Genomic DNA, 144,179 nt, shown 5'->3' on the forward strand with positions numbered 1-144,179 from the left:
AGCATTGTGTGGCGGCCGCCCCGTGGACCTGACAGGGCAGCTCGCGGGCCGGAGCCCCACATCACAATCCCCCAAGTGGGGACAATAGCGCCTAAGAAAGTGGTGGGTGGCTCGCCTCCCAGGAGCCTGCTTCTTCTTATCAAAGGGCTTTCACGGGGGGGACGCCCCTGCCGCTCGGGAAGGAGGGAGAGCTGTTTGTCCAGTACCGCGAAGGCATGTCAGACTCATTCCAGAGTCCCCGTCATGGCGATTAGCTTGGCCTGTATTGAATTTCGTCCAGAACCCGTGTGGGTTTCTCAGCTGTTGCTGCTCCCTAGAAGCCACACATAGTCTTCGAATTGAGTAATTTTTGTTTGACAAACAACACATTCTTGTTTCAAACGAAGCCCAAATCCTCTGATGAAAAGGAGACACGCATTCCCTCCAGAGGAGATGTCCGGAGGGCCATGTATGTCCGTTTACCAAACAACTGGCCTGTGTCCCCGCGAAGAGGGGGGCGGCTCCTGGTTTGGGCCAAACTGGCCTTGCCTTCTTCCTGGCACCTCCTTGTCAATAACCCGCGGCTACGTGTTTCAAAATACCCTGCAAATTTGTTGTGAGTCTGACACTGTGACTCCTTTATTGAGTTAGGGCTGGTTCGCTTCTGTGTCTCTAGAGATATGTCGAAGGCATATCTGAAGGCAGAGAGCACGATTTGGCCTGTAGTGCCCCCCAGACTCCCTGACACCCTGAGCTTTGGGATCTAGCCTGGGAAAGAAGGGAACAGTGGCCAGAGAAGCGATTTTGTGGCACTCTTATCATATCTGGCACCAAGCCCAGGAACTCGCGTCCCAAAACAAGACGCCGGGCACTGAGCAAATCCCCAGCGCTTGGATCCAGAACTGATGCTTTCCCAGTGGGCAAAAGTGATCGTGCACAGGCAGGGATGTGGTGTGAACCCAGTCGCTGGACCTGGTAGCCTAGAGGCATCGCGGATGGCAATTTACTTAGCAAGACTGTCGGAGGGCCCGGCTCTCAAGGAGCTCGAGATAGAAAAAAAGAAGTAAGAGTTGGTTCCTACCCATGTGGGGGACAAATTAATGTATAAATGAGTGCAAACATATGTGACGAGCATTATGAGAGAGGGACGCGTAAAGTACACCCTGCACTTTAAACACCTTGAAGGAAGAATCGTATAGAATTTATTTCCAGAGCACAGCAAACAGAATATGTAGATACCTCAGATACGATGGCAACCTCGACGTGGTCTTATTTGGAAATAGGATCTTTGTGGGCGTAATTAGTTAAGATGAGGTCGTACAGGATTAGAGCGGCCCTAGATCCAATGACTAGTGTCTTTGTAGGAAGGCCAAGTGAAGGCAAAGGCAGAGACTGGAATGGTGTGGCTAAGGCATGGCAAGAATTCCCAGCCATCACCAGAAGTTAGGAGCCAGGCATGGAGCACTTTCTCCCTCAGAGCTTCTAGAAGGTACCAAACCTGATGACATCCTGAATCCGGACTTCGGGCCTCCTGAACTGCGAAAGAATAATTTTCGTTATTTGAAGCCACACAGTTTGTGACCGTTCTTACAGCAGCTCTAGGGAACTAACACACACAGTGTATTGTCAATAGAATTTCATCGAAGGCATCGAGTGAAAGTTCCCACAGCTGCATGGAGGGTGGCGGGGCCGGCACACAGATGGGGTGGGGGGGCGGAGGATGGAAGCAGGGAGGCTCCGAAGAGGCTGGAAGCTTCGGCCCGGTGGCTGGCATGTGACAGAGTGGAGGAGGCATGTGGGAAGTTGGGAGATGGAAGTGAAGAAAGTACATCAGAGCGGCCTTGTGAGCCATACTAATGAGTTTGGAATTTACCCTTTTCCTACTTTCCTCACCCTTCTCCATCCAACAGAGTCTCTTGTCACAGAGATCACACAGGAGCATAGTAGGTTGATGGGTGTTGCAGGGAAAGACAGAAAGAGCTACCCGCTTCTCTATTATGTAATGTTGTAGAGATAACAAAACAAACACAGGTGCCAGGTCGCAGTGGTATGATGTATACAGTCACAATTTGAAAAATGAACTAAAATGGCCTTAGAGTTGACTATTTACCTTTCCCGTAAAATGCAGAGCTAAAAAGGAAACAACTTCCTCTATTGGGCGTAATAGAATACCAAAATATTCTGCAGAAATTTCTCTTCAGAGAATTTTTTACTCCCAAAGAGAGATGCATCTGCCTTGGGTCTTTCCAGCATGGCTCAAGTTACGAGGATTTGAAAAGGATGAACTCAGAAGTTCTGTGAGGGCTTAAAGGTTGGGAAGTTCTGCATTAATGAATTAACAAATTAACTAATGAATCCATCCATCTATCAATTGTCCGTCCATCCATCAATCATTCATCCAACCACCCACCGTTTATCCATCCATCCATCCATCCATCCCCCCATCCATCCATCATCCCTCCATCCATCTACCAAACTATTTATCCAGAAGTAATTCTTGACTTCTGTTCTGGTCAGACACTGCCCAGGCCTTCTAGGAAATGCAGAGCATCAAGCTCTCGTCCCGGTCCTTGAGAAGCTCACAGTGGTATCCAAGGGGTTAAGTCATATACTTGATGTTTTATGTATGACAAAAGGGACAAGTAGACCCACTGAACAATTTGTCAGTAGTCTTTGAACTTGTAGTGCCCAAGATTTAAATATTTTTTGAAAAGACATTTCCATAAGATTCGTTAGTGGCTTCTTTCTCCTGGTGCAGTGGATTTTTTTTTTTTTTTTTTTTTTTTGGCCTTATCTTTTGTAGACATGGCAAACAGACATGACCTTGAATTGCTCTTGTATGCCCTGCATATTCTGAGCCCTCTGTCAAGTCTTTCCTTGGCTTATCTGACAAATGCCTCTTTGCTTTTCAAGCTGGATCAGGTGGTCAGGTGACCTTCCTGTGTGACATGTTACCTGACCCTCAGGGAAAGGCAGAGACTCTGTCTTCCATGTCCTCAGAGCACCTAGGATTCCCACAGCCCACTTAATGCTGCATGGTCATGATCTTCCTACCGTCTTTCTTCCCATTGCACCATGAAGCCTTTAACAGCAGTGACTGTGGGGCGTGCCTGGGTGGTTCAGTCGGTTGAGCCTCTGATGCTTGATCTTGGCTCTGTCCATGATCTCATGGTTCATGAGTTTGGGCCCCACGTCAGGCTCTGCACTACCAGAGTGGAGCTTGCTTGGGATTCTCTCTTTCTCCGTCTCTCTGCCCCGCCTCTGTGGGCTCGCTCCCTCTAAATAAATAAATAAATGAATAAATAAATAAATAAACAAACATAAAGAGAGAGAGAGAGAGAGAGAGAGAGAGAGAGAGAGCAGTGATTGTATCTGATTCAGCAGTGCCCGGATGAACAGGAGGTTCCAGCTCACTGTGGGGTACCAGGACTGGCTAATAGGACCAGGAAAGACCCTCCCTGGGAGATGGAAGCTGAGGTCCCATGAGGATAAGAGTAGGCTGGAGAGACCAGGGTAGGGAAGAGAGGGTTCCGACCGAGAGAGAGACGGTGCACCACGACTCGAGAATAGGATGTGTAGTGTCTATCTTGATAGAGGAGAGGCGATGTGGCCCTAGAGGTGATATTGAAAAAGTCCAGGGGTGCCTGGGTGGCGCAGTCGGTTAAGCGTCCGACTTCAGCCAGGTCACGATCTCGCGGTCCGTGAGTTCGAGCCCCGCGTCGGGCTCTGGGCTGATGGCTCAGAGCCTGGAGCCTGTTTCCGATTCTGTGTCTCCCTCTCTCTCTGCCCCTCCCCCGTTCATGCTCTGTCTCTCTCTGTCCCAAAAATAAATAAACGTTGAAAAAGTCCACTGGGGTCCCCTGGGACGTGTCTTAAAGTGCAGGCAGGGGAGTTTGGGGTTCCTTTTACAGATGAGAAGAGACATTGACGGTGTTTGTGCAGGGTGACTTGGCTTCTTTGGGTTCTTAAGATCGCAGGACCGATGGAGTGTGAATTTCCTCTCCCTCACGTACCTGGTCCCTAAGCTGGAAACACTCAAATACCTGGGGCCCCAGGAGCTGCGCCTGCATCATTTTCTCCGGTCTCCGAGTCTGGTCTGCGATGATCAGATTGCCCCTCAGTGAAGCTCACAGGAAGATTTACCTTGGAGCGAACAGCCCTGAATCTTCAGGGACCCTCATGAGCAGGGAGCCCTTCTACAGGCGTCTTTCTTCTTCTGCGATCTTTCTTCCACGGGAACTGGATTAGGGCTCTAGACATTCAGCTGTGTGGTTGCTCCCCTCCAATTTGCTAGACAGAGCAGGATGCTGCCTGCAAAGGTCACAAACTCAAATGCCCTCAGGCTAAGCAGGCAGCACACAGGTGTGAAATGGCCTCAGATAGGGCACCTGTGAGGGGCGGAGGCTTGAGTGACTGAAAAACGCCCTACAGGCATTCACATTCGCATTCACATTCGCATTCACTGTCTTTTGTGGTTGTTTTTTTTTTTTTTTTTTTTTTTTTCTTTTTAAACACTTGACACCAGCCAACAGTTGCTTTGGATCAGATTCAGCCTGCAGGAGGTGGTGATTTGGTGAACGTGACCTAGATGGAAAAAAAAGAAAAAAACACCTTCCGCTCAAGATTCCCCCTGCAGCCTGCCTTCTCCAACCTTCTGCCCACCCCACCTTGTCAGCGCTGTAGGAACCTTCGAAATCTGCCAGACGGGAGTGTTGCTTCCTTCCTCCTTGATCTTGGTTCTGCTTTCTTTTTGCTGGATCACTTTCTCACCTGCTGTCTTAGCCCTGCTCAGATCTCCTGTCTTCTGGAAGCTCCCCTGGACTCCAGGATGGGTGTGGTTCATCTGCATAACCAATTCATCAAGGAGCCTCTGGGGTGTCTCTCCTGTTGCCTTGAGGTACTGACAATGATTTTTTTCTGCCTCTCCCTTCTCTCCACAGTAGAGCGGGAGCCCCCTAAGGTCAGGGGCTTTAATTTTATTAAGTCTCCATTCCACCACTCTTCTAGGGATCTGCCACAAAGGCTGGCTCATAATAGATGCTCAGGAAACCCCACGATTTGACTGATGGTACTTGGCTGTGTAATTGTTTTTAATGTTTATTTATTTTTGACAGAGAGAGAGAGAGAGAGAGTTCTGACAGGGGAGGGGCAGAGAGAGAGGGAGACACGGAATCCGAAGCAGGCTCCAGGCTCTGAGCTGTCAGCACAGAGCCCCACATGGGGCTTGAACCCACAGACCGCGAGATCATGACCTGAGCCAAAATCGGACGCTTAACCGACTGAGCCACTCAGGCGCCCACTGGCTGTGTAGTTTTAAAGTTTCATTTCCAGTTTCGTTGGGAACATGATCTGAAAACATCAAAATAGTTTTATCAGTTGCTTTTTCGAGTTGGGCTTTGGGTTGAAATGGGTTTACTTACATCGTATCCTTGATGTTGCTTTGTTCTGACACCGCTGGTCTGCGGGGCCCTTTGGCTGAGCCTGCTGCTTCTCTGATCCCCTGTGTCCTTCTGCTGCTTGTTTCCCTCCCCGTGCCTCACCCAGGGCAGAGCACCTTTGTAGGTGCCCAGTGTTTTCTGACTCGGTGTTTTGTTTAGAAGCAGGGAAGTTTGGCTTCATGCCAAATTGTAATGGAAAATTAATTCTCTTCTGGAAGAAACTCCGATCATCTGAGGCCTGCCAGTCCTTGGAAAGCACCTGAGCCTTGGAGGGGGGCTCCAGGGAATCTCCTTCTGGGACCTCTGTAGAAGATACAGCTCATGGAAAAGTTCTGAACCTTGCTGGCCTTTTGATGGAGGGCGTCCCAAGCATGTGTAGAGTCTGTGGGTTGGCCCTTAGATGCTCAGAAGGCTGGAGGTCAGGGCCTGGAGGTCACTGAGCTTGTGTTCACATGGGAAAACCCACTCCTAGCAAGGAGAAATGATATGGTCACTTACTCATTTACTCAACAGCTAAGAACCTACAGAGAACAGAAAGACCTCTGGTGCCTGCCTCATGGACTTTGATTCTAGAGCTGAGAGGCCGGTGGGAAATAGATTATGGGTCCCACAAAGAACACAGAATGCTGTCCTGTGACAGAGTGTCCTGTGACTCAGGAGGCAGACACCTGTTCTGAACAATAGCTCATCCACGAAGGTCACTCTGAGGAGCCTACTGAGGTGAGGCATGAACAGGGGAGGATGGGGGTCAGGTAAGGAGTGGAAAAGAGCGTTCCAAGCGAGGAAGGGCACACACGAATACTCTGAGCCAGGACGGGGCATGGGGAATTCTAGGAGTGTGGATGGAGCTTGGTGAATAAGGGGTCCCGAATGAGGAGGCCAAGGGAGAGTAGCAGGAAGGGGATGGGTCCTGTGGGCCTTTGTAGCCCAAGCAAATGAATTTGGACTTGCGTTTTAAATTCAGTGCACAGTTATTGCAAGGTTTTGAGCACGGACCTGATATTTTAAAGGAAATCAGATTCTTTGGGGGAGAATAGCATCGGGTTGCCCACAAGAGGAGATGTCAAGAAGGCAGTTGCGTGTATGAATCAGAAACTTTGGGAGGGGTCTTAGCTGAAGAAAGGGATTGGGACCCTGCGGCAGGGAAGCCAATTAGGTTTTTAGGATTTATTTCTCCCATCATCTTAGTAATAAGAACTGTGGTCAGATGATAAATTACATCCCTCAGTTTGCCTTATAGCTAGGCATGGCTGTGTTTTGGCCATTGAAATATAATCACAGGGAGTGATTCTTAAAAAGATCCTTACTATCTTTCCCTTTCCTCCGTCTTGATATTTGGAATCTATCTGCGTTGGCTGGTGCCCTAGCAGTGATGTTGGGTCAGGAGGTTGAGGGCCGTATCTCAGATAGGATGAAGGAGGCAGACAGAGAAAGCCTACCTGTTGGTTAACTGTGTTGACTTTATTCCGGCCCTAGAAGCTTGTATCTGGATCTCCTTTATGTAGGAGAAAAGTAACCTCGAATCTTTTTTTTTTTTTTAATTTCTAATTTTATTTTCAAAGTAACCTACAGTGAAATTGATCTTTTGGGAAGTGTAAAGTTCTAAGAATTTTAACATGTGTGTAGATTTGTGTCTCAGCCAGCACAATTGGGATCCAGCTCAGTTCCTTTGCCCCAAAGAATGCTCCTGTGCTGTATCATTGCACTGATCTGTTCTTTGTCACTATAGTTTTGTCTTTTAGAAAATGTCGTATTGGGGCGCCTGGGTGGCGCAGTCGGTTAAGCGTCCGACTTCAGCCAGGTCACCATCTCGCGGTCCGTGAGTTCGAGCCCCGCGTCAGGCTCTGGGCTGATGGCTCAGAGCCTGGAGCCTGTTTCCGATTCTGTGTCTCCCTCTCTCTCTGCCCCTTCCCCGTTCATGCTCTGTCTCTCTCTGTCCCAAAAATAAATAAACGTTGAAAAAAAAAAAGAAAATGTCGTATGAATGGAATCATATAGTATGCTAACTTTTTCGGATTGCCTTCTTTCACTCATAATAACTCATTTCACATTCATCCGTGTCGCCGTGTGAATCAGCAGCTCACTCCTGTTCATTCCTGAGTAGTGTTCTGTTGTGTGACTGCACAATATTTGGGTTTTGGGGGTGCCTGGGTGGCTCAGTCGGTTAAGCGTCTGACTTCGGCTCAGTCATGATCTCGTTGCTCATGAGTTCAAACCTCACGTTGGCCTCCGTGCTGACAGCTCAGAGCCTGGAGCCTGCTTCGGATTCTGTGTCTCCCTGTGTCTCTGCCCCTTTCCCACTCACCCTCTGTCTCTCTGTCTCTCTGTCTCAAAAATAAATAAATCTTAAAAAAACTAAAAATCTCAGTTGGGTTTTCTATACTGAAGGATATCTGACTTGTTCCAGGTTTAGGTCATTATGAACAGAGCTACTAAGAACATACGTGTAGAGATGTTTGCATGAATTTTTTTTCCCTTGGGAGGGGGGCGGATATCTAGCAGTGGGATTTCTGGTTCATGTGGTAAGTATATGTTTGACTGCTAAGAAACTGTTAAGCTGTTTTCTGGAATGCCTGCATCATTTTACATTCCTAGTGGCCGCAAGTGAGAGAGTCATTTGCCTCACACCCTCCTCAGCACTGGGTATCATCAGGATTTTGTATCTTAGCCATTCTAATGGGTGTGAGGTGTTACCCCATCGTGGTTTGAATTTATGGTTCTCTGACGGGGAGCGATGCTGATTGCCTTTTCTTTTTTTTCAACGTTTTTTTAAATTTATTTTTGGGACAGAGAGAGACAGAGCATGAACGGGGGAGGGGCAGAGAGAGAGGGAGACACAGAATCTGAAACAGGCTCCAGGCTCCGAGCCATCAGCCCAGAGCCTGACGCGGGGCTCGAACTCACGGACCCCGAGATGGTGACCTGGCTGAAGTCGGACGCTTAACCGACTGCGCCACACAGGCGCCCCCTGATTGCCTTTTCATGTGTTTATGTGCCGTTCACATATCTTCAGTGAAATGTCTGCTCAGGTCTTTGTGTCCATTTTTAAAACGGCTTGTTTGTTTTCTTATTGTTGAGTTTTGAGAGTTCTTTGTGTGTTCTAGAAACAAGTCTTTTGTCAGGTGTATGACTTGAAAACCCTGTCTCCCGGTCTTTCACTTGTCTTTCGTTTATCTACTAAGTTTCTTTGGCAGAGCAAAAGCACTTTGATGTTGACAAAGTCCAATGTATCAACTTTCATTTTACGGATCATACCTTTGGTTTCAGCATCATTTTTTAAAGCCACTCGTTTTCAGGTCTCTGTGACTTAGAGAAAAATCTAATTTTGATCAGACATGTCGCCAGCATATAGGCTCTATTCAAAGACATGGGATGGAGTGAGATCCCCTGGAGAAGATAGGACTCAACAGAGCTGGGCCACGGTTGAGGGTTTCTCATCTCCCAAGCTGAGGCACTTTCCGCCTGTCACTTACTGTGAGTTTTGGAGCAGGATGTAGAGAAACATCGCCTGTCCTCTCGGACAACAGCACCATCAGAACCCCAAACAGGTGCTGGCGTCTACACTAGGGGCAATGTCCAGGCTTGGTCTTTGCTTTCATTTAGTCAGCCCACAAAGGCTTATCGAGCAACTGCTATGTGCTTCTAGGAATCCCTGCGGGCAATACCTGCATATACGGTGTCGACCAAGTCAGCAACATTTCTTACCTCCTAGAAGAGCAGGACAGATAGCAACCAATGAAATAAATAAGAACATGTCTGCTGGCAAGTTTTATTGGAAAAATAACATTGCACGCTCTGATGGCAGGTATCTGGCCTGGGTGGCACAGAGGTGGTCTCTCAGAGCTGGACCTTATACCGTAACCTCTCACAGGTCCCATACTCAGGGCCAGCTTCACGGTGGTCACATGGGCCCTGAGCTCGCAGGGGCCCCACCTCTGTTTATTGCTCTGCCACCTTCTTGGAATATTTCCATTTTGAACGAGGCATCCCACATTTGTATTTTGCAGTAGGTCCCGCAGAGTATGTAGCCAGTCGTGCCTACACTGTGTCCAAACAGCAAACCAGACAGAAAAGCCCGTATAGACTTCAGCTACCTTTATAGGTACCTTACAGGTCAGCTGCTCTGGTGCGCAAACCGGACTGCTTATTTTTTTTTTTTTTTTAATTTTTTAAGGTTTTTCTTTATGTTTGAGACAGAGAGAGACAGAGCATGAGCAGGGGAGGGGTAGAGAGAGAGAGGGAGACACAGAATCCGAAGCAGGCTCCAGGCTCTATGCTGTCAGCACAGAGCCCAACGCGGAGCTCGAACTCGGGAACAGTGAGATCATGACCTGAGCTGAAGTCGGTCGCTCAACTGACTGAGCCACCCGGGCGCCTGGGACCGCTTTTTTTGATTGCAAGAAAATAAAACCTTAAGACGCACTCACCTTCAGAAATTCACTAGACAAATAGTCCATCCAGAGTTGTTGGGTGGGCCCCACCCCCACCCCCACCCCCACCCCAACCCCCACCCCTACCATTCTTTACTGTCCCTCTTCTATTTCTACAAGTCTCTTTTGCTTGGTTCGATTTTCCCTACTAGAACTGGAAGCCTCTGGTTCATAAACACAACAAATGTTTACTGGTGTTGGGGGGCGAAGATGAATTCTGTCACCAGACGGACATTCCGAGGATGCTGTATCAGACAGAATGCTGGTCATTTTACTTATTTATTTACATTTTTATGCTCACTAGAGCATAAAATACACTTTAGAGCTGTAGGCTCTGCGGCCCGGAGAGGCTACGTCATTTTGACAAAATCATACGCCTAGAAAGTGAGGGAAGTCCTGTCTGGCTTCAGTACCAGGAGGGGTCTTTCTGATGTTATTCGTTTGAATTCTGATTTTCTCCGTTGGGGAGGCGTGGGTATTTCGGACATCTTTCACCATCTCTTGGATAATCCCAGGCAACAATTCCTAACTAAGCTAGCGTTCCCTTTCATGACACTTTGAACATCTTCGCTGTGTCGCCAAGTGTGATTGTTGGGTCCAGAGTTTCAACCATCTCCTAGTGGAGTGTCTGAAGGAGAGCCATTATCCCTTCAAGTGATGGCTATCCATATGAAGAAAGCTATTCATGAAGTCGGGAGTCTCCTCTTCTGCTTGGAAAATGAAGCTTTGTATATTTTTCTGTTTTGGCTCATAACTGTTCTCGAAGAGGGAGGAATCAGGCAGAAGTGACGGGGCCTTAGGTATTCCGGGCAACGGAAGCTGGCGGCCCGCCCCGCCCTGCCCTTCACCCAGATTCCTCCCTGGTCCCCGGGCTCTTTTGGAAACCGGCTTCCGGAGCCTGACACATGTTTCTTTGTCTGGCCCCAGCTGTTAGAATCTGTCTTCATTCATGAAGCAGGAAGGGAGTGCTCAGAAGGGCTTCTGCAGTCTGATGTCAGGGAACAGCCATGCTCAGACCTCAGCAATTTCAAACGAGAGATGTCAAAATAAGCCGGGGACCATCCCCGAGCACCACCCCGCCTCAGGCAGGTGCTAGACGCTTCTCCCCGGTCTGACCTTTGGTGCCCATGGCAACCCGCAGGGTCCATGCCGCTGTCTTCATTTTGCGGAGAGGGAAACTGAGGCTCGGAAGTTTGTTGGGAGTCTCAGAGCTCAGGCGGGATCTGAGCCTGGGTTGGCACGACCCCAAAGTTCTCGCGGTACCCCGCTGACACATCAACAGAGAGCTGCAGCCATCGTCCCTGCTCGTCAGAAGCAAAGGGCTCGTCTTTAGCAAAGGAACAGGCCCCTGTCGTGGAGGACGCTGGCTCTCCCCACCGGCACACTCCCGTCCCCGTCCCCTAGGCCTGGCCCACCTCTCCGCTGGGAGGAGCCCCCGCGCTCAGCCCGGTGTGGAGGGGCTGCGGTGTATTGTCACCGATAATTGTACGGAGCCATTCATCAGCGGGAATCTTATTTCAAACAGCTCTCCGGCTCTAATGGCACAGAAAGCGTGAACTAAGCACAGTTTAATGAATTCTGATCTCACAGACAGAGGCTGCCTGAGCAGGGACAAGGGTGCTCACACACGAGGCAGGAGAAAGCCGCCGTGGGCCGAGAAGCAGGGATGCATTCAAATGATCCCCTCGTTCCTTCAAGATGGATAATCTGGTTTTTAGCAAATTTGTCGGAGACGTTCTTTTTAACCATGACTCGCCCTCCGCTTGCTGGGAAAGTGTACCTTTTAACCCGGGGAACAATAAAGCCCTGTGATCTCATTCACACCGACGGAAGGAAACGAGCCGCTTCACTTTGGGCCTAATAACGGTACCCCAGATTCTTGCAGATTTTTATAGGAAATCTTAAACATCTCAGAAAATCCGTAGATGCAGTCTAGTCACCCAGTCGTCTCCGAGAAAAAGCAGGGGAGTTATCATCGTTTGAATCCCCAAAGCAGAAATATATGGCAGGAGCCCTGCACCAGCCTTATCTTTCTTCTGCCCGAGAGCCCAGAGGCCTCCATCCTGAGACCATCTCGCCACCTTCTTGGTGCTGCTGTGAAGGAGAAAGTGAGGGTAACATCTAGAGACAGTGTCTCCGGGATTCAGAGGAGTGGGGTCTGCCCAGGGCCAGGGCCGGGGCCATACCAGGAAATCATCAAGGTTCTGCCCCATAAATCGCCTCATTTACACCTTACAACTGCCGCACAGGCAGGAAGGTTGCCTTCATTTTATAGGTGAGGCTACCACGGCGTGGCACAGAGAGGTTAGGCAACTGGCATGGGGTCACACAGCTATAGAGCGGCAGGGTCAGAGAACGTCCCCATAGCCCAAGTGGACCCCTGACATGTCAAGCAAGCCTCGTCCCCTCTCCAAGTCTCAGCTGTCCCATATGTAAAAGGAGAAGGCAGGGCTGTCGGAACACTAGACAGCTTTTGCTCACAGTGATCGCTGTGTCATAAGAGCTCTTGTCTTCTTCTGGGAGTGGAAAGGGCATGCTTTATTCCTTGCAGAAGGCTGGGGAGGAGGGCAGCCGGGGAGGGAAGATCAGAGTTCAGTTTTCACTTCATCCTTCCATTTGCTCACCCCTGTTGTTGCTAGACTCGTGTTCAGAGCTTGGGATTCAGAGAGGACAGAGATACTGTTTCCATTCGTGAGGGGCTCCCAGATCTCTGGAGAAAACAGGCACATTAAAAATAAAACCATCGGACATGGGAGTAGATCCTCCGACAGAGACGTTCACAGGGGGCTGGCGTGGGGGGACAGATTTGACAGACCAGCTACCTCCGACTGACCCTGAGGAGATCATTCCAGTGATTCGGGGCCTGAGTGTCCTCATCTTTAAAATGGAACACTGACTTCACAGGGTTGCGGGGCCGTGAAGAGGCCGGTATGCTCCGCCCACGGTGGTTGTGTTAGGAATCCAGTGAGTAGTTCAGAGATCTGACGAAGGTCGTGGATTCTTCTAGGCCATGTCATCTGGGAGGCTTTGGGAGGCCCCGTGCATGCTACACGGCGTCCTCGTCATCCACTCCCTGACTGGTCCCTGCAAGTTTCCCTCTGGCCTTCTCCCCAGGCAGCTCCAGCTCGGGCTGGCTAACGGCTGGCACTCTGGAGTCACACAGGTATTGGCACTGAGCCAGCTTTTGCTACATAGCTGAGTGTGGAACCTGTCAGAAGCTGCCTGACCTCTCCAGGCCTCCATTTCCTCCTCTGGGAAGACGTAATGAGAACACTTCCCCATGTAGGGGCTGTGGGGAGGGACAGTGAGGGCACAGCACGAAGCACTGAGCTAGCAGCAGGTGCTGAGTGAGGGCCACCTTCCCCTGCTCTGTCTCCTTTCCCACTACCCCCTCCCTCTTCTCCTGTCTGCCCCCTCCTCTCTGGCAGCTGCCCCGCCTCGTCCTCATTGTTATTTTTAAAGGCAAGAACAAGAATGGCAGGACTGTCACTCTGTACTCACTCATATGCTAAGATGGGGTTCCCAGAATCAAGGTCAGGGTCAGGAGCCTACACTTGTTCTGTCTACCCAGAGGCCTGAAGGGCAGGTTGTAGGCATCCTGGAGGCATGCTAAGGTGGGAGTTTAAATCCATATCAGCTGTGTGATCGTGAGCAAGTAACTTACCCTCTCTGAGCCTGAGTTACCCCAATGGTAAGATGGGGGCCACGGCAGCTTTCTCATGGGTTTGTTGTGAAGAGTAAATGAGATCATCTGAGTTAGGACCTTGGTGGGTGACGGGCACTTTCTTCTCTTCTCTTCCCTGGGTGGATGCTCAATGCCTGCTCTGTAGGACACACATTGGGTTGCAGGTATCTCCCCACCCATCGCTGTCCTGTCCTGCAGAGGCCCGGGTGCTCCCAGTGAGGGTCCTCCTCCAGGACAGCACCTCTCTGTGGACTCCCAGCTTGTTTGCTCCATCCACAGGGAGCCCGGGTCTGAGGAGCTTGGCTTCTCAAGGATCATGTGGCTAAAGGTGACACTGCTTTCCTATGGGGTAAGGTTGCGTCTTCAGAGAATATCTTCCAGACAATCCCTTTTGTCTGTGGGCATCTCACCTCTGTTTATGGGATGGGTATTCGATAATAGAAATGGCGGTGATAATAGTCTCTAACAAATATTAGGGCTTGTCTCCTGCCAAGCATGGTGCTGACGGGATGGAGAAGGGGGCTCACAAGGCTTGCAACAGATGTTCAAGGTCCATCTTCTGGCCGCCGTTGTACCCCAAGACTCGGAGGCTCTGCGGTAAGCAGAAACCCAGCTGCTCACACCAGGTAGAGCTGGGGACTCTGGCCAGGTCTGGCTTTCTTCCAGCCTTCTGCTCTCTGGCGATGCTACCTGGGATTCTTAGGTAAAGGAGAAAAGGAGGACAGAGGACCTGAGCTGGGGGTAAGTGGAAAAGTTTTACTCGCTCACCTTCAGGTATACCTTACGGTTTGTTCGTCATTGGCCTTGGGATCGTCATTTGGGTTCGTCATTTGTCTTGGGAATGCGGTCTTGGGATCCGTGTCGGCAAGAATTCCGCATCCTGGGTCAGTGCTCACTCAGGCCACCACCCGCCATGTCCCATAGGTACTTCTCCATGATCTACGCTCTAGCTCCCTGCTAAAGCCTACCCCAGCGATTGCAGATGGAACAGCTTCTCTCAGACACGAGCGTTGTGGGCTCTTGAGGCTGGATTAAAGCCTGGTCAAGTGAGAGACCAGTGAGGTCAAGCCTTAAGCAGTGAGCAGTTCCTCCCATGAATTGGGCATGCCTTATTGCCTTGCTTTGCCTTTTCTGTCCCTGTCTGAAGTCCCCTCCTTCCCTCTTGCTCCGTCGGCCAAGTCCTGCTCTGTCCTCTGGGACGCTGCACATACCTCCTTTCCCCAGGAAGCTCAGCTTGGCACCCCGAGTCTGGTTAGGTGCCATTTCTCTGTGCTTCTACAGCCTTGGGCTTGTGCAAGAACAAGCCCTGGGACTGTGTCATCTGACTGCCTCCTCCATCAGACTGTGAGCTCTCTGAAGGCACAGGCCTTAGTCATCCATATGTCCAGCCTATTCTTAGAACAATAGCTGTAGCTAGTCAGACAGGGCCGGCTATGCGCAGAAACAAACAAACCCTGACCTTTTGGTGGCCTCATATGACACGGGTGAAGTTCTCGAAGACGTTAACATCTGCCGCTGGACACGGAGTCCTCCCTAGTCGTGTTCCTTTAATGGTTGCCTGGGGGATTCTGGTTCCGTCCGTGTGGCGGGGCCATCAGGAGCACGTGGCTTCCTTCCTTCCCAGAGGCCACACGGGACGATGTCAAGGACCTGGCCTGGGGGGGACCAGACCCCACTGCTTGTCCAAACTCAGCCACAGACTCCAGCCCAGCTGCACAGGAGGCTGGGAAATATTGAGGGGCATGCGGGACTTCAGTGAGCATAAAAGGTCTCGAAAGGTGGCTCACAGAGAGTGGCTTCAGCTCTGTTTCAGCGACTACTTCTTGACGACCAGAGCTCGTGATGCAACGAGAAGGCTCCCTGGCTCAAGAGTTTTAGGACTGGCTAGCTGATGGCAATAAAGTTGCTTCCCCTCACTTCAGCCTGAGGCTTGAGTTCAGACAAAATTCAGCTTTTTGAAAACAAGGGGCCGGGCCCTGGAAATTCTGTTTAGCCCTGTCAGTCCTGAAGAAGCGCCGTGTTCCCAGCTCCGACCGTCCTTTGTCCTCCGCGAGCTCCCGAAGCCTGGAGAGGTGACTTCTTTATTCTCAGGAGCTGCTATTTATAACTTCCAAAGGACCCTTCCTCCTTTGGTTCTGTACTGAGGCTCAGAAAAGCAAGTCTGCCTCCCCCAGCAGCCCTCCCCCCACCCCAGGCCTCTCTCCCCCCAGAGCGGTCCCGTAAATAAAGGATAAAAGGCCCCGTAATTATTACCATTCGACAACACAGAGACTGTCAAAACCAGGAGTCCAACAAAAGCCTTTACATAAATCACAGCTGATACAATGGCTCTCGGCTGAAGGGGAGAGAGGCTCAGAGGCTCAGTGTTGCCGAAAGAAGGTCTGTGTTTGGGGGAGGGCCTGCCAGAGTCAGCGGCCCCTGGAGAAGAGACGGGGCCTGGCGTCTGAACACAGGGCAGCCCATCCACCTGCTCACTGGACCGACGGTAGAGGCCATGGAACGAGAGTGAAAGTCTGGGGGCAGACTCCAGATGCGAAGGCTCCATGGTGCCGAGTGGCCCAGATGTTTGGGACCGGGCAGGCACAACAACGTCAGCAGCAGCTGACGCCAGCCTGGCAGAGTAATGCACCCGGAAAGACGCGCCAGCCTGCGGTGGTGCCGTAGGGGCCATCAGTGCCCCGCGAGTGGTGGAGACATTCGAGGCCCCGGGGTCCAAAAGAGGGGCACTGGAGTCGGCTGTCCTGCTCGGAGGAAGCTTCCTGAAGGCAGACGTGCCTTGTAAAAGAGGAGACGGCCGCTCTGGAGTCGAGGGATGGGGCTGAATCAGGTCCCATCGAGGACCACACTTCTTGAGAACGTGAGCACAGAGCTGGAATACCAGTGATCCATGGGGCTGAATCAGGTCTCCTGCCCATCGAGGACCACACTTCTTGAGAACGTGGGCACAGAGCTGGAATGCCAGTGATCCAGTGCACGAGTCCTGTTTCTGAAGGACAGGGACCCTTCAGGGGCGGGAGCAAGTCCAGAGAAGTGGGGAAATCGGTAAGAGACTTCCCATCTCTGAGCACAGCAATCATTCGTTTTGAATAAGCCATTCAGTGGCACATTAAGAATTCAGTGGCATTTACCAAATGCCAGTGGCCCTCACGCTCTGTGCTTCCCCTACTTCTTGAAGATGAATGAGACATTGTCCTTAAGGTTTTCGGCCTCGGGTGGGACGCACACATGGTGACAAGAGCTGTAACGCAAGGTGCGCAGGGCAGACAGACGAGCCGGGGGACGGTGCAACAGCAGGGGGACGCGTGGTGCCGAGTCCGGCTTCCCAGCCCTGCTGTTTGTGGGCTTGGTGATCTTGGGTGATTTATGTACCCTCTCCGGGCCTCAGCTACATCAGAATATTGATGGGGGTGATGAGGGGAAAAAGAGAATCAGAACAATGTCTGGTATCTCGTCACGACCCCGATTATAAATTGCGTAGAGAGCCACAGTTTACCAAGCACGTCAACATCTGCTTCTCACGTGACAGGGCTGATCCAGTCTGCCCATTTGAAGGCGAGTAGACTGAGCCTCCAAGAGGAAAGCCGGTGTCCCCAAGCTCACGTGGCTGGAGTGGCTCGTCCCGCATCGTGTGTCTTCTGTCCTAAGGGGAATGCCACAGGTTTGCGTTTTTGGTGCTGGGGTGGTAAACGGGATGCTCTGAGCTCCTCCTGCACAGTTCGGAGGGGACCCTTCGGGCAGCTGGGAGCCTCGCTCACTGTGGCTAGGCCCTGAGGCAAGTCCGATCTGACCCTTCCCAGGGTTGGGCTCTTCTGCCCAGGGGCTGCCCTGATCCCATGACACATGCACACCCGTGAGCTGGGACACCTGCCCCGGATGACAGGCAACTTGCTGGGGCCGAAGGAGACCCATGGGGCTCAAGGTCTGCTCCCTGCTGCATGTGGATCCCTGTGGCCCAGGATAGAAGCATGCTTCTGGGGATGATACGAGCCCCGTTGATCTCTCTCGGGCCCTGGATGGCCTCATCCTCTCTCACCTGGGATGGCCTCACACCCCCTGCCCCCAGATGTCTCCACTGCACTCGACCTCAGTGGAACCCCTAGGTTATCCTCTGGGGAATCCGATGTGAAGCGTCCCCTTTGGGTTTGTAAAGCCCCATGCCATTACCACCAAGACGTAGTCTGGCATTCAGAGGGAAAGCAGGACCAAGTGGGGTACGTGGTGGCTCCTTCCACGGAAGGTGAACCCCGGGCAGGCAGCAAGGTGTTTTCCAAACAATGGTTGTGGCTTGTTAGTGAGTCCCGATGTCAGCTTGGCAAGTCAAGAGCTGTGTTGGAAAATATGGAAGAGTAGAGAATAGAGTAGAAAATAGAGTGCGTTGCACATGGTAGGGTCTGAGTTATTTCAGTAAGCTTCTGTGCATCTGGATCTACAGTGGGATATGATATAACATATATCTCTTACCGCATGATTAAGAAAGGTTTAAATCTCTTGTGTGGTGTTTCACGTTCTGAAAGAGGCTTCCTCCCTGGCCCCACCCCCACCCGAGCTGCAGCCGGTGGGGGTGTTTGCGGCAGGGCAGGCTGGCGTTCAGTCCTTCCCCTTCCTCCACCGGCGACGTGGGGCACCCCGGCCCCACGGCAGCTTCTCCTGGTGCCAGGCTGAGCTGTCGAGAGCTCTGTCAGAGGGCCCCGCACCCTGGTCCCCCCCTGGCTAAGATCACCCCCATCTCCACGTGGGGGCCGCAGGCGCTGGGCCATCCTCCTTCCCCGCGCGCATCAGACAGATCCTGGTGCTGAGGCTTGGGGTGGGGTCGGGACTAGAGCGGGACATCTGTCCGTCCGCCTGTCTGCGGAGCCACACTCGTGACTAGCCCACCCTCTGCTCTCCTCTTCTCTCCCCTTCCCGCCACCTGACAGCTTCACGCGGAAAGCCAGCCTCGCCAGACCTGCCCCCTGAGCTGGTGGCACGGGGGAAGACGAGGGAATTAACTTCTGGCCTCCTGACAGTGCTGCAGCCTGCCAAAGCCGCCCGGGTAATTTGGTTCCTTTCCTTTGCTGACTGTGTGCCAGCCACAAGAGCGGATTAAGCAGGGAAACGCTGCGTGGAGAACTCTCCCCGTTGGCGCCCCGATCCCATTGTCTCTTGAGAATGACAGCCGCTGGTGGTGCCAGCGCGCACCGCTCCCCTGGCACGTCCCCAGAACAGATCAGCTTCCCGTTCCTGAAAAGAAGGATTTGTTAAGGAACTGGAGTTGAAAGAAAGAAGGAGAGGCAGGAGAGGATCAGGCCACGGAGTCAAAGTTAGGCCGGGTCTGTTAATTAACGAAGCGAGGCCTCAGAGACCAACGCCGATGCCGGGGCCCCGCAGGCCGCTCTGAGGGGGGACTTCGGCCCTGCCCACCCTCGCTGAGCACCTACTGCGTGCGGGGCGTTGGGCTTGGTGCTGGGCGGTGGGGCAGAGCTGAATAACCAGCCCCCTTGGGGGGGGGGTGCATACAGAAGTCCTTCTCTTCTTGGGCTCAAGGACACACACGCCCGGGATGATAACACCTAATACTGACCGAACACTCGCTGTGTGCCAGGCACTGCTGTAAGCTTTTTATTCACATCAATTAATTTAATCATAATAACCCTACGGGGACCACAGTGTTGTTGTTCTTATGGACACCTCGAGCGGAGAGGACGGTGGGCTGTAAATGTCAACAACTGATCTCTGGGAAAGACATAAAAGTAAAAACAAGCCCTTGGGGCGCCTGGGGGGCTCAGTCGGTTGAGCATCCCGACTTCGGCTCTGGTCACCATCTCACGGTTCCTGAGTTTGAGGCTCGTGTCGGGCTTTGCGCTGACGGTGCAGAGCCTGCTTCGGATGTCTCTCTCTGCTCTCCGCTCGGACGCGCTCTCTCTAAAAAATAAACATTAAAAAATTGTTTCAAAAGGAAAACAAGCTCCCATCTGTAGCATTTGCCAATTTCCGTGACGTCCGTATGCCTACCGCGCCCACTTTCGAGGTCCCAGTGTGACATTGGTGGGCAGCGACTTGGGAAGACACAGGCATGACCAGCCCATGAACTGGCTCCAAGAACTGGCCAATGGATGTTCAGGAGCTCATCCAGGCTTATGCAGTAAGTGACAAAGTCAAGATATGTACCCAGGTCACCTGGTTCCTGCACCCACTCTCTCGGTCACTGGCCAGCCCCCGCCGTGGTGTTCGAGGGAAGGGACTGAAGGAAGATGCAGCTGCTCTGGAGACTAAATGATGTGGGGTGTGACGTGCCCAGACAACCCTGAGTGCCCGCCTCGCCGGTGGTCCTCCCTGTCCCTCCTCCTGTTCATCCTTCTCCCCTACGAGCGACCGGAACCCAGTAACCCCTGGTTCAGGAAGACTTGGTTGCACCACAGCCAATTTTTAAGTGGAGAACAAAAAATGTTGAGACACCTTTGGTCCCAGGTAAAAAATTCTATAACCACTGATGAGATCTTGCAGTTGTCTCTTTGTACATCATTTTCAACTCATTATCACGGGATGCTTGTGAGAACTACAGTTACAGTTTGTCAGTACAAGAGTGAAAACATAGCGTCCTGCTGCCAGACCCCTCTTTTTGCGTCTCCTGCATACGGGCTGATTTGCCTTCTTAAATCCAGTTATCATTCCCACGGTCTCCTATAGGAAATCTTCGGTAGCTCCAATTACTTCCAGAATGAGTCCAGGCTTTTTAGTTTGGCGTTTCAAGAACTGCCAAGATCTTAGGCCTCCACAACCATCCATCCATCCATCCATCCATTGATTCAACATGCACTCAATAAATACCGAGTACCTACTATGGGACAGGCAGGTACTCTTACCGAGTGAAGTATGACCATCCCAACTTTATCTTCTATTACTTTCCATTCATTTATTCCTACAATCTTGTCAGTCATCACTAAGCATTTATCATATGCTAGCTTCTGGAGAGGCAAAGATAAATGAGACACTGACTCTGCTTTTGAGTGCTGTATATCTCAGGTACGTCTGATTGTTTGCTCTTGCCAACATATTTTCTTACCTCTGTGCTTTTGTACACACCGTTTTCTCCACCTGGAAGGCTACCTTTACATTTCTGAACCTTCAAGTTTCATTCGTCTTTCAAGTCTGCAATGACGCTTCCTTCATGAAGGTTCTCCTAGTTCCCTGAACTTCCTAGTCAAGCTGGACCCCATCATGTCTTCCCCGAAGGGATCTTTTCTTCCCCTTATGACCCTCTTTTTTAATGTTTTGTCCTAAACCTGTTTGTAGCCTTGCCTATTCTAAGTTGCTAGAAACTGACCTCCTGGAGCACTGGGAGTCAGTGGACTCACACTCCCATCCCCTCTGGGACCGGGTGAGCAGGAAGTGCCCATTGGATAGATGAGGGAGAAACCCTAATGGTGAGAAAATGCTGTCTTCTCTTTGTTGCCAAACCCCTGCCTTGGCACAAGAGTACAACTAGGGCCTTTGCACACAGAAAACCACTCTAGGGCCATTTGGGCTCCTTACAAGTTGCCTGGTGTGTCTTTTATTCCTCTCTTAATTTTTTTTTTTTTTTTTACAGTAGCTTTATTAAAATGACACTCCTGGGAGCAAATTAGGAAATTCAAACAGAAGGTATTAGAACTTGAAGAGACCTGAAAGATCCTTTGGTTTTCGCCCCTAATTTTAGATCTGAGAAAACCCGGCCCAGAGTGGTAGAATAACTTACTCAGATTACCCTGTGGGCGGTCACAGTTAATCGTATAGTACACCGCCGTGATCATTTATAGAAGGTCACTCACTCAACGACGCCGCAAGTCAACTGGGGACCAGGCAAAAGATGAATCTAAACCACAAGAGAAAGGTAGAAGGTACTGGTGCGTAGTCTCATTCCTTAGAAATGTTTTCATTAACAGGAGCAAAACTGAAAGCAGATGCCAGCTCATCTAAGGTAACTTTCAGTAGTCTGGACAGATAACCACGTAAAGTGCCCCATTTTATGTGCTAAGAGAGCGGGAAGATGAGGCCGTATAAGCCGGTGACTGTGTTTCTGGGTGTGCAGGGGACAGTGCAGGTTGACCCTTCTTATCCCAGTACAATCATTAATAGTGCCTCTGTCCACTCTCAAAGGCGTTCTGGTTTGGACAATAAATTGTATGGTCATCCTATGTATAGAGCTGCATAGTTTGTGTTCGATTTGTATCTCTGTCATTGCAAAAGGAGTTCTCCATTAGCGGCATCTCTGAGCAATGTGCCGCTGACCTGGATATTTCAAGGCTGACCACCTGTGGGGAGCCCTAGGGAAACCACCCGACGTGCCCGAATGATACTCTCTATCCTCTCAGTGTCTCTGTACTGTGAGGAATTTCTCTTCACAAATCCCGTGGCACACCCTTTCGAATCTCAGGAAGGTAAGAGGAACCCATGGGAGCAGGTCGATCAGTTTTGCCAAAAGTAGAAGTTACGAGCGGTCTTGGGGGTGGGGTGGTGGAGGATGTTGCTGGAGGGTCACAGACCAAATGCAAGTCATTCCAGGCATTTTTACGTAAAAAAATCCACTCCCAATCTTCGTACATGAACTTGTCATTAGGTAAATTGCTTCAAAGAACTAAATGAACCACAAAATTGTCCATTTGGGAGTCGCTAAATTTCCAAAAATGTGCTTTGCCAATTTGGGATACCCAAAAGGTTTGAGCTCTCTTTTCTTGTCCAACTCCTTTTCTCTGGGGTTGATGTTTAGAAAGCAGCAGACGGGATAACGTACCTTAGGGCTCTTGAGAATGCTTATGAGAGGCCTCAAATGACATCATGGAGGCCCTCCTTGAGTGCATCTTTGTAGAAAGGATGGTGTTGTGGACAAGGGGTCCTGGATGGTTGGAAAACTATTAGGACCAAAGTTCCGTCTATGTCTTGCTCTGTGGCAGTTGTTTCCTACCTGGGCTCCAGTCGCTAGTGATTGGACAAATCACTTACTCTCTGTAGGTCTCAGTTTAATAAGCTTTAAAATGGGAATAGGGGCGCCTGGGTGGCGCAGTCGGTTAAGCGTCCGACTTCAGCCAGGTCACGATCTCGCACTCCGTGAGTTCGAGCCCCGCGTCGGGCTCTGGGCTGATGGCTCAGAGCCTGGAGCCTGTTTCCGATTCTGTGCCTCCCTCTCTCTCTGCCCCTCCCCCGTTCATGCTTTGTCTCTCTCTGTCCCAAAAATAAATAAACGTTGAAAAAAAAAAATTTAAAAAAAAAAAAATAAAATGGGAATAATAAAAATTGCTCATCCCATCTCATAGAGTAGCTGTGAGGTTCAAATAAATGTCTAAATGCCTTATGACCATAAGGTCATAGGATGTTCTGCTGATTCATCCGTTCCCCGAACGTTTACCAGGAGTGTGCTCTGTGGGCGAGACGGCGTGTTCGTGTTGGGGATCCAGATTCAAGTCGACGCTTCCCACAGGGAGCGCAGAGTGGGCAATAGCCATGGAACAATCACCATGCAGTGTGAGAAGTACACAGGGAGAAAGCAGCACAGGGTGGCATGGGGACAGGGGGAGGGGGCGCTCAAACACAAAAATCAGGTGATTTAAAGGAACCAGTGCAAACACATCATATTCTGCACTCTGCAATGTTTTAAGAACTTTATTATTATTTTTTTATTTTTTTAAGTTTTTTTCAACGCTTATTTATTTTTGAGAGAAAGAGACAGAGTGTGAGGGGGAGAGGGACAGAGGGAGAGGGAGACACAGATTCGGAAGCAAGTTCCAGGCTCTGAGCCGTCAGCACAGAACCCGACGCGGGGCTCGAACTCACGAACCGTGAGATCGTGACCTGAGCTGAAGTCGGACGCTCAACTGACTGAGCCACCCACGCACCCGTAAGAACTTTAAATGCATTAACCCATTTAATTCTCACATTTATTACTCTGCTTTAAAATCAGATACACTTATTATCCTATTATACAGATGGAAAAACCTTCATCCAAAGGTGGTGTGGACAATGAGTGGTAGAAGTAGGATTGAAACCTCTCGCACCCTTTGTAAACAAGGGCCACTGAGCGGGCATCACACGTGACTGGGACAGAGTGGGAGGGAGAGGCTTAACATGGCCAGAAGAGGGGAAGGTCGACAGGAGGGAATAAGTCAAATCCTTGAGGTCATGCAGCATGGCTGAGGAGTCGCTAGTCCCTAAGTCTTCTCAGAGCAGGGAGATACGGGGCAAGGTCAGGCCTTCTATGAACTTGGATCTTGCTTCCTTTCTTATCCTCCCTGCAGCCTCTCCTTCTATTCCTGGGGACACAACCACACTCCGGGCCATTGGCCTTGAATAAGGTGGGTTTCGAACAATGGTCAGAGACTAGACTCTGTTTTGGTTTGGCCAGTTCTAACATTCCCTGGCCATTGCTAACATGTCCTGACCCTAACACAGGGGAGGAGGTGTGGCCATTCTTCTAGATATTTCTTTACCTACTGGACTCTTACACAACGTTGCCAAGTGGCTAAGTGACAACTTTTCTTTCTCTTTTTGTCCTGATGACCCTAAAAATTTGGGTACCTGGCATCGTTCGGTCAACAAGCAGTGTGATTTGCCCTGTGCTGCTCTTTGCTAAGATTCTAAGCTGGGTTAAATCAATGCTCTCTTTTCTTGTCTCTCAAATTGGATTGCTTGGGGGAATTTTTCTTTGAAAAGCTTTTTATTGATTTTCCCCAAAAGAAGAAGTGACACACTGGTTTCTAAATGAAATCCCCTTTTGGAGGAGCTGTGAGGTCCACACAGTGAGTCCTGAACAACCAGCGTCTTGAAATTGAATGAGTGCACAGAAGCCATCCACCCGCAGCTCTCATATCTGCTTGGTCACCAGCATCATGTGGGAGCTCCAGACACAGACAGAACAGCCTAACAGCAGCACAATGAGCAAATCAGAATCTCTGGGGGAGGGCCCAGGACTCTACGTATGAAGAATGTCCCCACAGCACCTTGTGTGGGGACCCCTGGAGCTGCTGGTCTACCCAACGGGACAGCCACCAATAATTGTGCACTTTTGGCACTATACACATGTAAGGAAGCAGGTGGGGCGAAATCCAGCTGAAACTCCCGAGAAGGGACACCTTTTTCCTGGTGACTTTGTCAGCTGGCGAGATGTGCCTGTAGGGGTACGTCCACGCAGAGGGGGATGGTTTCCTAATTTGTATGAAAGCTCCCTATAAGTTAATAGGGGCATTGCTAAGACCTCTAATACTGTGATTATGTTAAGGACCCTCCTGATTAATGGTCGTGTTGAGTCCAGTGTGCTCCCGAGGCAGCCCATTCCTCTGTGGGAACCATGTGATTGTTAGTTCTGTCTCTTTCTCTGCCTGTTTATTACCTGCAACCATGATTCCTGCTCTGAGCTCCTGGAGCCCCAGGGAATACATACAGTCCTGCCTCCCCGGTGGATACCCTTAAGGACTTGAGAAGAGTCAGCATGTTCCCTTTGGTCTCGGTTTCTTGGTTAAAATAACCCCACGTCCTTCAGCCATTTCCTGAATAACCAGCTTTGGCTTCTTTTTCCCATTTGTAAAAGTCTCCCGTTACTGCTGTCATCCACATGGATGGACACTTCATTCATTCATTCATTCATTCATTCATAAGTTCATACATATGCCAAATATCTAACAGTTACTCAACAGATATTTCTTTAAGTGCCAACTATATTTTCACCTCTTCTCCAGCCTCTGGGGATATAGTGGCAAGCAAAATAGAACATGTCTCTTAACTCATGGATCTTAAAGTCTAGTAGTAGAGAAGACAGATAATTGACCAGCAAACCAATGAATAAAGAAAACAGTGCTGAGCCTGAACCGCTGTGCAAAGCATTGAGGGGGTAGGAGATGAACAAGATAACATTTTGTTTACAGTCTAGTGGGGAGATTCATTCAGTCCTATAGCTCCCATCTGGCATGGTTAATGCTGAATTTGAGGCTCGTAGGAGGGCTGTGGGGGGGGCATGGGGTGGCTAAAGTCTAGGGGAGAGAAAGATCCTCTAGGATCAGGCTTCCGCAGTCACCCAGTTAGAATAGATTTTTCCTTTTCTGTCTTAACTTTAGTTTGTTTATAAGGCCATGCTGGGTAGACCTGATTTTAGAGTCTGTGTTCTTTTGAGGTAGAGGGAGTTTTCCATGAGAAAAAAAAAAATCCCATTTTGCAATTCCCATTTCAGTCTGCTGGGCCTTGGAGCCAAAATAGTTTGTGCACTAACTACTAAGCTACGTGGAGATGTGAGATGCTTGGCCCCTTCAATCTGGTAGGCTTGGCAGGGCAAGCTCTTGGTAACAATGACTTCCTATATACCATCCACAGTATAAAAACTGTGGCCTGTGTTTTGTCTTGCTCTGTGCCCTCTGGGGCCAATTCCAGCGCCAAGCTCCCTTTGAAGCCTCCGTGTCTGGACCAGCTTCACAGGCTCTGAAGTCAGATGAGAAATGGGCCCATTATTAATGGGGGCAAAGCATTTGCACCCTTTTCATACAGTGTGGGTGGCACTCGGCTTCCATGGGATACCCTAGGGTAGAGTAGCAGAGTGCTCAGAGCTCTGGTACGGGGTGTGGCTCTGGCTTCTTTTGGGACTGGTTGGCATCGAGTGTCACTGGACCAGCCGTGCCGTGCCTTCCCTGTGTTTAGCGGCTCAGCGATGAGCAGTTACTATGGACAGAAGATCAGCTTTGGGGATCATACATTAGGGGAGAAGCTTGATTCACCGTTTAATTGATGGATTCATTCATTCACATGTTGGCTAAGCATCTACTCTCTGCCAGATTCTGTGTCTCTTCTTTTCTCAGGGAACAGAGATTAATAAGATTCTAGTGGAGATGGCATGTAAGCCAACTGATGCAAAGCAGAGTTATGATGATCCTGGAAAAATTCTGGGGAGATGGCTCTGAGGCACAGTGGAGGAAGCTGTCAATTCTCCCTGACCGAGGGGTGGTTAGAAAAGTCTTCATGGAGGAGGTGGTGTCCAGGGGTAGAGAAATCTAGGTATATTAATTGTGATCAGACACATCCTAAGCCGTAACCAAGCTTCCTGGGTGACTCGCTTCTGAACGCACAGAGCGTATTAATAACACTGTTCTATTTAGCATGATGTCACAAAGATGAGAGAGAGCCCGGTCTCATAGTCCAGAAACCTGAGTCTGGCATGAATCCTCCCCTCCCCTCTCTGGGCCTTGGCTTTCTCACCTATAAAATGGCTGGTGCAGATGACGTCGGTCATGTTTTATAATTTAATAAGAAGAGTACAATTGTTGATTGGGATGGAGGGCTCTGTCTCCTGCTAGGTTTCCCCTTGGCCCCTGAGGGGACCCCCTTGAGGGAAAGCTGGGTTTTCAGAACACATCTCATCACCTGTGATGCATTGATTTCTAAGATCTGTCCTCAGCTTGAGATCTCAGCTCTAAGCTGTTACCTCACAGCTGTGTGACCTTGGACCTGTCCCTCCCTCTCTCCTTCTCTCATTTCCCCATCTGTATGGCGATGGGGTTGGACAACAGAATCTGGGAGCTTGCCCTCTCCTGGATTTACAGTCTAGGACCTAGAGATCTGGCCACGCTGGCTGTGTAGGCGGGTTTGGTCATCAGGAAAGAAAATTATGCTGGTTATCAAATACTTTCTGGGTACCAGGCACAATGCTGGGGGTTTCGCATATATCACTTCACGTAGCCAGCACAGACTCCTCTCCAGGTAGTTACCATTTTCATTGTTTTAGAGGTAAGAACAAAGGAGGCTAAAGGACTGGACACAAGTCTCGAGTGCTGTGGAGGAGCAGGAGAGAGGGAGCCAGGGGCCCTGCCTCTCCTTCCTGGCTACTTCTATCATTCAAACCCTTGGTCCCGCTGACTGTCTGGTTCTCCTTCCCAGGTTGTCTTTTCAACCCCATGATCTCTTCTACATGGGTGGAACCCTAGACCGAGCTCCGGGGAACCCCAGAGTACCCTGCTGTTCATAGTCCCTGCTGGCCCAGGGCTGGCCTGGCCGGGCAGTCAGGCCACACACCCCAGGAAATGCGATAGCCCCACATGAGGGATGCATCTTGCAGGGGTAGCCTGACCAGACGGACAGACAGAAGACGCAGTACAGTCCCGGATGGGAGAGTCCCGGGCTCTGAGTTCGGGAACCCGTCACTTCCTCACACGGAGGGGCAAGCGTCTTGTGTTGGGGAAACAGAGACCGCGGGTCCAGTCAGAATCACCCTTGAAGTTAGTTTTTGGAGCAGGAAATGTTGCCTAGAAGCTCAAGGGAAGGAGCTACAGCATAAGCAAGAAAGAGGGGTGTGCAGGCCGGCTGTGTGTCTTAACCTATGTACCATGCATAGTGTGTTCCTATGTGCATGGGGAACACACATATGGCCAGTATGAATGGGTGTAAGTAGCAGTGTTTGTGCTACGGGCTTTTATTACATGAATATGTGTGAAGAAGTCTATGATGCATGCACATATGTTTGTATTTTTAGAAGTATGTATATACAAGAAGAATGTGCCTTGGCGATACGATATGGGTTTGTGTGTAATGTGTGGGCCCTGAAAAAAATAAGCCTTCAAAACATGGATGTGAAAACAGGCCCGTTATGAAGGCATGCATTATTCGGGAAGAGGGATCTAGTTTGTATTTATTCTTAGTACATTCTTCGGGACCTAGAGAGTAAATAGTTCCTATTTTGGCTATCACCATAGGCACTGTATGGAGGACAAGCCGGGCTGTCTAGAACAGGCTGTCAATCTTTGCTGTGAGAAAAGCCCCTGATTCGAACCGAGCAAGGCCAGACTTGGATGCGATGTTATTTTCAGCCCCCACAGAGCAAGCTCAGAGCAATCTGTGGAGTGTGTGCTCTCGGAACCCCCGGACGGGACCACGCGCGTCAAGGCGGGTGGTATCACTGGTGCCAGATCCCCCTGGGAGGGGGGAAATGGGAAGCAGGAGGAACCTTAGGGGCGTTCTGGTCTGGAGTGATCTGTATCCAGCCACGCAGGTGACTCATGGGGCCTCATTTTCCTCCCAATGGACCAGACTTGCTGGAACTAACTGCCTTCTCCCTGCCAGAGAGAGGATTAATGAGGTAATGTCTTCTCTGGGCTTTGAGCTCCTTTGGGAATGTTGCTGTAAACCCATAGAGTGTTATTAGAATGGGGGACACCAAAGGGTCAGGGGGATGGGGAGATGAATGTTGTGGTCTGCAAGGCCTAGGGGTGTCTAGGTGGGTACACTTCTTACAATACCTCTGGTGGTTAAGCACACCTATCACTCAGCCACTCTGCTCTCCTGCCTTCTGAGGAAATGTGCGATCCGGCCTGATGGGTGCCTTATAGGCACAGGGATGGGAGAAACGGATTTGGCTCAAGAGGCTGGAGAAGTTTAGAGAGGGTGACGATGAGGCTGGGCACACTGGATGCGGTATTTACTGTTGCCAAAGGCATCAGAGCCAGGTCAGGCCAGCCCCGTCTGCCTGCCTGCCTGCCTGCCTGCCTGCCAGGACTAAGATGTTGGGGAAGGACAATCAGTTATCGTTATTCAGGGTACGTGTGTGTTCTATCCAGCCACCGCAAACACTGAATTAGCGAATCCAGCACCATCACTCTGGGAGAAACACAAGGTAGGTCCCTGGGAGCACCTGGTCACAACATTCTCATCCGCTAATCAACACCAAACCTTGTTTGTGTTTCTACCCAAAGGCTTGTTACTTAATGCATGGATTTCGGACGATTCGTGAACACTGAACTCACAGCCACCAAGGCTGTAACTCATGCCCGAAGGAAGATCGCCCAACACACTTATTTTCTCTGTAAGACACATCACAGCCTCCTCTTGCTGGAAAGCACTAGACGACACTTCAGCACTATGTTTGAAGGCCAACACCAACAAAAAAGCACAAAAACGTGAAAAACGTGGCACTGAGTAGACCGCAAAAAGGACGCGTGCTTACACTATGAGAGCTGAGATAAGAAGGCAGAGTTTCATCCCGTTTGATCCCAGCTGGGAACATGGCATCGGGTGAATCCATGGTTTGCAGGTCTGTGCGTGTCCACGGAGGACCGTGAAGGTGCCGTGGGTACACGTGTAGGGAGCAGGCGAATTTGCCCTTATGGAATCCGCGAGTCATGACGATTGACTCTAATCAAAGGCAGGAGCAGAGCTGGGTGTTAGGAATTCCTTTCACAGGAACACGGAGGATGTTTCCCAGGGGTCCTGGCCCACCTAACCTCCAAGAGTGTTGGGGTGATGGCTGAGATATCCCCCCCCAAGGGAGCCACTCCCGTTTTCCCACAGAAGGTGCCCCGAATTGGCAGATGGGGATTTAAGTGCTGGTTTTTCTCCATAGGAGCTTCCCCTATGCTCTGTCTTTAGATTTTTGCAGCAGCCACAGGAATCAGCCTGGGAAAGAGTTTCCCCCCCTGGAAAGAATGGAGGCTGAGTCTGAGATGGGTGAGAGGCTCAAGGCCACAGCCCCAAGGAGGAGAAGTTGAGGACACAGGCCCTTCTCCAGAGCTGCATCAGGCTTTCCACTTTATCCTCATGTCTCCGATATTTAGTCAAAATGATGCCTTAACTGTGAGATTGTTTCCATTTGCATAGGAAGGGGGGGGCATTCAGTAAAATGAACTTGCAAAAAAAAAAAAAAAAAAACCAGGAGCTACAGATATATGTCTTAAATTCTAATCAACTGCTGTGTGTGTTCCCTACACGGACAGGCTAAAGCATGTGCAGCTACATTATTGTTCTTGGAGACGGAATTTATTTGTATCCCATAAATATCCCAGCATCAGAGCTGTGGTTACCACTCACGGCTGCTGTTTTAAATAAACTTCGGATCTGCAGACTTTCATGACTACTGAATATAACTGGCTCCTACATTTCTTGGTAGAGTCATTTCTTGATGTGTTTTAAGTCTTGGAAATATTTCAAAGCATCCCTGACCTCAGCTTCTCAGACTTAAGTATATGAGAATAAGTTATGCTTTGTCTGGCTAAGCCTGCTCACTCAATTTAGTCAAGCGTTCCTGGGTGGCGAGGTGGGGGGGGTGGTGGGGGGGGTGCAGTGACTGGAAAGGTTTGGAATTCCAAACTGGGAAGGTGAGGGATTCTGGGTCAGCTTGAGAGTTTTCAGCACCGAACATGGATGTGCTTTTTAGGTATGCCCTCCCTCCCCGCCCCCCCTGCCCCCAACTCTCTGGCCTTGCTCTGCAAAACAGGAGAAGACACCACCCCATCCGTCCCCTCTAGCATTGCTCTGAGCTTTGCATCCTTGAATGAGGTAAGTGAAAACACCTTGTGAGTTGCAAAGTGCTATGCTCTTCTGTTTGTTAGACAAGAGTCTGGTTACTGGGTCTAGCAACGTGAAGGTTAACTTTCTGGAAAATGTCAAAAAAAGCAACATCATAGCTTAGCAAATGCAGGTTCTGTTTTTTGAACAGAACAGTTAAAGTTCTGTACCCTAAAAGATGGCTTTGGGTTGGTTTATCAGGTGTGGTCTGGAATTTATTTTGAAATCGTGGTCAACGGGATCCTGGTTATGTACAGATGCAAAGTAGGTGTGTCTTATGAATAATGCACGCACGTGCACTTTGCATATATGTGAACTCATAGATGTGTGTTCTTTTTTGTATTTGAGAACTACCAATATGGAACATATATATGAAGGAATAGCATTTATTTTTAGGCTGTGAGTTCTCGAGCCAGACTTGCAAATAGGTAGGCAGCCCCTGTGAACACACGTAGAGTTTTAATACAAGTGTTCCTACGCATACAGGGCTTTGATGCTCCAAAGAAAAGGCTCATTGTCTCAATGGGGGGGAACCCCAAAGCAGGACGGTTCCGCGCTAGCTTTTCCGGGGACCGAACTCTGACCTTATGGAACGGACTTACTTCTCTGTCCCAAGTCCCTCCTCTCCAGACTTGTCCCATTTACAGAGGTGCCATTCTTATAGAGGCTTTCACCCTCCTTTGGGAGGGAGGCCCGGCAGTCACACCCAGTATTCGTCTCCTTCTTGTCTCGGACTGTAACTGTAATGCAGTCAACTTGGTTCCATGTACGCCCCCCAAAGGTGCCCGCTATCTGCAGACCTTCAGGGCGGAGACGCTGGAAGGACCCAGATCAGACTAGGGAAAAACCCTCTCCCGCCTGTTTTCAGTAACACGAGGAGGAGGCTTAGTGCCAAAATGGAGGCATTTCCTCAAACATCCTCTGCTCCAGAATGGCCCCTTTTACAAACCTGGCTAAGAAAACACGGGCAGAGGACTCTGGGAGCTTCATGCCCTCCTGGCCTCGCCATTTATCCAATTTACACTGATCAGACCCACATTGGCAAATGAAAGCCTCCTCTTTCCTTCTGTTTGTATGAGTTACTCACGGGGGCAATTTGAACGGATTGGATTTCCCCTTGGAAATGCTGGTATTTCCATGATTTGAAAAGTCTGGCTCAATTAGAATAATCTTCAGGCACTTCCTCTCCTTTTATGCAGGTAAATCATGGATAATTTAAAAGCAAAAGAACCTTTCGGACCATTGGGGCTGTTTCTTTCATCTCCTCGCCCTGGTAATTGCCTTTCCATTGTGAGACCTCCGTGGTTAGTTGGGAGCTTGATTAAGAGGTGAAGGGCTGGGCCGAGGAGAAGGGAGGGTCGAGGGCCACCACACATGGCCTTCCCTTCAAAGACACTTCCTCTGCAGCAGGTATGGTAAATACCAAACCTGAGTCGGGTTACGCTCTCAATTGATGCCATATGATCCCAAGTGCCCAGACAAAGGCAGGCCATGATTAGAAAGTTCAAGACTGTGAATGCTTCTGGGGGCAGGGGGTAATCAAGTGCCCGGAGACGGAGAGGCAGCCGGCAAGGAGAGCTGACACTGGTATGTGACACCCCCCAAAACATGTTTGGAACAAGAGAAAATTGTTCTTTTACCTCGGCTGCCCACGCTTCCATCTGGCATACGATGAAAGCTCACTTTGCCCCACTTTCTGCAGCGTCGTGGGGATTGGGTGAATCACACCGAGAAATGCTGTTTTGACTTCCAGCTTTAATTAGGCGTGTTTGCATATTCTCTGCTCCATCCACCTCCAGAGGGGAATGCGCTGTTGGGACTGTGGTGGGGGCCATCGAGGGAGGGGGGGTTCCAGATGTGCCCAGCTGAGAGGGTGCTCCCGGAGCGGCTAGGCTAGGGCTGCTTGCTTCTAGAATTGGAGAAACTGAGGCCCAGGGTCACTGTCTGTGGACGGTGTCTGAGCCGGGCCAGATCTCCATGTCCTGACCAGTCCTCCACCGCAGGCACCCTGGCTATCGTGGAACTGGAGGTGGAGACAAGGCCGTCTGACTTAGGCCTGGGCTCCCTCCTTTAGCTCCAGCCCCCTTTGGCCCCGGCCTGGCTGGCTCGGGCCGCACCAGCCCGCAGCATCAGCCACGGCAGAATCTGAGAGTCACCTCAGAGCTGATGAGCGGGGAGCCAGGCAGGAGCAGGCGACGGCCAGTGAAATAGGCCACGTGTTCTCAGTGCAGTCAGGGTGACTGCCTGGGGCAGAGGAGGGAGCGGGGTGGGGGGTCAGGACCCCTAGACTCAAGTCCCAGCTCTGCCATGCACTTGTTCAGATCCACTTTGGAGGCGTCTCTTTCCCACACTGATCTCGTTTTTCTCTCTGTAACATTGTGGGGGTGGAGTTAGTGATCCCGAAGGATCTCACAAGGTCTCGGATTCAGTCACTTATAGGGTATGTGCAATTGAACCTATGGCTTTAGCAAGAACCCTCCATGGGGCTCTAAAAAAGGCTTTGAGACACCAGGGCACCCTCCCTACGGGAGGTGGCTCCACCAGCATGCCATGCCGGACACAGGACACCAGGAGTGAGTGGGAAAGAGCAGGTGACGAGCAGAACCACGGTCAGCCTGGTCCAGGCCCGAGGGTCTTGGACGGCAGACCCCGAGCGGTGGGAAGGCCCCGGGAGGCCACGAGGTGGAGGAACGCGCGGCCCGAAAACCCCAGCGTGGAAAACGACATCCAATGCAAAGGAGCTCAATACATATTTACTGGACGACCTGCTAGGCAGGAGATCCTACTCTTAAATAGATGAAAAATCGTGCTTTCTAACCCTCTTGCGTCATCTACAAAAACGCTGGGAACCAGGGGCGATAAACTTCTCGGGGTCTCTCCCTTGGTTTTGTTGGATTCCTTTACTCCTTCGTAGCACGTCTGCTGTTTCACTTGTTTCACTTGTTATGTTGTGGCAATATGCGCAGGGCCCCTGCGGCAGACTGAGCGCAGCTGGTGGGCAGCGGCGGGGGCTGCTCCCCCAGCCCCTCCCGCCTACACCTGTCTGCACAGCCCCAGGAGGTCCTCCCGCAGCCGCGATTGCTGAACTGCCGAGCTGCCCTGAGCTTTGTTTCACAGGTGGGTCCAAAGGTCCCCTTTGACAGCAGACCAAGCTTGGGAGCCCGAGACCTTCAACACTTGCATCATGAGTTATTTCCTGTGAGATTGTGGGCCTGTCACGTTAGCACTCCCCTTGTTGGAAAGGGTGTGACCACACGCACCAGAAAGCTCCGGGGCAAGTGCTCACAATAACAAGAGATGACCTTCGCTCGCTGGGCACTTTCTAATTGCCAGGTACCACTCCGAGCCCATAGACCGCCTCATGTATTGTAATTAGCACCATAGTTCTGTGAATTAGTTACGCTTAAAATCCCTATTTTCCGAATGAGGAAGCTGAGACACAGAGAAGCTAGGGGGGTTGCCCAAGGCCACACAGCTAGGAAGTGGTAAAGCCAGGATGCAAGCCACACCAGGCAGTCTGGTGTCAGAGCCCGTGCCCAGGCCTGGCACACAGCAGGTGCTGAGAAGCAATGGCTGGTTCCTGGCTCTTTATTAATTTCTCTGGGTCACGGGGGTGCGGGCCCCAAAGGCAAGATGGGAGCCTCTTGTGGAGAACATCCGGAGAGAGCTTCGGGACCACCGGCCGGGGAAGGGGATTGCCGTTTCCCTATCGTTCCTAGTCTGGAGAAGTCCATAGAATCCCCGTGAAAACCCCCTCTGCCCCTCTCCCCCTGTTCCCCACGGCCCGAAGCTGCCTCTGCATTGGAGCCGTCAGAGCCCTGGGCCTCCAGAGATGAGTCCCCAGGGTCCACACCACTCCTGCACACCCCTAATTAAGTTAGAAGAAGCTCCAGGCCCCTGGGTGCTCTTTTCTGCAGAAAGCACTTGAAAAATGCAGAGAGGCAAAGAAGTTCAAGGTCTGGGTATCTGCTGCCCTTGGTTCTGCTTAGGAATTCTTCAGCTGATTACACGGCTCTCAGTTCAACAACACCAGCTTTGTGTCCCGGGCTATGGGAAGGCTCCTCTCTGCCACCATCGCGGCCACGGAGGGTCATCCTGTCGGGAAAACATCTGGAGAGAACTATTTCCATCAGATTTAAAAATACTTCAGGGGCGACGTTTTCTTGAGCATTTCTTTAATATCTTCTTTTCCCTCTTTGCTTTTTCATACAGGCTAACAGTTAATGCAGGGCCCCTGCATTCCTGGAAACCCCCGGAATGTAAGTGGGTTGAAAGCCATTGAGGAAGCACGTGGCATGCCTGGTCTCTCAGCCCTCGAGCCCGGTGGCATCCAATTTGTGCTCAGTGCGGAAGACACAGCCTCTCGGGGCCCAGGAGCCTGCGGTGCCTCATCTTGCTGTTGAGAAGCCCCGGCCATGAGCTGGGCTGTGCTCGCCTGGGATCTTTTCGGCTCTTTCTTTGGGCAGGTTTTTCTGGAGCACCGAATACTTTTGAAAAATATATTCAGGCAATCGTCCCGCGCAGTGCCCGTCGGCACAATTTTTTCTCACTTCTCTGACCGTCCTCTGTCTCTTTTACGTTCTGAAAATTCCTGCACTAATGTCCCGAGAGGAAGGTGTGGCCCTCATCCTTGGGGGGCTAGAAGGAGCATTCAGTTCCACGTGTAGGGCCTGATGAGGCCCAGGGAGGGGGGCGTCCAGAGACAAATAATGCCAACAAACATTTATCCAGCATCTACTTCCGTGCCGGCCACCACGCTCGACCTGCTTTACTCAACCTGCTTTACTTGCTTTATTCAACCTGCATGAGAGGCCGTGAAGGCGACTTTTAGGCGGATGAGGATACGGAAACCAAAGTGGAAACCGTCCCTGGTCTCACATTGGAAAGTGGTCACATTGGAATTCAAAGCCGGGCTTGTCTGACCTCCTAGCTTGTGCCAGTGACTATACGGCAAGTCTTCTGAGTACCTTTCAGGGGTTCACCACCCCCTGCAGCAGGCCCATGTCCCAGGCCGTGGCGGCACTAGACAGAGTGGGGTCCACATGCAAATAGGGGCACCAGCCTGCAGTGCTTGGGAGGTGGGAGGAAGCCCTGCGGCACCTGTCAGGATGGGGAGGAGAATGTGTCCGTGAAAGCATTAGAAGCTGTCTGTCCTTTGTTCTGGAATGTCTCCCCTCCTGTGTCTTCATAGCCAAATCTTCCGTGAGCTTCGGGGTCCACACCGCCACCTCCAGGAAGTCTTCCCACACGGCTCTAGTCCTCAGAGGCCTCTCCCTCCCCTGGTGACGTAGGGCAGGGAGAGGCAAGGCTGAACCTAGGACGGTACACCTTGGCCACAGGGGTCTTGCCTTCCAGGCGACACTGCAAATTCCTGTCAGCAAGTAGGGCCCGGGGCTTCCGACCTTCTCAAGACACAGAGGCCAGTACTAGGTAAGGGGGTGTCAAGTGAAAAGAACAGTGAACTGTGGTGAACAAGGGTGACATATTGGGGCATATTGGTGACAGAGAGGAAGTGACCGGCTTAAGTGAGGAGGAGGGAGAGATGTGTCCTCAGAGCCACAGAAATAGTTTCAAGGTGATGTTGTGGCCAGTTGGGTCCCATGTGAGGGCAAGGTGGAGGAAGACAGGACTTGACCCGCTGGGTGAGATTGTTCAAGGTCACTGGTGACAGCTGTACCAGGGCAGTGGCGAGGGCACAAGCCAGGCTGCAGTGGGTTCAGGGGTAAGGGACAGGCAATGACATAGAGCCATGAATTTTACATTCTATTTATGAAGTTTGGATGAGAAGAACAGGAAACGTCTGGATGGTAGCCAGAGGAGGATGTGTCCTTCAATACTTCCTACTTCTATGACCTTGGACCCGTAATACCCTTGTATTTTAAGTTTCCCTATATGGAAAGTGCAGAGAGCGCCTTCCTTACAGAATTGGTCTGAGGAGTCAAAGAAATCATGCATGGAAACCACTTAGCTCAGTGTCGTAGGATGGGATATGGCTAATAAAGGTTGGTGAGGACTATTTTTCAGGATGGGAGAAACTTCAGCGTATGTGTAGGTTTTCAGAAATTGTCAGAGGAGAGAGGAAAGGACACAGTGCACAGAGCTAACTGATAGAGCAAGGCCTCAAAGAAGGGATGGAGTGGAGGACAGGGGAGATGATGGCGTTCAATCTCAGGACCGGAGGAACGGACGTGAGAAGGGTCCAGTGGTAGAGTCGATTCTCGTTTTTCAGGGTAGTTGTATCCTGCACAGTCACCTCGAACACTGAATTAGTGAACACTGAACCACCGTTCCCAGGGCAAATAAATGTACAGTTAGGTTCCTGTGAGCCTTTTCCCATCTTTGTTGACTGGTACGTAACCTTGGTTTACGTGTGTTTGCGTTTAAAGATACCTAATTTAATGTATTTTGTTGATTCACTAACATTGAACTCATGGCCAACAGCTGTATGACCCCAACGCACCTAGAGCCTAACCCTGGCCTCCACAGCTTTCTCACGCTTGGGAGCACTGGACGGCCTTTCCCCACTTCTTCCCACGGCCGCCATCTTAAACAGTGAAATCCCAACGCAAGGCATAAAAAATGCAAAAAACATGGGACTAAAGAGCAAAAAGGAAACTTGTTTACATTATGAGAGCTGAGACAAGAAACAGAGCGTTGCCTTGGTCGACTTCTGCTGGGAACATGAGCGTGGGGCAACTCAGGCTGTTCACCACTTGGTGCCTGCCCACGAGTGACTGAATATTCACGCGGGGTTGGGAGGGGGTTACAAATCAATTCCAGGGAGTAGGCAAATGTGCAAATATGACATCTGCAAACAATGAGGACCGTGCTTGAGTTTGTAGTGAAGGGGAACAAAGGTCTAACGACGAAGGTCATGTGGGGGTGGAGGGGGGCACTAAATTTTCTTTTTGAAATAGAAGTCAGAGTCTTCTTCTGAGAGGGAGCAGGAGACCCGAGGAAGGGGACACAGCTGGAGAAGTTGCTGAGAAGGATGGGAGGAGGGCGGATGGGGATTGGCAGGCACAGCTGCTGCCTGGACTGGCTGAGCCGAGGAGCCAGCTGCCTTCTGGCAACATCCCAGGAAGCTGATCACCTGGAGAAATTCACCAAAAGTTGCAGGGCTGGGTTTCCATGTAAAGATGCAGAGGCTTCTTTCTCTCCCCTTTCTTCACATGAAGCCCACAAAAGAGAACCAAACACAGACGCGTAAACAAACCAAACTCTATTTCCACTAAAAACGAGAAGGCTATAACCTCAAACCGCACACTATGAAGCATACTAACCAAATTCTGTGAAATCTGTATGAAAACAAGTTTAAGAATCTGACATTCTCACCTTTCTCCTCAGACCTTGAACATGGAACACATTTTTTTTTTTTTTTCTAGAAGTATCAACCCAGATCTCAGAAATCTTAGCTGTTGGTTTTTCTGAAGAGAGCTGCATGGTTTAGGAAGTGGACCAGCCTCCCGAGCAGGAAACATGCCTCTAGAAACTTCAGGGGAGGTGGCTCTGAAGAAATACACAGACACCAATTCCATCCCTTCTTATCACCTCTGGGGGTGAGGCAGTCGCCAGAGGCCAGGGGAGGTAAATTAGGTGAGGAACACAGAATTCCTTTGTCAGAGGCCTATTATTCAAAGTGTGGTTCAGGACCTACACTGTTGGCTTCCCCTGAGAGCTCGTGAGAAATGCAGAATTTGAGGCCACACCTCAGACCTCTTGAATCAGAATTTGAATCTCTAGGTGATTTGCCTGCATTTTACACTTGGGGAAGAGTTGTCTAGACAGCTTTGACCGCTACCGCTTAAACACCAAAGTTATGGGAAGATACTCTCCGAAGGTAAGGACAATAAGAGATCCAGGAAACAGGTGGCAAGCCGAAGGCAAAACTGCTGATTGATTTAGCTCACTTTGTGTCCCACAAACTCCTCACCAGCAAGTGTCTGTCCATATTTAAAGGGGAAGGAGATGATGAAGGCGCTCGGCATCCAATCTGTGCACGGATACTACAAAGAACGACCTGGATATTGAAGCTCTGCAAGCTTCTGAGATACAAATACACTCTCTCCCCCCCCAACCCCTCCAAAAAGGAAAGGGACACCTGAGAAGTCAGATGGGGAACATACATTACCTAAGGGAACGCGAATTCAAATAGTTCTCTAAAGTTTCAAAGGCATTATAGACCACATGAATTTTTATCATTACTTTAAAAACTCAAAGAAGAAACCCTAAGAATTCAATGGTTGAATTGAAATCAACGCAAGATTTCAAATAAGCTGGCAGAGCTCAAGAAAGAAATAGAAAACAAAATGATTGTAGACAAAAAATACAAAACACACACACAAAAAACCTAACAAACAAACCAACCAAAAACCTTGGAAGTAACCAAAAATTCGAATGAAAAGAACACCAAGACAGGGGACTCTTTCCCCGATAAGGAAAGAATTGGCACATGTACAGGCTGTTCGGGGGACCCCAAGTGCTCTGTTTCCAGGGTTCCCATTCCCAAAGACCTAGCTCGAACTAGCACTCAGGCGACAAGTTTCCAGAAGGTTGGCCACCGAAGGTGCTAGGATAATCCACAAACGAAGAGACAAATGAACTATTTGGGACATTTGTTATATACCAGATACTTGCCTCATTTTGTCTTCAAGACACAATGTAGGTGTTTTTACTAAGTTAGTGACTCAAAAAAAAAAAAAATCATAAGATGAGGGGCTCCTGGGCGGCTCAGTCGATTAAGAGGATGACTCTTGGGGCGCCTGGGTGGCGCAGTCGGTTAAGCGTCCGACTTCAGCCAGGTCACCATCTCGCGGTCCGTGAGTTCAAGCCCCGCGTCAGGCTCTGGGCTGATGGCTCAGAGCCTGGAGCCTGTTTCTGATTCTGTGTCTCCCTCTCTCTCTGCCCCTCCCCCGTTCATGCTCTGTCTCTCTCTGTCCCCCCAAAAAATAAATAAACGTTGAAAAAAAAAAAAAGAGGATGACTTGATTTCAGCACAGGTCATGATCTAGCATTCATGGGTTCTGGCCCCAAGTCAGGCTCAGTGCTGACAGTGTGGGGCCTGCTTGGGATTTTGTCTCTCTGCCCCTGTCCAGTTTGCACTCTCTCTCTCTCTCAAAATAAATAAATATACTTTTTAACAAAAATCATAAAATGACTCATGTTAGTAGAGAAAAAGTTGTAGGGAAAGAAAAGGAAGGAAAATTAAATAATCACGTCTTATCATCCAGCAATAACCTTTTTGAAAGTCTGTGGCATCTTTAGGGGTGCCTGGAAGGCACAGTCACTGGAGAACTTGTGCTCTCTCTCTCTCTCTCTCAAAATAAATAAACTTTAAAAAATTAAAAAAAAAGAAAATCTGTCACGTATTTCCAAAATTTTATGAAATATGTGTATATTTTCCCCCAGATGCGATATTACAGATCCTGTTTTTAGCATGCTCTTTTCCAGTTAACAATGTATTGTGACTCCTTTTTTTCCCGTCACGAAACATTTTCGTTTTCATGCTGTAGTGTATTTCATGACACTGACGTGCTTTGATTCACTTGGTCTATGGTGTCCATGGCCCACAGCTGACTGAGTGCTTAGTAAATATTTGATGGATGACTTACTTGAATGAATGCCGAATAGTCAGGTTGTATTTCTAAATATTTGCTGTTACAAACAGCACCGCAGCAAACATCCTTTAGCTAAATCATTAACATGTCTGCAATTATTTCCTTAAGATCAATCCTCAAAGGTGGAGTTGTTTGCTTAAAGAGTATGACCATCTTTAAAACTTTTGGATCGTCTCCAAAAAAATGATGCCAGTTTCTACTTCCCCCTACAGTATTAGGCTCTGAATGCTTCCTTTCATTTCAGCCAGCCCTGGATGCTTTCAAAAAGCCTTTGCGAATCTGATAGGTCAAACATGGAATTGCATTTTGACGTAATTTTTAATTCTTTGGTATTTAGTGACGTTGAATACTTTCTCACAGGCTTATCGATCATTGATGTATCTTTTGTGAAGTATCTTTTTATGTCTGTTGTCCATTTAAAAATGGTCGCTGTGGACCATTTTTATCACTGACCTACAAAGCAATTTTCACGTTAAAAATATGAATCCACCAGGTACATGTAAAGTTGCAAATGTTTTTCTGACTTGGAATTTTCTATTAATTTCTTCATCACTTTTAGAGACTGCACTGTCTTCCATCTTCTGTTTTGTGTCTTAGGTTTCGTGTGTTGTGTGTGTTATGTTTCTGTGTTTCGATGCGTTGACTTTGTGCATAGAAAGAGTCCCTTTCCACCTCTGAGGTTACAGCTATTCAGTTACAGGGGTTTTATCCTTGTTTTGCAGGTAAGGAAAATGGGGTTCATTGAGTTTAAAGTCAGGCAGCTCATGAGTAAGATTTTATGTTTGACTTCAAAACCCCAGGCTTTTTCTGCCAAGTAAGGCTGCCTTCTTCATCCAGCAGCGTCCTGAATTACTCAGATCAGTTCTATTGAGCAGTCGGTCTACATAACTGTGGAGGCTGACAGGTCATACTTTCTGGAGTAGATTCCCAATGAGAGAGACTAAAAGTTAATCCCGCAAAGTCACACCTAATCTCTTCTCATCTCTGCTGTTTCGGCACCTCCTGTGTGGACCCATCCTGCTCATAACTCAGCACGATTTCCTGCAAGGGTGTCCTTGGAAGAATATGCCTGGCCCCTGATGGGAGTAAGACATTTCACCTGCTAGTAAATTACTCTGATAACATGGACCCTGCAAGTGGATGGACAGCTGTGGCCTTGACCTTTAGATGCTCTGTGTAACCCCAGCCATGCTCTCACTGCCTTTCTGGCCGGCATGCCCATCCACTATGCCAAGCTCCAGGTTTGGGGGAGAAGGAGCCACAGGGGTCGGGGATGATTTCCTTGCAATGCCTGCATTCCGAAAAAGACACCGTTTGGCCCTCAAGCTTTTTTGGACTTGGTTGCTAGAGTGGAAATAGAGTGGGGAAGGAATTGGGCTGCGAGAGGGGTTTTTGGAAACAAATACAACTTCAAGTGTTTGGCATCTGTGTTTTCTCTCATGGTTTCCCATTCTTCCCTATAAATCGTTCTCACCTGATCCCAGGGTCTGAAAATTACATAATAAGCTAGCAACCTTAGCGGGAATTTTGTTTCATCTTCTTTTCATAAACTTCTTGAAAAAAAAATCGATAATAGCTATTATACCCTCAGGAAGCACTAAATGAATAACAGTCTTTATGTTGTTGTGATTTATTTTCACCATTTCCCTTAAGAAGTAAAGGGGGGTTATCACCGAGTAACTAAACAATAGCTTCTCTGAACCCGTGTTTCTTGAAACAGAACATAGGACTTGTTTTTTGTTGTTTTTCTTTTCTCTTAAAACTACACCACGATGGCACTTCTAAGAGACAATAAGAGGACAAAGTCAGATTTTTGGACTGATAATAGTATATATACATTTTGAATGTTTGTTCAGCCCCGTGACTTTTGAGAGAGGGGTGTTGGACAAAGATTCAGTGTCATTTCAGAATTAGTTACCAGAAATTGTGGAGATTTTCTACCCATCATAAACCACACACACTCCTCAAGCCTCAGACACCTCAGTCACATGGGCACAGGGACAGGCAGGGACTCAGCTGGGGGAGCCGTACATAGGTCTGGGTCATCGTTACCTGGAACGTCTTTAACGGTCACCCAACGTCCGTCCATTGAAAACCTGAGGGGTCCAGGGAAGCAGCATTTATCGCCAACCCGTGCTGGGCATCTGGGTATGTTAACAGCTGGGTTGTCCATCTGGGACATCCTGGCTGGGCAGGAGCCCTCACCGTGGGGGCTCCCAGCTGGGTGGGCAATCCTACAGATGACAATCTGTGGGACTGAGCTGGCATTCCTGCTCAGAGACTACCAGTTAGTAGACGCTGCAGCACGAAATCTGTTTTTAGATGCTCCCCGCCTCGCTTTTTGTAATCGCACAACTAATGTTAACTTAATGCAGTGTCAAAGGCAAGAAACACGAATGAAGAGAATAGAGTGAAAGCCCCGTGTGTCCCCTTTCCTCCTGCACAGAGGTCGGTGTGGGAGAGGAGTCCCGAGGCCCTGGGACTTCCTGGGTGATTCGGGACCGTCCGTGTTCCCATCTGTGTGGAAGTCCCCCCGAGCCTGCCGCCCGAGGGCTTCAGGACCTGTGACCCGGTGAATCCCAGGTGGGCAGGAGGGGACTTCCATTCTCCTCCAAGTTCATTTTTATTCCTCGGGTAACTAAGAATTTGAGGAATGTGAGGTGATTTGGGTGCTTAAACAGGCAGGTGAAATAGATGTCAGGTCAACTTCATGAAACTCGGAGCTCCTCTTTTTTCTCCACCAGCCGCCCTGGCTTAGGAACATAGCAATGCTCTGGAAAGTGACAAATGGATCCTCATTTGTGGATTTCCGTGTCGGTGACACCACCTATCTCAGTTTCTTCTAGTCAGTTTCCGCTCAGTTCAGCTATGTCTGTTATTTTGTTGTTAAGCCGACATTTGTGGAAAGGGACAGAAGTGCCACGCCTCATGGAAAAGCTGTTCAGCAAGGAGGTCCCATTCCGCTGTGATGAAACAAAGAGACAGAAATCAAAGGATGACCCCAGATTGCCCTTTCCCCTGCCCCCGCTGCAGACACCATATTTTTGCCCCCAAACTGCCTCCACTAATAATTTTACTGACTTTCCGGTAGAATCTTCCTGACCAGGCGCTCCCAGCGCTGGAGCTGACTTTCTACCAGTATCTGGGCAACCTTGGCATGCCTGCCTCCGAAACGAGTACCTTTGCCAACTATATGTTTGGTTCGGATCTTGCATATGGCGTGCACAGCATGCTCCCGACAGAGCCTGTGAAGGCCGAGGCTGGGCACTCACGGCTCCGCCGGGCAGTTTGGTTTGGAACAGAGCTGGTTTCCCTCCAAGATGTCTCAATCAGCAGGGCCTCCAGAAACTTTCTTTTTTTTTCAACACTGTCCTCTCATTGCCCACGTTCGAAGGATCAGACATGTGAGTGATTCTTTCATCCCTTCCAGGGAATTTGTGGGGATCTGAACCAGGACTACAGGATTTGGAACCTGGGAGGGGTTTCCATTGTCTGCAGTGGCCTATCACCAGTCAAATCCAGTGTGTAGGTTAATAAGGCTTAAACTTTAAAGGAAGGTTGAACATCTGATTGACAAGCTAGTGAATAAGAGTCCAGGGGGAAGTTCTGTGCTTGGAAAGTTACCCATTTCCTGAGATGCAGTGAATTTCAAAGAGCATGAGTTATGAGTTAGGTGGAGGCAGACACTTCCAAGAGTTTCACTTGCATTGAAATACCAAATTGTTTTGCTAGATCTTAGTTTCCAGTTGGTTCAAAGACTGGCAAGTCAATTGCCTCAGTTAATTGCTATTTATTGTTCTCGAATCAAAGAGTGGCTAGAACCCCGTCCTCAAGTCAGACTGCTGAGATTCCTGCTCAGAGGTGGCCCAAACCAGCCTTGCACTGGCACCAAAACGTTAATGAGTGTTTTGTTCTCCAGGGGACAAGTAATGTATCAAAGTCTGTTACCTTGAGTGCTGATAAAATCGAAAATAAGATTATTTGGCGTTTATTTTCTTTTTCAAGGAGTTGAAAACACTACTTATCCTGAAACTGGAAATGTTGCAACCTTTGGGCTTTGCTTCAAAAGTGGTCTGGACGTTACTCAGAGGTGGCCCATCCAGGTGTCCTGTGTTCACATGCACAAAAGCCTGATCCCTAGCTTCCTGGGATAGAAATTCCCATGGGGAGTACTCAGAATCCTCCTGTAGACAGGAAAGAGTCTATAGCAACATTAAGTAGGGATAGCTGGCTTTTTGTGGCTTTAGAAAAAGAAAAAATATGAAAGATAAGAGATAAGTGGTTTTTTCTTTCCCTTTTTTTCTTTCCTACCTTTTCTTTTCCTTTATTTACCTTTTCTTCTTCTCCTCTCCTTCCCTGTTCCTCCTCTTTGTTTCTAACTTTCTTTCCTTTTTCCCTCTCTCCCTGTCTCCTTTCCTTCCTTCCTTTTTCTTTCTTTTCTTTTTTCTTTTCTTTTTCCTCTTTCTTTCTTTCTTTCTTTCTTTCTTTCTTTCTTTCTTTCACAGTATAGTGATTCAACAATTCTATACATTATTCAGTGCTCATAGTGATAAGTGTACTCTTTGAAAGATAAGTTTTTTAAACAGAAAGAGCTCATCCTGTTCTCTAACACAATTTTTAAAAACTTTTTCTGTGTGAACTGTCCATCTCTGTCCACATGCGTATGGACCTTTACAAAACTCTAACCATGGTAAAAACGTTTGGTATCTTGATTTTTTTATTCTTAATATTATGAAAGAAATATTTGAAGAGTATCACAGTTATCATTTTTGAAGGCTGCAAATATTCAAATATATGGGTGACTATCTTCTGTTTAAGGATTATTTAGAATTTAGAAAGAATTTTTATTAAATGCTTATCTTTAATATATATATTCAGAAAAGAAAAGCAATGATATGAAGGGCATGAATGCTTTTATGACTTTTGCTGCATCTTGCTATATAATTCCCTGTAATTTATAACGTAATCAGAATACGAATATAGTAGTTACGCCTAACTTTGTCAACATTGAGGATTATAAAATTTTAAAAATTAACTGGGGATTGCTAAGGTGTAAATTTCAGGTGCTGTCACCACACACACACACACACACACACACACACACACACACATAACTATGTGAGGAGACGGTGTGTTAACCAGCTTGACTGTATAATCATTTCACTGTATATAGATGTATATATAAAATCATCATGTCATATACCTTAAATACATCTAATTTTTATTAAAAAGTAAATAACAATTTTTAAAAGAAAAAAAAAGGGATTTCAGGTAAAAACTCTGGTTATCGTTTGCTTTAAAGAGTTTAGCACAAGACAGAATGTGAGAAATAAATGCTTAACAGAAGTCACCAAACCCACCAAGGAGCTAAAACCAGGCATTTGAAGAAACAGATGTTCAGGGGTCAGGGAGTGAAGTCGGGGAATTAATGGCTATTGAATTGAACGGGATGGAAATAGTTTCAGATTGAGCTGAACCGTTACCGCTGCTTAGGGGAACCATGCAGAGTCAAAAGCCTCCCCCCTCAGAGAAGCAACCCAAGAGTCTGGCTTGATGAGGGAAATAATCAGTCCAGTGTAGTAGAGAGCACATTAGTATGTCACTTTTCTGTTATTTTTAGGGAACCAGACATAGCATATAAATGGAAGCAGATACCAAGACTGGAAATATTACCTGTGTTCTAAAATGTTTGCTGGAAGTCATCCTCAAAATCCACAACACGTATCCCGCCCAACTTGCCTCACTTCGTGGCTCTGTTACCCTGGGCGGGTTATTTAACCTCTATCTGCAACACTTTCGCCCCCAGGAAAACAGGACTGAATCAGATCCATCTCCAAGGGTGGTTTTGAAGATGAGATGAGTAAAGATGAGTAGAGCCTGGCCCATAGCAAACACTTAACACATGTTACATATTACCACTTTTATCATTATTATACACAACCGGCCTAAGTTGTGTCTTATTAAACAGAATCTTCCCACTTCGAAAGATTTTACATTTGGCGGGGTAGGGGTGGGAATGAGAGTTTTTGGCCCTTCTTGGGTCTTAGTCTGTTCATCTCAATTAGGAGAGTTTGGGCTTGCAGAACTCAAGTAACCTGTAACCTGGGCATTCCGTGAGCTGCACCTGCCCGCTAGTGGTCACAACATCCATTGTTTCATTGGGCTGCACGGTGGTATCTTGGTCAGGGCAGGGGTGGAGGCAGGGAGTGTGGGGACGGTTGTCCTGAGATTTGCTGCACCTCTTACCCTGGTACTCGATGGCCCCAGAGTGTTGTCAGGTGCCCTGACTTCCTTTGATTTTTACCCTTTCTATAGGGTATATATAGGGTATACAGTCACATGTAAGTTTACTAAATGATATATATATGTACAAGCATGTATTGACTTAGTGGGACTTTTAGAGATCTATTCGAGGAAGTGGAAGCTCTCTGGATGCAGGGGGTCTCAGCCCTATAGAAAGGTAAGGGATTAAGGATGGGATAACTTGGTGAGAATCAAAGGTGAAGGTCTCATAGGACTGGACCATACCAGAGGTGAATTTAAAACCTACGGAGAACGAGTGACAAACCTGAGATCAGAATCATGAGGAGACAGTCAGAGTTCTTTGAATCTTTGGGATGTCTTCACGTTGGTTCTTTTTGTTAGTTATGGTCGGTCTAGTGAGGCTTAATTACTTGGTAAGTATTTTAAATTGTTGCAATTTAAGTTATTAAGAGAATTCTTATTACTTTAGCTGTAGCTGTTTGGGCACCCACCATATGTGAGACCTTTTGCTAAAAGCCCTACCTGCGTCACAGCCAATCATGGCAGCGGCTATATGAGAAAGACGTGACTAGCACTCCTGCCCTCTCATGTTACATTCAAGGAAACTGAGAGCATTGAGTTGCCTGCCCAACATTGCTTCAGTTGGAATGCAAGCCCAGGTCCGACTAACAATGAAGCTAATACCTCTCCCTATACCGAGCATCCTTTAATGTTCCCCAAATGACAAGGGTCCCAAGTGTTTGTCTGGAGACAGTGAGAACCATGAAGTTGGTGAGGTGGCCTATGTTTTAGCCATTCTTGGGGATAAATGGGTATGAGTGCTGGGCATTCAAGCGGGAGAGAGTAGAGATAGCCCTCAATAAAAGAAAAATGAATAAGGATGTATCCTTAAGGAAGTTGCACTGGGTGCTAACCAACAAGAATTTTCTGGAGGCGCCCAAACATTTCAAAGCCCATGGACTGTGGGGAGAATGCCAGAGGCTTACAAGACGTCGGGTACGACAGTCTTGTGACCACTGCTCCATTGGCCATCAGGATGTTGTGTGTTCCCTTCTGCATTTGTGGCTGTGCTCAGCACGGGCAGTTGACCAGGAACCTGAAGGCTTGATAAGTGATGCCAGTTGTGTCCATGTGGCATTATTTCAAAAGGCAGAAATCTGCATGTGCACAAGTAACATAATAGAATCCAGCCTGGTTCTGTTGGAACCCCTCACGAGGCACGCGGTGCCAGGTGAGTCCGGAAGGTACATGCTCCAGATACCTGATGCCAGGAGGAGCCAAGAGGGCTCCTCAAGCCAAAAGGCTTCAGAGCTTAATCTTTACTTTTCTTCTAGCTCATATTTTGCTCTCCCCTTTCCTCCCTTTCGTTGCCCTCCTTCCCCTTCCGTTTCCTTCTCCTCCCCAAATATTCATTGAGCACCTTCTCTGTCCCAGGCCCTGCATTTGTGATATAAAACTGAATAACGCAAGGTCCTTGTCCTTGAGGATCTTACACTCTTCGTGGGAGGAGGTAGAAAGAATTCTCAGTTAGTACCATTAGAACGGCACAAAAGGGGCCAGAGCGTCCTGTGTGAAGACCAAGAAAACATTTCTAATCCACTCCAGCAGCTGTACTGAGCCTAGTTAAAAGATATTGGTTGGATTTAGCAAGAAGCAGATGGAGGCAGGAGCAGTGTCCAGACCAAAGGAAGAGTGTGGGCCAATGCACAGAGGCAGCAAAGCACGAAATCTGAAGCAACTCCAGAAGTTCATGATGACTGGTTGGTCCAAGGGGTTGAGTGCCATATTGGTGAGAGAGGGGGGGCCAGACCGTGGAAGGAGCTGGATCTCATTTCCTGGAAAGATCACTAGAGCTGCTTGCTTGGCAGCTACACTGGAGGAAGGGAAAGCAGTTTGTAGGTGGGAGCATTCCAGTGCGTCTCTTGGTCTGGTGCGTCCTTTTGAGTAGATTGAGGCACTTTCTGGAGTAATTACGGAACCCAGGAAGTGACCAAAATGGCCTAGAGCATCAAAATCCTTTTGAGACTTTACTTCTAAATGCAAGAAATCCATTTGCAATGGCAGAGCAGGCATCCCGGCAAAACATATGACCTCAGTGAATGTCAACAGCCAAGGTTTTTAAGACTGGGCTGTTGCAAAGGTTAACTTCAAGTTACAAAGAGTGGTTTTAAAAATGCCTGGCCTTTCTTTGTACCCCGTTCATGCTCTGTCTCTCTCTGTCCCAAAAATAAATAAACATTGAAAAAAAAAAAAAAAAAAAGGGGCACCTGGGTGGCGCAGTCGGTTAAGCGTCCGACTTCAGCCAGGTCACGATCTTGCGGTCCGTGAGTTCGAGCCCCGCGTCGGGCTCTGGGCTGATGGCTCGGAGCCTGGAGCCTGTTTCCGATTCTGTGTCTCCCTCTCTCTCTGCCCCTCCCCCGTTCATGCTCTGTCTCTCTCTGTCCCAAAAAGAAATAAACATTGAAAAAAAAAAATTTAAAAATGCCTGGCCTTTCTTTGTGAATCGAAATGCCTCACGAGTTCCTTAGAGAACCCAGCAGGTTAGAGATACCCGATCATACCAAGCTAGACTGGTAGGTATGTGCCGACCTTGGTTTTCCCAGGACTTCTGCCTTTATAATTAGTACCCTTCTGGCTAAAGTAATTACTCACTTACGTGCTCCAATGAGGTACCAGACTGTTGTCAGCTCCCGGGATGTGAGGTCCTTCACTTCCCTCTGTGAATTGTAAGTATGCCTGTCCTGTGTTCACACTTTTCCTATTTGCTGCGTGCCTGTGATGTGTCCGGGTACTCTGCACACTTTCATTTCCATCTTGTATGAAGTCCCTCAAGATAGTATTCTTATCCCTATCTGACATTTGAGGAAACAGATCACTCGGGTTGAGCTTCAAGTTCACAGGGGTAGCGAGTTGTGGAACAGGACCCGAACCCAGGGTATGAGACGGCAGCCACAGGCTACACTCACTGTAGCCTACTCACCCGGAGGGGCAGAAACAACCCGGAAGTTAAGAGTCTGATTTTGGAAGTTACATTTTCCTGCACTGAATTCTGTCTTTGCCAGGCACTCGATGTAGAATTTGCCCAAGGGTTCAAAGGTTGAAGATTAAATAAAATGAAATGATGTAGGTAAAGCATTGAACATGGGGCCCGGCCAAAGTGAGTCATCAACACATCTTAACATTATTAGTAAGAATCACTAGAAGGCCCACCCTGGATTTTTCCCCCCTTGATCATAATATTTCAGGTGAGTGTGCCGGGATCCTTGGAATAGGAGGACAATTTCTCGCATAGATTTGGAGAGGAAGGACTTGTCACATACCACACACTGTTCCAGCGTATTAATTTATTTAACCCTCGGCTAGGAAGTGTTCAAGTCAAGATTCTACCTTAAGCAGTTGCCTCCAGAGCCAATGTGTTTTCCCTGCCGCACTATGCTGTTTGCCCTTGCTTTTGTGTTTGCAGGCCGGTTTGGGGCAAGAATAACCTTAGTGATTAGAAATCTAACTTGGACAGAGAAAACTTGTGTCTCAGTAATTTGAAGTTAGCTCTGAAAGTGCTGGGCTTTTAAGGGATTGCTTTCCCTGTAAGATTTCAAATGACACACACTTGTTCTGAACGGTTAACTTTGCAGAGCATGGATAAAAGATTATTTGTGGTAATATAAACAAAAGAAAGATGCTAATGAAATAGTTACTTTTAAGAGCTGTGGTCTCCTAATGGCTTAAAAAAAAAAAAAAACCTGCCAGCTGCATTATTCTATTACCACCAACTCAAAAATTTCTACAGAGAAACACTGAAAGGAACAATTGCATTGAGTGTCCAGATGTATATGAACTCACCATTGAACTTGCTGTTTAGTATCCTTATGCTATATAATCCTCACCACAAACGCATGGCTGTTATTATTATTTCCACAGGTAAGGACGGGGAGGCTGGGACATATCCTGCAGCTGCCCAAGATCCCAGAGCCAGAAACAGAGACATGGGAGAACACGGAGCCAGAATTCCCTGCATTCCACGACTGGTAGTGTTTTTTTCCTACTTTACCATGTTCTGATTTGAGCAGACAAAGGGCTGTTGGGATTAAAATGAGTGGACCCTCCTGGCAGGGATCTGGAGTTTCCAAACTTTCATATTGAACACTGAGCCCGTGACCAATCAGCCAGAGGCCAGAAAGACATCAAGAATATGCCTCAAAGGTGGAGTGTTTCTCAAAGAACTGCAGCTCGGAGTTATCTGACATCAGAGCCGACAGGGTTACTTACGGACACGCAGGTAGGTAAGGGACACAAATGTATCCGAGGACAAAAGGGATAAGATGTGCAAAAACATTAATGGGATGAGGCACCAATAATTAGACTGTTGGCTCTTGAGCCTGGTTCTGCGTTACTAACTGCCTGAAGCAGGAATCTCTCCTATGTTTCCTACAGGGTGGAGGACCGTGTCAGGGAGGCTGGAGCTTATGAGCCCAGGTCGGGAAGAAGCTGCATTTGCTGGGCAGGGATGGGAAGTTGCAATCAAGGTGGATTCTCATAGCAGGGGTGTGGGCTGGGAGAGGTAAGGTCGTGGAATAAATCTCTATGACCAGGACTTGCGGAGAGGTTAAACTTCTAAAATGGGGCTAAGCAATAGAACTTTCCGTGATAAGGGGCCCTTTCTATGTGTTATCCAGTATGGTAGCCACAAGGTACAGGGGCCCGGGAAATGCTTAATATGTGGTTAGCATGAATCCACCACATGTTTTACTGAAATACGGGACTGAGCTTTTTACTTTACTTATTTTTAAAAGATAGATGTATTTTTATTTTTAAATAATCTCTATACCCAACTTGGGGCTCAAACGTACCACCCTAAAGTCGAGAGTTGCATGCTCTACTAATGGAGCCAGCCAGGTGCCCCTACTTTACTTATTTTTAATGATGTCAAACAATTTTTTTAATGTTTATTTATTTTTGAGAGACAGAGAGAGACAGAGCGTGAGTGGGGGAGGGGCAGAGAGAGAGGGAGACGCAGAACCCGAAGCAGGCCCCAGGCTCTGAGCTGTCAGCACAGAGCCCGATGTGGGGCTCGAGCCCACGAACCGTGAGATCATGACCTGAGCCGAAGTTGGATGCTTAACTGACCGAGCCACCCAGGCGCCTCAATGATGTAAAATTTAAACTTGAATTGTCACGTCTGGCCAGTGACGCCCATATTGGATGCCACAGCTCTAAAATGAAATTATGATGCTTCCTTGAGAAACTTAAAATACTATAAATCTCTTTGTTCAGGAGCTACTTAAAAACTGTGAAGACGATGAAGCCAGGAGGTGGCAGAAACATTTTTCATAGATTAGCAAAAACACTGACTGGGTCAAGTGAGAGTTTATTTTATGATGGATGAGACAACAGAAGAAAATACATATTATGCAAGTAGAAAAGATGTATATTTACCCCAAATAAATTCTATAGAGGTGCTTTTACTCCAAAGCTCTACTGGAAAATACTGTCTGCTAGGTTGGGATTTTGTTGTCATTTCGGGGGTGAGGAGAAAGCTTTTCTTAAGGAAGATAAAGATAAATTAATGGCTACTCTATATTTTGGAAAATTCATCTCAAGAGAGTGGCCGAGTATTGTCATCGCATCATATGAGAATAATTTGTCACATGGTTAACTCTGAATTTTCAAGTCATTTTGATCCTGAGCTTCAAAAGAACTGGGCCAAATGACACAAAGATCTGCCAAATGCCGAAGTTCAATTCTGGTCGGTTCGCCGGTGGTGGGCTGGGAACAACGCGGTGGTCAGGCTCACATCACAGCCACTGTCCCGCCAACTGACCCTCCTGGACACAGTGGCTGGCGATGGCCGGGTGAGGGAGGCTGTGGGAGCAGGGCCTCCCTTTGCCTTCCAGGGCGGGGGACTCGGTCTTGTTCCCTTCATTAACAACCCAGAACTCCACAGACGAGAGAACGGAGACCGCTGTGTGGCCTGTTGGCAGGCTTTTCATAATTCTTGCCTCTTCTGAAGCTCCCTCTGTCCTTGAGGCATTCGTGAGCCCGCTTTGCAACGGAAGCTCTTCCAGACTCTGTGGATAGAGCAGATCTTCCCTCTCAGGAGACAGAGTAAGTGGCTTAATAAGCCTATCACATCTTAATTTTTTTTTATGATTTTATATCCTGAGGTAAGAGTGGGGAAGGCATGATTTTATTATTATTAATTATTATTATATTATTACAGTTTTCCAGTCTGGCTCTTTGATGTTTACAAGTTCAGACAACATGTGGTTTTCCAAGCCAGGTTTCATAACCTTAAACTACCTTTCCATTTGGCTCCCGTCCATCCTATTCTGTTTTAGGTCTTGTTTATGTTTGGCTTAAATAATGATTTGGCTGTGGTGTTTATTTTGCCACACGGCTTTAAGGCATCGGGAGGAGACAGCGTTTGGATGGAGTCTACATGGAAGCACAGCTGCAAAGCTTGGGTGTCGATCCTTGTCAGCACCTGCAGGGGGGCCGGGACTTAGATTGCCCGTTGAATTCCGCCTCATCCTTATCACTATTCTCATAAGGGTACGAGCTTCCTACCCACAGTCTGGATTCTCTGTGCCAACCAGAAAGTCTCTGTTCTACAAGGATGTTTGGCTTTGGTAGTCACAAGGACTAGGTGTGTGTGTGTGTGTGTGTGTGTGTGTGTGTGACATCACTTGTATAAGATGGAGAAACCATGCTGTTTATGGATTGTCAACGATCCTGAGTGCCGGGCTAGGGCTTTTACATCTTAGAGTGTAAGGCAGTGTTACGAAAGCGTGGTCCCTGGACAGCTGCAGCAGCCTTATCTGGAGAGTCCCTCCAAATGCAAATTCCCAGGCCCCATCCTGAGGCTATTGTATCAGAAACTCTGGGTGTGGGCTTAATAATGTGTGTTTTTTTCAAGCCCTCGAGGTAACTCAGATGCCCGTTCAAGTTTGAGAACCACTAGCGAACGGGGAGTTAATTGTAAAGTATCGGGTAGGAGACTAACACAGGCGTTCCTATTTGTATTTTAGAAAGAACGCGCCTGAAACAGGAGAGTCGGGGGAGCCGGTGGAGAACAGTAAACCAATTTTATTGCAAAATTCTGAGCAAGGAAATGATGGGTGTCTGAGCCAGGAGGTGGCAATGGGGCTAAACTGCATTCGACTCATCTGAAAGGTGTCACGGAGGTAGAACGTATAGCCCTTGGCTACTGGTTCATTATTGAGTATGAGGACAAGAAGTCTGGGATGACTCCCAGTTTCTGTTTTAGGTGATATTGATGCTATTAAACGAGATAGAAAACAAGGAGAAAGCCTTTTTTCCTAGTGAGGAGAAGCCACAGAGCAAAAATTCAACATCTAGTTGAACTTGCATGGTTTCGGCCACTTGGCCAGAACTCTGGAGCAAAGATTCTGTTGACAGGCGGACAATAAAGTATCGACCGCGATGTCACGAGCACAATGGGACATATTGAAACCACATGCCTCATGCATCTGAATGTATATTATGATGGTTCTGTCATCACTTCTGTCGGGCACCTGTATTTTTAGCGGGGAGAGAGTCAGCAGTGAAGATCCAGACTGAGACTGAACATAACCGTAGACAGAAGTGTTCCATTAGCACACCAGTGGCTCGTGGGTAACATTGCACCCTCGCCACGTTGTGTCAGACATTTGACGTTGGCAGCTTTGGTATTACTAAGAACGTGGCTTTGGCCGTGGTCTGCATAAATGTAGGAAGTAGGAAGCCGTGTAAGAAGAGTGGCTTATTCTGTGTGGTCGTAGGCTTCAAAAAGCCGGAGCATGACAGAGTCAGGGCATTTTATAGCAGAGAGATGTCAGTGGTAAGTAATGAACCCACTTATTTCACGAATGGGAAAATTAAGGCCCAAGGAAAGAAATAATCTGCCCAAGGCCAGGGATCCCATGGAGGGCAGAGTTTGGGATGCTTTTCTTTATTATCACTTCCTGGCAGGCCATTCTTTCATTTCACATGTCACTCAATAAAAATGATGAAAGTGAACATTCATTGAGTGCTTTTCTATGCCAGCAGGCACAGGGCTATGCATTTCCCATGAATTATCCCATTCAGTCCCCCATATCAGTGTTATACATTGGTGATTGATTTATTCCCATTGTAGCAGATGGGGAAACAGAGGCTTGGAAAGACTGAGTTCTTGCTCAAGTCAACTCAAAGAGCTAGTAAGTGTCAGACCTGGTATGGCAAGCCAGGTGCTTGAGTCTAGAACGCGTGGTTTTAACAACAGTGGTACATTGTTTCTCTTATCGGTGAAGCCTTCCCTAGCCCCCTAACAAGAGCTGTGTTCCAGCAGTGTCCACGCCACTCTTTCTCACAACACTTATCTCCCTTTGTTGTCACTAACCTGTTGTCTCATCTACACATCCGTGAAGCCTGGCACTCTCTCCTCATCATGGTTGTCATTCTTTGCTTACATGCTGTCTCCCAGTTGACTGTAAGCTCCAGGGGAAAGACACTCAACCCATCTTGCTACACACATGCCCAGCTCAATAGGTGCTCAATAAATGCTTTTGGAAAGAATGAATGATGCAGTGGGGACACCATAAATGGTTTCTGAAAGCATAATCAAGAGGAGGATTCTTCTCAGAACTAACATGGGTCACAAGTGTCTTCAAGAAGTGTCTGGACCTTCAGGAATAGAGAAGTCAGTTAGCACAGAGTTCAGAAGGGTTTACAGAAGTCTAAGCACAAACTATGGTAACCGTACTAACGTGCCCACATATGGAACGCTGCAAATCGTAGATGTGTTCTTGACAGGCATGAGGGAGAAGGGCAGTATGAGGTCTGTCTTTACTCAGCATCTACTGTGACAGCCTCCCCTCCTCCTCTGTCACACAGCCTGTGGGAGGTCACAGCGCCTCCCCTGTGGTTGGAGAATCTCTACTGTACCTGCGCATAGTAGGTACACTGCAAACAACAATTAAATGCAAGTTAAAAACACTGATAATCTTAGTTAACCTTTACTAAGTACTGTTTACAAACCAGTCCCTGTATTTCATATGGGCTGTATTTGTATAGACATGCCCAGACTTACGTGGTTCAACTTAAGATTTTTTGACATTACCACGGTGTGAAAGCAACACACAATCAGTAGAAACCATACTTTGAATTTTGAATTTGGCTCTTTTCCTGGGCTAGCGATATTGCAGTTTATTACTCCCTCATGACCCTGGGCGAAGGAGGCGATGATTTTACCCAACGGCAAATTTAAGGCAGCGTGGGCTGAGCTATGATGTTCGGTAGGTTTGGTGTGTTAAATGCATTGGATGACTTCTGATATTTCCAGCTTTGGATAGATTTATTGGGACATAACCCCACTGGAAGTCAAGGAAGATCTGGAAAGGTAATATCCTCACCGCACGCTTTCTGTGGAGGAACCACAGTCCCTGGGGATGGAATTACCTGCCCACAGTGACACAGCTGGCAGATGGGAAGAAAGGATTAGGGCTTGGCGATCCAACTTGGGACATGTCACCGCCTCCATATTCAGCCAGCTATGGGTGAAATGTTGCAGCCGCCCAGAGAAGAGTCTCACACAGGCTCGTCGTCAGGGAGCTGGTATTTCTCTGACTACATAATAGGGGCAAAGCTGGGTGCTTAATGAGCAGTATATCATTTATCAGCCAATTGTAACAGCAGGAATATTGAGTGAGTGCTATTGGTAAAAACCTCCGCAGAATCCTGGAACTTTATGAACCGGAGTGGTGGCGGCTGGGTGGGAAGGGACGGGACTCAGTTTTCCCCCCTCTCGTAGGTGCCCTCTGTCGCCTGCTCACCTGGTGTCCTTAAAAGATGGCCCAGAAACTCCTGCCTTTCTAAAACGTATTCTATCTAGTTTAGATAATGGCGCATTAGAGAGATCCTGAGGACATCTTTCCTCAGAAGAGGCGAAGGGACCGGTTAGAATGAATCTAGAAGCCAGAGGGTCATATGACGAGCTGGGAGTGACCTCGGCGGGATCTGTTCTGCCCCCTCATCTCTCGGCCCAGCACTGAGGCTCAGTCGTAGTGGGGAGCTATTCTTGGAACCAGGAGGAGAAACCGGGTGGAGCCTGGGCCCTGTCCACTGGCCGTGGGCCTCACCTTACGCAGTGGGCCGCCTTCCTGTGTGGTCCCAAGGAGGCCCTTTAAAAGCTTCGGCCTTTTGTCTGTGGAGAGGATGGTGATAATGCTTCCCGGCTCCTGCAGGCCCTGAATGAGAGTCAGGGACTGAAAAGAGCAAGTCAGCCGCTCGGGTGGGAAGGCAGTTACAATGTGGTTCCCTGCGGGATCTGAGCCCGCCATGAAAGCCTTGCTCTCCTGGGCCGGCGCTCCGATGACCACATCATGCTCTCCGCGCAGCCCTGTGTGAGTGTGTGCACACACATGTGCGCTGTGCACGCGTGTGTGCAGATGCCTGTAGACGTTTGGTGGTTCTTGGCCAGGGAAGTATTTCTCTACGGATGAGCTTTCAACAGGAGACAGGAAGGCTTGGCAGCCCTGTCAGTGTCTCTCTCTCCGCTGATCCCGTAGGACGGACTCTGCCCTTCCCTCCTCCTCTTCCTGCCATCCATCCTGCGACCCCGCCCTGCCGTGTCTGGGGTCCCTGGCAATGAGCCACGTCATAAGAGCAGAGCCGTCCTCTCCAGCCCCCTCTGGGTGGGCATTTCCGATCCATGTTTGTGATACTTCCCAGGGGAATGTTCCTTGAGGTATAGTTCAGAAGAGAAGGGAAATTTCTATCATGAGAACTTACTCTATCCCAGGCATTAAGCGGGACACTTTCCATTAGGATCTTTGATTCTCAAAAGTGATTCTGAGTGGGAGATGTTTTTATGCCACCTTATGGGCGAAGATATCCAGGCTCTGAGATGTTGAGTGAAACATCTATCACACAGCCAGCGAGCGAGTGGCCGAGCTTTATTTTGTTTTACTGTCGAGACTCGCCAGGAGGAGCAGTGTTGCTACCCGGGAGACTGGACCCTCTGTAGTCTCCTCTCTGCTCTGGGGCGGGGCGTCTCCATGATCCCTCCCCCAGGGAGGGACTGTGGGTCCTTCCCCGTTGCTGGAGAGTCAGTTCCTAAACCTGGTTTCTCTATGGCAAAGCAATCCCTGTTTTTATTTTCTGATCTCATCTCTGCCAAAAAGCAGGCAGCCTTTTGTAGAGCACACGGGGCTGATAGATTGTGAGTTCTACCTCCTGGTCTGTACGATTGTGGACCAATCTTGGTCCCTCTCTAGGCCTCAGTTTCCCCATCAGTGACACGGGATTATTCTAAAAGGATCTTTTAGGCTCTTTCCAGCCAGCTCTGACTTTATTTTATTTCGTTTCATCTCTAGACAGACTCCCAGCTCTGAAATCCCATGGTCTGTCTGTCTCCTGGAGGCTTCACCCCTTCTGGCTAGTCTGTCTTAAGGTGTAGCGCCACCTTCTGGAGACTGGTGTACTCCTCCTTTTTTCCTTTGGCTTGCTTGGAACTGTGGTTCCTCCCTTCTCTGGAAACCGGACTGAAGGTTTGAGGACTAGTGACATCTCCCCGCAAAGCTTGCAGGCGGGATCGAGGGTGGGTTGTGGCTGGACTCGACTCCCTCCCCCTCGGAATGGCGCCGGTGACTTTTCTGGAGCTGAGGCCACACCGTGAGCCTGGAGAGCTCAGAGACCAGAGGGCCTTGGGTCGCAGGCGGCAAAAGTACATAATTCATGAGGGATTCGTTCCACGAAGAACAAGGGCCTGAGGAGATGAGGGCCACGGCACCTTTTTTTTTTTTTTTTTTTCTCTCCTTTCCTTATTCTTTTTGGTTTTGTTTTTACTTTGAGGCAAAGAATCACGTTTCAGAAAAATAAAGGGGTGGCCAGATTTAAGAGGGTCTTGAATCTGGGGACTCTTTCTGGTTTTATTTTGGTTGAAAAAGAGGAAGGGGTAGGTGTGGGTTAGAGCTTTTTTTCCTGAAGGAAATACGAAAGGTTTCTCTGAGTATGGGGCCTTGGTCTTTCTGCTGCATGTCTCGTGAGCAGGTCCTGTGTGGCCTGTTCTTACCTGCTTTGCACTCATGAGGGTCTAGGGACTCAGCTGCCAGGGTCTCTCCCCCCAGGGCCCGTGGGCTCGCTGTTGACGAGGACTGCCTCTCGCCTGGAGGAACCCACCCACCCCCAGATCTGACAGGCTAGGTAAGGGTGGCTTTGAATTCCTGGAAGCACACTTACTATGTCTTGGAGGATGTTTGCTGAATGAACGCTGGGTTGGCAGGAAGGGGGCCTGACTCCAGCATTGCCAGGAACGGACGACTCTACCCATTCTTTTTTTAAATTTTTTTTTTTCAACGTTTATTTATTTTTGGGACAGAGAGAGACAGAGCATGGACGGGGGAGGGGCAGAGAGAGAGGGAGACACAGAATCGGAAACAGGCTCCAGGCTCCGAGCCGTCAGCCCAGAGCCCGACGCGGGGCTCGAACTCACGGACCGCGAGACCCTGACCTGAGCTGAAGTCGGACGCTCAACCGACGGCGCCACCCAGGCGCCTCTACCCATTCTTAAACAAGCACTTTCCCTTGAAGCCCACAGTTTCTTCCTCTATAAGGAGAAAGCAGGAAGTGAAGATTTTTACGATTTCTACCCCCATTCCGTGCCACTATTCTAGGGAACTAGAGGTCAGGGGATAAGGGTTTTCGTTCGGACTTTGCCACATGCCTGGTGAGCCAGGTAACCTCTCTGGCTCTTAAAGTATCGGTCAGTTCAGGGAGTGGCATCCGAGAGAGCCACGCATTGGAGGATGGCAGGGGACAAGGGTGTACAGGAGCCTTACACCATCCCATTCTTGTAGATTCCCCCTGCATCAGGACGTGAGCTACTGGGTGAGGCATCCCTGTTATGGATGAGATGGGTCAGCACCCGTACACAGGTGCCTGAGCCTGAGTCCTCCTGGGGATGTGCAGGGGAATAACAGACAGACCCGACGGGATGTACAGGATCCCGTGCCGAGGGTCACCACATGGCCACAATTAAGGCTCGTGCTTCAATTAAAATACAGGAACCAATAACAACTTCAATAGAAATAGAAACAAGGTTGCAAATTGTACGTCCGTCCGTTTATCTCCACCTGGGCTGGCAGTCCACGTTTGCTTTGTGCCGTGAGGCACACGCGCGTACCTGCCCAGGCACACGTGTGTGCATAGGCGCTCAGTGGGGAGGGCTGCTTTGAACCAGGCCAGAAAGGTGATGCCCAGCCGCCAGGTCTCGGCCCTGTGGGAACTGGCAAGAAACTGTTGGTAAATCGCTTGGGATTCTGCGGGTACAGGCGCTGTGTTCGTTGAAAATATCATTAACGCCTTTTGTCAGGAGCCAGAAGCCCGCAGTGGAGTTCACAGATGCCTGACTTAGCTTGTCCGGTAGTGAAATTAACATAATAAAACTCAGTTAACAGAGATGCCATGGGTTTAATTAGTTCCTTAACAATTAAAGAAGAATTACGAGATCTTGAGCATTCCATCTTCAAAAGCAATTTGGGGGGATTGATGTCACCGTCTGACATCTCCACCGAAATTCTGGGTTGCCAGAGTCGATTTGGGAAATTGCTCATATTATCTGCTTCCAGACAAGTACGTACACTTTCCTGCTGCCTTGAAAGGAAGCACCTTCAGGTAGCCTCCCAACGGACTGCTCCGGGGCCTGAGGCTACGTGGACAGGGGGTAAGTTCCGTCTTCGGGGTTCTGGGGTTTCCCCTTTGGAGGGTCTAGCCTTCCTTGCCTCTGCTCACAACCCAGTGACCCCCTCCTAACCCTTTACGTTCCGCAGGCCCCGAGCAGGCAAGGGTGTTGTAACACATACCATTCTTCTAACTTCCTATTTCCGGTGTGATCCTCTCAACCCGTGTTCGATGCTCTACAAGAGAACATGGCCATCAGGTTCTTCGTTTGGCCCTGTCAGACTTGGCGGTGTCTACACCCCGTGGTCGGTGACTGCGAGCTGGGACGGCGAGGGAGGTCCAGGGAAGCTCAGTCAGGGGGCCCTTTGCCAGCTTGGGCTCTCAGTGCGTTCTGGATATCTCCGTCAGTAAGGGGATCTCATTTGCAAAGCGGCCTCTTAGTAAGAGGCTATCTGTGGGAAGGGCGTCACCTGGGAGCTTATTAGGAATGCAGAGTCACAGACCCCACCCCGGACCCAGCAACTGGAATCCTCGCTTGAACAAGGTTCCCAGAAATGTGTAAGCATCCGCGTGTTTGAGAAGCACTGCTTTATAGCGCTCTGTGGCCATCTCTTGGGCCAAAGAGGTGCCTGATCTGGTGATGGAGCCTGCTATGGAGGCCAGGTTCTTCCTGCAAGAAGGCACTTATTATTATTATCTCCAGTTTACAAATGAGGAAAACAGATCTCCGGGATGTGATTCCGGGTCCCCAGGTCTTGTTCCTGCAAGTGAGGGCCCAGCAGCCCAAGCCCTGGCTCGCTTGGGTCCCGAGGAACCTCCCTCCCCACCAGGGCTCGCTGATGGCAGCGTTGTCTTTGAAGCTTCCTTGGTGGTCCGATTTCAGCATCTTGCCGGTCCAGGGAAGGCACCATGCCACAGTGACAGATGGCCGAAAGTAGGACAGACAGAAGAAATGTACGTTTATCAAATTTGGGTTGAAAAGACCGCGTTCCCCCAGCAAAGGCTGTCAAACAGCTGTCATTGAGGAGCATATGGCCCAGCGGTGAGAGGGCAAGGACACGGCTAATCCCACTCTTACAGAGATTAGCTCTGACGAGTAATAAGTCAAGAAGGTTGCTGCCGTCACCAGGGCGCTGCCTGGGAGGAGGTGGCGAGGGGCCTGCCCTGCAGTGACTTCCTTGAATTACCTCTCTGAGGATCCAGGCTCCCGTCTCTGAGTGAAACACCAAAGTAGAACGATGTGGACGGAAGGAATAATGACAATCGCAGTGATAGGAACGGCTCTCCCATTTATCGAACACTTGCCACGTGTTAGGTAACACACTTGGCTGTTGATTTCTGCCACCTTATTTATTCTGTGCATCGCCCCTTTCAGGCACTTATTATTATCTCCAGTTTACAGGTGAGGAAACCAGGTCTCTGGGATGTGATTCCGGGTCCCCAGATGGTGCGGGCCAGATCGCACTCCTGCACACGTGTATCGGAAGGCCCCACGGCGGAGAGATTCTGTCACATACTGCAGAAGGAGGGGTGGTATGCAAAGCATGCCTAGAGGGGTGAGGCCTCCACACAGTGGCCTCAGTGGGAGCTTGCTTGGTGACACTGCTGAGAGCCTGGGACCGCGGAAATGGGACAGGCAGGCCTCACACGGTGCGATGCTCTCCGGGTCAGCTGGAGTCCTGCAGCGCCTGAAGCCAAAGCACGAGAGATGTGATTCCTGAGGCCTTCCTCCCTGGGTGAAATCCACACCTCAGTGTGCCCTCTGAGGTGAAGGGGACCAAATAAGCTGCGATTTTGAGGCCAGGAGCACGTACTTAACTGAGCGCCTTCTAAGAGCCAGGCCCTCCTCCAGACACATCATGTAGCCTGGCTAGAGCGTTGAACCCGCGCTCCCTCTGCAGGTGGGGGCTTTGAGGCTGCAGGGCTGAGGAGAGACGGGCGGCTCTGACCAAGCTGAGGTGACGGTGACGGTGACGCAGCCTTTGCTGCAAGCCCAAGATGGCTCCAGATGGCAGGTGCTCCCGAGCCTTGCGGGTCCTCTGCTGGGGCTGTTATTGTAATTGCCACGTGCAGTCATCGCCCTGCCCAGGAGCGGAAGCTGAAGGGTTGAAACAGGGACCCATTTAGCAGGCAGGGTAAGAGACTCTGGTCTGATCACAACCAGGGAGGGAGTGCTAAATATGGTGTAGAAATGAAAACATATCTAATTGTGTTTAGTGCTAGGAAAGGGATCACATAGGTCATTCCTTAGCCAAATTTTGGAGTTTCCCCAAATGAACTTGTAGGGCTCTTGTTCCCAGTAAAGGTAAGAATCTCATCTCAATGAACATTCATAGAACACATCTGTGAGCCAGGAATGCAGACGTGACGAAGACATGGGCCTTGCCCTCTAGGTGCCCGTTACTGAGAGGGGCAAGAGATATCCTTCCTGAAGTCTTGGTTTTATCACTAGTGGTTTCAATTATTACTGGAAAACCCAAAGGCTCATAATATAAACTTTCTTGCAACGTATTGGGGCATGTGGTAGACAGTGTAACGGCCCCCTCGATGACCACACACTAATTCCTGGATTCTGAGAACATTTTACCCAACATGGCGAGAGGCACTTTGCATATGGCACTAAGTTAAAGATCTCAAGATACGGGGGTGATTCTAGATAATCTGAGTCAGCTCAGTGCAATCACAAAGGTCCTTGTAAATGAAAGGGGAAGAGAAGAGGGTCCAAGTCAGAACAGGAGACATGATTGTGGAAGAGGTCAGAGTGATGAAAGACCAAGTGATGTAAGAAGTTTCTGGAAGCTGGAAAAGCCAAGGAAATGGATTTTCTCCTTGAGTCTCCGGAAGGAACACAGCCCTACACTTTCATTTTGGTCCGGTGGCTCCCATGTTGGGTCTCTGACCCTCCAGAACTCTGAGTTCCTACTTTTGTGGCATTTTAAGCCACTAAGTTTGTGATAATTTGTGACAGCAGTAAAAGGAACCCACTATAGGATACAGCCTGAATCACGCATGTGTGAATGGCAAAAGGGAATGTCAGCAGGCTGGCAAGTGACCAGGTCACCTGTCAAACATCTGTCCTCCAATAAGTGAGACAATCATCACTTGTCATCATGTATGTGGTAACAAGTACAGGGTCACTTTTACAGCATTTTGTGTGTGTGGGGGGGGGGAACGGTATGCTACAATGGTATTTAGAAATTTGGGAGGTTATGATGGTCTCAGACTCCAGTCCTTGGGAATGTCCGGGCTGTGCCGTCCAGGTGAGCACAGCGCTGTCTGGGAGCCCAAAGGAGGGATCTCACCATGCTCAGTGAGCCAGAGAAGACCTCTTATAGGAAAAGACACCTGTGCTCAGTTCTGAGGGACCACTAGGACTCCGCAAGATGGCTGACAGCAAGGACCAAGGAAACCACATGAACCAGCACAGAGAAGTGAGATCGGCTCTCAGCTATGGGGGACATTTTATGCCTTGGTAAGGGATTTGGATTTGACCTATTTTGTCAATAATAATAAGCCATCAAAATATTTTAAGGAAGGGTTAAAATGATCAGTCCATGCTTTAGAAAAATCCTATTGATCTTTGAAAGTTGGATTGGAGGGAGAAGAACTAAGTCTAATTATGAGAATTCCAGATGACAAGGTGAGTGTTTCCCTGGAGAAAAATCCCCGGATGTTCCCTTTTCCCTCTAAGACTAGCAAATTTCAAAGGGCTATTCCCTTCTTCTTACTTTTGTTTGCGTGAGTGGACCCGTCCTGGAGCCTTTACCTGTCCAGAATAATGAGACCCATATATTTTTCTAGTTCTGGTCTTTGGAACTGGCCCTGATACAAGCACTCACAGTCACTGTGAATGATTTCAAGAATCCAGGCTCAAGTGCCTTCTGTTCTGTCGGGTTACAAAGATGCTAGAGATTTTGTGCTGAGCCCCTGTTGTCATCTGTCTCAAATTCCAAGAGCTGGAGTTTTGTTTAAACACTGGGAAACAGTCAATACTGTAATTTTCTCACAATGTACAAAATCAGGATTCTGGAAGCTGTAGACGGGGGAGACTTGAGTTGATTTGCTGCAGACTTCTAGGACAGGTTACAAAGCAGATTGTCAGTATTTTAAGAAGAGTTCCATGATTATAAGTATCGATGCATCAATTCATTGAGAATAAGATTCTCCCTCCCACCCCTCAAAACTCCAACGAGATCAGAGCTAAGGATAAAAATCCAAACAACCCACCTTCATAGCTTGCAACAGCAAGAACAAATGAATGAGTACCTGTTGTGAGCCTAGTGTGTGTTGGGAAGGGAGTACCTGCCAACTCTGAGAGGCACTGGGGGTGGTTCTCAGATCGCACAGCTAACAGGGGCCTTCCTAGGAGGGAAATTCCTTGCTTGCTCCGCATGGGTGGCTGAAAGATGATGGATAACTTTGCTTTGGAAGCAAAGCCGGGGAATCAGAGAGAAGGGAGAGCAGCAAGGAGATTTTAAATAGGCTGTGAAGACTAGAAATGTTGAAAAAAATGGAAAACACTTTATTTCGTGATCATGTTATTTCAGAATATTAGAGCTGGATCCTCTGTATGGTCCATTCACTTGTGTATTTAATGATATGTTTATGAGTGACTTTGGTGCACCAAGCACTGTGTGGAGCTTAGAGGATACAGAGCAGCCTTCTCTAACGGGTGTTTCCCTGGCAACTGGTCTCAAGGTAGAACAAGAAACAATGATAAACAGTAATTTTGTACCCAGCCCCTTTTCATACCAGTCAGATGGATGTTTCTGGTAGGTTCGATGTTGCAACTTGCCAAGGATTTAACAGCTCTTTGGTAGTATTTAGCTTTGAAAGGTATTTATTCCACTGATATTGCATGAAGATGCAGTTTTAAAATATCACAGCATCCGTTTCTCAGAGAAGTAAAGAAAATCATGAAGAAATCCTTCAAAGTTGCACCCAGACCCAGCCTTATTAGGAAATCTTGTATCTTATTCCCAACACAGACACAGACACGTGCATGCATGGTATCCTGACCCAGAAGTGATAGGTCTAAGAGTTGAAAATATTGCCAAGATATAACTCACTTGAGGAAGCTCTTTGGACTAATGGAAGTTATCTTGTATCATCTGTGCTGTGCAGACACATCTTAATAAGATCACTGATTTCAAAGCTTGAATGAGTACCTCTTTCCTACATAGCCAGATTCTTACTAAGCATGAGAAAGCAGACTGACCACAGTTTCACCGTCTCCTCAAATCTTGACTCAAGGTCAGGAGACGTACTCCTGACCTCCAGCTTTGGACAAATTATGGCTGAGTTGACACTCAGGTGTAAACTTTTATTTTTACCTGACCGTGCCATTTCTTGTGGCACCTGTGGTTAGTTCTTTGCGGGCTGGATCTCTGTATCACAGTCCACAAAGCAATCATTACCAACAAGATAAAAACAAAAACAAAAACAAGCTTTTGTCTGGTAGCATGGTCTTCAGCCACAAATACACGAAGTCACTGGGCAGTTTCCCCTTGTCCCTGTGCTAAGCGTATGCGAAGAGGCTCATTCATCACCTTTCTCTCAACAGTGATAACAATTATTCTTCCACTTTGTTTGCTACTGATATTATCTACCATCCAACAGTTTAGGATCCTACAGGAAGTCTGCTAGTCTCTTTTGTTTCTGTCTCTGAGCACAATATTTGCCGTTAACGTTGTGGGTGTTTTTACAAGCTCCTTGGCAACAGTGTAATTGTACTTGTTTTTGTGCTGTGACAATTGCTCTTTGAATAATGCTCCTTTGATTTTTTTTTCTTGAATTTAGTGATGCAATTCACTAATTCACTACTGGGAGGTATTTTTATCTATCTGTTCTGAAATGTTCAGATTGGCACTTTGATCAAATATGACTTCATGACACTCTATCACTAATATCTTGTTTACAAACGGTGTGCCGGTACGAAGGATGAGTGGATTCCCTAACTGAAAACTCCGATTTCTGTTTTTCTTTTTCTTTTCTCTGATCTTTCTTTTGGTTTTCTGGCTGCTTGAGCAAACTCATCAATGGCAGCCTCTGTGCCGTACCATATACGGAATCATGTTCTACATTTGACCTGTGTCCTGTTCACTCCTTCATTTATGACCTTGCTCTGGGTTGCAATACTTACTATTAACGTCACAACTTCTGCACATCTCTAAACTACTTTTCAGCCACTGATTCATACTTTTTTAGAATTTGGAGATGAATACAGAGAAACAATCATATATATATTATATATAAATAGATATATTTATATTATCTATATTAATCTATATCTCTATCTATCTATCTATATAAAATATGCAGGGAGATGAAGAATAATTCTGTTAGTGTGGCATCTTAGGTGACCTGATGACATAATCCTCACACTACGTGCAAAACCATGGAGCATTTGTAGATTATGGAAAACCACTGAATTTCAAATTTGCGAAATGTACGTGAGCATGGTTGTTTTAACAGGTTTTTGGCTGAAACCATCACGCCGCCAGTAGACCATTTGCAAGACCACTGAGGAACATTAGAAACCTATAGACCACTCTCGGAGAAACTCTGAGTTCCTTGGAACTACATCCTTCCCATATGGCGTCCTCGAGCTCGGATGTGGAGTCCTTGGGTTCCCCCCAACCAGCAGGGTTTGTCTTCCACATCCACCTGTGGCCTTTCCACAACTGTGGAAATTACTGTGATGATTGTCCCCAAACTCTTCAGACATGTCTGGGCATTTTTGTGCATGTTTTTTCTTCATATGACACTTTTTTTCTTTTAGACACCTTTCCATATTCTTTTATTCGATCTTCTTTTTATTCTACTGACTTATAGTAAAACACAACAAAATTGTTTACCTGTTTCTGTCACCCTCTACCTCCTTTCTCTGGCAACCACCAATCTGTTCTCTATATCTGTGAGCTTAGTGTCTGTCTATCTATCTATAGATTCCACATGTAAGTGAGATCATATGGTATTTTTCTTTCTTTATCTGATTCATTTCCTTTAGCATAACACCCTTGAGGTTCATTCATGTTATCACAAATGGCAAGGTTCTGTTATTTTTTTGTAACTAGTTCTTTCTTTCTGTCTTTCTTTCTAGTCACAGTTTCACTATCCATTCATTTATCAATGGACACTTAGGTTGTTTCTATATCTTGGTTATTGTAAATAGCGCTTCAGTTAATATGAGAGTGCATATATCTTTTTGAGTTTGTGTTTTTGTGTTCTTCGGATAAATACCAAGAAGTGAAATTGCTCGATCTATTTTTAATTTTTTGAGGAGCTTCCATACTGTTTTCTTATTTATTTATTTATTTATTTTGGAGAGAAACAGCGATAGTGTGAGTGGGGGAGGGGCAGAGAGAGAGAGGGAGAGAGAGGATCCCAAGCAGGCTCCATGCTGTCAGCACAGAGCCTGATGCAGGGCTCAAACTCACAAAACCAAGAGATCATGCATGACCTGAGCCAAAACCAAGAATTGGGAACTTCAACCAACTGAGCCACCCAGGCGCCCTTCCATAGTGTTTTCTATAGTGGCTGCACCAATTTACATTCCCACCCACAGTGCCCGAAGGTTCTCTTTTCTCCACATTCTTGCCAACACTTGTTATTTCTTGTCTTTTTGATAATAACCATTCTAACAGGTGTGAGATGGTATCTCACTCTTGATTGATTTGCATTTCCCTGATGATTAATGATATTGAGTTATCTTTTCATGTACCTGTTGGCCATCTGTATGTCTTTGGAAAAAAGTATCTTTAGATCTTATGTCCATTTTTGATTTGGATTTTATTTCTTTTAGCTATTGATTTGTATGAGTTCTTTATACATTTGGATACGAGCCCCTTATCAAATATGTGCTCTGCAAATATTTTCTCCCATTCAGTAGTTTGCCTTTTGATTTTGCTGATGGTTTCCTTTGTTGTGCAGATTTTTGTTTTAAATTTGATATAGTTCTACTTGTTTATTTTTGCTTTTGGTGCCAGATTTAAAAAAAAAAAAAAATCATTACAAAGACCAGTGTCAAAGGGCTTATCACCTGTGTGTTTTTTTAGGAGTTTTATGTTTTCAGGTCTTACATTCAAGTCTTTAATCCATTTTGAGTTAATTTCTGTGCATTGTGTAAGATAATGGTCCAATTTGGGGTGCCTGGATGGCTCAGTTGGTTAAACATCCAACTCTTGGTTTCCGTTCAGGTCATGATCTCGTGGTTCATGTGATTGAACCCCGTGTCAGGCTCTGTGTTGTCAGCATGGAGCCCACTTAGGATTTTTTCTCTCTCTTTCTCTACTCCACCCTTGCAATTTCTCTCTCTCTCTCAAAATAAATAAATAAGCTTAAAAAAAAGAAAATTAAATAAAAAAGATAGTGGTCTAGCTTTATTCTTTTGCATGTGGCTGTCCAATTTCCCCAACATCATTTGTTGAAGATACTCTCCTTTCACCATTGTATATTCTTGGCTCCTTCATTATAAATTAATTGACTGGGGCGCCTGGGTGGCGCAGTCGGTTAAGTGTCCGACTTCAGCCAGGTCACGATCTCGCGGTCCGTGAGTTCGAGCCCCGCGTCAGGCTCTGGGCTGATGGCTCAGAGCCTGGAGCCTGTTTCCGATTCTGTGTCTCCCTCTCTCTCTGCTCCTCCCCTGTTCATGCTCTGTCTCTCTCTGTCCCAAAAATAAATAAACGTTGAAAAAAAAAATTTAATAAAAAAAAAAAAATAAATAAATAAATTGACTATATATATGTGGGTTTATTTTTGAGTTGTATTTTGTTCCAATAGTCTACATGTATGTTGTTATGCCAATACAATACTTATTGTCTTATTATAGCTTAATAGTATAGTTTGAAATCAGAAAGCACAATGCTTTCGGCTATGTCCTTAAGATTGCTTTGGGTATACAGGTTCTTTGATGGTTCTATACAAATTTTAGGATTGTTAGTTGTATTTCTATGAAAAATGACATTGGATTTCTATGAAAAATGATAAGGATTGCATTGAATCTGTATTTTGCTTTGAGTAATATGGACATCTTAACAATATTAATTTTTCCAATCCATAAGCACAGAATATCTTTCCATTTATTTGTGTTTTCTTCAATGTCTTTATTTAATGTCTTGAATTTTTTAAAATACAGATCTGTTACCTCCTTTGTTAAATTTATTTCTAGTTATTTTACTCTTTTCAGTGCAGTTGTAGATGGGATTGTTTTTGTTTTAATTTCTCTTTCCTCTAGCTCATTATTAGTGAACAGAAATGCAGTAGATTTTTACATGTTGAGTTTATATCCTGTGACTTTATTGAATTTGTTTATTCTAAAATTTTTTGATGGAGTCTGATAATATGTAATATCATTACATTTGCAAATAGTGGCTGTTTGACTTCTTCCTTTCCAATCTGGATATCTTTTTTTTTTTTCTTGTCTAATCGCCATGGCTAGGACTTTCAATATTATGTTGGATAAAAGTGATGAGAGTGGGCATCTTTGTCTTGCTCCTGATCTCAGAGGAAAAGCTTTCAGTTTTTCACCGTTGGGTATGATGTTAGCTGTGGGTTCATGATACATGGCCTTTATTATTTTGAGATATGTTCCTTCTATATTCAGTTTGTTGAGAGTTTTTATCATAAACAGTTGTTAGATTTTGTCAAATGCTTTCTCTGCATCTATTGAGACGGTCATATGTTTTTTATCCATCAGTTTGTTACTGTGGGTTATCACATTGACTGATTTGCAGATGTTGAACCATCTTTGCATCTCTGGAGTAAATCCCACTTGATCATGGTGTATGACCCTTCTAATGTATTGTTTAATTAGGTCTGCTCATATGTTGACGAGTTTTGCATCTATGTTCATCAAAAATATTGGCCTGTAATCTTTTCTTGTGGCATCTTTGTCTGCTTTTCATATTAGGGTAATGCTGGCTTCATAAAATGAGTTGGAAAGAGTTCTCTTCTGTTTTTGGGAAGAATTTGATAAGGATTGGTATTAATTCTTCTTTGAATGTTTGGTAGAATTTACAAGTGAAGCTACCTGGTCCTTGACTTTTGTTTATTTGGAGGTTTTTGAATACTGATTCAATCTCATTACTAGTAATTGGTCTGTTCAGATTTTCTCTTTTTTATCATGATTCATTCTTGGTAGTCTGTATGTTTCTAGGAATGTATCCATTTTTTTCCCTAGGTTGTCCAGTTTTTTTTTGGTGTATAATTATTCATAGTAGTTATGATCCTTTGTATTTCTGTGGTATTAGTTGTAACATGTCCTCTTTAATTTTTTATGTATTTGCGTTCTCTCTTTCTCTCTTTTGAGTCTAGCTAAAGTTTTGTCAATTTTGTTGATCTTCACAGAGAACCAGCTCTTGGTTTCAGTTGGGTATTCAGTAGCATGTTGTTTAATTTCACATATTTGTGAATTTTCCAGTTTTCTTTGATTCTTAGTTTCATACCATTGTGGTCAGAAAAGACACTAGATATTATTTCAGCCCTCTTAAATTTATTAAGACTTGCTTTGCAACCTAACATGTGATCTCTTCTAGAGAATATTTCCGCGTAGTCTTGAGAAGAATGTGCATTCCATTGCTTTTGAATGGAATGTTCTGTAAATATCTAATTCCATCTGGTCTAAAGTATTGTTTAAAGCTGATATTTTGTTATTGATTTGCCGTCTAGATGACCTATCTGTTGATATAAGTGGGGTATAAAGTCTCCAACTGTTATTGTTATTCTGTTATTTTATTGCTTGTTTTTGGTCTGTTAATAGTTACTTTATATATTTAGGTGGTCCTATGCATAAATATTTGTAAATGTTATATCTCCTTTTTGGATTGACCCTTTCACTATTGTATGACACCCATCTTTGTCTCTTCTTACAGGCTTTGTTTTAAAGTCCATTTTGTCTTATGCAAATATAGCTACTCCAGCTTGTTTGCATGGGGTATCTTTTTCTACCCTTTCACTTTCAGTCTGTGTGTGTCCTTACATCTAAAGTAAGTCTCTTCCTTTAGGCAGCATTTAGATGGGTCTTGTTTTTGTTTTTTAATCCATTCAGCTACTCTATGTCTTTTTATTGAAGAATTTAGTGCATTTATATTTAAAGTAATTCTTGATAGGTATGTTCTTCCTGCCATTTTCTTAATTGTTTTCTGGCTGTTTTTGTACTTCTTCTCTGTTCCTTTCTTTTTCTCTTGCTCTGTCCCTTTGTGGTTTGATGATTTTCTTTAGTGATATGCTTATATTCCTTTCTCTATACCTTTTGTATTTATTATAGGTTTTGGCTTTGTGGTTACTATGAAGCTTACATATAACAGCTTATATCTATAACAGTTAATTTTAGTTTTATAACATTGTAAGTGTAAGTTTGATTCCATTTTACATGAATAGTTTTGCTCCTCTCATGTTAAAAAAAAAATTTTTTTTTTTAGTTTATTTATTTTGAGAGAGAGAGAGAGAGAGAGAGCACGCACAGGGGAGGAGCAGAGAGAGGAGAGAGAATCCCATGCAGGCTCCGTGCTGTCAGCATAGCGCCCAACGTGGGGCTTGATCCCACAAACCATGAGATCATGACCTGAGCCGAAACCAAGAGTTGGATGTTTAACCAACTGAGTACCCCTCCCATGTTTTGTTTTGTTTGGTTTGGTTTTTAATGTCACATTTTCCATCTTTTTACCTTGTGTATCCCATAAGTAATTATTGTAACAATACTTACTTTAACTACTTTTGTCTTTTAACCTTCATACTCACTTTATAAGTGATTGACCCACTACCTTTACTATATATATACCTTTCCAGTGAGATTTATTTTTTCTTTTATGTTCTTGTTATTAATTAGCACCCTTTCTTTTTCAGGTTAAAGAACTCCCTTTAACATTTCTTGTAAGGTCAGTTTGGTGGTGAGGAACTCCTTTAACTTTTGCTTGTCTAGAAAATTCTCTATCTCTCCTTCACTTCTGAATGATATCCTTGCCAGGTAGAGTATTCTTGGTTGGAAACTTTTTTTTCAGCACTTTAAATATAAAGTGCCACTCCTTCTGGACTGCAAAGTTTCTGCTGAAAGATCTGATGATAATTTAATGGGGTGTCCCTTTTTTGTAACAAGTTGTGTTTCTCTTGACACTTTTAATATTCTCTGCTTGTCTTTAACTTTTGGCATTTTAATTATAGTCTGTCTTGGTGGGGGTAGTTTTTGGGCACCCTCTTATCCAGAACTCACTGGGATTTCTGAATCTGTTGTCTCTTTCCTTCTCTGGGTTAGAGAAGTTTTCAGCCATCATTTCTTCAAATAAGGTTCTCTCCTTTTTCTATCTCTTCTCCTTCTGGGACCCCTATAATGTGAATGTTAGGCCATTTGATGTTTTCCCATGAGCTCCTTAAGCCATCTTCATTTTTGTAATTGTTTTTGCTTTGTTGTTCTAATTAGGTAAGTGACCCCGCTTTGTCTTCTGCTTCACCTAGTCGGCTGTTGAACCCCTCTAGTTTTCAGTTCAGTGATTGTATTCTTCAGCTCTGTGGTTTCTATTTGGCACTTTCTTATATTTTCTATCTCTTTGTTTAGGTTCTCAGTGTGTTCATTCTTCTCCCCACTTTCGTAAGCATCTTTATGACCTTTGACCTCTTTGTCGGGCAAATAACTTCTCTCCATCTCATTAAGGTCTTCTTCCTGAGGTATTATCTTGTTCTTTCATTGGGAACATATTCCTCTGTCTCTTCATTTTTCTTGGTTCTCTGTGGTGGTTCCTATATAGTAGGTAAAACAACCACCTCTCCCAGTCTTGAAGGAATGGCCTTGTGTAGGACGTTAACCTTCCTGTTCAACCTTGCTTCAGCTCTTGGATTTTCTTTCAAACTTTTGTGTTTCTCCAAACAACCTATTACATTTTTAATAGCTCCCAGGGGTTGAGGAGTGCCAAGACCTATCAGTGTCCCACTGGGGAGGATGTTGGCACCTAAATTCAGGCTGACTAGAAGCCAGATCCGTAGGCATCAGCTTTTAAAGGTATACAAATATATACAGTCCTGTGGGAGTACAAGTGTGAGCCCCAGGTGATCTAGATGCATTTCCTGGGTAGAGGTTGCAAAAATCAGGGTTCTGGATAAGGGCATGAGGTATTTTCTGGGTGACACCAGCAAACTGGAGCAAGGCAGAGGGAGAGCACCAAGATGGTACCCACAGCATACATTCTTTGAGAGCAGTTCTTCCATAGACCACTAAGTGTGTGCCAAGCCTAATGTGTGCCCCACAAGCTGAGGCTCTAGGACAAGCAAAGAGGCATCCTTCACAGAAAGACTGGAGGGTGTATCTCCATCCATTGCACATGACACGTTTTCTGCTTCCCACTCCTACAGGCCCACAGGAGAATAGATGATGAACGTATGCGTTCCACCTGGGAGGTACAATTATAAGGCCAAGAGCAACCTGGCCTCCTGCTTTCACATTTACAGGGAGACTCTGGTATCCCAGGTGTGACAGCCCCTGGCCTTTATCACAGCCTCCTCCCAAAGGCTGATTTTAGCCCAGGAGTCTGGACCAGAAGAAATTTTAGACATTAGCACTTTGTGATGTGCTTAATGGCCCTTCCCTCTAATCCTGAGCTTTCTTTCCATCTGAGCGATGTGCCTGCCTCATCTGTCCCCAGGTAGGGGTCCTTGTCCAGCGCCACACACTGCTAGGGGACTAGCAGGTCTTCTTCCTTATGGTCAAAGCTGAGGGGTCAGCTTCCAAGGGTTTCCTCCTTGTCCATCGCAGGAGGTTGTTGGGTCCCACCTGCACAAAGACCTCTCTGAGTCTATCAGATCAGCTGTCCACATATCCCTGGACCTGGTTGAGTTTGCAACAAGGATCTAACTTAGTCCTGGGCTCTGAGATTCCATTGTAGTTAGTCCCCAGTGCTCACAGAATCAAGCCCAAAGTCCTCAGTGTAACATTCATACTTCCACAACGTGTGGCCTCCAGTGTCTTGCCATCAGGCCTCTACACTCTCTGGCCTTGAGCCTATTTCCAGCGCACTTGATCTCTGACTCTTCCTCAGGTGTGATGTGCTCTCACATCTCCAGACCTTGTCTCCACATTCATCTGGCCCTTCCTCCTGGAACAAATTTGTTTTTGCTGGCTGCCCTGGCTCAAATGCCATATTCTGCGTATGTTCTCCATAGATTCCCAGCAGCATGGGTTTTGAAGTCAGAGTTCAAATTCCAGATCTGCTGCTTATTTATTGTGTGACGTTGCCTTTTTCGCTCAACTTTCCTGTGGTTGAAGTTTTCCATCTGATAAACAGGGCCAACGATTCCCAAATTGGAAGAGAATTGTCAAAAACAAAGGCAACAATGTCTTTAAAGTAAAGTGCCCTTCACAGATATTATGGCTGATGGGTCCCTTCCTGCTCCTTCCCTTCTCTGATTTCTTTAGCATGTTGATTTTGCTTCTGTTTTGCTTCCTATTTAATTTTCTTTATAATTATTTATCCACAAATTTGTCTTCTGCATTAATCGGTGAAATTTATAAAGCTAGGAAACATTACTTTGTTCCCAATTCTCCTCTGTGCCTAGTTTAGAGTAAGTATTCAGTAAATATCTATCTAAAGGAATTGGAATTTCTGTTAAGTTATATATGTATTTATACATGTGTGTGATTTTTGAATTCACCTTGGAAAGCAATAACAAATGTGTACAGAATAGAGGGTTGCTGTTTTCGCTAAAGGCATGATATATCTAGTACTATAGGCCCTTAACTTTTTAGGTTTGCATGGCACTGAGCAAAGGAAAGGGAGGAAGCCAGCTTCCTGCCCCACAAAGCCAAAGAAAAAATGAGGCGACAAGATGGCAGGCACATTGTCGGAAAAAGAGCATGCTATTCAAAAACCCCTTGCCCCCAAATGTCTCTGCAAAACGTCAGTGGTTCTCTCGTCAAGGAAAGGACAAAGGCGCCACGTAAAAACACCTCTCTTCAAAGTTTGTCTCAGACACTAGGGTTAAAGGAAAACATGTGCGCGCGTGCGCGCGCGCGCACACACACACACACACACACACAGCTGTTTTCCCTTCCAAGATTAGCAGCGATTTTACCCACTGCCTGATTTCCTCAACCATGTTCCGATGCGATGATCCTTTGCCACACACAAGACTGTCATTGTATATTCATTCATTAGAGATAATGATTTTGAGTTTTTGTCCCCACTGACCTGTGGACAGATGGTTAGCATGAATGCCACGTTTATCTGGACACCAGATCAGCTCAAGCAGCCCTCTGATGGGTTGGATCACCCAGTGGCCACTGCGTCACAGACCTCGTCTTTTCTTCTCTCCTCCTGGGGGCGGCCGACTGGGTGCCCTGAGCAGTGAGCTTCTGCAGAAATGGGCCTTTTGGTCATGACCGATTTTTGCTTTCTTTTCATAACCACCCATAAATGTCAGGACTGCTTAGAGCTAATCATTTCAGATTGGAATAAAAACAGTTTGAAGTTCTAGAATGTTCGAAGCATTATTCGCTTCTGAATAACAGTTGCTCCTGTGTCTACCCTCCCCCCCCCCTCCATTTGTCTGTCTTAGTACACGAGTGTTCAGACAAAGCATACAAGCTGAATAGAAGGGCTGCATTTGTGAATCATACTTGCCAAACTCCTGTGTATATTAAAGATATGCTTTCAGTGATGTGAATAAGGGGCCCTTCCTGGGGGAATAATTTATGGAGGGTCCATTTAGTGAAACAGGCAAACCACTAATTTGATCATATTAGGCAGATTTTTTTTCCTGTGGCAATTACTTTCTTTTAACAAAAATTATTTCTCTTCCCCAAAAGGCTTACAATAAGGTTGTTTTAATGTACCATTTCTTCCATTGCCTTTAAAAAGATACTTCACTCTACTAAACTTTTAGAATCAGATTTCTGTAGATGAGTAAAGCAGATCAACTTACTTAACCACTGATTGCAAAGCCTCTTTCAAGGATAGTTGCACTTAGGATTTCTGACAATTGCTATCGTTTCATTAATTCATTCAATAAACAGTTTCCGCTTCTAAAACTTGACCTCTGTGTCAAGACAGTTTTCCCTCTTCCAGGAAAGACTATTTCTCAAACTTTACTAGTAAGAAAAAAAGGGTAATCTGGGTTCAGAAATCCCCAAGAGAGATTTTAGAATTCATTCCCACTAGCTTGCTACTAGCAATGATCTCGTCTACGATATTAGTATTTTAATAGTAGATCCTGAATGTGTTGAAAACTTTGTTGGATGATATCTTCTCTTCCTGCTACTGTACCTCCTCCTTCTTTCCATCACACTGGTACCGAAAATGTTGGCCCCGAGTTTAATTCAGTGTTAAACACCCCTTAAAGCACAACTAAGCTACAGATCCTTCTAGTCAGATGGCACTTTTTTTGTTTTTTTGAGACCTTCCATCATTTGTGTTTTTCTAAGTTCCTGGGTGGACTCCCTCCTTCTCCACCTGTCCAAATCCTTTGCATGCTTTTTAAAAATTAAGTGTATTTATTTATTTTGAGAGATACAGAGCAGGGGGAGGAGGGGCAGATAGAGGAATCTATAGATTCCTCTCTGCAGAGCCTGACACGGAGCTTGAACCCACAAAACTGTGAGATTGTGACCTGAGCCGAAACCTGGAGTCAGATGCTTAACCGACTGAGCCACCCCGGAGTCCCCTTTTGCATGCTTGAAGGCTCATCTCAAAAATACCATTTCCTCCACCTCCTTCCTCCCTAACTCCCAGTTTTCTTTTGGCAATGGGCCCTCCCTCCTCACTGGTCCTGCATCTGTCCCTTTTCCCTTCTTGCACACTCTTTCCTTCCAGCTAGCAAACTCATTCCGCACCTTCCCTTTATCTTGCTGCGCCCCCCCCTACAGGTCCACATGGCTTCAGGTTCACAGACTGACCTGGTTAGATCTTCTGGCTCATTTTTTTTAAATTAACATGCTTTATTTTTTTTTTAAATTTTTTTTTTTCAACGTTTTTATTTATTTTTGGGACAGAGAGAGACAGAGCATGAACGGGGGAGGGGCAGAGAGAGAGGGAGACACAGAATCGGAAACAGGCTCCAGGCTCCGAGCCATCAGCCCAGAGCCCGACGCGGGGCTCGAACTCACGGACCGCGAGATGGTGACCTGGCTGAAGTCGGACGCTTAACTGACTGCGCCACCCAGGCGCCCCAACATGCTTTATTTTTAAGAACAGTTTAGGTTTACAGAAAAGTGGAGACATTGCCATAGGGTTCGCTATCCCCTGCACACAATGTCCTCTACATGAACGTCTTACGTGAGGACAGTACCTTTGTTACCATTAATTAACTAATACTGATATTACTATTGATATTGATATTATGATATTGTTGATACTGATAGTATATTATGGACATGATTATTAGCGCAAGTCCACAGTTTCTTCACATTTCCGTTGTTTCTACCTAATGACTTTTTCTCCCCCAGGATGCCACGTTACATTTAGTTGTCGCATCTCCTTAGGCTCTTCTTGGCTGTGACAGTTTCTCAGACTTTCTTTGTTGTCGATGATCTTGGCAGTTTTTGAAACGTTGGTCAGAAATTTTATAGAAGGTCTCTGTTGGGACTGGTCTGATGTTTTTTTCCCCTCATGATTGAATGAGGGTTGTGGGCTCTCGTGAGGAAGACCAAAGGCGAAAGTTCCATCTTCATCACATCATGTCAAGGACATGGACCGTCAACATGATTTGTCACCATTGACATTGACCGTGATCACCTGGCTGAGGTAGTGTTTGTAAGTTTTCTCAACTTTATTCTTTGTGTCCCAACCCCCTCTCCCTCCCATACTGTCTTCTTTGGAAGGTAGTCACTCTGTCGGCCCACACCTAAGGAGTGGGGAGTTATGTTTCAGCTCCTTGAAGGTAGAGTGTCTACATCAACAATTTGTGTGAATGACTGGTACCAGTTAACCCTTCTGCATGGGATATTTGCCTTTTCTCCTGGCTTGGCATGCTCCAGGGACATCCTCAGCCTGATTCCCTCCCAAATCAATCAAGAGGCTAGTTCTGTGTCAGCACCCCATCCCCCTTGGGCGTCTCCATCCTCCCACACACCTCTCATGATAATTTAGCATCAGCCGCAAAGCAAAGCCAATGCCTCTGCATGCAGGCAAAGCCACTCTTGGCCATTTCTACCTTTCCATTCTTAGCTCTGCTCACTGCCTTCCTCATGCCCCTATTATTTATTTTTGAGACAGAGAGAGACAGGGCATGAGCAGGGGAAGGGCAGAGAGAGAGGGAGACACAGAATCGGAAGCAGGTTCCAGGCTCTGAGCTGTCAGCACAGAGCCCGACGCGGGGCTCGAACCCACGGACCGTGAGATCATGACCTGACCCGAAGTTGGGCACTCAACCGACTGAGCCACCCAGGCGCCCCTCATGCCCTATCTTTGATCCAAACCACATGAATTATTGCTCCTCCCAGAGCTCCACACTCTTTCAAGCCTCCACATCTTTCCACACACTCTTCTTTCTGCCTAGAACACTTCTTTGCTCCTTGTCTGTCTTCCAACCCATAGGGATAGCCCAATCTTCTCATCCTCCAGGAAGTTCCCCCAAACGAGTCGGAGTCAATCTGTCCTTTGTGCCACAAGTCTTCTTGGTGGATTCCTGGAGCACTACACCCACCAGTTGGTATTTAAATCATTTGCTCCTATGTCTGCCTCCCTATAGGATTCTGACACACTCATCACTTTGCTATCAGCGTCCAGCGCAGTATCTGACATTTGACATCTGGGAATGAATGATTGGAACATTACGTGACTTTGCACACACATGCCTCGACGTGTAATTCTCCCACTGGCATGGTGAACTTCTTGATGGCAGCCACCACTGCTCGGTGTTCTTGGCGTCCCTGCACGTGACAGAAGGTCCACCTACACTACACATAGCAGGTCACAAACACCTGCCATCTGTTGTAGACTGAGAGCTGGAGAGAAGTCCCGGGGTGGTCTCTTCCTCAGAAGCAAGGATGTTCCACGTACCCGAAGAGCTGCTGATTATAAACAAGCTATTGAAATAAGTGGCTCCTTCATCTGAAAGTCGGTTTTGGTTGCAGGAAAGTGCTGGCCATCCTTTAATACTGAGACAGGAAAGAGGCACTGCAATCAAACATAATTGGAAGATTACAGGAGCTCAGAATTACCCTATAGCAGAAAATTCTCTTTCATGCTAGGCAGAGGAACCTGTGCATTGATTTTTTTTTTACCCCCGTCTTTATGTGAGGAAATCTCTTGAAGATAATCAGATTTCATTGAGAAGATACGATTGCACATTTTCCCATCAGACGAGTACCTCGGTGGACCTTCAGAAAGATTGTCTGCAGTGGTGTCGGAGATGATACAGAAACCCCTCATCAGGGTAATTCAGATGTGTGTAAATTTGAGTTCGCAAGACTTTCATGCTGCCCTTCATTTATTCCTTGATGGTTTCCCTGCCGTTCAGGTACACGGCCTCCAGGTATATGGTTACAACTGGGCCAGGATATCCCAGAGTAGCCCGATTGTCTTTCCTAAAGGCATGGAGAGCTGACAAATAAATACACATTCCTATGGCTGCTTAAGCACGATATATTCTCTCAAATATATTATATCCTCGGTTCTCTTATACACCACAGCTGGGGCTACACGTTGCTATAACCTCGTGGAAAACAATTTGACAATACATTTTAAATGGCTTGGAAACACTCATAGCCAGTAATTTTATTCTGGGTGCATATTATTTATTTTGGGGAAAAAAACCCCAAATTTGTCATTGGGGGGAATTTCTAACTAATACAAGAATAGAAGAGAATAATGAATGTCATGTACCCAATCCAATAATTCTCAATTTGTGGCCAGCCCTGTTTTAACTATATCTAACCACCCTTCTCCCACTGGATGACTCAGAAGCAAATCCAAGACATGTCATTCGTATCATTTCTTCTGGAGAGATTTCAGTGTATATCTTTAAAAAAGGTGGGGTTTAGAAAATAGCCACAATATCATTACCACCCTCCCTGCAAAAATAACAATTCCTTAATATTGAGTATTTTATCAGCATTCAAAATTCTCTCATTATCTCATCAATAACTTTTTTTAATGTTTATTTATTTTTGAGACAGAGACAGAGCATGAATGGGGGAGGGTCAGAGAGAGAGAGAGAGACAGACAGACAGAAAGAATCCAAAGCAGGCTCCGGGCTCTGAGCTGTTAGCACAGAGCCCGACACGGGGCGCGAACTCATAAACCGAGAGATCATGACCTGTGCCAAAGTCAGACAGACGCGTCACAGACTGAGCCACCCGGGCGCCCCATCTCGTTGATAATTTTTATGCTAGGTTTGCTCAATATGAATTCAAACAAGATGCACCCATTTCACTGGTTTAATGTGCCTGTTAAGCCCCTTAACCTTTTGGCTGTCCTCTCTGTGTTTTCGTTTTCTTTGCAATCTATTTGTGAAAGAAATTGGGGGTATGTGCTGTAAATTTCCCTCATTCTGTATTTTGCTGCTTTAATGGCTTCTGCTCTTGTTTGACTTGACTCCACTCTTCCCCCGTAATACATATGCTCTGATGGTTAGATCTGGGGGCCTTATCAGATACAGGTTGGACTTTTTGGAAAGGACACCTAAGAAGTAATGTTGTAAACTTCCACCATCTCTCCTTCCATAATGTTCAAATTAGTCAGTGTACCTAGGTGACTAAGTCGTTATAAAGTTAGTTTACCAAGTGAGTGGCTCTGGCGGTCACTGATGCTCAGTGCCCAGGGCCGTCACTTCACTGGTGGCGATGTTCTCGTCTGCCCTTTCTTTCATAATTTGTTTGCTGGACAACTGCCTTAAAAAGAGACTTTCTGTCATCAAGTGTGTGACTACTCTGAGGTACAGTTTGTAGGGGAAAGACAGGATAAATACTTCATCCTTAGTTGCCAGTTTTCTTAATAATGAGTTGGTTCCCTGGTGCCTTGTGAGTCTGGCCCCCAATGACGTCCACGCCCTAACTCCCAGGAACTGTGAATATGCTACCTTATGTGGCAGAAGGGACTTTGCCTATGCGATTAAGCCAGAGAGATTATTCTAGATGATCTTGCTGGGCCCAGTGTAATCACAAGGGATAGCGTAAGAACTAGGCGGGAGAGCCAGAGTCAAATTAAAAGATAGGATGGCAGAAACAGAGGTCACAGTGATGCAAGGCCGTGAGCCAAGGAACGTGGGCAGCTGGAAACAATAGGAGATGAGTTCTCCTTCCAGAAAGAATGGAACCCTATGGACCCATTTTGAGCCTCTGACCTCCAGAACTGTATGATAATCAATTTGTGTGTTTTTTTAAGCCACCAAGTGTGATCATTTGTTACAGCAAGAATAAGAAACTAATCAATGATCGTGTTTTCCACGTTATTATGATGTCAATGATCAGCAACTACAGATTTATTGATTACCTACATTGTGGTAGGTAGTTTACATATATATTAAAAACAAACAAGAAAATAAAGCAATACAAAACAACCACACTCTTCATATCTTACCAAGGATTGAAGACCTGCCCTCTTCCCCTTTCTGAAAGCTGTGACCCTTGCCTTTGTGTTCAGGTATTTGCTCTGCTCACTTCCAGGAGCCAGCAAGCCCAGATGTGTATGAACAGTTTCTTAGCCAGATCTGCTGTTCTAAGAGCCCTCCCACCACCCCTCTAGACCTCCCCTGTCCTTGGCTGCAGCTATTCAAGGTCCCCCACTTGGATAGATAAAAGGCGTCAAGCTGTAAGGAGTGCAGAGACAGAAATCGGAGGTGAAAGGAGGATATTCTGGATAAAGAAGCGATATGGGGGGATGGGGAGTGCAGAAGAAGAGAAAGAAAGAAGAAACTCACCAAGCACACAACTTTACTGTAGTTTAAGTGAGATCTTTGTATTGATCTCCTACCCTTCGATTATTACAGTCCTGTTTTCACCTCCATTTTCAGATAAGAAAACTAAGGCCAAGACAGGTTATGGCCTTGCCCAGTGGCTAAGTGGCAGGGCAGAGACTCTAGTTCAGCCCACGGATTCTAAATGTGGAATCTTTTCCTTTCCACCATGCTGCTTCCTACCCCCAAACAGGAGTACAGATATAAATATATCAGCATCCTTCCAGAAGCTCAGACTTAGGGGTCAGGATTGGGAAATAAGGAGGGGATTTCAACCACTTAACATTCTGTGAACAGAAAAGGGGTTTCCATTGAAACAGATAACCAGGTTTCCTATTGGAAACACGGGGATTATTCACGAGAAGTTAGGAAACGTTTGGAGATACGCACACTTCTTATGACTTGAATGTCTCTGTTGAGTTATTTACACACTGTCTTGCCCCTCTCCCTTTTGTCTCTCTTATGAGTCCCAATTGCCATGGGGCTGAGAGTCCATGCAAAGGAAGGAAAATCAATGGCTCTTCTAAGGTAATGGGACTCCCAAAACAGATGGTCACCAAATATCAGATATGAGGCATGGCTTGAGATGAGAGAATGGGCTTGTACAGATTTCACAAGTGAAGAAGCTGAGAGTCCAAACAGCGATAGTCATTTATCTACCTACCCACTTGTGTATCCATCCATTTGCCATTCGTTTATTTATTCATCCTTTCAAAAAATTCACCAAGTGTCTGCTATGTTCCAGAGATGGAATGAGGTACTAAGAATACTGAGATATAGAATAAGACTAAGACTGTCCTGGATTCTATGGTCAGCAGGAAATAAAAGAATCCAATGGTTTGTCACAAAACAATGGGAGAGGTGTTCTAATAGAAATTGTGTTAAGCATTGTGAGAATACATCGGAAGGAACCAATTTTCCCGTGGAGAGTTTTGCAAGTTTTTACAAAAGAAAGAACATATGATTTTGGTCTTTTAAGGATGAGCAGGTGTTTGCCAGGCAGATGCATTTGCAAAGGGTGTAGATGCCTGGCAGTGAGCAGTGAGAACAGCAGGCATAGAAGCACAGAAATCATAATGGCCTTAGTGCTGTAGCTGGATCAAAAATTATCTTTGTGTGAGGGTAGAGGGAAGCTGGGCCTTGAGTGGGGAGGGAAGGAAGCTTGACCACTTTGTTGGAACAGGCTTATGAATGGATATGAATACCAGGCCAAAAAAATACATGCCGCCCCATACACAATGGGGGAGATTCTGTGGTTCCACTCAGGTGTTGATCTCTACACTGGCATCATTTACTAAGCTCCTCAATTCTGATTGAGGTTTCTCTGGAATTTGTTCCCTCGATCTGGGAGCTTGTGTGATTAATGCATATTAGTGAAAAGAGAGTGGGGATTGTGTTTAGGAAGCATGAACCGTTGATAGCTCTTTGCCAATAAATACAATCAATTTATCAGAACTGATTATCCCATTCAATCCCATCAAAACACCCTGATTACTCTTAGGAACAATTAAACGTATCATTCTTGGGAGGTAAACCAGAGGCCAGCTCCACTGTTGGGTCACATTGACTGAATTTGGTCATTTGAGTTCCAATGACTCACTGACAGCATGAGATATGCTGGGTCTTTACATGTATTACATATTGTATGTTGAAATCCTGATATCATCCTATATACAAGTTTTTTTGTCCTCTCTATCCAGGAGAAGAAATTGAGGTTCAGGGACCTGAAGTACCCAGTTCAAGGTCATGCAGCGAGAAAGTGTTAATACTGAGGTGTAAGGTCAAGGCTGTCTGCTTTCTAATCTGGTGTAATCAGGAGTGTGATCAAGAGGTCTTCTTACCCTTGTCTGATGAAAAGGGGTTCACAATGATTTTAGACAACAACATTTGGATTCACGACTCTATTCAGTATATTTTGCTGAGCACCTTCTATGAGTTAGACACTGTTCTAAATCCATAAAAACAAATGCAAAAAAAAAAATGCAAATCTCAGAACAGGAAGGAACGTTTGCAAACCTCTAGTACCTCAAGATGGAATCTAGAATATATAATGAACTCTTATAACTAGAAAATGAGACAACAAAAAAAAATGGACAAAAGGTTTGAGGAGATGCTTCACAAAAGAAGAGATTTCAAGAAAAAACACATGCCTAGGTGTTTAACATCATTAGCCATCAGGAAATTGAAAATGAAATACAGGGAGATACGTCTCCACACACTCCATGTCGGATAAAAATGAAAAAGACTGACAATAACAAATGTTGGTGAGGGCGTGGAATGCTCAGACACCCCTGGTGGGAAATTAAAGTTGTGTGACATTGTGGAAAATAGGTGAGCAGTTTTCCAAAAAGTTAAACATACCATACATCCACTTGGAGGTCTTTACCCAAGAGAAATGAAAACATGTCTACAAAAACACTTATATTCAGATGTTGACAACAGCTTTGATTGTAATAGCTGACGGTTGGAAACAATCCAAATAGCCATCAATAAGGGAATGAAAAACAAACAGTGGTATATCCATACAATAGAATGCTTCTCCACGATAAAAAGAAATAAACTACTGATCGACCCAACAGCTTGGGTGAATCTCAAAACAATTATGCTGAATAAAAAATGTCAGGCAAAAAAGCACCTGTAGGATGTCATCTACATAAAACTCTAGAAAATGTAAATTAATTTATAGTGACAAAAATCCAATCAGCAGTTTTCTATGACCAGGAGTGAAGGGAGGGATGGATTGCAAAGGAAGCAAGAGGAAATTTCAAGGGATGATGAAAATATTCTGTATCTTGATTATGGCAGGTGCAAAATCAAAGTCATTGAACATTCAAAGTAGTTGAACTGTGCCCATTATACATTAGCAGTTTATTGTGCATGATTATACCTCAATACAGTAGATTAAAATGAAATTGAGGGGTGGGTGGGTAGAGACAGGCAGATACCCGCACTGTACCATGTGAGGCCTGAGAACTCAGAGGAGCGAGGCGTCAATCCCATCACACAATTCCCCACTCAGCCCGGGGCTGGGGGACTGACGAGGCTCTGAAGAGGGACCATCCTGTCCTAGATCTGAACAGCAGACAATTCTTATTGTTGTTTTTTTTTTTTTTTAAATCCCCTGTGTCAGATATTTCCTGCCTTTCAGAGATTATCACCTAGAGTGGAAAGGAATTTTGGACTGGGAGTCAGCTGATAGGGGCTCTCTCCGTAGCTTCTTACATGGCCTTGTCCTTGATCTTGATCCTTCCTTCTCTGAGCCTCAAATTTCAAACCTGCAAACTGAGGGAGTTGCCCTGGAGCCCAAGACGACCAGGAACGTTTTCTACACTCTTGACATCAAAAAGTTTTCTTAAGCTTCCTTGCTTTTTTTTTTTTTTCTCCTCAAATAAAGTGATTTCCCCCTCCCTTCCCCCGGAACATATTTTTCAAGATAATGAGGGAATTCCAAGTCCTTGATAGAAACCTAATGTACTCAGAACCTGTGCAAGCTTCCTCTCTGGCCGGCCTCCCGCCTCTCTCTTGGGCTTCTCTCTACCTCTCTGCTCACCATTTGCTCCCTATGCTCCAGGCACATGGAGTTCTTTGCCATTGCTCACACCCGGCTGGCCCTCTCGGACTTCTTTACTTTTATATGTGCCCCTCCTGCTTCTGCTTGGTTCCCGTCGTGTCACAGGAGCGGGAAGACGCTGAGTGATGTGCACATCTTCTCACGGGTGGCCAGAGGCATCCGCCCCGCAGACATTTTCTGGCACTCCTTGGCTTGTGGCCATACCACTCTTCTCTGTGCCTCAATCTTCAAACCACCTTCTCCTCTGTGTCTTCTGTTCTGTGTCTTCTAAGGACGCTTGTCACTGGGTTTAAGGGCATAAGTTTACCTTCACAGAGACTGAGGATCAGGACATAGACATGTCTTTTTTTTTTTGAGGTGACCATTCAGCTCACTACACATGGTAAAGAATTACAGCCTGTTTTGTGAGGAAAGTCTGCCGTAGGGTAAGGATGGAGGCAGGGAGACCAGTGAGGAGGCTCATGCAATTGTCTGGGTGAGAGACCCTGTGGCCTGGGCCAGGCGAAATGGGGGGCAGGTTGGTAGAAGTGAACACACATTTTATAGGCATAGAGCAAGTCTGAATGAGGCTTGTGAGCGAGGGAGAGGTGACAAGGATTTCTCCAAAGATGGAAAGAAGTTGGCACTAATGGAGATGAATAGAATTGGGCGGGACACACTCTGGGGTTGGGAAGCAATGAAGAATGTAGCTTTGGACACATGTACGTATTTTTTTTCCTGTTAGACATCAAAGTGGTGATATTAAACACGTGTCGAGCATATTAGTCTGAGTTCACAGGAGAGTTTGGTGCTTTAGATGTAAATCGGTACGGCATCGGTGGGGAGGGGATCAGATCACCTATGGAGTAAGCGTACAAGGAAAAGAGAAAGCCAGAGACTGGAGCGCAGGCTCTTGGGCATCGGGCAGTCAGGAGAAGTAAGGAGAAAGCAGCAAGACACAGAGTAGGAGCAGCCAGTGGTTGGAGAACCAAGAGTCGGCATTTGGGTGGAAATCTATCTGAATCCAAACCCAAGACCACCTGAGGGGAAGGACTGGATTATAAATCTCTCTGTCTCCATTGACTACCATAGGGCCAACACAAAGCAGATGCCATCCACGTACCTGGTTTATAATGAAAAAAAAAAAAAATCCCAGATATGGTACTATGTAGGCTGGAGCTTCCCCAATGGCGGCACCCAATGTGGTTAGTGGGGTTGGTGGAAAGGGAGCAGGAAATAAGGCAGGACCTTGACTTTCTCCATCAGTTGAAGTGACCCACAAGTTGACATTTCAGGAAGCCCTCAGCCATCCCAGGCAGTCCCAGGCAGGAAGGCTAAAAGAGAAGCCAGTTAGGCAGAGGAAATGGCTGTTGGTATTTAGTGGGGGAGGAACCAAAAGGCAGAAGAGGCAGGACCAGAAAGGGAAGAAGATGTGGCCATCCTGAAGAGCAGGGCAGGGCTCAGGAGAGTGGAGAAGGACTGAAGAAGACAGTCGTCACCTTGGGTGATAAAGGGGTGGCCTGACATGGCATAGCCAGGCTGCTGGACTCATTTTAGTCCAGGTTCTACACCTTTCTGCACCTAGGTCTTTTCATCTGTGAGTGCAGCTGGAGCCTGCTCTCCTCGTAACTTTGTGTCGAGGATCAGATGAGATTGTGCAAGTGGAAGTGTCTTGCAAAAGAAAGCCGCTGAGCCCAGGAAGAGGGTTGGTTTTGAAGGAGGGATCATTTGCGACAGGCTTGGAAAGTGATCAACTACCATGACAAGAACGTTAGCTTACTGTGTCTGTCCAATCTTGTACAGAAGATGTATACAGAGTTCGTAATCTGTGCCAAGCTCTGTGCCCAGCTTTAGAAGAACCAAGAAGGACCAGACAAGATCCTGACTCTCAAGGGCTTCTTGACCAGTGGTAGTGGGGTTGGGGGAGGCCAGCTCAGCTTACCCATAATGAGTGTCTTACATCCTTCTATTTACCAAGGGCTTCCTCTGCCAGTGGTTATACTGCCGTAGGCTCAGAGGCTATGGTGGTGAAGAATAGAGTTTACTTGTGTATCCCAGGTTGTTGGCGGGCGTTGGACGGTGTGTTTATAGAGCTGAAGGAACCCAAGCTATGGAATATTGGCAGTTTGGGCATTACCTAGGAGTTTATAGAAATACAAATTCTTGGGGTTCTCCCTAGACCGACTCTATCAGAATCTGCATTCTAACACAACTGCAGGTGATTTATAGGCACATAAAATTGCAGAGGCACTGACACTATTGACATTTTGGACCAGATAATTCTTCGATTTGGGGAAATGGTCTGTGCATTATAGGATGTTTAGGGGCACCCCTGGCTTTTACCCACTAGAAGCCAGTAGCAGCCCCCTCCCCCAAGATGTGAAAAGCAGAACAATCTCCAGACATCCTCCAAATGTCCCCTAGAGGGCAAAATAGCTTATCACTGAGACCACTGGTCTAGAGCAGAGCTTCTCAAAATGTGGTCCTCGACCCACAGCATCCGCAGCACCTGGGAACCTGTTAGGAATGCGGATTCCCAGACTTCACACAGACCCACGGACTCAGAAACTCCAGAGGTGCGGCCGAGCAGCTTGTGTTTTTTTTTTTTTTTTTTTCAACGTTTATTTATTTTTGGGACAGAGAGAGACAGAGCATGAACGGGGGAGGGGCAGAGAGAGAGGGAGACACAGAATCGGAAACAGGCTCCAGGCTCTGAGCCATCAGCCCAGAGCCTGATGCGGGGCTCGAACTCCCGGACCGCGAGATCGTGACCTGGCTGAAGTCGGACGCTTAACCGACTGCGCCACCCAGGCGCCCCTGAGCAGCTTGTGTTTTAACGATCTTTCCCGGTGCTTCTGATGAACGCTGAAATGTGTTGCAACAGTGGTTTTTGTCCCCGGAGGCACAAAAGTTTTGAAACCATATAATATCTGGGCCCCACTCCAACCTAATTACATCAGATCTCCAGAAGTAAGTGACCCAGATGATTCAGATGCATAGCCCAAATTGAGAACCAATCAAGACAAAGGCAGGGAAAGGGAATCAGCCAAACTCACAGAGGTAGCCAATAAGAGAAGACCAGAACCCAAGTCTCCTGACTCTCTGGTCCGGGGGCCTGTTTTTCACTAGGAAGATGACAAGGTGACAGACAGCCTCTTGAACTGGCTCCTGAGGAATTCTACACCCACAGGGCATGTTCAGACACATCTTTGATCAAGTGGCTCAGTGTGTGCAAATGCTCTCATTTATGAGATGTTCTGTGACACAAATTGCCCGGTGGGCTTCACAGAGAGGTTGGAAGGAGTTCACTGTGTTCATAGTTTTGTGGACACCAGCTAAGAGTTCCGGACCCGAATCTTCCTCTCTCTGTGTGCTGTCTCCGCCCCTAACACCCTGAGGTTGGAACGTTTGCTGACTTCTTTCCACAAGGCTCCGTAGGTGATGTTGGCCTATCTGGAAACACCAGAAACGTCAACACTCACATAAAAATGTTTGTCACAGGTGATAACCCACATAGTCACTCAAGCACCACAGGACAAAAATAGGCAGAAGGAGCTTTTGAAATTCTTTAGGGGAAGATAGGCAGTAAGTGGGCTTTGTACTCTTTCCTCAACATCCTCACACGCTATTAAAAACAAGCCCAGAGGGGCGCCTGGGTGGCGCAGTCGGTTAAGCGTCCGACTTCAGCCAGGTCACGATCTCGCGGTCCGGGAGTTCGAGCCCCGCGTCAGGCTCTGGGCTGATGGCTCGGAGCCTGGAGCCTGTTTCCGATTCTGTGTCTCCCTCTCTCTCTACCCCTCCCCCGTTCATGCTCTGTCTCTCTCTGTCCCAAAAATAAATAAACGTTGAAAAAAAAATTTAAAAAAAAAAAAAAAAAAAACAAGCCCAGAATATGGCTCCTGGTGAAACCAGACATTGTCCATGGAGGGCTCTCACGTTCCGTCACGACCCGAGTCCAAACAGCTCGTGGGCCACTCACGTCCATCATCTTGGTAATCATCGCGAAAATTCTGTGGAGAGGAATTCAGCTCCACTTTGCAGCTGCGGGAGCTGAGGCTCCGAGAGCTCCTGCCCGTCCTATTCGATCGGCCCATCAACACTTACCAAGTGCCAACGGGTGACGTTGGCACCAGGCTCTGGGCTGTGGCATGGTTTGGGCCAAACTTCATAGAGCCCTAGTCAAATGCGAAGGTCAATAGATCCACAATGTGGGGTGGGTTTATGCCAGTTATTTCCTTTGGTCTCTTGGCCACAGCCATCCCCCAATCCACTCTATGGATATGGAGCCCAGTCCACTCCAGCCACATTTCCCAGATGCCCTTGCCGGAGGGCTTCCTCTGGGCTTCTGGCAGCGGGAGGGAGTCAAGGAAACTCTCTTCCCATTTTGTGCAGATCCTGCAGCGGCAGGGAGAGCTCCTGTCCCTTACAGCTTGTGGCACCACAAGCCCCAGCTGTGCCCTTTCCCAGCTCTCTGCACCCGAGCACCAGCCGTCCAGGCATCGGAGGCTGAGGCCTTAGTGCCACCTACAACGCTGTCCTTCCCCCAACCGTGGGGCACCCTCTCAGAGGTCCCCCCCCAGACGTGTGGTGTTCAGAACACTAGCCCCAAAGGCCCCGCCTCTGAACTTCTAGATCCTTGTAACTCCACCTCTTCCCTTTTCCTCTCCTCATGATGGGGCTAGAAATGGCTGTCCAAAGTCATGACTCTCTGGGCTAACTCAGCATCGACTCTCAAAAGCCTTTTCAGCCTCTCAACCCCTATGTAACAAATCCCCTGTATTAAATCCCATCTGTCTGGAATGACCCATGATGGCTTCTAGGCCCTGGCTGGACCCTGGTTGATTCAGGTAAACCACATTGGGTTTACCAAATTTACCTTCTTGAAAAGGTGGCAATGGCGAGAAGTGGAAAATGGATAGGAGGTAGCAGGGGAAGAGAGGAAGGAAGGTTGTTTCCAGAAGAGGGAACAGCATGTGCAGAGGCCCAGGAGCTGGAGAGAAGACGGGCAGAGGTGGAAGGTATGAAAATGCATAATGCGGAGGCCTCATAAGCAGGGTACTGGCCTCCTCTGGGGGATCCCTGGTGTGCACAGCCTCTCCCAGAGGCATGAAATGTGGTGCCCTGGTTTGGAGATTGGGTGGAAGGTGTTGGCTCATATCTCAGGGGTAATGGAGAATCACAGAAGGATTTTAAGCAGGAGAGGTACCTGATGTGATCTGCGTTTGAAAAAGGCTACTTTATCTTGGTGAGAGAATATGTGGGGGAGAGGCTCAGTGGTAATGGGAGGTTAGTTAAGAGATAGTTCTAGCAGTTTCTCTGGGAAGAGGTGGATGAATGGGGCTTTAGTGCGAGATCACTCACTTCGTGATCTGGAGTTGGTCATTCCCTCTTTCTGATCAAACATCTATAAAATGAGGAGGTTAGATCAGAGCCGGGATTCTTAGCGGGGGCAGGAGCCCTACGTGGGGGTCCCTGGATGGGGGTCAGAGAATTGCAGAGCCTCTGGGGTGGCTCACAAATGCTTCGATGTATGTTCACACGTACCTTTGTCCCACAGGACAAAGGGTCCCCGGCTTTCCAAACATTCCCTGAGAGGTTAATTGTTCCAAAGTTTAAAATCACTCCTTTAGGGGGCCCTGGGTGGCTCAGTCGGTTAAGCGACTGACTCAAGTTCGGGTCATGATCTCAAGGGTTGTGAGTTAAAGCCCCGTGTCAGGCTCTGTGCTGACAGCTCAGAGCCTCGAGCCTGCTTCAGATTCTGTGTCTCCCTCTCTCTCTGCCCCTCCCCCACTCTTTCTCTCTATCTCTCAAAGAATAAGTAAACATTAAAAAACTTAACAAAAAATTAATAAAACCACTCCTTTAAATGGCAATCTCACAATGCACTTGGGGCTCAACTGTCAAGGATTCCAAACCCTGTGCCTTTCCAGGGATTAGGGAGGAATGCATTGTTTCCTGCTGGCTGTGAGAAAGTGACTGCGGAAGAGGAGGGTGTCCCGACACCATCCTGGAGGCTGAGTGTTGTCACTTGTGAGCTGTGCCAAGCACAGGTGGGGAGAAGATGCCTATCGTTGTGCATTTTCTGAGCAGGAGGCTGGAGGGTGTCACAGCTCAGCTGACAGATGAGGGGACAGCCATTGACACTGCTTTGTCAACCATCCAGAGACTCCCTGAGGCCACCGCACCATCTTGCCGTCCTGCCTCAGAATGCAGAGAAGCCGTGGGGGCCCTGGGACCTCCTCGCATTTCCCTTCCACGGCCACCGCCCACCCTTGACTGCGCCTCGTCCCCCGCCCCTGCGGCCAGTGCTCTCTCTACCCATTCCAATTCCCCTCCTCCAACACAACTGCGTTTTCTCTTGGAAAGACAAAATCTAAAATCAGACTTCATCCTCAGTCTTAGGAATTGAGGTCACTGGGTCCCATCTCCAAAGGGAAATGCAGCGTCGTGCTGCAGCGAGACTGGAAATGTCGTTCCTTCCCGCGAAAGTAGGTCAGGAACCAGAACGCTGCAGGGGCGGAGGTCTTTCTCGTGGTGCCCTTGCAGTCCCAGCAGGCAGGCCAGCAGCTGGCTCCCTGAGCACGCGCCCACCGTGTCCTGCCTGTCCAGCCCGAGGGCGGCATCCTTCAACGGGGGCTCCCGGCGACGGTACAGATGCTTTTCCTATGACTCCCGCATGCCCCATCTTGCTGGGATTTCTTAAATTTCTCTGTGGAAGCTCTTTACGGTCTGTGACCCTGGCCACTGCAGAGCCGAAAAGACAACAGATTTATGGGGGGCCAGGAGAGCCACAGTCGAAGGATGAGTTTTCCCTGCCTTCAGTCGGTAATTTATTTTTAAATGATCTTTCCGTTATTTATGGGTCTCGGCGACTCTGATGGCTGGAGTGAATTGCATCTTATCAGACGAGCAAAAACTAACTGCATTAAAGGGAAGCCCTCACGTTTCATCAAAAGGAGGATCCAGAGGGCTTCTTAGAAGTGCCGCTGGACTGGGCTGTCTCCTTTTGTCCTTGAACAGCAATGTGGCTCAGGGCAAAGCCTTTGGGCCTCAGAGCCAAACACACTGGGGTCAGGACCTCATTCCGTCCTCAGTGAAGGTTGCGCATAAGGCAAGACCCCGAGCCGCCTTCCCGCCTTGCAAAGCGGGGCTCGAGGCACCCCCTGTAGATGCTTATGGTGATGACCAGGGGAGACCATATAAAGTGCCTATCCCGGCCACACTCAGTAAATGCTACCTATGTGATCTCTATTCCCTTCCTCAACCTGGTTCTCGGCTCCCCTCTGGGAACGCACGAGTCAAAACCCAGGATGTGAACACAATCGCCTTTATATGGGTTTTTGACAATTTCAAAATGTAAGTTCGCGCAATCGACTCGCTTGGAATCCCAACCCTGGTGTTCAAATAACATCTGAAGACAACCAGGCTAGGCTGGCAGTTTATTTCCTGCACCAAAATGAAGATCGCTTCTACTCCGGCATAATTACAGTTTAGCGGGCCTTGTCTGAGGCTGATGATTTTCGCAACTACACAACTGTCTATTGTTCTCCTGTAGCTCGTTACCATGGCGATCTAATTAAAGCAGCATCCGATGCCGCCAGCCCATAGGCAGGGGCCGCGTGCGCAGCTCCTGGTGGCCGGGGGGCGCGTGGCCTGCCCTCCCGAGGCCCTTCCCCAAATTCCGAAACTAGCACCGGTTGTCCAGGATAGGACCGGGCAAATGTCTTCAGTTTCTGAAACGAGCTTCGAGGTAAATGCCACTCCCTCTGTATTCTGAAGAGACGCTGACTAGGAAGGTATGGCAGCCTTGCTTTGTGACCTTGGGGAAGTTGCCAGATACGGCTCATTCTCAGGCTCCTCATGTATAACCCGGCGATGATACCTGCTTTGCGGAGAAAAGAACGTCTGTGAAGGCGCCGAGAATGAAAATGCCTGGGGCCGATCACCGTTTCCCCCCTTCCTTGTCATCTCTTCCCAACGGTGGGAATGGCGGGGTGGGGACAGAGCGTGGCCCTTCCGTCTAGCAGCCTCACTCACGTCCAGAGCAGAGCCCGAGGCAGAGAGTGGGAGACCTCTCGGGACCTGTCACCTGATCTGTCAAGTGGGGACAACAGGAGCCGGCTCACACGGTGATGATGATGCCGTGAGATTTCGTAACGTGCCTGGCACATGTCTGGCCTGCGGGAGGTCCTCAACAAATGCCAGGCCTTGGGAAGGACAGTTCAGTGCTCCCCCATGCAGGGGCCAATGGCTAGCATTTTATGCACGGGTAAGCCTTGTAAGTGGCCAAGAACGTGGGCTCTGGAGGAACTATTTAGGCTGCAAATCCTAGTGGGTATGATGACCCTGGCAAGTCACTTAATTTTTTTGTATCGCTAGTCTCGTCTGTAAACGGAGAATAATAAAGAATGGAGCTGGGGCTGCGCGGATGGCAAAAATGGTATGCGTCCGCGAGGCACTTGACGCTGAGTCGGAGGTTAATTATCATCCTCCGGCTCTGTTGGTGCCCGGAGTACCATGAGCCTCTCTCTCTTTGAATACAATGCTTAGCATCTTCCTATCAAGAGCACATGCCCATTTAATGAGCTCTTTCGAGGTGCCAACATATGCAGGTGTCATCTTCTTTAATCCTAACATCATCCTACGACGGGAGTGCCACTGTGACCCCAGTTCTCAGAAGGATCGACGCAGACATGACGTGTCCTGGTGCGGCGCTTGCGGGTCACGGAACAGGGATTTGAGCACCCCAGGCTCGCGCTTTTTCTCAACCACTATTCTCTGCTGCCGCTCGCTGGATTGTCGTTGCACACCTGTGTGGTTGGCACTGGCGTTCCCGTTCAAGGGGATGAGTGAACAGATCTAAAGAAAGGCAAGGTTCTGCATGGGACCCGCGACTTCTGCGTCGCCCTGCTCCCCAATTCGAGGGCAGGTGCCCTCCTATCTCATTGCCTGATGCCAGCCCTGTTGACCATCACTGATCCGGCACCTGCCGATGTCTTCCCCCTTGCCTCCTCTCGCTGCCTCCCCTAGCATTCCCCCAGCACTGTGTGTGTGAGGCTGTGCAGTGTGGACATGTGCTACTGATTATTTACAGGGTTCATCAAAGGCCCGGGCTCTTGCCTTGTAGCCAGAACGGCTCAACACCTCGTCCGCCCACCACAGCCCTCATTTCCTTTTTATGAAGATTGGAGAGCAAAAACATTTCAAAGGCTACCAATTAAATGAACCCCGCCGTGCCCATAACCACAGAGCACCTTTGGAGAACTGGGGAGTTGTAGAGTCAGTAACTGACAGGCCAGCACATGTGTTCTTTACAATCCCGTACTTCTCCCGAGACGTTGGCTGCTTTCCCTCCGTTCTTGATGCCCTTTATTCTTCCCAGTCAGTCCAAGGGACAGAGCTATGGCTCTGCCTGGCACATTTCCAACTGGTTTCTGCTAACCCAGCGTGCCCACCTACAGGGCCCTACCACCTGATGGGCCAGGGCAAGCTCATGGCCCTGAACGGGCCTCTTGACTGAGGAAGGCTAAGTTCCGCCCGTCTAACTGCTCACCTACTCCTGATTGTCCTATATCGCTGAATATCTCCCGAACCCTCCCTTTCCTTCCATCCCGTTTCCGCTGCCCTCAGTGCAGACTTAGCATCTTCCTTCTGGGATGTTACAGTAGTCTTGCGAGGATTTCCTTTCCCCGACCAACTCTCACTTCAATCCACCCCAGACATGGTCACCTAAGGAATTGTCCCAAGACACAGAAGTCTTTGCTACCATATTTAAAATCGTCTAATGACTCCCCGTTGCCACAGGGTGGAGTCAGATCTCCCTAGGCTGGCGGACCAAACCTCTGTGACGGGGTCTCTATTTTGCCAAACCTGCCACTCCCTAACCTAGACTCTTGGTCCCAGCAACACTGAAGGTGGGGCTCCCTGTGGTCACCAGACCTTTTTTTCACCTCAGGACCTTGGTTCACGTGTTATGCTCTGCCTGTGGTGCCTTTCCGAGTTCTGCTTTCCACCGCTATTTCTGTTTGCTCTTCAGCACACAGCTCAGGCATCACCCAATGGATGATGACCTCATGGTCACCCAAGTTCACGGCATCCTCCCTTTCCACACTTCTATACCCTTGTGGGCCCCTTACACAGCACACGTCGTTTTGCAAGCGATGATCTGATTTCTCCCTTTTCTCCTCCAGTAGGCTGACAGACTTCTGAGAGTAGGGACTCTACCTTATCCATTTTTGTCGTTCTAGCATCTCACTCAGTTACTGGCTCAGAGTAGACACTCACTAAGAGTCTGTTGCATTCAGCCAAGGCTGAGTTGGCTCAGGGAAAAAGGAACAGCTGGCAGTCTAAGGAGAAGATCCTTATCATTTCAGGCTCAACTATGTGTTTCATTGATCTTGACTAAGAAACCAGTAAAAGAGTTCACACGTTCCTGCTCCCCGGGAGGCTGGTGTTTGACAAAACAGCAGAGCGTGTATGTGTGCGATTTTTATCATCCAAACCTCATCCAACCAAGAATGGGCTGAGTCTTGCAGGATTTGGATCACATTCCTTAATGTGTGTCTCAGGGTCGGAAGCATATTCTTCAACACTCCCATCACTTACCAGAGGAATGCTAAGTGGAAGAGACAGCATTCCCTGGGGTGGCAAATTTGGATCTCAGCTTAATAAAACCAACGTATAATGAACATGTGCTTTGAGCTAGGCATGGGGGAAAGTCCTGGGGAGACAGGAGTGAATCATCCTGATCCCTGCCCACAATAGTTCATGGTTGAGGTGCAGGTGCTACAATCAAGGGAAATCCAAGAGGCTGCAGGAAGCCTTCAGGTCAGACTGTGTGGTTTAGAGGAGGCTGCTTATGCCCTGGTTTCCAAAGGGCCACCTGAAATAAGCTGTGTGCTATGCGCCATTTTTTTTTGATGTTTATTATTTGAGAGAGAGAGAGAGAGAGAGAGAGAGAGAGAGAGAATGATCGGGGGAGGGGCAGAGAGAGAGAGAGAGAGGGAGACACAGAATCTGAAGCAGGCTCTAGGCTCTGAGCTGTCAGCACAGAGCCCGATGCGGGGCTCAAACCCACGGACCGTGAGATCATGACCTGAGCCGAGGTCGGACACTTAGCTGACTAGGCCCCCCCAGGCGCCCCGCGCCATGTGTTTTGAGAGGTGACAGGCAGCCCAGGCTGCTCCAGGCACACAGAGAGGGGTTCACACTGCATCTTCCAGTGGTCTCTGAGCTTCCCTTAGAATCTGACCTCCAGGCTGCTCTGTTCAACCGAGTCTTTGGTGATGCTACTCCAGGCATCACCCTTCAAAATGTGTCTTATGGATCATTGCTCTTAAAGCAAATGGAAGCATTTTGCAGATGAAGCTTGTGAAGTAGAATGATGATGGGGGGCGGATCCAGGGTTCTAGCATTAACTTTATTGTATATGAGCCGAATGACTTTGAATTAGTCTTTCTTACCTCTCTGAGTCTCAGTTTTCCCAAATGCACAGCATAGTCTGACTTCTATGGCCTTTGGGGAGATTTAATTGGAACTTCTTCTAGCCAGGTTCTCTGCAGGAAAGACCCTGCCGGGCTGGGCATCGAGTTCCAGCTTGGGATAAGAGGAGAGCCTGAAATTTTGGATGGTGTGGCCGAGGACGGGGGCTGGGGGGGTGGGCGTGGTCATTGCTGGATTCCTGCACGAGGCAAGCAGGTCTGTGGGTCAGTGGGAGCCACCGCAGTTAGGATACTCACGGCAGACACAAAGCCTCAGAATTACCCTGCAATGCACACAGGTCATGAAGCAATAAAACGCCTTTTAAAATGTCATCTGCTGAACTGCAGATTCCAACTAATAAATCCCAGTGACCTGGAGGTACCTGGGGGTCAAACATTTGCAAAATGGCCCCTGGAGCTGCCCTGCTTTCTGGAAGATGAGCCTGCTTTATGAGATTGCTGTTTGATGGTTGCTGTAGAGGCCAGCACATCCACACTGGATAGGGGGCATGAGGAGGGGGACAGACAGACTCAGAAACATCTTGTAATTAGCCCGATGTCCCAGTGAATCACTTGTCACAACCCACCGTTTTGGAGGGATTGGGAGCTGTGGCCCTCCAAAGGACCAGCTCTGTAATCTGGAAAACCACGTGATCACCACCGGAGCCAGGGGATGTGGAGATGGGCTGGCTTGATTTTCAGAGACTAAGGGAAAGGAAGAGAAAAAGAGATCATGATCAAAAGCCACAGGGAGGAAGCCAAGATGAAGGGTCACCACTGACCCTCCAGGAATGGAGCTGAGTCAATTCACCTGTCGTATCTCCCCTCACCTGCCAGGAGCTCTTGCAATAAGCACCCTAGCCCCACCCCCCCCCCTTTCTCTTGCCAGATGGTGAAAGTGAGGCTAGAAGAGCAGCTTTTTGCCCTCTGAGGGCCCTCTTGGGAAGAGGTAGAGCCGGTATTCCTGTCTGGGTCTTTCTGGCTCTTTCCTGGTACCGGCCACTTTTTGTTCCTGCTCAGAACAGCCGTCTCACCCAGGGGAGAGAGGAAGGGCATTCCTTCCACTGTACAGTTGAGGAAGTAGAAGTTTGGGGAGGTGACGGGAATCACAGAAGGTTTCGTGCAAGGAGAATCACTTGAGCCAGCCTTGGAAAGTGGCATGGGGAGTGTCACAAGCGGGCAGAGCAGTGAGCACAGGCCTGGGCAGCAGGTGCCTGAGGTGTGCTGGCTTCAGAGAAATCGATCTTTGGCTACAGGGTAACTTTCCATGGTCTCTCCGCGGGAGTGATGCTCTTGCGCCTGCGGTACCACAACGGAGAATTGTAGGCAGTCGTGAAATAGCCTTGGTGGCGCCCTCCCAGATGCATCCTTGAAAGACAGGTGCCTCCACCCCCCGCTGATGCTGAAGAATGGGCCGCTGTCTGGCCAAAGCTTCTGTCTCCAGACACTCACGTTGCTTGAGCCCTTTGGCCAGGTCTCATTGCCATAGTACATGTCACCTCATTCCTTCTGCTGTACCTTGAGACACCCTCTTTCTCCCATCCTTCCCACTTTCCATGACCTGGTGAATCCTGCCTCACCTTCAGGGGCTGCTCCAAGCCCTAACACCTCCAAGAAGCCCATCTGGATTGCCAAATTTCTGAATCCCCTCCACTGCCCCCCTCCCACAATCAGCTACCAAATGAAAACAAGCCGTCCTCTTTTTCTGATAGGAACCGAGCCTCATAACAAGAATTATATCCCGATTTATATACAACATATATAATTTATATAGAAGCTGCTTTCTTCTCATGCCTTCATAGTCCTTGTCTACTAAATTTGCAATCTCTGGTATATTCACGCTGTGTTGACCATGTCTAGATGGGTGGACGTTGCTGTGAAGAACCAGGAGAAAAAGAAAAAGGAAGGTTGACCGCATCTCAGTGTTTGGGGATGTGGTATCATTGTAATGCTTTGTGTTGACTATGGAAGACGATGAAATCGGTCCTCGAACTGGAGCCTGAGTGTCATCTCATGGAACCCAGAGTTGGAGGCCCTAGTTTATCTGAACACTCAGGGCCCATGGAATACTAGGAAATGTTAATGTCCGCATCTCTAACACAGAGAAGCATCCACTGTGTGACTCGTCGGCTTTCTGCCTTTGTCCTGGTCATTGCTGGTTAGACTGATGACTCTTGGGGCCGGAGGGTCAGCCTACACAGGAGCTGTCTCCCCTCCAATCCAGGGGTCCTCCATACGCTCTGGGTGGATTTCTCCTTCACTGCTGCTCCAAAAAGGGACTTCGAGCAATGATCACAGTGGCCCTTCTTAGTGGAAGTGAGGAAGGTCGTAGGGATGCATTGCAATTTGTATGTAAATGCGTATGGCTGACTTTGCCCCAGGGGGATATTGAGGGGGCCTTAAAAATAATGACCCAGCTCATTAATAGTGAATTATAACGGGGTTTCTGGAGCAGTCCTGAGGACCTTTGCATTCAGAGCATAAATAAGAAATTATGGGGAGTGGTGGACCAACCCGGTGCCAGGCTCTTGGCTTCTGTTCCAGGAGGTAGAAACACAGGAGATTTTTCCCTCCATCACCTGTCTGTGACTTGAAGCTTTGAGGTCATCAGGTACAGGGTCTGGAGGTATGACCCCAGACAGAGCACCATTTTTAAGTTCAGAAGTAAAATAAACGGAATGGAAAGAGTCCACGATTTGTAGCCAGAGAGATGTATGTCTTAGACGAAGGATTTGACTTCAGGCTTTAGTTTCCTCATCTGGAAAATGAACATAAAGATGCCTACCGCCCTGGGTTGGGTGAAGACGAATACAGAGACTTTGTGTAAAAGTTCCTAGCCGGTAACATGTACGTAATAAATGTGGGTCCACACTCTGCAGCCACTATTGTCATCGACGTACCTGTGATATAATTTCCACAATTTTGCAGATAACTCAAATGTTTGTAAAGGCAAACTGGATTCTAAAGACATCACTGGCTGTCTCTCCTTAGATCTGGGCATTTAATGGCTTAGTCGCAGGGCCTTCAAAAGCCAATGGACTCCGATGTGGAGAAGACCCCAAGCGAGGCCCCTCTCTTCCAGGAAGGTTTCTCTTACAAGTTGGGCCCATCCTGAGCTCTGTCTCCCTCTGTTTGCTCATCTGTTTGCATTGCTTTTGTGTTTTCAGCAAGACCACAGATCGTTCCATGAGTCTGGGTCTGATGTTAGAAGACCTAGATCCTAGGAACCCCTTCCACTTACCGTGATCTTGGCAAGCCGCTCAAACTCTCTTAGCCTCTGTTTCCACGTGTGTGAGTTGGGGGTAGCAATATTTGCTTCTTTGCACTATTGTAAGGATCAGACTGGATCATGAGTGTACCGTAAAAGCCCAATTTACAAGCATAGTAGTTACTCCTGAAGCACCTTGGCACGACACTCAAAGGTCTCCCTACGAGAGTTCGGCCCTAGCTGTATGGTCTCTCCTTCCCTTCATCCTACGTTCTAGACAAACCGTCCTCTTCCACTGGCCTCTAAATGTCTCCTGTACGTTTCAGACTCCTCTTCTGTGCTATCGCTCCTCTCCCTACCACGCGCTTCCCTATTTTACTAGGCTTCACCTGAACTTCTTGGAGCCACCTCGTTCCGCCCTCCGCGTAGTAGGTCCTCCTTCATCCTTCTGTCGCTGGAGACCGCTCTCTTCATGGTCTCCCACCAGACACTCACTCTGTGATGAATTGGGGTTGGGCTTGGGGGATGTTAAGCTTGGCGAAGGGGAACCTCATGGGTCATAACAGGTGGTAGGGAATGTGAATGTCTCATTAAGGACCAACTGTATGCCAGATGCTCTGATAGGCGCTTTATAAACATTGTTTCTCATCCTCAAAAGTCAATGCAAAAAACCCAATTTGCCAAGGAGGAAGCAGAAGCTTCAAATCAGAGCGACTTGTTCCGTGGAAACATGGAGCCGGCTTTTGAGTCCAGGTCCATCTGGCTCTAGAGATCCTACCGTTTGTTCAGCTGCGTGAAGCAGAACAGAGTTTGTTGGGTGCGTGTTCAAGAAGGGGGTGCCTGGCTGGCTTGGTTGGAAGCGCTCGCGACTCTTGATCTCACAGTTGTGGGTTCGAGTCCCTCATCGGGGGTAAAGATGGGGCTAAAAATAAATAAATAAATGAGCTTAAAAAAAGAAAGAAGGAATCTTCCAACTCCATGGAAGGGCGCTCTTCCTAATGATGACAGCCACTCCCCCCCAGGGGTGGATACAGCCTTTCAGGATGGTGAGTTGCCCACCGCTGGAATATGCAAGCGGAAGTTGAAAGCCACCGGCGGGAGCTGCCTGCCGTGGTGTAGATTTGGGTCTTTTGCAATCACTAAGCTAAATCCAATCAAAAGAAATGCTTTGATTTCTCTCCTGGCCCTGGCTGCTTACAGAATTGCACTCTCGCTCTGCTTGACGCCCAGAGCTGGCTCGCTGAGTGGCTGAGAATCACTCCTGCCCTCACACAGCCACTGTGTCTACACAGCAAACCTCTGAAACGAACACACAGGCACCTAATGGGGTTGTTTTTCCCAACACCTTGACTCCTGGATCTCAGGCCTGGACTCTGAAGAAAAAGCTGCCTCCAGACCGATGGCCCTGGTGCCCCCTGTACCCGCCAGAATAGGACCTGGGGGGCCCCGACTGCCCGAGAGCTCTGTCTCCAGAATGGTCCCCCAAAGACAGGCCCCACAAGGGGAGGCTTTGGCGGGCCTGATTGCATGACAAACACCACACATATTGAAACACTCTGGCAGTTTCCCGGTGCCCCCAGTCAGAGCCTGACCCCGGTGACCTCCAACATCTTATTAAAGCCCCTAGAGCCCCACGTCTCTGCGAGGGAGAGAAGGAAGCAGCTCCCGGACTCATTCTCTTCCCTAATTCATTCAAGTAAGCCCGGCTGAGTGGGGCCTGGGCCTTTGATGTTCAAGGCCCCTAATTGGAAGGAAGTGAAGTGTTAGCCTGTCAGCCTTTTAGTCTCTCATCAAATACTTTAAGAGGTATCCGCACACTGCAGTTCTCACACTGGTGCCAAGCAAGCCTGGAGTGGACTGCTTTTTGTTAAAATGTTTAAACTTTGCATCTGTCTAACAGAAAGTTCCGTACAGATGTCACAGTTCCCGGTGGGCTCTCGCCCTCCCTCTCCCCTGCTCCCCCGATCCTCCGGTCTGGGGAGGACTCTGTTGCTGGGCTCACAGTGCTCGCCCACCTGCCCGCCGCCCGGAGCACGGAGCGGGGAGAGGAAGGTGGCGGCAGGAGCTAATTACTGACCCCAGACGCAGGCCTGTGAGCTCCCGGTTGGGGCCTCCCTCTGCAGAGCCCCTTTGATCTCCCCGTTTGGAATTGTGTCACTCCCCAGGAATGCTGCTCCCCCAGCCCCCATCTCTGAATCCCAGAGTGTTCCAGCCAGAAAAGACTTGGAGTAACCCTTTAGTCTCACCTCTTTGTGTTACAGCCAGCCAGCGACCAAGCCCAGAAAGGGAAAGTGACCGGCCCAACATCATTTCTCTTTCTCAGGGAACTTGCGCACCGCGGGGTCCATAACCCCGGGCTTCTGGCCCCCAGGACAGTCGGATTCTGCACACACCTCCGTGCTTCTCTTTAGGAAGGGGGCAAGGACTGGCACTGTGGGATCTGAGAAACTGAATTTCCATGTAATGCCTACCGTAGTGGACCACAGCCTCAGCGGAGGCCAGCCAGTGCTCAGACGCTGGGTGCCTGAGGGTGCACAGAGAGAAGAGGGTCTTTCCCCTACTGGGAGACACTTCCCCCCCCCCCCCCCCCCGACTTGGCTACACCAGAGAGAGAAAGAAATAGGGAAGGGGGAGAGACAGAGGAGGGGAGAGAGAGTGCCTGGTGGGGGATGTCCTGTGCACGCACAGTTGGGGCCGCGGGCCAGACAGAGGGCAAGAAACAAAAGTGCTGGCAGAGAGAGGGGCAGCGGGAGAGCAGGGTATGCCTGGGTCTCAAAATTGAAAGCGGCTCCCTTTCTGCAGGGTGCACAGGGGAGGGTGGGAGCGATGAGGCGGGCTTTTACCATCTCTGAAGCGTTGCCCACTTAGGACTTTGAAGGACACTCACACCAGCCTCCTGTGGGCCAGCGCTCCTGGGCTCAGGTGCGGACGGAAAGCAGATGTTCCAGACCAAGCGGGGAATGAATGAATGCAGAGGGATCCTGAGAATTGGTTTCATGGACATAGGAAGTGTCTACTGATCTCTCGTTGTTGATGGAGAGGGTAGCAAAATCCCCACCCGGGTGGCTTTTGGGGGCCTCCACCTGGACATTGTGACTTAGTAGAAAGCACCCAATATCTCATAAACACCAAGTAAATGTAATTTCTGAAATCTTCTTCTTTTTTTTTTTTTTTTTTTAATTCTCTGGAGTTAGTAGACACCAGTCTCTGGTAAGACCCCAGTCAGAAGTCTAAATTAAAATGTAAAACATTGGGACACTTGGGTGGCTCCGTCTGTTAAGCACATTAAGTGTCCGACTCTTGATTCCTGCTCAGGTCATGATCTCATGGTTCGTGGGATTGAGGCCCCTTTCAGGCTTTAGGCTGACAGCATGGAGCCTGCTTCAGATTCTCTCTCTGTCTCTGTCGCACTCTCATGTGCTCCCTCTCTCAAAATAAATAAATAAATAAGCATAAAAAAATAAAATGTAGGGGCGCCGGGGTGGTTCAGGTCGTGATCTCACGTTTCGTGGGTTCGAGCCCTGCATTGGGCTCTGTGCTGACAGCATGAAGCCTGGAGCCTGGAACCTGCTTCAGATTCTGTGTCTCCCTTTCTCTCTGCCCTTCCCCTGCTCACACTCTGTCTTTCTCTGTTTCTCAAAAATGAACATTAAAAGAAATTTTAAAAATAAGGTAAACATTAAAATCTGAAACAACGCAAGTTCATCTGGTTTCCTCTTGTTCCTAAAGTCCCCCAACGTAGGGTGACCTTTCAATGTATAAATGTAAATGTGGCTTGATTACGGGCTTTCAGGGAATTCACTTATATAAAACATACTCATCACACCCCTGTTACAGGCCAGAATGGTGTAGGCTGTATACCATTTTCTCTTCAGTGAGTTTTTTGTGTCATTAGTGTCTCCATCACAGAGAAAGGGAAGAGCTAATGTTCTCAGTTTTGAGCGTGGGAATCAGGAGTAGGAAGGCAGGATTGTCATCTTCTCCGGGGACCTTTGATAGATGCCGGTCATGCCTGCCTGCCTCCACTTGACTGAATACAGTTTCTATTTTGGGCGCCATCTCTGCTCTGCTTCATGAGGGCTTTGCTCACATGTAGTTAAGTCATGTATTCAACCCCATTCCAGGCTCCAGCAGAGTAGCAGACAGGCTAAAATAGAACACTGAAGTCAATGTCAGCTCATACCAGGAAAGCCCTTAAGTCAACTCACTTCAGGGGAAAACCCAAGCTTGAGAGCAGACCCCAAATCTACGATTTTTGTTTTTGAAATCTTGACGGACTAAGGGTTTGAGAAGAAGCCAGAGAAGGCCAAGTATCCATCGGGCAAGGGACTCAGGCAGGCATCTTTGGCCTGACCAGGAAACAAGTCCCAAACCAGTACAGGAGATCTTTCAATCTGATCTATATTCACCTCTGGCGAACCATGACATCTCCATGGAGAGGTTCCCAGAGCAAAGTCCCTGTTAGTGAAGCTTTCCTGGGCACAGATGGGTTTGGGGAAGGTCTAGTGCAGCAGCCTGAACCCTGGCTGAGGGCTCAGAGGCTGGTGCTAGAGTCCTAACATACCAAATGTGTATTTCTAAGTTCTTTAAATCCTCTGAGCATTTGGAAAATGAAGCTATTAGACCAGATTAGCTTTAAGATCTGTTCCAGACTGCATGTTTCATGATATTATGAGAACAGCAGAACACACGGAATAGTTTCATTATCATTACTAAATATAATAGTCCCCAGGTTGCCAAGTATTTGAATAAAAACAGAAAGGGAGGGCCCTGTTGCCTAAGCCTGTTTTTATAAAGTTCCATGTCATTTTCAGATTATTCAAATTTATTTGACTATTCCAGGCCAGTCTAACCTAACCTTTATGTGAGATTCCGGTGACGCCCCCGTGAAGTTGACCTAATCACCACCTTTCACAGGTAGGAAATCAGAGCTGGGGAGAAAGGGCTCAACTTCCAATCTCCCAGCCTGACCCCTGTACCACGCTACCAGATGGAACCCCCCACATCTCGACTCTAGCCCCGGGGGCTGCTTTCGGGTGGGAGCTAAGAAGGACTTCCTCTTGCCTCATTGGCCTGACCTTTTCTCTTCCTGTGGCTGTTTGCTTGCTGGAAGCCAAGCTGCAAGCTTCTCCCTTTGCTTCAAGGTGGCACATGATAACTGTGGGGAGGGTCAGATCCTTTTCTTGGAGTTCTGATTCCATGGAAATACTTTCATCTCATTGAATCAATTCATTAGTAGCTTCTGAGACTTTAATCAAGTAAAATTGTTGTGTTAAGGCAAAACCAAACACTATTTTAAAATGAGAGAGAGCCATTTCTAATCAACTTGACTCCCACTTAAAGCACTTTAGCTGGGAATCTTCTTTGGCCTTCTCTAATTGTCTCATTAATGCAATATTAAATTGACACCCAGCAAATGGGAGTTGAATTGTGTGCTAACACTTTGGGCAAGCTGCGAAGAAGTGTAATTTCTGCGAATGAGCCAGATGGGAGGAGAGAACAGGAAGGAATGTGTGCATGCTAATTTGCAGTTTGACGGACCCTCTTTGTAAAAATAAACACTTTTGCAGAAGTCTAAGGAAAGCAAATGTCATCCGTTTCATATCACACAATGACTACTGCTAGATATCGAAAACGTGCTCATTTCCAACCGCATTGCACAATAGGAGTCACTTCTAATTAACGCAGAGAAGTTCGCCTCTTCATGCTATCCCTACAGTGTTCGCTGTTAGATGCAAAGACACTTGAGCTGAACCAAGAGATGCACCCAGAATTGTGTTGGAAGGAAATGCTTCAAGTTCCTTGTTCTGGAACTGGCCAGTGGCCCAGGGGATTGAACGGTGTGCCAACCTACCGTGCGTGGAGATGTACAGTGCTCACTGGAGACATCTTCTCGGAGGGAGCGTCATTCTGGCCTGCCTCCTCCATCACGTCTGGGATACCTAGCCCGAGGGAGCGGGAAGATGGGAAGATTTTCTGTACCCTATCCCTGGACACTCAACAGAAGCTTTAGTGGAATCAACAGTCATAGCTGAGGGGCAGTGAGTATCACAGCACTGTGAGTCTACACCCCTACCTACCAAAGGTGGACCTAGAGATGCACCGCCCGGGTCCCCCTTCAAGGAAGGACTTGTTGCCCTAGGCATTGGGAGTGAGGTCAACAGACAACCTCCAGCTCCTTTAGAGTCAGCTGCAGCCGCAGGGACTTCTTTCCGCACGGCTTCTGGGGCAGCCTGTATCGGGTGACTGAACAACGTAAGAGGGGCACAGAGACCCATCCATGTCACCCCAATGTGGGATGCTCTGAGGGACAATACTTTTTTCAAATATACTCTATCAGATGACAGTGGCTTTGCCTGGCCCACATCACACACCCAGGCTGCAAGACTGCCCTTTCCTGCACAGGCATCCCCATTCCTAACAAACATCTTGCTCTACAAACTCCCTCTGAGCTGCTTCTGGAGGGTCTGCTTCTGGAGCATCCAGCCTGGGACACTATTTCCTTCTTTTGCCCCTATTTTTTGTAGGGGTTGGTAATAATATTCTATAAAACAGATGTCTGTTGACTTTCAAGGATATTGGGAAAAGCTGTGAGTCAATTGTTCTGTTGGGACTCTGAGGGACTTGAGGACTTTGGGGTTAGGAACCCTAGTGGATGACCCTGAGGAGCCCTTCAGCAATAAGAACCATGGCTTTGTGAGGTTGCACCTGTGTGCAGACCTGACTACTGATGTGTCAAGGAGCGAGTGTGGGGCTGTCAGCAGGAGCCCTAATCCTCAGGAGGTAAGTAGATTGCTCTAAGCAGAAACCTCAGGGGACAGAATCAGATTAATTTAGATAGTCCAAGCAATAATTTCTGAGTGTATTGAGTTAAACTCAATGGCCAATTCAGGGCTAAAAATCAGCCTGGGTATTTGTGTTTTCAGAGACAAACAAAATGCATTTCCCTTTGAAGGCAACAGATCCTCAAGATGAGATTGAGCCTGATGACCACATAGCAAACAGTTTAATAGACGTAGCTACAGACTGTGGCGCCATGTTGCACAAATGTTGACCTAGAGAAAGAACTCCCACAACCACAAAATTCCCAACACCAGTGGTCCAGGGATAGCAGCCCCCAAACTGACCTTGCGTGAGTCCTCAAGGGTCCCAGGGAACCCACTTTGGGGGCCCTTGTTAGGATGTAAGATTCAACAATCCATAAGAAAGAAAAGCCATCCTACCTGGACATTTTACCAGGACAAGCTCTAGAACATTAGAAGGAAATGCTGGGGCTCAGTATTTACATGAACATAATTGCTATTTTGGCTTTATTTGTGGCTTAGAAACATAGCTCACAATGAAGGCTCAAGTGTTTCTGCTACCGCTGCTGTGGCTTCAGACCCAGGGGCGGGGGAAGCACATTCACTCAAAACCTGGCAAAATGAGAATTATTAGAAAACATACTGGCATGCAGTGATTAGAAGAGAGTGGACCCTAAATTGAAACCAGGACATGAAACCACCGTGGACTTTTTCTGCAAACCACAGGGTAGGATGCAATTTCAGCTGAACTGAAAAGAACAGGACTTCAGAATGGGGGAAGATTAAAGATAACTCATTCAGGGACGTTCCAATGGTCCTCATTTGGTACTTGATGGTCCATTAGAATTCTTGGAAAGTATAAAAGGAGAAATGCATTGTTGCCAATTTCCAAAGGGTCATCAGGCAAACACCTTCTGGCCTGCCTTCCTGGTGGCCATTCTGTGCACATAGCTCGGCTGTCTCAAGGACAGAAAGAAGGGAGACTTCAAGACGACCTCGTGCTGCAGATGAGGAGACTGGCATCTATAGGGGATGGGACTTGCCCGAGTCCACAAGCTCTCTGGTACCACGTTGGGGGGCAAGCTCTTTACCTTCTAACCTGTATTGCCTATATTCTTGTGGAGTTATGCTGACTTGCAATACTTGTGCTTAAGATTTTCCAGAAGCCAAACAGAGAGAATCCCATTGTACACCTGTGCCTTCTGTCGAGTCACAACAGGCTATCCCAAAGTTCGGGCCCTGTTGAGCTTCTGAAATAGATCTGTCCACGCTTGGAGACCATGCCAAGCCTCTTCTGAGAAGACCTCCAGCTGGAGAGGACGTTTGCAGAACATGACTTATTCTAATTTGGATATTGATGAAACAAGTCTGGTTGGTTATTTGAGGAAAGCACGATAGGAGAGAAGAAGCGAGAGCCTCTCTGTATACTCAAGGGCAAACTGGGATGGCGGGGTGGTGGGGTGGATAAGACATCAGTAATGGCTTAGCCGCCCTCCTGTTGGCTTTACTGCCCTCTTTCAGGGACCTCTGTCTCATCCTGTTGGGGAGTCTTCAAGATGCTTGAGTAGCAGCAGGGGCTCATCATCGCTTTGGGATTATTCCTAATCGACATCCCATCAGACACAAGGGAACCAGTGCATGGAATCCTGTTAGCTGATTTGCTTCCCTTCTTATAAAGTTTTATTGTCTCTTTATATCACACTGTGTGTGTGTGTATGAGTGTGTGTAATGCCCAATAGAATATATGTGTATTTACATAATAAATGATAGTACATATGCATAATATACCATATTGTATACACACACACACATATTCTTTTTAGTTGTTTTTATTTTATTTTTTAAGTTTTTCTTCATGTTTATTTTTGAAGGAGAGAGAGAGTGTGAGTGGGGGAGGAGCAGAGAGAGAGGGAGACACAGAATCTGAAACAAGATCCAGGCTCCCAGCTCTCAGCACAGAGCCGGATGCGGGGCTCGAAATCAGTCTTGAGATCATGACCACAGCCAGTCGATGCTCAACCGGCTGAGCCACCCAGGTGCCCCCCCGTTGTTTTTATTTTTAAAAAAGAGTATCATACTGTATACAATCTTTCGAGATTTACTATTTTCACTTAATATTGCATTGTTAAGATTGCTTCGTGTTGGTATATGTCACTGTATTTCTTATGTAACTGCTGTATAACATAGAAATGTGAGAATATATCATACTATATTTACTCCCCCTCTGATGGGCATTTAGGTTGTTTCCAGTTATTTTTGCTAGAACAGTGCCGCAATGGATATTTTTGTACATGTATCCCACTGTCTATGTATATGTACAAAATTTTTTTATGATATATACTTAGGAATGGAATACTGGATCAGAGGATATGTGAATATTCAATATTAGGAGTTATATAGGAGTTAGTACTTACTGTTTTCCAAAGTGATTGCATCAATTTACGCTTCCACGAGCAATAGATAAGAGGCTTTAAAGATTTATATACTCTTTCATGCTTGGAATTTTCAGACTTCTCACTTGCACTAATAAAAAGATTATAAATCATGATTTTATTTTCTGTTATCACCAAAAATGTTAAACGTATATACCTATGTTTATTAGCTATAAATATTTTCTTTTCTGTGAAATGCTTATGTTCATGTGTCTTGTCTCTTAAAGAGTCCCATAGATCTGCTTGTATTCTTCTCATTGATTTGTAACAGCTCTTTACATATTTATAATAATATTTTGTCAGATTGTATAATGCACATTTCTTCTTCCAACTTGTCTTCTATATGTTGTTTAAGAGATCTTTTTCTACTCCAAGTTATAAAATATATTACTGATATTTTTTACTATGAGTTTTAAGGTTTTGGTTTTAATATTTTAGTAGTTAATCCATCTGGAGTTGAATTTTATATTTGGTGTAAGAAAAAAATCCATTTCGTCTTCCAATAGTCTCTCTTTTTTTTTTTAACAGTTTATTTATTTATCTTGAGAGAGTAAGAGAGAGAGCAGGGAGGGGAAGAGAGAGAAAGGGAGAGAATCCCAAGCATGCTCCATGCTATTAGCGTGATACAAATCCGGACATGGGACTCAAACTCACAAAGTGTGAGATCATAACCTAAGCTGAAATCAGGAGTTGGATTAACCCAATGAGCCACCTAGGCACCCCTCTCTTGTCCCTGCTGAGATGACATATTGCCTCTGTCATATAATAAATTTATTTACATAGATTTATTTGTTCCTGAGTTCTCTGTTCTATTCTACTAGTCAGTGTGTCTGTCCTTGCATCAACACCAGACTGACAAAATTACTATAGCTTCATAATCAGTCTTAATGTTTGATAAAGCAAATTCCTTACCTTTGTCTTTTTTTCAGATGTTTCTTGTCTACTTTCAGTCCTTAACTCTTTCCTATATATCAGCTTACCAAAATTCATTTAAAAGCACCCCAGTTGCCATTTTGATTGTATCTATGGATTGAGTGGGGGAGAACTGAGTGTTCAAACTGTGCTTATGAGTATATTTCTCCATTTATATATGTTTCTTTTAATATCTCTTTGTGAATATTTGAACTGTTCCTTATAGACATCCTGAACTTCTTTTGACAGTTGTAGCTTAAATAATGCCTTTTCCTTTTCAGCTTGTGTTTGGATTAGCAGTTGAAATTTTTCAATATGTTTCAGCTTGTGTTTGGATTAGCAGTTGAAATTTTTATGTTAATCTTGTACCCAGTCAAGGTTCTAAATTCTCTTATTACTTCTCATCATCTATAGGTGGATTATTTTGGTTTTCCAAGAAAAAAAATGTTATCATCTGCAAGTGTTGACAGTTTGATTCCAACTTTCTAAATTAAAAAAAAAATCTATTCTTTTTTTTTTTTTTTTTTTTTCTGGTCTTATTACATTGGCTAAACTCTTCCATTCCGGGTTGCCTAGATGTGCTGACAGAATAAAATTTTTCTGTTATTCTTAACTTTAAAAGAAATACTTCGAATAGTTCCCTATTTAGAGTGATGTCTGTTGTAAGTTTTTAATAGACGTTGTTTATTGAATTACATTTTTCTTCTGTTGCTAATTTACCAAGAGTTTTATTGTGAATGGGTGTTGAATTTTACCAAATGTTTTCCTTAACCCATCAAAATGCTCATCTAGAGCTTTTCTCTTTTTATTAGTTTTAATCAATTTATGTGATGAATTATTACTTCTGGATTTTCTAATATTAAACCATCTTTTCATGCCTAGGTAAAAGTCACTTTAGTTGTGATTTATTATATTTTTAATACACTGCTAATTATGGTTGTTAATACTTTAGTAGTTTGATTGCATGTTCATGAATGAAATGTCTCTGTAATACTTTCACTTTGTAGAATGCTGATTTGGGTATGAAGGTTGTCCTGGCTTCCTAGGGTAAATTGGGTCATTTGTGGGCATATTCTCTCCTTTTATGCCATCTAAAAGAAACATTGTATTTCTTTTTTTTTTTTTTTAATGTTTATTTATTTTTGAGACAGAGAGAGACAGAGCATGAATGGGGGAAGGTCAGAGAGAGAGGGAGACACAGAATCTGAAGCAGGCTCCAGGCTCTGAGCTGTCAGCACAGAGCCCAACGTGGGGCTCAAACTCATGGACTGTGAGATCATGACCTGAGCTGAAGTCTGACGCTTAACTGACTGAGCCACCCAGGCACCCCAAAACAGTATATTTCTTGAACATTTGGTGTAATTAGCCCGTAAAATCATCTGGGCCTTGGTGTTTCCTTTGTGGAAAGATAATAATTGCTGCGTTGATTTATTTAATAGTTACAAGACTATTCAACTTATTTTTTCTTGATTTCATTCTGATAATTTATATATTTCTGAGTATTTGCTCATTTCATTGAAGTTTTCCAAGTTAGAAGCAAATAGTTATTACAGTGTTTATCCATTTTTTTCTAATCTCTATGTGTATCGTGTCCCGCTTTCCAACTATTACTTAATTTGTGCCTTGTTTTGATCAATCTTGTCAGACATTTGCTTATTTTTTCCCCAACTTCTGGATTTATTCATCTTTTCTACTATATCTGTTCTATTTTAGTTTGTTGATTTCTGCTTTTAATTTTACTATTTCCTCCTGCTTTCTATGGTTTTATTCTGTGTTTCTTATTTTTTAAGATAGGTACTTAACTTCTTAATTTTGACGCTTTCTTCCCTTCTGATATTATTTATGGCTTGTATTAGAAAATATAAGTTGCTACATTTCACACAGATTTTGACATGTTTTCCTTATTGATGCATTCTAAGTATTTAAAAATACTAATTATGATTTCTTCAATACCAGGGATTTTAGCATTCATAGTAACTTTTCAAAAAATTAAAACTCTTTTTAAACTTATAATTATTTTGTGTTCAGAGGTCATGGCTTTATAATTCTCTTTGAGATGTAATTTATAAAAGCTTTCTTCTTTCCTTCATAGCTGATCAGTTTTTCCAAATGACCAGCGTATCATTGAAAAGTTTCTATTCTCTGATTATTAGAAGAACTTTATCTTTGCTCGTTAGTCCAGATTCTTAACTAAGTTCTTCAGATCTTTTGTATCATTCCTATTTTTTCTGTTTGTATTACCAATAATCAAGAGGGATATGTTGAAATTTCCAGCATGATGAGGGATTTGCCTACCTACCTTAATGTATTTTGCTCCACATATGTCATGTCTGTTGTATTAAGTTCAAAGATTTTTACGTTGCTACAGGTCCTAAATTAATTGAAATTTTTATCGTTATCTAAGGCCTTCTCCATAAATAAAATTTACTCTCAAATGAATTTTTATCTCAAAATCTATTTTTTCTTATTAATGTAGCTAAACCAGATTTTAAAGTATTTTTTTTAATATTTATCCATTTATTTTGAGAGAGAGAGAAAGCAGTAGCAGGGGAGAGACAGAGAGAGAGGGAGAGAGAGAGAGAGAGAGAGAGAGAGAGAGAGAGAGAGAATCCCAAGCAGGCTCCACACTCAGCGTGAAGCCCGATGGGGGACTCGATCTCATGACTGCGAGATTGTGACCTGAGCCGAAATCAAGAGTTGGACACTTAACCAACTGAGTCACCTAGGCACTCCTAAACCAGATTTTTAAAGTTAACATCCACGTGATACTTTCTCCATCATTTCACTGGCAACCTTATGTTTTAGGTGTGTCTTTTTTTTTTTTTTTTTTTAATTTTTTTTTCAACGTTTTTAATTTATTTTTGGGACAGAGAGAAACAGAGCATGAACGGGGGAGGGGCAGAGAGAGAGGGAGACACAGCATCGGAAACAGGCTCCAGGCTCTGAGCCATCAGCCCAGAGCCTGACGCGGGGCTCGAACTCCTGGACCGCGAGATCCGCGAGATCGTGACCTGGCTGAAGTCGGACGCTTAACCGACTGCGCCACCCAGGCGCCCCTAGGTGTGTCTTTTGTAAACGGCATGCACATAGATTTATAAAATCGAATCTAGCAGTGTCTTTCTATTAGAGAATTTCATCCATTTACTTTTATGTGAATTATTCACATGCGTAGGCTAGTTTGTGCCATTCAGGTAGATTATCTAGTGTTTCCCACCTTTCATGAGTAAATAAAAAAGCCTTTATTACGTTTTTTAAATAGATCTGTCAACCTATATAAGATGTGAAGCTAGCAGTCCCTCACGTTCCCCGTCTGTGACCCACCACGTTGATATTGTAACAATTTTGAAACTCTGATAAAGTATGGATTATTATAGTTATGTGTCTCTTTTTCTTTAGTCTTAACTTTTTTTAGATAACCACAAGTTTTACCAAAAAATTTGATCCTTTTTCAATGTGTGCCTTTGTGAGGAAACATTTCTGAAGCATTGTATGCCAAAGAGTATTTTTATCATGGCTTCATATATGAATGACAGTTTGGCTAGAAATTAAACTTTGGATTCTGAGTTCTTTTTCTTCAATACTCTAAAAATACTGCTTCGTTATCTTGCATCCGTGTTGCTACTGGAAAATCAGATGTCATCTGATTCTTGTTCCTTTGTATATGATCTGTACTTCTCCTTTGGAAATTTTAGAGTCTTCTCTTTGAATCTCGTTATAATATATCCAGATATAATCTCCATTCTTTGTCTCTTCTCCGTTAGGATGATGTCTCTCATCTTTCTATAACTCTGGGAAATTTACTTCCGTTACGTTTTTTTTTTTTGTTTTTTTTTTTTGTTTTTTTTTTTTAACGTTTATTTATTTTTGAGACAGAGAGAGACAGATCATGAACAGGGGAGGGGCAGAGAGAGAGGGAGACACAGAATCGGAAGCAGGCCCCAGGCTCTGAGCCATCAGCACAGAGCCCGACGCGGGGCTCGAACTCACAGACCGCGAGATCGTGACCTGAGCTGAAGTCGGACGCTTTACCGACTGAGCCACCCAGGCGCCCCCCGTTACGTTTTTAAATATTTCTTGTTGGTGATTTGAGTCTCCACCGGGAAAAAACACACTTTTCTAGGTGGGCTCCAGAAAATGAAGATGGACGGACTGATAGTAATCTTGAGTGGTACTTGTGCTGATAAGCTTAAGGTTCAAATAATTGAGGCCTTTTCTTTCCCTGCCTTGAAAATCTATCGGCTGTGAATACTTCTACTACTAAATGGCCACACTTAAACTTCTTAAATTCATTTCTGCCCTTTCATTTTCCTGTCTCATCCCTCACGGTCAGCTCTTGTTTCTAACGTTCTGCTTCCCCTGGGGTGATCTTGTGTGTAGGAAGTATGTATAAAGAAGGTATCAGTAAGCTCCATGTGGGACCCTGGCGTATTTCCAGTGAAAATGAACGTGTATTTAATGAAACTTTTTCTTGCTCAGAGACCATCTTGCTTTTTCCCGGTATAACACATAAAGGATTTAATTTGTGCACTTCACTGAAGGAAAATGAATTTTAAGACCTCCTTCCATTTGTATACAGAGATCATCATCAAAGGGGATCTTTGGGATGTCACAGAATATTGGGACAGCCTTGGACGAGGGATCAGAACATAGAAGCTATCTGGGGGTGAGGAGCAGGGTGGTTACTAAGTGATCCTTAGGCTCATGCTAATGCTGATTCTCTAACTCTATGAGATCAATTTGACTTTCAGTTCTAGCTTCCCCGTTAACTCATCATGTGAGTTTGCGCAAGGGAATTATCTTTACTGGGTCTCCGCTTCCCCATCTGGCTGGGGAGATCATTTCAAAAACCTCTACGGCCGCTTCCAGCTCTGAAAACCAAATTTTCCTAATCAGAAGGAAGATGAATTTCTTATAGTTCTATAACACGATAGTTCAGCAAACTATTTACAAGAAGCTACAAAGATAGATAGAGCCGGGGCAATTGTGGTTAGGCCCACGTTTTGTGTTCACGTTCTAAATTGCTTGGCTTCTCGTTTTCCAGGGGCGTCAAACAAGGTCTTGCTGTCATACTGCACAACTGAATCTTGAAAACCAGACTTAAGACACACGATAACAGATCTGATTGCTGATTTGGTGCTAACCATACAGTTTCTATGTGTCATACCAGTGTTTGCCCTCCTACAATAAATAGCAAACCGGTAAAACATAAGCATTTTAGTGTGTATTGTTAAATTTTTATAGGTCTATCCTATGGTAGCAAAATTAAAAAAATCATTTTACCTATTTGGATTCATATTATTCATGGGATAAAACACAAATCATATTAAGCACATTGAATTTGCCACCAAGAGTTAGTTTTTCTAATACAATTTTCTGTAGGAAAATTTCTCAAGCTTGTGAAGATTATTGATAATTTGTAGGTGGTTATGAGAAACGCCGTTCAATAATGTCAAATAAAGTTTTCATATGTTCTGGGTCAAAATTCTTTCTCTGATCATGCTTCAGTGAAAGAAATATTCCTCCTGTATGAAATTTCCTGGTGAGTTGAAAACTGACTGTTTATGCAATACAGCTTGTGAAAAAAACAGCTGCAAAGAACAATTTCTCCTGGCTTAATAAATAATTTAACTTTCACATTTTGGTAACATAAACATTTTAAAAAATCTTCTTTTTTTTTTTTTTTTTTTTTTTTGAGAAAGACAGAGAGAGTGCGAGCAGGGGAGAGGCAGAGAGAGAGGGAGAATCTTAAGCAGGTTCTGCGCTCAGTGCAGAGCCTGATATGGGGCTCAAACTCACCAAACCGTGAGATCATGACCTGATCTGAAACCAAGAGTCACGTGCTCAATCCACTGAGCTACCCAGGAGCCCCAACATTTTAGAAACTCTTTGAATTTAGGTACAGAGATAATTACAAGTGTGGATCTGGGGAGGATAGATATTTATGGATAGAAAAGACAGATATTTCATCAACTATCAGAAAGAAAGACAGCTGTGAATTAAGAAAAGTATCAGGGACAGTTAACTGACAAACCACAAGACATTTTCGTAAGTTACAGTTAAAATTTCTAGCCAATATGTTTTTTTCCTCGTTTATTTATTTTTGAGAGAGAGAGAGAGAGAGAGAGAGAGAGAGACAGAGTGAGAGCAGAGGAGAGGCGGAGAGGGAGACACAGAACCTGAAGCAGGCCCAGGCTTTGAGCTGTCAGCACAGAGCCCAATGCGGGGCTCGAACCCACAAACCGTGAAATCATGACCTGAAGCGGAGTCAGACGCTTAACTGACTGAGTCATCCAGGCGCCCCATCATGTCTTTTAGAATTTTTTTAAAGTTCATTTATTTATTTTGAGAGAGAGAGAGCACGAGTAGGGAAGAGACAGAGAGAAGGAGAGACAGAATCCCAAGCAGGCTCTGCGCTGTCAATGCAGAGCTCGATGTGGGGCTCAAACTCATGAATTGTGAGATCATGTCCTGAGCCGAGATCCAGAGTTGGATGCTTGGACGCTTAACCAACTGTGCCATCCAGGCACCCCTCTAATCAACATTTTTTGAGATGTCTGGCTTGGTAGCCTAATGACAAGAAGGGTAATGTTTATGTGGGGAAAAAGGATCAAGGCCCAACTTACATAGCCCATCTTTGATGTTGCCTCAGGAATGAATGCTCATGATTGACAGAAGAGGGGACACTTACAGGTTCTGACTCACTCTAAAGAGGCCTGGGCCAGCATAGCATGAACATAGATGCCCAAAAGGATTGGCATTTTTGTCTCCCCTTTTGATTATATATATATAATATGTATTATATATATGTATGTATGTATGTATGTACATATATATATTATATATATATATATATATATATATATATATATATATATTCTTCTAAAAAGAAACACTGTTGGCATTTTGTAAGTACAATTCTTCCATGTGCTGGACTGGTCTGTGTAGTGTAGGATATTTACCGTCTCCAGCTCCCTGCCCACAAAATGCCAGCAACTTCACTTCAGTTGTTAGAACTCAAAATAACTCCGTATGTTTTGGAATGCCCCCTAGAGGGCGGTACTTCCTCTGGTTGATTACCATTGGCACCTGATGATCTCTCCAGTCTATTTCATGTCTGAGAAGTGTGATTTTTCTCTCTGTGTTATGCATTTTCCCCGTATGGAAAAATACGCTGAGTGGAAAGAACCCATTATATTTTGGAAGGCTTCTAAAATACCAGTTATTTTCGGGGCGCCTGGGTGGCGCAGTCGGTTAAGCGTCCGACTTCAGCCAGGTCACGATCTTGCGGTCCGTGAGTTCGAGCCCCGCGTCAGGCTCTGGGCTGATGGCTCGGAGCCTGGAGCCTGTTTCCGATTCTGTGTCTCCCTCTCTCTCTGCCCCTCCCCCGTTCATGCTCTGTCTCTCTCTGTCCCAAAAATTAAAAAAAATAAAATAAAATAAAATAAAATACCAGTTATTTTCATGATCTGGATTTACCATCCCTGCCATCTGTAAGATTTCTTTGATCTCATCAAAAGTAGGTGATTCCTCCTCTGGGCTACCCTAGACCCAACTCATCACTCTATTAATAGCAGCCGTCATACTGCTGTCATTACCTGATTTTGTCCTCCCCCTCGACCTCAGGCTGTGAGCTCTTTGAGAACCCACACCGTGCCTTACTTATTCTCTATCTCCAGTGAACAACGTAATTCTGGCACTTCACGGGCACCTTATAAAACGTTGCCAAATGAATAAATGGATGAGGACATAGCTAAGTTGAATCTATTGCATTTCCACACGAACATTGTCTCTCCAAAGGGATTTTTATTATATTTCCAGCTTAATGAACAGAGAAGGAGAGCTATGAGATTAAGTCAGCTTGATGATAACAATAAAGTGACAAGAATAATAATAAATAACAGTAAGAGTACGTCAGAGTCATACTAATAAATCCCAGTACCTAAGATCTTACTTTATGCCAGGCACAGTTGAAGAACTTTATTTACCTTTTTTCATTTACTCTTCACAGCGGGGCTGGGCCTAGGGTCATAAAGGGAGGCACCTAGAATGCAGAATTTAAGGCTTCACTCTCCACTGCTAGGTAAACACTGACCCGACATCGCCTCACCCTAGTCCCAGCCTTGCCCCACAATAATTCTCTTACCTATTTTTATTCTCATGTTGTCGGTGAAGAAAGTAAACTCAGAGGGGGTATAAAACAAGCTATCCATGCAAACAGGCAGTGAGTGATGGGGCTGGGAATTCAAACCCAAGGTACTGAAGCACATGCTTGGAGCCATTAGGGACAGAGCTGTTGCCAGGATGTTACAGGTGCACACTAGACTAGCTCATAACAAGAGAGGAAACATTTGGAAACTTTACAGCAATTTGACTTTGCCCCTACCACCACGCCAATGATCAATATACCCACCACCTTGTCTCAGTATCGTGTATGACGATCTTTTATTTCTTGCTATGATAGGATAATATGAGGAACACCCATGAATTGCCACCTGTCAGCACAGAGCCCGACGTGGGGCTCGAACTCGCAGACTGCGAGATCATGAACTGAGCCAAGTCGGAAGCTTAACCGACTGAGCCACCCAGGTGCCCTGGACCTTATAAACATTTGATCTTCATCAGTAATGGGCAGTGGGGGGACACAGGGCTTTTCTCCGACTTCCTGCGTGCTCCTCTTGGAGGGCTTTGGCCACACGTGTGACTTCTCCGGTGCTGGCCTCCTGTGGCGCCCAGTAGGCGCCAGCACCTGGGGGGCCAGCAGCATATGGAACCTCTCTGTGGGAACCTTCCCATGGTGCTCTTTAGGCGACTTTAGAGCGAGCTCTGAGGCATACCACATCCCTACGGACAGTTTCCACTAGCATCCCAAAGGGTGGATTTCCATTGAGTTTGCTGACATGGCACCCGAGTGGATTTCTTTACCACTGTAAGTCATAATGTGCCTTCTCCAGTACAGTCTATGTCTCAGCCTAGGGTGAGAGGCCCTCTTCCAGATGTGTTCCTTCCTCCAGTCTCTAACTCAGCCCTGCCAATCGTGGCTGGCACCTCGTATCTGAAATCCTGCATTCTTTAGTTTAGTTTACCTTTTAATAGCCAAACCCCTCTTATTCCAGTCCCCTGTTACAGTTCGTATTTTATGAATGTTTACCATTCTCTGTTCCAATCCCTGTGTGATTTTTGCCTCTTGATTGGACCCTGCATTTTTTTTCTTTTGCTATAATATACAATCCTTCTATGAATATTTCTGTATATGTCTCCTTTGTCCATGTGTAAACATTTCCTTTGGTATAGGAATGTCACCACACTACCATAAAGTGTGCAGCCATTAAGCTTTATAACTTTCTAAGATAGCCCTAAATTGTAATCATTACTAGAGTTCTATGAGGGAGCCTACTGGGTCCTAGTCTCTCCACCACTTTTTGTTGTCTAACGTCTCAGTTTCTGTCAGCCACGGGGGTGAGAAACAGCATGTCACTGCGGTTTTGATTTGCATTTTCCAAACTAAGAATGAATTTGAACATGTCTTTGTATTTTTGCTGGCCACATGGTTTTCTTCTCCTCTGACTTGTCTGCTGATGTCTTTGCTTTTTTTATTTGACTTCTTTGTCTTTTTGCACTTTGATTTTTAAAAGTTCTTTATGGACATTTTGCCCATCGTCTGATATGCTATGGCAAAAGTCTTCGTCCAGTTTGCTGACCTTCAAAACATGCTTTTCCCCCCTATCTTTATTAAGATGTAATTGACAAACAACATTGTGAAAATTTAGGGTGCATAATGTAATGATGTGATACACATATATGTTGCAAAATGATTACCACAATAAGGCTAGTTAACACATTCATCACCTCAGGTAATTACTTTTTTATTAACAATGAAGATATTTAAGATTTACCGTCTTAGCAACTTCCAAGGATATAATACAGTAGGGTTAATACAGTCACTATCCTGCACATTAGATGCCCAGAACTTATTCATCTTATAACTGAAAGTTTGTGGCTGAATAATATCCCATTATATATGGTTCCCTTCTCTCCACAGCCTCACCAACCTTTGTTATCTCTTGTGCTTTTGATGCTAGCCATTCTAACAGGTGTGAAGTGATAGCTCATTGATTCGGCACATTCATGCCTTGGGTAAGATCATGCCATCTATAAATGGAGAAAATTTTGCTTCTCTCTTTCCAATTCAGATGCCTTTTATTTCTTTTTCTTGTCTAATTGCTCTGGCTACGATTTCCAGCACTACACTGAAGAGGAGTGCTGAGAGCAGACACCTTCGTCTTGTTCATGATCTTAGAGAACGAGCTTGTAACTTTTCACCATTGAGTGTGATGTTAGATGTGAGCTTGTCATATGCCATGTGTTGAGGGAATTCCTTTTATACCCAATTTGTTGCGAGTTTTTATCAGGAAAGGGTGTTGATATTCTGCATCTATTGAGATGATCATAGACTTGTTTTTCTCTGTCTTTCTGTTACTCCGGTTTATTGATTTACCGATTTGTCTATGTTGAACCATCCATGAGTCCCAGGGGTAAATCCCACTTGATTGTAGTTTATGATTCTTTCATGTGCTGTTGAGTTTGTTTGCTAATATCTTGTTTAAAAGTTTATATTTATATTTATCAGGGTTACCAGCCTGTAGTTTTGTTTGCTTGCTTGTTTTTCTTGTAGTGTCCTTATCTGGCTTCGGTGTCAGAGTAAAACTGGTCTCGTGAAATGAAACCGGGAGTATTTCTTCCTCTTCAATTCTTTGGAAGAGTCTGAGAAGGATTGGTAATCCTTGGTAATTTAATGCTTCTTTAAATATTTGGTGGAATTTATCTATTTCATTGAGGTTGTCCAATTTCTTGGTGTGTAACTGTTCACGATAGTCTTTTATAATCCTTTGTATTTCTGTGGTGTCTGCTGTAACATGTCTTTCATTTGTGATTTTGTTTATTTGGGGCCTCTTTGTTTCTTGTTTAGTCTAGCTAAAGGTTTCTCAATTTTGTTTATCTTTTTTTTTTAAGTTCTTCATTTCATTGATCTTTTCCATTGTCTTCCTAGTTTATTTCGTTTATTTCTTCTCTGGCCTTCCTTATTTCTTTCTACCAACTTTAGGCTTAGCTCTTTCCACCCCCCTCCTCCTCCTCCTTCTTGTTTTCCTTCTCCTCCTCCTCCTTCTTCATCGTAGTCTTTTCTCTCTCTCTTTTCTTTTTCTAGTTTTTGACATGTAATGTTAGGTTGCTTACTTGAGATCTTTCATTTTTCCCCTAATGTTGGCATTTATGGCTATAAACTTCCTTCTTAGAACTACTTTTGTTAAATCGCATAAATTTTAGTAGGTCGTGTTTACCTTTTCATTTCTCCCAAGATTTTTTTAACTAATTTTGATTTCTTCTTTGACTGATTGGTTGTTCAGGAACATGTTGCTTATTTAATCTCCACATATTTGTGAATTTCCACTTTTTGTCTTTTAACTGATTTCGAGTTTTACACCATTGTGACCAGAAAAATATGCTTGATAGATTTTAAACTTCCTGAATTTGTTAAGACACTTCTGGTGGCTGAATGTGTGATCTAGTCTAGAGAATGTTCCATGTGTGCTTGAGAAGAGTGTGCATTCCGTGGCTGCTGGATGAAATGTTCTGGAAAGGTCTGGTAGGTCCATCTGGTCTAATGTGCCGCTTATGTCCAATGTTTCCTTATTGAAATATATTTTCTGTCTGGATGATTTATCCATTGTTGAAAGTGTGGTACTCAAGTCACCTACTATTACTGTTTGGTTGTCTATTTTTACTGTAGGATCTATTAATATTTGCTTTATATATTTAGGTGCTCCAAGGTTAGGTGAGAATTCTGGTGGTAATTCTTAAGAATTGTATGCCTTTTCTTGATCCGGAAAAACCAGGCCGGGTGCTGACAGCCTCCTGTTTGCTTTCCTTAGGGTGGTGCTGAACGCTTCAGTTTGTGTGCTGTCCCTCAGTCCTGCACGGTCAGTCTAGCTTTCTTTGCATGCTCACCAGCTGTCTGCAAAAGCTCATCTTCCCCGGGTACCTTTACAGGGATCCAGGGGTAAAGGGTTTGTGTCCCTTTGACACCCTCCGAGAGCTCTGGCTGCTGTTCCCTCAGCTGCTTCCCAACCGCCAGTCGTGCGGCACGCCTCACCATTCTGGGTGGGGTGAGAAAGAAGCGGTTTCTCTAGCACAGTTGGGGAAGCCATGTGATCATTCACACACTCTCGCTTTCCTCTCTGGGTGAAATCACAGCCGAGAAGGTTTCTCTTTGCACTAAACCGTGCCACGTTAGGGGAGGGTTGATGGAGGTAAGTGAAACTGCTTCTCTCACTCCCTTCGATGTGTCCGATCCTAGGTATCTTTGGACTCCAACGGTGTGCTAGAACATCGCCAATGAACCCCCAGCCTTCCAAAAGGCACTCTCATCCATGCATGATTGTCTAAATCAGTGTCCTTTGTCAGGAAGGTGGTAGGAAACTCTTATTGTCGTGTTGGTGACGCCGCCCCTGAAAACATTTTAAAGGCAGATTTGTATTAAGAGAATTTTTACATTTTAATGTAGTCAAATTGATCCAACTTATTTTATAGTTAACATTGTGTTGTCTTGCTTGATAAGTTCTTATTATGCTAAGGTCATGCTAAGTATGTTTTCTCTTACATTTTCCTCCAAATTTTCAAATAATTTTGTTATTGACACTTAGGCCCCCAGAGAGCTGATATTTATGCACAGTGGGAGGCAGCAATCCCATTTAATTTTCTTATGCGAAAAATAATTTTTCAGTCCCCTTTTCCCTCCTTTCCACTCTCATCCCCCATGCCTCTTTTGTCATAGGTAAAAATTTCATATGTGAATAGGTCTGTGCCTGTGCTCTCAATTTAGCTCCCCCGTGGACCTTATTTTCTATACAAGCCTTACAGTCAGGATGATGAAAAGCTAGCATCTGGTATAAAACAGGCATTTATAGTTATTAAGAATTGATCAAGCATTATATTGGGCAACTTACATGCATCTTACCCTTTAATCCTGGCAATGTTCCCTGAATTATACATCATTATCCATACATCACATATGAGGAAACTGAAGCTCAGGGAGATGGTGTGACTTCCTTTATCTCAACGAGCTTGGGAGTGGTAGAGGCCAGGATACGAATCCAAATTCTGTGCCTTTTTATTATACTATATTGTTTTCCTAAATCATCCAAATTAAATTAATTCACAACTTTAAGCATTGGAGTGGGACTAAGATCAATGTACGAATAATTCTATAATTCAATTTAGGCTTTTCTTCTAGTTGGAAGACAGACTTTGGAACACAAAGTAAAGATGAAATATGCAAGCATCTGGAGGCTTGTCCTTGGCATTCAGATAATGGGCTGTGGGCCACAGACTCATTCTGTCACCTACCAGCTGATGGGGTTGGGGAGTCGCGTACGACCAGGCCTTGTTCTCATTGGCCGAGGGGATGGGTAAGGTGGAGCCCACGGCAGCACGCTGGGAAGGAAAAGAGCCGACTCGGGAAAGGTTTCAGTTCACTGGGATGCTGCCATTTGCTTGCGTATGCTTGCAAGATTACATTCCCTCTCTGAGCCTTAGTTCCATATGTATAGAATGGGGGAAGTGACCGTCGTCCTGTTTGGCTGTTGTCAGAACTGGAAATATCTGTTAAGTGTCCCGCACTGTGGCGGGCACACCTTGGACCGTTCCTAGATAAATGCTATTTTCTTCTCCTTGATCTTGAGCTCCATCCCACCGCTACCAGTTTCCCACAAGTACTCTTCTCTGTAGGGATGTTTGTTTGGCCAGTGGAACGTCAGCTCTCCTGGGGACCTAGACCACCAAGCGCAGCCCTCACCGGTGTGACCGCAAGAAAAGGTGAGACATTTACGGACTTCCCCGTAGAATCGCAGACTAGAAGCCATCCCTGGCAGGACACAGAGAACGTTGCAGCTTCTTAGCATGGTCCTTGGCTGTATCACATTTGCTTTCATCCCTTAATCTTGTCTATTTCAGAGAAAGTTAAGCTCTAAGACACCCCGGGGGGGAGAAAAGGACCTCTGAGGTCCACTGACTCAGTGCACTTACTGCGCTGATAGAGAAGACCCAGAGAGGGCAAGGGAGTCGCCCGGGCAGCACCGCACAGTGATCCATGGTGGGTCTCTCACCTACCCAGCTGTTCTGCTACCACAAGCCATCTCGCAGCACCCCCGTTAAACATGCGACGATCCCTTCCTGTTCAGAATCAGATCTTCCTACCCATTTGCTATCAGGACTCTATCTCGTCTTCTAGCTTCAACTGAAAAATGGTTACCAAAAGGTTCAACAGACTTACAACAGCAACTACACGCCCTGAACCATAGTCAGAATATGCAAAGTACTTACTATTTATGGGCTACTATTTACATGCTTCGTGAGCCCTAGCTCCCTTCATCCTCACCGCAAGGCTGTGAAGCAGGCACTGTTACCATCCCTGTCTTGGTTTCCATTTTTATATTTGAACCACTTGGATACAGCACCTTGTTTTCTCTGATACAACAGAACAGACAGTATAATCACACAAAAAGGCACAAAGAATGTACTGTCCAAAAATGAAAATTAGGTTCTGAGACAGCTAGCAAACTAGTTAGATTCGAGACATACCGCATCGCTGTGCTTACTTTGTATTTCTCTCCCCGGACTGATTTCCCTGGGTGGGATTTCCCAAACAAGTGGCTCAATTACCACAAAGGACTGTTTTTCAAAGAAGTTTGGGGGGGCTTTCTCTGGTAAATGTGATGACATAAAAGTGTTCAAAAGGTGTCTGAAGTGGCTCTAGGAACGTCCAATAACGGCAAATATCAGAAATAGGCAGTCTCAGATGATTTCATTAGTAAACATATATGCATATAATTAAGTCAATGTCACATGCACACTATAGCTGTGTTATATAAGTAAAAGCCCCTCCTTGCCAGATCAGAATACATTAGCTGAGTCTCATAGTTATGAGGTCTCAAAAGGAAGCAACATCCTTTCAAACAGTAATGATTGTTTATAAAATTAGTGTCTAAACACTCTTCTCAACTTAACAGTAGCATCTATCCTTACAGATTACCTCAATGCCTGTTGGTCTCTACCCATTGCTTAGATATCTATTGGCCTTCCTCTATTTTTTAGATATTAATTATGTATTAGAAACTGCCAACTCTACCATCCGAATCAATTTCAAAGTGAGATTAGTCATTTTGTAAAGTGTGTGAAATTGTCTGAACTTCACGGAAGTAATATTAGGTACTGTTTGGGTCACATACAAAGCCGTCGACAAGTCAGTAATTGGCAGAGACTGTCCAGTTCAACATAGAAGAGAAATAAAGAGAAAAATAAGGATAAGATAGGTGTTTAAAGGAGATTGATTTAAATATCAAAGCGCGTTGGAGAAATCGATAAAGTTTTTGACTTTTGCTCTTGCTAAAAAGATATGATCTTTATTATGATGCAGTAAAATCCAAATGTGAATTGGAAAATGTATACCACAGTTTTGCCTAGAAAAAACAACGCTCCCCTCAAATTCTGAGATTTGTCTCATTTTTGCAACTATAACCTTTTGTTAAACATAAGATTAAAAACTTATTCTAGTATTTTTCATTTTTGATACAATTTGCAACCCAAACTTACTTCCCCCAGATATAGACCATAAAATCATGTCCCTATATTTTAAGTTTAAATCACTTTAAATTTATCTTTTCACAAACCCATCATTCTTGGTTAGTCAATTTCCTTGTACATTTAAATGTAAGCATAAATATAGATTAGATGAGTTACACTTGAATCAGAATTCTTAACAAAGAGAAAAATGCAAGCATCAATTCAGTTAATAAAGAAGTACTTTTCGAAAGTCTATAGCAACACCACGATCTGAAACTGAATCATCTGATTAAACAGAGGGTCCATATTCAGAACATAACTCCAGTAAACTCCCTGATCTGTGTACAGACAACAAACAAGAAATAAACAAAAATGTTTCCAGTCAATCCAAACGAACAATAGAAGCTCTTAGTTGTGTATGTCTCTTGGTCTTAATGCTGTGACAAAGTACCATAAATTGGATGACTTATAATAAACAACAGACGTTTCATAACTGATCTTGGAGACTTTTTTTTACTCCTGGGAAGATGCAGTTTTGAATTTTGACTGTCAGATTACCTTGATCATGAAATTCTAGTGAAGACACCTTTGTTCAATAAGAATGGAAAAGCCAAGGCCCCAGTAAAGAACAAGTCTCCCATCTGGGCAGGCATCCCCTAAAGGGAGATTAAACACATTTACTAAGTGGTACTTCCTTCCTTCTTTGTCATTCAGATCCACATCCTTGCCAGTCTATTTCTTTCCTTCCCTTGCCTCTCTTAACTCCTTTCTCCCCATCTTTGTTTCCTTCTCCCTCCTTCCTCGCGTCCTTCCCTCTCTTCCTTCTCACTCTCTCTTAATTCCTCTCTCTCTGTTCCTCTCTCCCTCCTTCCTTCTCTTTTCCCTTCCTCTTTCATTATCTCCTTCTCACATTTCTTAAATCTCTTCCCCCCTTTTCAGACTTGAGTTCAAAGGTTGGCTCTACTCATTAGCTTGATGGTTTTAAGGGTTATCTACTCCATGAGCTGCACTGTCTTTATACTGAAATGTGGCTAATAACACCTACACTGAAGAGCTTTTGAGACACTTGTAAAAAGCCGTAAACTATTTAGCACAACACCTAACATATATAGTAGGTGTTCGAAAAATGGCGGGCATTATTATAGCTGGTTTTTTTTTTTTATTCCTTTCAAATCTTTCTCTCTGACTCTCTTTTTCTCCACTTGTTCTTGGTGGATGGAAAGCCACACAACAGAGAAGGTGTTCTACAGCTCACATAAGGCCTTAGGTGCCTGTATTCCTCCAGGGAGAGGGGTGATTTTTTTCACCACTGCAAAACCAGGCAGGTGGAGCTCAGAGGATTGCAGCAGCTGAGGTCTGCATCTGTGTCCAGCATCCCTGGATGATTAAAGATTGAAATGGAGATCCAGCTAAGAGGTTGCTTGGACTAGTCGGCTATGATTCAACATACTGTAATGCAGTCCGGGTTCTAGAAGGTGCTTGAAGACACTTAAAAAACCATGAAAAATACCTTGCTTGGTACTAGATAATGTTGGTACCGTTAATAGCTCATATCTTATCATTTGTAAAATTATACCATTATTTTATTTGATGCACTGTGGAGTAGCTTTTACACCCATGTACATGAGAAAACTGAAATTCAAAGAGAGAAGGTGGTTTTTCCAGATTTCCTCCGCTGCCTCCTTCACTGGATTGGTCAGTGTCATTCCCACATAGTTGCCCCTTCACTTCCAGACTTGGATGAAATACCATACAATGGGCTATACGATGTGGCTTTGAGCAATCACCCAGAAGTTAAATGATGCAAGTCCAAAGTATAGGGGCATTAGCTCCCTGTGGAATGAAGCTTGACCAACGAGGTGGGAGATGGAAGGAAATAGGTAGATAACTTTTCCATCCCTTCTCCCCTTTTGGCTTTAGGGTGCAGATTTTCTAGCAAACTGTATTAGCTTGTTAGGGCTACCATAACAAAATACCACCGATGAGGAGGCTGAAACAACAAAAATTTATTTTTCCGTAGTTCTGGAGGTTAGAAGTACACGATCCATGTGCTATGGTCTTTCTTCTGCCTACAAATCCCTGGTGTCCCTTTTTGTGTCCAAATTTTCTCTTATAATGACACCAGTCAGATTGCATTAAGACCCTCTGTAATGACCTCACTTTAAGTTAATTACCTCTCTAAAGACCCCATCTCCAAATACAGTGACACTCTGAGGTACTGGGGGCAAAGGCTTCAGCATGAATTTGGGGGAGCACAATTTACCCCATACCGCAGACCCTCCGGAGAAGCCTCGCAGGGCAGCCGGGCGCACCTTCTGAGTGAGCGGCTGTGTGTTAGCAGCTGGTGGTGATGCCTGACCAGCAGCGGGTGGTTAAGGATCTCATCACATTATTCTAGATCTTCCTTCTTTTCCTTCCACCTTTTTTTCTTAGTCTCGTTGCACTGGCCTTTCAACTCCAAATAAAGCATCAACACTTTCATCCTTGCTGTAGGTTCTCCTTTCTAGAGAAAGTGGGCAATCACAGTGGTTCATCCAAGGTGACAGCCGAGATTGGACTCAAGCCCTTAAACTCCACATCTCATGATCTTTTCAGTACCTCCAATTTGTCATTCATTCATCAATGTTTTATGGAGCCCATGACATGCGAGGCATTGCCAGGCACTGAGAAGATCCTGCGATGAACAAAAATAGCCTGAAATCAGGGTCCCAAAATTGAGTGGGGTGACATAATCACATACAACGTAAGTGGAAAGAAACATGAAAGCATACTTACTTACTGAGCGAAAGCAGCCCTTTGTCTCTTAGAACAATTTCATATTATTATTCCTAGAAGCCAAGTTCTAGCACATTTAATTTGGTGGATAGAGAAAACATTATATATAAATACAACTCAAGTAGCTAGAAATGATACACTAACAGGGCTGATATAAAACCTAAGCTGAATAGTCATGTTAAAGACCAAAGGCGTATGATACGTGCTCATAATACAAACCTTCCAGAGAGGTCCCACGCGGTGGCTGAGCACAGTTCTTGAGTGAGCTATGTTTACTCACATAGGGTAGTAAAAGTAAACATGACAAAAGATTAATACAATTTTTAGTATATAAATAACTGGTACCTTGTTAGAAAAATTGGCAAAGAGTATGGGCAAAAAATTAATGGAAAAAATAAGACAAATGACCAATAAATACATAAAAGTATATTTAAATATTTTCAATAAATATGCAGAAATATACGAAAAATTCTATGTTGGAAACGATCAAAGCAACATTAATAGTTTTCACACAGTAATTTGGCAAAGATGAAAAATGGTAACACTACCTGAATCGGCAAGGGTGTAATGAGGTTGCTATCTACACATGTTTACTACAGTTAAGAATTAAAGGGGCGCCTGGATGGCTCAGTCAGTTAAGTGTTCGGCTTCAGCTCAGGTCATGATACTGCGGTTCATGGGTTTGAGCCCTACATCGGGCTCTGTGCTGACAGCTCAGAGCCTGGAGCTTGCTTCGGATTCTGTGTCTCCGTCTCTCTCTGCCCCTCCCCAGCTCATGTTCTCTCTCTCTCTCAAAAATAAATAAACATTAAAAATAAAAAAAAAATTGGTCACACTTTCTGGAAAGTGATTTGAAAGTAAGTTTCATGTTCAGTTAGTTTAAATCCATCGAGCTGGTATTATAATACTATTTCACTTATATACTTAGGGAAATAAATGGTTGTGCACCAGGAAGCTCAGTATGGAATTTTTCTCTGTATTTTTAACCAATATATTTTAAATATAGAGAAATACAAAGCATAAAATGAGAATCAATAAGGTACTTATCACTAAAAATTTGAAGAAAATGTTAATATTTTGTCGCATTTGTTTCAGGTTTTTAAAATAGAAAATTCTCATGTAAAACTTAGGTCCTCTTTTTTCTCATCCTGAGACCCATTCTCTTCTCTCCCCAAAAGCAACCATTGAAATGCATTTGGTATATATCTTTCTACGTTTTTATACTTTTAGATAGCTGTATTTACTTCTGTATCTCCATATCTGCTATGTGTACTTTTTTTAATTTAAAGAACTACATAATTTCATAAATTGCCATATTTCCCCGCTTGGCTTCGAGTTTTGTTTTTTACACTAGGTCTTTAATTCATTTATTTAACAAACATTTATTGACCACCTACTGTGTGCAGATACTATTCTAGAACTTAGGCTGTATCAACTAACAAAACAATGATCCATGACTTCAAGGAACTTCCTGTCTAGTGGAGGGAGACAGAACATATATAAATTTGCAATAAGAACATTATATATTACTTAGAAGGTGATCATGGCCATAAACAAAGGTAAAGTAGAGCTGAATAAGGGGAATCAAGAGAGCTGGGATTGCAGGGTGAGCAGGTTTTCACTTTAAATGGGATGCTCTGGACGGGCCTCTTAGAGAAGGCGATGTTTGAGCAAAGGCTTGAAGAAGGTGAATGCATGTGTCAAGTGGTTACCTGTCAAATGGTTTTTCAGGAAGAGGGAACACCATGCGCAAAGGTCCTGAATCAGGGAGTATGGCTGGTGGTTGATGTGTTTAAGAAACAGCAAGGAGGCCAGCGGAGTTAGAGCTGAGTGGGGGTCAGAGACGTTACAGGATCCAGGTGGTGGGGTTCTTTGGTAGGCTCATACAAGGACTTGGCCTTATATTCAGACCAATGGGCAGTCATTGAAGGAAGTTCTGAACCAATGAATAATTTGCTCTGACAGGGGTGGGAAGATTGCTTCGGCTGCTCTGTTGAGAACAGAATGTAGAGAGTGGTTCTGGAGGCAGAGACGCTACTGTATTTATTCAGGCAAGAGATGATGGTGGGTTGGGCCAGGGTAGTAGGAGTAGGAGTGGTGAGATGTAGTTAGATTTTGGAGACATTTTTAAGATTGAGCCAACAGGATTTTCTGACAGATTACCTGTATAAAGTGAGAGAAAGAATCAAGATCAGTTCTGAGCATTTTAGCCCGAGCACTTGAACTAGATGCATAAGCTGCCATCACTTGCACTGGGGAAGGCTGTGGGTAGTTCAGAAATTTAAATCTTGTGAAGTGTGAGATATCTATTAGTCACTCAAATGGAGACGAATCCATCCAGAATTAATTTTGGGGTCTGGTTTGTGTAAGAATCTATTTTTTCCTCTACAAGGGAAATCAATGATCCTTACGTCATATATTGAGACATCTACCTTTTCTTTTTTTTTTTTTTACCACTGATTTACAATTTACAATGCAGCTAGGATCTCCCCAAATTCCATTTATGTTTGGATCTTATCTGGGACATCTTTTTTTTTTTTTATTACACTGGTCTATACATCTTAATTAACAATGCTGTCTTAATTATCTTCTATTACTTTAAGTCTTGACAGAGGAGAGGACGAATCTTTCTCTTGTCTTCATTTTCTTAATTGCCTTGACCAGAACTTCTCAACATTTCTTGGATCATGACACATTTAGAGTCTTTCTTTTGGGATGTTTTTCTTTTTCCTATGTAAATTTCCAAATGACCACTTCTATTTGTTTTTATGTCTTGATTTTGTATTCAACAGTAATGGGAAACTTCCCGATCAGTTTTATTATTTTGTGGATTCTTTTAGATAATCTATGGAGACGACTATATTATTTTTTTTTAATTTTTTTTAACTTTTTTTAAAATTTATTTTTGAGACAGAGACAGAGCATGAACAGGGAAGGGGCAGAGAGAGAGGGAGACACAGAATCGGAAGCAGGCTCCACGCTCTGAGCCATCAGCCCAGAGCCCGACGCGGGGCCCAAACTCACGGACTGCGAGATCGTGACCCGAGCTGAAGTCGATGCTTAACCGACTGAGCCACCCAGGCGCCCTGACTACTATATTGTTATTATTATTATTATTATTATTTAACATTTTATTTATTTTTGAGAGAGACAGAGACAGAGTGCAAGTGGGGGAGGGGCAGAGAGAGAGGGAGTCACAGAATCTGAAGCAGGCTCCAGGCTCTGAGCCATCAGCACAGAGCCTGATGCGGGGCTCGGACTCACGAACCGTGAGATGGTGACCTGGGCCAAAGTCCGAGGCTTAACTGACAAAGCCACCCAGGCGCCCCAAGAGACTACTATATTATTTAAAAAGAAAGAAAGTTTGGCTCTTTTCTCATCCTATGTCTTTTTCTTCTTTGTCCTTTCCTTTTCCCTTTGTTCCTTTCCCTCCCTTGCTTAGGACCTTTTATGTAACTGGGACCAGTGGATAACAGAGGGTCATAGCCAACATCCTTGCAATATAATGCCGCTCTAGTTTTTCATAGTATTCAGGTTAAAGAAGGTTAAAGAAGTTCCTTTTCATTGCTTGTTTGGTTACAGATAGTTTATTTGTTTTAGCATTAATAATTATGGAATTTTGTCAAATGTTTCCTTCCTACAAGTACTGAGATGGTCATATAGTTTTGCATCCATTGCGAGATAAATTTAACTAATAACTTTTCTGACTGTAATCATCTTTATTTCTCAAGATAAACTTGATTTAATCTGCTGTATTGTTTAAAAATTTGTTTCTGGATTCAATTTGCTAATACCTGGATTTTTACATCTATCTATATTTTTTAAAGTTTATTTATTTACTTAGAGAGAGAGAGAGAGAGAGAAAGGGGTGGGCAGAGAAAGAGGGAGGGAGAGAATCCCAAGCAGGAGCTCAATCTCATGAACCGTGAGATCATGACCTGAGCTGAAATCATAAGCTGCCCAACCAACTGGGCCACTCAGGCACCCCTACATTTATATTACTAGTGAGTGTAGCACATAATCTTCTTTTTTTTTCTTTTTAATTTTTTTTAATGGTTTTATTTTTGAAAGGGAGGGAGACAGACTATGAGCGGGGGAGGAGCAGAGAGAGAGGGAGACACAGAATTTGAAGCAGGATCCAGGCTCTAAGCTGTCAGCACAGAGCCTGGTGTGGGGCTCGAACTCACGAACTGTGAGATCATGACCTGAGCCGAAGTCGGACGCTTAACTGACTGAGCCACTCAGGTGCCCCAATCTTACTTTCTTACAACACACTTGTTCTGTCTTTAGACAAAGTAAGCTAATTACATAAAATGGATAGTGAGGCTTTTCCTAATGATGTTGAATTTCATCAAATATGTATTTTTTTTTCATATATTGAGATGATTGTATTGTTCTTATTTGTTCGAGTGGTGAATTATGTTATTCCTTTATAATTATGATCATCTTTCATAATGTTAGTCTTCTCACGTATTTTGGGAATTTTGGTTGCAAACTCATCTTGTGTGTGGATTTCATTTCTTCTTTTCTCTATAGGTTCTGACAGGTTTTTTTAAGCTTATTTATTTATTTTGAGAGAGACAAAGACAGCATGAGTCGGGGACAGGCAGAGAGAGAGGGAGACAGAGAATCCCAAGCAGGCACTGCACTGTCAGCCCAGAGCCCGATGTGAGGCTCAAACCCAGGAAACCATGAGTTCATGACCTGAGCTGAAACCAAGAGTCAGACGCTTAACCAACAGAGCCACCCAGGTGCCCCTGTTCTGACAGTTTAATAGTGTCCTCTCCCTGGTGCACTTAGTGTTCTTGGTTCAGAATTCGGTTATATATTAGCAACTTTCTTTGTGACTTTTCATTCCAAAAAGATGCTATCAATAGGTTTTCAGAAACAATGGGCACCTAGGGCAAGCAGATACCTCTGCTCTTTCTCAATCCTTTGGCAACAATTTATTTTCTGTTGCACTTTTGGGTACCATTTATAGCTCTTTGTACCTCCTATTCACAGGTAATGGATTCCATCTCTGTTTTTGTTTTTTTTTTCCACGTATGGAAACTTTCTTAGCACAACTTCTTGCATGGGGTCATGGAGGTGGATACTATTTGCTTATACCGCGCTGTGAATGGCATCTCTAGGAGTTTGACAGTGCACGACCTGCCCAACCACACATGGTAGTCATTATTCTGGTCTTCCACATTTACACTGAACATGTGTAGTTCTTGGCTGCTTCTACCTGTTTCTGGTTCTGGAGCGCAGTAAGATTACATTTTAGCTTTCTGCTGATCGATTTCCACTGTTTATGCCTGACGGAGTTGATAGCACTGTTTTGAAGCACTACTGTTGTTTGATGTATTTGTAATCATTATCCACTAGTAAATGTGTGAAGTGCAAGATGGGGATGAGGTGGTTTATTTGGGGACTCAAAATCCCATCTTGGATGGAAGCCAGCATTAATTTAAATAATAAAAAATTTTGAACAAGCTAAGTATCCAAAATAGTTAGCATGGTTAACTAGATTACATGACTTTCGTAGTATGGAATTTATGCAGCCTTGCAAAGTTATGTTTTTGAAATAATTTTAATGGCGTTTGAAAATACTAATGTTACAATGGTAACTGGAAAAGCAGGTTTTTCCACTGTATGTGTACTATAATCTCAACTAAGTTAGAAGAGGTATATAAAAAGACTGTCAATACCTATTTGTAAACTAACACCTACTGTTCTCTGGATGGTGTTGCTATGCATGCTTAAGTTGCTAAATCAATACTTTTATAAACGTTAAGTTGTCTTACAGTGAATATACACCCCACCGATCGGCAGAAAACCATGACTAGAATAATAAAAGCAACAGTCCGCCCATCGCATTGGGTTTTGCTTGAGAAGGCACGCGGTCAGTTCTGTGTCTTTCCTTTCTGTAACCACATCTAGGGATTTTCAGGCTCAAATGATGCTTCCAGTTGGCCGGGATGACACACAGCCCCCTTACAACTTCCAAGGTCATAGTTACTTTCTACACTGGTCTGTCTCTTCTTGAACAGCGTTTGTGCATGCGTGTGCTCCACACTCAGATCATCTCTCCTTGGTAAGGAACCCCGATGGCATTTATGTCGTCTCAACCACTGCATGACAGAGTGCATGCGGTCTGACATTGGCATACACCACATGGACCCAGGAGCCACTGCATACAACAGGTGCTTAATAGATCTTTGCGGAAATCATCCTCACTGGCACAGTGATAACTTTCTGCATCGGCCCAGGACGAAAGGAGGACAGAAAATAAAAACAAGTAGTTAATAAGGCAGTTGGATTCTGTGGTTTTTTTTTAAATCAAAATGTCTATTTTTGCTGTTGGCATGTTTTGGGCAATACAATAAGATTTAGCACGAGTGTTTAATTCTTTTGATTCCCCCACAGTCGGGGCTGTGGTTAAGAGTCCATGTTCCTAGGACCTAAGTTCCAATGTTGGCCCCTTCAGCCCCAGTGTGGCCTCAGCAAGACACTTTCTCTCCCCAAGTCCCACATCCTTTGCTGCAAAAGGATGTTATGAAGTTCAGCCAAAGTCACTTATGTAAAGCCTCTTGTGCGCGGTGGTTAATGAGTGAGAAAGCTCTCTCCTCCCACCCCCCAGTATAAATCCAGGTGGGTTTATGGAGTAGGCCCACTTTGGGTTCACTCAGGGGGGGGGGTCTTCGCTACAGCTGAAGGGCTTCCAGCCTGAATTCCAGAATGGCTCTATCTATATGGGCAGACACTCTTCTTGTTAACGTGGCCTCCACTGAGGATACACACTTGAGAGGACTCAAGAGCTTGGACTGTGGATTGCTCTGTTCTGAGGGAATTTCCTCGGGACTATGCAGGGCACCTTTTTTATTTCTCGAACACCTCTGTCACTGCCTTTCATCCCAGAGCCCAGTAGAAGAGAGTTTGATTGGACCTGTCAGCATCTCTAAGGAGGCCACTTAAGAGTCATTTGAAGAATTCCCACACCCAAGAGCATCTCCGAGTGGCTGAGAAGATGCAGGCAACCTTGAACCTAAAGTCCATGTCTTATTCCAGACTACTAGATTTTTAATCAAAAAGGGCCTGGTCTGTGTGGGATGGTGAAAGGGGTTCTCTGTGTATGAGCCAGTGGTTTTGCAACTTATGACAGTAGCAGAAAATGCCACAGAGACTGATCAGACGGGGAGTTTTTTTTCCGAGTAAAACATTATCATCAATAATGATAATATTAACAAATACGCAGCATGCAGAAAATAACATCAAGTAACAAACTCTTGTTATGCTCCGGGCAGTGTGCTAGAAGCATTACCTACATCACAGCTGACCCTTTACGTGATACACATCACCACCCCGCGAGACTACGGTCTCCATTTATAGATGAGATAACTGAGGTTCACAGAGAAAAATGACTTTCCAAAAGGTCGCTTATTGGAGGAGTCTTGATTAAAATTTACATCTGTGTTTTTGAAAATCAAACCTAACTGTGTCTCAATAAACACAAAGATAGTTTGAAGAGGGAGAAATATGGGCAGTCCCTAATATTGAGAGCCAAGATATGGGGAAAAAAAAGCCAATTTCCCTGGGCTGATGTTTGAGTTAAAAGGTTCTTGCTCGTATGAGCCACAGCTAAACCGGCACCAATTAGAGTCAAGTGTAATGAAAAATAAATACAGCTGAGCTGTTAGACTAGCTGCTATGGTCCAGCATCTGTCAGCACTTCTATTATACATTGAGTTTTTTCAAGGAATTATAAGGGCTGTAAAAATGTATGCTATGGTGGAACTTGGCAGGAAAAAAAAAGTTTCCATTTAAAGAGCTTTTCAAATGTATTTTCTAAAGTTTCAAAAAATTAGGTTTGACACTTTAGTCATGAAGTTAGCAACCATTTAAATAGCCCAACACCTTTTAATCAACTGCTGGAGTGAGAAAGTGCTCGGCACCGGGACATATGCCTGCGTGGGGCTTCCCTCACCTCTGTCAGGGGCTTCTGCCTGGGGCTTTCTCCCCGGCCGTGCTCGTGTTGGAGTCCAGGGCAGCCGGAAATAGCAGCAACAGGCCCCACGTTCCAGGGACTTGAAGGGGAAGGCCAGGGGCACCCAGCAACGGCCCTGGTTGCTCATGCTGGGGAGGAATCAAATCTGATGCCCCACGATGTTCCTCAGAAACCCGATCCAGACCAGAGCTCAGCTTTGTTGGAATGATCTCCAGGCTGGAGGCTAACAGTCCTTGTGGCGGCAAGGGAAAGGGGCCGAAGCCCAGGAGGTGAGGGCCGGGGAAGCTTGAGAGAAAGAATGCAGGGGCTTCCTCATCTGGTTGCAGAAAAAGGAGTGCCAGAACATCTTGTTCTGGTTTTAGTCGGCGAGAAGAACTCCAGACTTGAAGGTAGGAGATCGTGGTGCTATGGTCTGAGTGTTTGTGTTCCCCTGAAATTCACGTTGAGGTCCTAATCCCCAAAGATCAGATGATATGGGGGGGAGGGGAGGGACTTTGGGAGGCGGTTAGGTCGTGAGGGTGGAGCCCTCGTGAATAGGATTAATGCTTCTTTTTTTAATGTTTATTCTGTTGAGAGACACAGAAAGAGTGCGAGTGGGGGAGGAGCAGAGAGAGAAGGAGAGAGAATCCGCCCCCCCCCCAGCTCAGCGCAGAACCCCACGCGGGGCTTGAGCCCACAGCCGACTGAGGGATCCTGACCTGAGCCCAGATCAAAAGTCAGAGGCTTAACAGACTGAGCCACCCAGGAGCCCCAGGATCAGTGCTTTTAGAAGAGGTTCTGCGAAGCCCCCCAGCCCCTGGTGCCCTGTACAGAGGCCACCCCAAGCCTGGGACCCAGAAGAGGGCCCTCAGCGGACCATGCTGGCATCCTGACTTTGGACTTCCAGCCTCCAGGGCTGTGAAAATAAAATTTCTGGTGTTTGTAAGCCCCCCAGCCTGTGGTATTTTGTTACAGCAGCCCAAACGCACGGAGACTAAGATGTGTGACCCCACCCCCATCTCTGCCGCAGTCCTGTGTTTGGAGAGCATTCCTCTGCCTACTCGTTTTGGGCCTTATATAATTCTGAAGGGAAATGATCATTTTTATACAAATCACAGATTTGCGGATAAGAAGATAATGTGTGTGGAGATACTCTGTAAACTTAAAAGAGCTCTGCAGATAATGAACGATAATCATACTGTAGTATTTGTTGCTCTTTTCCTCAGGATCCTCTCCAAATAGCCAGGGACTGTGAAGGGCAGAAACATGAGTGGGACAAGTTGTCTGCACACAAAACCCTAAATAGCAGTTGGACCAAAGGCTATATTAACAAATGCCCACATCCAAGGCAGATGGGATAAAGCCAGCACTCAGTGGGCTGAACACAAGCAGCCTGCCTTCGAATTTCACCAGAGACGTTTGCGGGGGAAAAAACAGTGAACGCTAAATCTCATCGGGGAGCCTCACTTATCCAGAATCCAATCATTGCTCATAGATACGGCCACGCAGGGTCTCGGTGTTTCTTGCCTCAAATTCACAACTAATGCCATAGTCAGAACTCAAATAACGTTTCTGTGGAAGCCAGACAGGGACTGGGTGTATATGGCTCCAACTTGACTCTGTATAGGGTACCTGGGGAGCTTATTAAAATGCAGACTTTGAACCTTCCCATAAGGAACCCCCTTTGGTAGGCAGACCTGGAATCTGCATTTCTAAGAAACTCTCCAGAATGTTCCGTCAGAAGTGGGCCACATGGCCACATTTGGAAAAAACACTGACTTACACTTCTCTGAAGTTGCCACATGAACCCCACACATCAAAGCTGGAGATGACTAATATAACTTCTTCATTTTATTGCTGAGAAAACCCTATAGGGGAGCAGATCCGTGTTCACTGGGCACAGAGTCTGTGCCAATGCTGTGCCCCGTTCAACGCAGGCTCTCTCTCTCTCTTTTAATCTTCATGGTGTGTCTGAATCTTTCCACTGGATGTATCTAGTATCTTTTTTGGATGTATCTTTTTTGGATGTATTCCAACTTGGGATCAATGCATTAACCTACTTCTCTGTCCTAACACCTGGTAGCTGGAGGAATAAAAAGTACAAATAGGGATGCCTGGGTGGCTCAGTTGGTTAAACGTCTGATTTCGGCTCAGGTCACGGTCTCAGGGTTTGTGAGTTCGAGCCCCGCATTGGGCTCTGTGATGACAGCCCTGAGCCTGGGGCCTGTTTCAGATTTTGTGTCTCTCTCTCTCTGTCCTCCCTAGCTCTCTCTCTCTCTCTCTCAAAAATAAATAAACATTAGAAAATATATTTTAAAAAAGTAAAAATAAGGACTCTAGAGTCACTGTATGTCCATGGGTTCCATTATCAATTGGGGCTCTAAGAAATACCTACCAGTCACTTTTTTTTTTTATTTATTTTTTATTTTTATTTTTTTTTCAACGTTTATTTATTTTTGGGACAGAGAGAGACAGAGCATGAACGGGGGAGGGGCAGAGAGAGAGGGAGACACAGAATCGGAAACAGGCTCCAGGCTCTGAGCCATCAGCCCAGAGCCCGACGCGGGGCTCAAACTCACGGACCGTGAGATCGTGACCTGGTTGAAGTCGGACGCTTAACCGACTGCGCCACCCAGGCGCCCCCCTACCAGTCACTTAATTTGGGGGATTGCTTCCTCACTCATCCTTCAGGAAATACTCTAACATCTACTTCTCTCTTCAAGCACCTTATCTTACTTCAGCTCTTCATTCTCAAAAAATAAAATAAAAATAAAACAAACCAAAAACCCCTCTGCTCTATTCCTGTTCCTCATTCCATTTCTTTACTAAGAACATTGGCACCTTAAGCCACAATCTTGCTCGAATTCCCAACCATCGCCACCAATTTATCTAAAACCATCCCCTCTCCCTGTCCTTTTCTCTGGACTCTAAAAGGGGACGCTTTTCCTCCTGTTTGAGGACATCTTTCCCTAAGCCTTTGACGTGAGTATTCCCACCATATTGGGTTTGTTGATTTCCCACCATGCCCACCTGTGTCTTGTTATCTTGTCATCTTTCTTTGGTTCTGCCCTCAGAATAGACACATTTTCAAGCCTCTGCTATACGGCAGTGTAACCTCTCCTGGTATTGTGTTCCCTTTCGGTCGCTGTGTTATCTCTCTTCTTTTCTGTCATCAGACCTCCTTGAAAGAATATTCTTTTCTTTCTCCGTTCCTACCTCCCCATTCACTACTCAACCTGTTTCAATCCGGCCTCTAGTCACTTCCCTTCAGTGAAATTCATTTTGCAATGGTTACCACGGATGCCCTTTTGGCCAAATCCGGTGATATTTTCCAGACCTTCTTCGTTTGTAATGTAGAGACAGAAATACTTCTCTCATAAGGTTGCTTTAAGAATGAGCATATGTGTGTAAGGGAAGAACTGCCTAGTACAGGGCCTGACACAGAACAAGCATTTAGTGATTGATTCCCTTTCCTTTTCTCCTCCTCCTCTTCCTCCTCCTCCTCCTCCTCCTCCTCCTCCTCCTCCTCGTTATCATTCTTGTTGTTATCATTAGTTCGGGGCCTTGCATGGGACACCATCAGCCATTCCTGTCATTTGGGGACCTCGTGAATCTCATGAGACCATGAATCTCGTCAGGCGTCCCTGTCTTCCTCCTTCCTCAAAGATCGGTGTCCCCAGAGCTCTCCCTTTAGCTCCTCTCTCAGCTTCCTCCTCATGCTCTCCCTGGGGCGACCTCCTGCATTTTCGTCCCTTCAGCTGCCATCCGGGTGCCAATAAATCCAACATTTTCCTTCCAGCTCAGACCTGTTCAGGGCCATGTATTCAGTCTTCCTATACTTCAGGGGCTGGCACATCGGAGATGCTCGAAACTTCACTGATGCTCGAAACACAAGCCTCAGCCAGTTCCCTTTCACTGTAGTAAAGCTGGGGTACAGCGGCCATGAGTTCAATGGGACTGTGTGTGTGTGTGTGTGTGTGTGTGTGTGTGTAGGCGAAGCTCCGGGCGCTGCGAGACGGGGCACATTTGGCAAAGCGGCTCCTCGAGCACAGCTGCCAGATGGCACCGAGCCACCTGGGGAGAAAGGAGAGAATGAAGGAGAGGGAGCTGGGCAAGAGCCTGAGCCAGCAGCAGGCAGAGGCGATTAAGAAAGCTTTCCCAGTGATATGAAGGGCCTTGGACCCGATGTGTCAGAAATCATCACGGCGACAAAATGGAATTTAAAAGCCTGGAAGACTAAAGCGAAAGTCTGTTTTGAAGTTCGATTCACAATGCACATTTCTTATATGCTTAGCTTTCAATTTCCCACAAATGTGGGCAGAATGTTGGCCCTCAAAAATGCCACATCCCTGAATCCGACATAGGACAAACATGTAAGTTCTTGGATTCTGGATTTAGACAGATCTAGGTCCAAAATGTTGTTGTTTTTTTTTTTTTTTTTTGCTAACTGCCTGACTTTGGTGACAGTATTTAGCTTCTCTAAGCCTCGGTCATCTGCCACCCATGACACCATTCATCTCAAAGAATTCATCAGCCATTAATTTAACATTTATTGAGATCCTGGCACTGCACTAGGTGCTAACATGCCCAGATGACGCAGACATATCCTTGCCCTCGAGGACTTCACGGAAGAGGACACTGGTGCATGCAGGAAGGAGGTGCCGGTGGGCTCCAAGGAATGGGGGAAAGCAGAGGTCAAGGAGAATGTCCAGGCTTCTGGCTTTGAAGATGAGAAAGAAGTGGTCATTCAGAGAAAGAACCAGGCTTAAGGTGGGGAGTATATAAGCCCGGCTGTGGCATAGCCACATAGAGATGCCAGCAGGCGAGTGGGACAGTGTACCAGAATGCCGGGAAAAACTCCGGATTTAGAAAAAAATGTTTGGGGTTTCCAGCACAAACATGGTCAATGGAGCCCCAGAATGGTCGGCAATGCTCAGAAAGAGCATATTCAAAAAGGTAACCTGAATCCCCCCAAACACCTCCATCTAAACAAAGGCAAAATGATGAAGAGTCGAGAGAGAGCCTGCACACATGTTGGAGAGCATGGGAATATAGAAACTGAGAGACATGAGAGTGTCAGGAGTTTTGCACCCATTCAAGCAAGAAGCTGATGATGGAACATATCCAATGACTCTGCAATGGAGAAGTTCTTGGTGACTCTGGCAGGAGCAGATTCAAGGGAGTAATGGCCTGGCCTGAGGCAAGAGAGCTCTCCCGTCTTCTAACAGGACCTGAGGGAGAGGGAAGGACTAGAGATGTAGGTAACCTGTAGGTGATTTGGCAAGACATTGTAGGATTTTCTTTCCAGTGCTTTCTAATAGCCCGGGTAAGCTCATGAGCTGGAGGTACGGAAGAGTGCGAGGCATTTAATATGGGCTCTGGAGGGTGGGCATGAGCCAGGCGCAGGGAGTGTGGAAGGATTCCAGGCAGCACGGCAGACTGATGGTAACCTGTGTGCCCGGTATTTTCTGTGCTAGCACAATGCATTCTGGCTGTGGGTGCGTAGACTCTGGCTGGCTGGCTGTATCCAGGATTTTGATGTTTCTAGATGAGTTTGAAGAAAGAACAACTGGGACCAGGACAAGCTTGCGGAGAGGGAGCATTTCAAGATGTCCCAGTGAAGTCAGAGTAATGGAATGGTGGGAAGTCATTCCCATCTTAGTCTTCTTAGTGGGAAGACTAAGAAAGAGCTGGAAGGAATGAGGAGATTCTGGTCCGAGGTCTACATTCACAGTTTCAGAGCTGGCTCAGTTCCAGATAAGGGTGAGTTGCCAGGTGAAGTCCTGAGAATTTGGGGAGGGGGTGTAAATTGGGTTAGAAGGCCATGTGGCAGGAACTGAGCTGATCCAGGAACTAAGAGATCATGTGTAGTTGAGGTCATTCCTAATGAGAGATGCACTTGGGGTGGAGAGCAACCCTGGGATCCAGGAGGAAGCGCAGGGAGAATTTCCTCACATAGAGAAGCTACTCATTAATATCTGGAGGGCGCCTGGGTGGCTCAGTCGGTGAAGCGTCCGAGTTCGGCTCAGGTCATGATCTCGCGGTCTGTGAGTTCAAGCCCTGAATCCGGCTCTGTGCTGACAGCTCGGAGCCTGGAGCCTGCCTTGGATTCTGTGTCTCCCTCTCTCTCTGCCCCTTCTCTGCTCACACACACACTCTCTCTCTCACTCTGTCTCTCTCTCAAAAATAAATAAACATTAAAAAAATGTTTCACGACTCATCTCTGGAGACACTGGGGCAACAGAAAAAAAGAGTATTTCAAAGGCTTCAGAAGGAATCTCAGGGCCCGGCCCCACCCTCGAAGTCTGTAGGCAGGTATGACGTTCCCCTGTGCAGGCCGCGTGTCTGAGCCTGATAAATGGGTGAATGCTGACGGCAGCCTCAGTCACTCACAAATGGAGCTCGGTTTAAAGTTCAAGTAATAACTGGATGGTGACCATTTGTCTCTGACCAACACTCAGCATTAAAAAGGTTGCACTTTTTTTCCCAAAAGGCAGCAAATGTGGACAAATATTAGCTCTCGGAAATAAAGGGGGAAGTTATTCATTCACTCAGCAGCCTTTTCCAAGCCATCAATCTTCCTGGGTTTCTATTGCTTTAATCATCAAGGTTGTTTATTTGGAGCAATTTCTGAGAGAATAAAGGTACCTTTGGCCTTTATCTGCTGTCATCAAAGCATCCATTAGGGGGCTGGAGCCCTGTGGGGAGGCTCAAGGGATTACTCAGGGAGGTTTTCTGAAATGCACAGGAATTCTGCTTTTTCCCCTCCCTGGTGCGGTGGTGGGGTTTACACTGTAATCTGAAAGGTTGGGTTTATCGTCAGGTTTAGACCATTTGAACAGGATTTTTGTTCAAGGCAAACCTACAGATAAAAGCATTCTGAGTGGCCTGGAACAAAGGACTGCCTGCCCAGAGAAGTGTGGCTCCTCGAAGTCCCTGAGCAGGGTGTAGTCGGTCTGGCAGGCTGTGGGGTCAGGCTGTCATCTCCTGGGCGGAGGGGCCCTGGGACACGCTGGTAAGGCCTGACCCTGCCCCGCCCCGTTGGAAGCTGAATGTTTGCTCGGCTGGGTGAGCTGTGGTGGGATGGGGGAGAATCAAAAGCGTGTGGACCCTGTGGGTGAGTGGCCAGGGGTTGCACCCCCACCCCGTATGCATTCACACCTGCTCACATGGCACTTGAACACACACTCGCACACGTGCATGCATACACCCAACACGTGCACCGGAC

This window comes from Puma concolor, chromosome A3, assembly GCF_028749965.1.
Source record: "Puma concolor isolate L17-30 chromosome A3, mPumCon1.1.hap2, whole genome shotgun sequence".
In the NCBI taxonomy this organism is placed as follows: domain Eukaryota; kingdom Metazoa; phylum Chordata; class Mammalia; order Carnivora; family Felidae; genus Puma; species Puma concolor.